Raw genomic sequence first — 142488 nt, 5'->3', positions numbered from 1 at the left:
CTCATCGCACAATACCCAATCTAGGATCGCCTTTTCGCTAGTTGGTTCCTAAATGCATGAGTGTACATGATTTATTTCTAGACTCCAGGAATTCCTCCCCCACTGTATTATTGCTAGCTTGGTTTGACCAAGCTGTATGTAAATTTAAGTCTGATTATGGTTTAACCTTTCTTGCCTGTGTCTCTAATTTCCTGTTTAATGCCCTCCCCAACATCTCCACTGCTGTTTGGGGCCAATAGACAACCCCAACCAACGTTTTCTGCCCCTTGGTGTTAACTCCATCCATACAGATTCCACATCGTGATTTTCCAAGCCAATATCCTTACTCACTATTGCATTGATTTCCTCCTTTACTAACAACGCTACCCCACCTCCTTCCTAAATATTGAATACCCCTCCTCCGTCTTCCTGCTCTGGTTCCCATCCCCCTGCCATTCTAGTTTTAACCTTCCCAACAGCACTAGCAAACAGCCCCCATGAGGACATCGGTCCTGGTCCGGTGTTACCCATCCCATCTTCCGCAGAACCGGTCCCAAAGGCTCAGCAATTTAAATTCCTCCCTCCCTCCGACACCATCCCTGTAGCCACGCAATCATCTCGTCTATGCTCCTGTTCCTGTAGCCTGAGCGACCAGCAGCCAGTGGTCGTGCAAGGAGAGAGCCCAACATTCTCCTGGCTGGGCAAACTGGTCAATCGATGCCCTCAGGGAAGAAGCAATTCCAGAAATATGGGCCCAGGACCAACCCACAGGATCAGAGTTAGAGGCAAGGGAACGAGTCATTCCTTCCCGACACCATTTTACGACAAACCCACCACAGCTTTGACCCGGATCTCATTCCGAATTGGGGATGTTGCAATTGTTGGCTGCAGCAAAACAATTCTCAAACCAGACACCAAGTTAACTTACTGCAAAGAGTACAACCCAGCGAGCATTTGGAAGATAACACGAGACCAGAATCATCAATAACAGGATTTTATTATCCAACAGACATCTACAGTTCCATGGAGCTGCACTCGGAGTCCACCCTGCGGCCCTGCTCCATTTTCCATATAGCAACAGTCCCGACCAACAGGGCCACGGAGAGCAGCGCTACCCCAACCGCTAATCCAGGAACACGGAAGGGGGAATCAACAGCAGCATCTGTGGGGAGAAGCCAGGGTTAGATGGGCACCAGTTACTCCATCACTAGACACAGGTGGAGCGCCCTGCTTTACCTTTCTCATCCTGGTGGATCAGAGCAGCCAATCTCGCCTCACCTTCCAGGAAAAGGATGGGTCCATCAGCGGTCACCAAGGCCCCAGACCGGTTATCGGCGCTTCTTCGCCTCTCTGGGGCGAAGGAGAGAATGAGACAAGAGTTCATGGTGAATGATTAAATCTTCATCTGTCTGGAAATCCTGAATCAGATGGCCTCATGCAAAACACATCAGGGCCCTGGGTACCGGACAGAGTTTGGAGATTGCAGCTCCGGCTATAATTCCATCCGGTTCTCACCAAACGGATTCTCAGAAGGACGTGCAAACTGAGCAGAGTTCGCAATTGCTGCTGCCACAATGGCCAGTCTGGTCTCCTGGTGTAGGAGACAATGTTTGATGCACTACTTTGACCCGCAGTTTTATGAGACACTCAATTGGCCAGGTGTCCGGCCCTGGGACATCCGTTCGGTTCCACCCTGAATTCCCAGTGTCAGAATGATGATAGTTAGATGCTGCTTTAATGTTCTCCAAGGCCAAGGGTGGACTATTCCGAACCGGATGTGGAACAAACCCGTGCCAACAATGGGAGGATTCTGCTCCTCAGGGGTCGGCAAGTAGGGCAACTCAGCATCCGGGCAAGTAGCAAGGGACCAAAAATACCTCAGTCATGCCAGCTCAAGGATCAGAGCATCGTTCACAATTACTGACCTGGTGCAAGATGTGCTCAGACCCGCTGCCCTAGATTGCTATTCGAATGGAAACCTGCACCGAATGGAACTGGACAAGTTCCCAGAACCGCCAGATTCGGGACATTCACCCTGTGCCCAGTGTTCAGCCCCTTGCTGAGGGAGCCCCAGGTCCAGATGTCACACCCAACCCTCCCCATCAGCGTTTAGTTTCTATTCAGATCGCAGGTACTTACTGGGGCTGCAGGGAGTCGTGCAGTTCTCTCGGGTGGAAGGGTAGCAAACCTCAGCACTACAGTGGAAATAAACCTGCAAAGGGACAGTGCGGTATGGTCAATCCCACAGGTTACAGTCAGCAGATTAATGCTTCTACAGCCAACCGAACAGGGGCCTGCTCACTTCAGAGCCAGGGAACAAGTGATACCGAGTGACCGGGAAAGAAGCACTGAAGGAAACTCACCTCCCCGGACAGAGCCCGGCCCGAAACTCGGTCCCAGAAAGCGAACGTGCTGACTGCAAAACGATTATGGTGAGTTGGGAACAGCAAATGGGAAGCAGCGTTTACCGGGATTAGGCGGGTTTTGTAGTTATCACCAGCAAAGGGGCACCTGGAACAGAGACAGAGGGGGAGTCACACGGTTATAGGTTTACATCAAACCAATTATACCAGCGTCTGGAACAAAATAGCAACTTCGAAGGAATATTTCCCCAATCACTAACCCGGACTGAAGTAACAATTTCTGTATTAATCCCCGCCCATGTCGCCCCCTCCCCAATCCCCACACTGCCACAAGCCCCCTCACTCGATCCCTTACCTCTCCACCAGGAGGTCCCATCGGAGCCCCGAATACGGCTCGGCAGTGGGGGTCGCCCAGCAGTCATTGAGCAGCAGCACAAGGGACGGATCGTTCCGGTTCAGAACACGAACCTCCACAAACACGGGGTCCCGGAGCACACTCAGGATCGGGTAGTCACTGGCCACGTACCAGCTCCGGTAGCCACCATCTGAAAAGAGAAAAATGAAGGGTGGGCACTATTTGGAGAGAGCCTGAAGTTGGACACTACTATCAGCGAGCACTCATTACCTCTCGCTATTCTCAGCTCCAGAAGCAGGATCCCGGCCTCAGTAGCAGGCAGTGGTGGAGAAAGGGTGTAAACTCTGGGCTTCACCTGCAGATCAGACTCCTGGCTTCCCCTGTAACTGCACTGGACATGGAGCCTGCAAGAGAACGGACACGGCTGGAGAATTCAGGTCCTCACTGTCTCTACCCGCTGAATGTGCTCCTATTCTCACCTGAAAGGGCTGTCCCTGGTCACCGATCCCAAAGCGCCATCCAAGATCTCAAACTCACCCAACACATCCGTTTCATACAGGATGTTCACCCCATCCAGCTGCAAGAGACAGAAGACCATCAGTCCCGAACTGAGCCATTGATGGGACTCCCAGCCCGCAATACCTACCCGCTGAGTAGCGCCACATTCAGTGACTGCGAACTGAAAGAGCACAGTGTCTGCAGAGGCCATGGTCGGACTGCACTCAGCTCCGTCTCCATCCTTCAGATGGACCGTTGTCAGGTTTACAGGAGGCAGCGTCAAATCCTTGGAGATAGCGATGAGGACCTGCCCATCCTTGGTGCAGACTGCAAGAGAGTCAATGAAAGGCGGTTAGTTGACCCACGGGGAGGGTCAAGGGAACCGTTACAGGGAAGGGGACAAACCCCATCCATGTTTCAGTTTCTATCCCGTCCCCTTATCTGTCTAATGGAAACCAGTTGACCAATTACAGCTCGTCACCACGCTGCTTGGATTAAAATTGCTCGCATCGCCGATAGAAATTAAATATCAAATTCAAATGGTCAGTGGCAGCAGGGGCCGGGGCTCATTCACTCTGCCCCTCCCCCCCAACTAGCTGGACAATTACACGTGGCAGAATTCAACCAGTGTGAGTCCCAAGTCACCGAGCAACGGTGGAATGATTTTAACTGCAGCTATTGCGTCAAAGGCCGATTAACTATTTCCCTTTCTGTTTGATTACCAGCCCCCAATCCCACAATCAATTATACTCTGCGGGATTAGAGACTCTCAATCACACCACCATTTCCACTCTCCGGACTGGAAAGGTTTGAAATTCAAACTGACGTTGTATGACAGGAAGGAGAAAGAGGAAACTGTCCAGGGAAACAGCGAGATTGCGGGTGAACCTGGAAAGTCCTGGCCCAGAACATAAACGGACTGAGAATACACCCACCTGGAAGTCTGTCCAATGAATAGAAACACGGCGGTGCATCCCGGTTCCCCGCATCAAAGCAGCAGCCTCTCTGCACACACTCACTGGCTTCAATTCCGGGAAATCCGCAGTCTTTGCGGTTTTTGGGAGACAGCCAACATTTATCGGCGGGGAAAAGGAGAGAGGGCGGCTGAGCTGAACAGATTACAACAAGTAACAAACCAAGAATCCCCAAACCCTCCATTATAACTAACAAACCCTCCCAGGTAAGTGAGAGTAGAAAACCGACTCCCTCTTTTTATCGCAGCGCTGTTAACTGGCAGTAATTGTCTGTTCCAATCAGCCTGAGGCACAGTCCGAGGCCCACGGGCTCCGGAACATAAACCAGCATTCGCACGGCTCACACGGAGATGGGCCTGTTTTTAATGGAAGAAAAAAGGTGAGACTGGGTCAAACGACAAAAAAAGAAGAAAAAAAAAAGTGAGACTGGGTCCAACGACAGCTCCACAATTCGCCCCCGGACTTCTTGTTTGGTTGCTTTGAAATTGTTGCTTTTTTCCCCCTTGACACCTTTATTTCTTCATCACAAAATTAAAAGAAACTGGAACCACATCACATTATTAGTTCCTATTTTGCTTTTTTAGTCACTTTTATTTCTTGGACCCAACGTCAACTTTAATAGTTGATAAAAATAGGCCCCATCTCAGTGTCACCCGTGGGAATGCGGTTTTTTAAAATACTAATTAATAAACAGAGTCAAATCAATATGTTATTGTCCAGATACAGTACGGTAGCATTAGTGGTTATGTTACTGAACTTGTAATCCAGCAGGCCTGGACGAATAATCTACGTGTCATAAGTTCAAATTCTGCCACGGCAGCTGGGGAATTTAAATTCAATTAATTAATTAAAATCTGGAATTAAAATACTACTATCAGTAATGCTGGCGATGAAACGACCGGATTGTCATAAATAAAACCCATCTGGTTCACTAATGTCCTTCAGAGAAGGAAACCTGCCGTACTTACCCGGTTGGCCTATGATGTGACTTCAGGCCCACAGCAATGTGGTTGATTCGTAATTGCCCTCTGAAATGGCCTAGCAAGCCATTCAGTTGTAAAAACTCGTTTAAAAAAAGTCATACTCAGAATAAAACTGGACATGAAAAAGGCACCCAAGCCCAGTTGACCCTGCAAAGTCCTCCTCACTAAAATCTGGGGACCAGTGCCAAAATTGGGAGAGCAGTCAAGCAACAGCCTGACATAGCCATACTCACAGAATCATGCCTTTCAGCAGAGGTCTGTGACTCTTCCATCACAATCCCTGGGTATGTGCTGTCCCACTGGCAGGACAGACAAACCAGAGGTGGCGGTGCAGTGATATACAGTCAGGAGGGAATGGCCCTGGGAGTCCTCAACATTGACTCTGGACCAAATGCAAATCTCATGGCATCAGGTCAAACATGAGCAAGGAAACCTCCTGCTGATTACCACCAACCGCCCTCCCTCAGCTGATGAATCAGTCCTCCTCCATGTTGAGCACCACTTGGAGAAAGCGCTGAGGGTAGCAAGGGCCACAGAAGGTACTCTGAGTGGGGGACTTCAATGTCCATCACCAAGAGTGGCTCGGTAGCACGACTACTGGCCGAGTCCGGAAGGACAAAGCTGCCAGACTGGGCCTGCAGCAGATGGTGAGCGAACCAACACGAGGGGAAAAATTTACTTGACCTCGTCCTCACAAATCTACCTGTCAGAAATGCATCTGTACATGACAGTATTGGTGGGAGTGACCACCGCACCGTCCTCGTGGAGACGAACTCCCGTTTTCGCACTGAGGACACCATCCAACCTGTTGTGTGAACAGATCGTGGAAGCTCAAAACTGGGCCTCAGATACCTGTTATCTGGGGCAGATTAAATGGTGGAATATCAGCCGCGCTCAGCTGGCAATGTTTACGGTACATTTTCATGCAAACAGAACACACATTCGAAACCTGGAAATGCGAAACAACGAATGTTAAGGTAAAAACTCCCTGTCATCCCCGGGTGGGCTCAAACCAACATTTTCAGTGAACAGCCGAACGCGCTTACCAATTGGACCACAGAGACACGACGTTTGGTTTCCTGAACCACTAATTCACCGAGCTAACGTTTCAGCTTGAAACGATCAATGTAACAGCTGTCTTCCCATCAGTTTACTTTTCAAAATAAAGGGTGTGCAGCTTGCACGAGTGAAAATCGGTGCTGTCTTATTTCTGAACATCAAACTCCCCTTGTCCCTAAATGCCTGTATGTTGGAAGACTCGGTCACCCAGTGGTAGAGAGGGTTGATTTTTCGAGCTGTGATTCACCATTCTCTATTCCAGTAATGTTTCGGTTTGCAGAAAATGAGATGAGATGAAATGAGCAGGTCCAACGAGCAGGTCTGTGACACCACACGGTATCTACAAAGTTGTCTCTTGCACTTACAGTGAAGCGGACGGCAGTTTTCACTCTTAAACCAGTCACTATGATGTTCAGAAAATATGTGGCCGAGAAAGACTTGATTTCAGCCGAGTGACACTGGGCCAGAGTAAAATTGTGATTGTCGAGTGGTGAGAGGGTGGATTTGGAACTCCTGTGCGGCTGCACTGCGCATTGTCCAGATCTGCTTGGAGCGATATTCATTCAATTCATCACTTACAGGGACAGTTTGATTTCAAGTTTCTTTTTTCTGGTGCTTGGTGAGATTTCAAAATTGAAAGCGACCCATACCGACCCCAAACTCGTCACTTACACACTGACAGATACAAGGCGGTCACACTCTTCACTTCAGTGAGATGAAAGCGGAGAGCGATTTCACGGTTGAATGTAATGGCGAAGAAAACTCACCCAAAGAAAGTGCAGCTCATTGAGGTGCCTTTAAATTCCTGATTGTTGCACTGAACTTCTTCCCAAAGCGTTGGAGATTCAGGTCGAGCGATTTGGGGACTTCTCCCTCTTCGCGAAAGTTTCAACCGCAGTTCGAGATCAAAAGTCGAGGGCAGAATGAGACACCTCCCTGAAACCGGGGAACAAAGAAACCAAACTTTAGAGCAAGGTTCTGTTTGTTGAGAAAAAGAAAATAAAAAAATTATTTTGGAAAGATCCAGAATGCTATCAGCTCAAAAAGCAACTGTTACCCCGGCGGGATTTGAAGACGCAGCCTTCTGGGGGAACAATAAGTAATGCAGATAGAAGCAGGAAGTTGAAAAGTCTGAATTGATAGATTAAGTGAGTGGCCAAAACTGCGGCAAATGGAGGTCAATGTGTGGGAGAGCGAAGTCATCCATTTAAATCGAAAAAAGATAAATGGTGAGAAGCTGGGAACTGTGGAGGAGCAGAGAGATTTCGGGGTCCGTGCACAGAAACCGCTACCAACCACTATACGTACAAAAACGATTGAAAATCGTTAATGGGATGTTAGCAACGGTTCGTTCGTTTGCTTAGACGTGTCATAATATCCCGATCGCGGTTTGATTCCTGTATGGGCTGAGAAGGGGCTTTGGTTCGTGTTTATATGACTTTTAAAATCCAAGCTTTACAAACAGATCCACAGACTAAGTCACGGGGACAATTTTTGGAATAACATCCATTGTAGCTTTAACCCCTGGGCCGGAGAAACACGTCTTTCTATTTATTTGTCTTTCTCCGGTTTGCAGAGAAACGTTTAACTCGCGGCCTGTTCCCGTTAATGATCATCAGCAGCAACAGACAAACAGAGCGGGCCTGACCGCCCCGAGATGTGGAAAAGGCATCGGCTTTGGAGAAGTGAATCAAACAAATAATCACCCGGCACCGAGAGAGAGAAAACCAAGAGAAAAAGATAGAAGGGAATCGAGAAATAAAAACTAAATCAAGTCGATAGAAATATTTCCCATCCTTGATGTCTCTCTATTCAATCCCCAATCCTTCTGTGGCGGGAATCAAATTTCACTGTAAATAAATGCGAGAATCGACCCAAAGAAGAAGAAACCAAATAACCAAAAACTGCCGAAACCCGGGATTGAATGAATAACCTTTAGATCTTCAGTTTAACGCAATTCCAACTCAGCGATTTTGACCCAACAGCAAATTCAACTTTGCCTCATTGTCCTGCAAGAAAATATCACCGCCGCGACGCCTTGCTCTTCCTGTTCATTACCGCACTTCATATATAAACATCGCACTCACATATACCCAACCACAGTTCATATATAAACACCATTCATATATAAAACCCCACAGTTCGTTTATAAACACCGCACTCATACACGCACCCACAGTTCATATATATTGACATAGCAATCAGATATACACACCTGCAGTTCATATATAAATATCGCACTCATATATAAACACCCAGACTTCACATATAAACATCGTTCTCATATATAAACTCCCACAGTTTGTAAATCAGCAGCGCACTCATACATCCACACCCAGTTTATAGGAGGAAGTTCGGTACCGACCGCCGATAGAGCTCTCAGACTGGGAGAGGCGGAAGTAGCAGCGACCGAACAAACTCTGGATCTCATCCTTAAGACAGACCGGTAGATCCACCTGTGAAATTACATCGCATTTGTGTATCAGTGAGGGTAATGGGTTCTTAGTGGCGATCGATCGGGCCAAGGGGATCTCAGAGAGGGGAAGGGACAGTCAGATGGCATCAGAGAGTGTAAGGGGGCTCAGAGAGAGGAAGGGACAGTCAGATGGCATCAGAGCGTGTATTAAGATCTGAGAGAGGGGAAGGACTGCCGAGTATGGGAGAGTGTAAGGGGGCTCAGGACGTATCTGTGTAAGGGGCACTCAGTGGGCATCAGAGCAGGTAAATGGCGCTGACAAGTTTCAAAGAGGATCATGGACTCACTGACGGTATCGGAGAAGGTAAGAGACAGAGCGTATCAGAGAAGATAAGGAGCTCAGGGTGAACCAAAGAGGGTAAGGTGGGCTCAGGAGGTATCAGAGAGGCGAATCGATCCAGAGTTGGCATCTTCTTAATATTACATTTTCTAACCTTCAACATTTTTAATAACGGCAAAAAATGAAGCGGACTGAACCGATAACCTGTCCGTGTCCCATGTGGAGGGAACGAGAAGGTAGAATCAGGAGGGAGTGGATAATTGGCAAGGCTCACGGTTTCCTTTCAGACAGCTCAGGGTTGTGTCTGGTGATATGACTGGAGAAAAGGGGTTGCACTTTGAAACTTTTATCACTCAGTGTGAAAAATACAACACAAATCACCCAAAGTGGGGCTCGAACCCACGACCTTAAGATTAAGAGTCTCATGCTCTACAGACTGAGCTAGCCGGGCCGACGATCAAAATTCTTCCCATCCTATTATTGCAGAGAGACAGCTGTTGGCTTTGCTGCAGGAGTTCAGTTCGTTCCACAATCTCAGGGTATCTCCTTCTGAACACCCGTTTTTTTTTCTGGAGTGAGTCTGATGCCGTCACACTCTTCACTTCAGTGAGATGAAAGCGGAGAGCGATTTCACGATCGAATGCAATGACGAACAAAACCCATTCAATGAAAGTGCAGGTCATTGAGGGGCCTTTAAAGTCCTGATTGTTTGAACTGAACTTCATCCCAAAGCGTTTGAGATTCACGTGGAGTGATTTGGGGACATCTTTTCCCTCTTTGCAAAAGTTTCAACTGCAGGTCAAGATCAAAAGTCGAGGGCAGAATGAGACGCCTTCCTGAAATTTGAGAACTCGGGAAGCAGACTTTAGAGCAAGGTTCTGTTATTTGTGAAAAAGCAGATAAAACATTAATTCCGGAACGATCCAGAATCCAGCTCTAAAATTAACGGTTACCCATGATTTATACAAGCAGCCTTCTGGTGGCACAATAAGTAATGTAGCTTAAAAACCGGAAGTTGAAAAGTGGGAATTGATAGATGAAGTGAGTGGGCAAAACTGCGGCAAATGGAGTTCAATGTGGGGGAGAGCGAGGTCATGCACTGTAAATCTGAGAAAGATAAATCAGAGTATTTTCTAAAGTGGTGAGAATCTCGGAACTGTGGACGAGTAGAGAGATTTAGAGGGCCATGTCCAGAAACCGCTACCAGCCAGCGTACAGGTAAAAAAATAATTAAATAACCGAATGTGCCGTTAGTCGGGCCGGTTAGCTCATTTGCATAGAGTATACCGTAATGTCATGATCACGGATTCGATTCTTGTAATTTACTTTATTTATTTCGGGTTTTTGTAACTTTTAAAATCGAAACTTTACAAAAAAAAACACAGACAAATTCACGGGGATAGTTTATTTGAATAACATCCATTGCAACTTTGCCCTCGGGTCGGAGAAACAAGTCTTTTTTTGTCTTTCTCCGGTTTGCAGATAAACGTTTAACTCGCGGCCTGTTCCCATTAATGATCATCAGCAGCAACAGACAGACAGAGCGGGTCTGACCGCCCCGAGATGTGGAAAAGGGATCAGTTTAGAACAAATGCATCAAATCAAATATCACCCGGCACGAGAGAGACAAAACCAAGAGAAAAAGGCAGAAGGTAACAAAGAAATAAAAACTACACAGAGACGATAGAAATATTTCCCATCCTTGATGCCTTTCTGTTCCATCCCCAATCCTTCAGTGTTGGGTATCAAATTTTACTATAAATAAATGCGAGAATCGAAGAAAGGAAGGAGATACTAAACAACCATAAACTGCCGAAACTCGGGATTGAACTAAGGACCTTAACACTCTCCCAACTGAGCTATTTCGGATCCACATCCATCGTTTATTTCGAGTTATTGTCGTGGAAGTAAATATAGCCCCAGGAGGAATTGCCCCTCCTGTTCATTCCACAATTCATATATAAACATTGCACTCATATATACACACCCACAGAGCATATATAAGCATCGCTGTCATACATAAACTCCCAAAGTTTATCAATCAGCAGCGCACTCATAGATCCACACCCAGTTTATAGGAGGAAGATCAGTACCGACTGCCAATAGAGCTCTCAGAGTGGGAGAGGCGGAAGCAACAGCGACCGAACAAATCTGGATCTCATTCTTAACACAGACCGGTAGATCCACCTGTGAAGTTACACTGCACTTTGAAAGCAGGGACGGTAATGTGTTCTGACAAGGCATCGGGGGGTCTAATCGCTTCTTAGTGGCGATCCATTGGGGCAAGGGCATCTCAGAGAGGGGAGCGGGCATTCAGAGGGTATCAGAGAGTATATTGAGATCTCGCAGAGGGGAAGGACTGCCAGAGGGTATCAGAGAATGTAAGGACGCTCAGGGCGTGTCAGTGGGTGAGGGGCACTCAGCGGGTACCAGAGAGTGCAAAGGGCGCTGACATGGTTCAAAGAGGATCATGGACTCTCTGAGGATATCACAGAAGATGAGGAGATCATGGTGAATCAAAGAGGGTAAGGTGGGCTCAGGAGGTATCAGAGAGGCGAATGGATCCAGAGTTGGCATCTTCTAAATATTACACTTCCTAAAAATCAACATTTTTAATAACAGCAAAAATGAAAACTATTGAAACGGTATCTGCCGTGTCCCATGTGGAGGGAATGAGAAGATAGTATCGGGAGGGGCTGGATATTTGGCAACGCTCACGGTTTCCTTTCACACAGCTCATTGTTTTGTCTGTTTATATAACTGGATTTCGTGAACTGGAGATAAGAGGTTGCACTTTGAACCTTTCATCACCAACTGTGAAAAATAGAACACAAAACGCCCAAGCTGTGGTTTAAACCCACGACCCTGAGATTAGGAATTTCGTGCTTTACCGACTGAGCGAGCCGGGCCAGCGGCAGGGCTCCTTCTCATCCTATTATTGCAGAGAGGCAGGTGGTGACGTTGGTGTTGGGGTTCAGTTTGTCCGACAATGCCAAGGTGGCTGAATCTGAACACCCACTTCTCATTCTCGAGTCAATCTGATGACTTTTACCAGTCGTCCAGCCCCGCATGAGCAGGAGAGGAACATCGGGACAGGAAAAGACCATTCAGCCCCTCGAACCTGCTGTCTCATTCAATTTGATCATGAGATGATCAGTAATTCATGTCTGTTTCCCCACCTTGGACTCATATCCCTTGGTAACCGAACCGGAAAAAGATCTATCAATATCAGACTTGAAAATTTGAATTGAGCCTCAATCCACATCCTTTGGGATGAGAGAGTTCCAGCTTCCGGCCGTATTTTGTTTGCTAAAGTGATTCCTGATTTCGTGCCTGATTAGTCCAGCTCCAATTTCATTTTGGATTCTGCCAACAGAGAGAGAGAGGTAAAAAGGCCGCTTTAACCAGAGATTGATCCTTGAAAGATCTCTCACAAATCAACTGAAACCTGTCGGAATGTGAATGCCATTTTACTTATCCAAAATAAAGGGAGTGTCATTCATTGTGGAAACAAGAAGTAATCCGAATTCTTTCAAGCCAATCTCGTTTGTTTTGAATATTTTTCAGACAGCAGATTAAATGGTTGAAAATCAAACACACTCAGCTGGCAATGTTCACGTTGTAGAACCATAGAAGTTTACAACATGGAAACAGGCCCTTAGGCCCAACATGTCCATGTCGCCCAGTTCATACCACTAAACTAGTCCCAATTGCCTGCACTTGGCCCATATCCCTTTATACCCATCTTACCCATGTAACTGTCCAAATTATTTTTAAAAGACAAAATTGTACCCGCCTCTACTACTGCCTCTGGCAGCTCGTTCCAGACACTCACCACCATTTGAATGAAAATATTGCCCCTCTGGATCCTTTTGTATCTCTTCCCTCTCACCTTAAATCTATGCCCCCTCGTCTTAGACTCCCCTACCTTTGGGAAAAGATTTTGATTATCTACCTTATCAATGCCCCTCATTATTTTATAGACTTCTATAAGATCACCCCTAAACCTCCTACTCTCCAGGGAAAAAAGTCTCAGTCTATCCAACCTCTCCCTATAAGTCAAACCATCAAGTCCCGGTAGCATCCTAGTAAATCTTTTCTGCACTCTTTCTAGTTTAATAATATCCTTTCTATAATAGGGTGACCAGAACAGTACACAGTATTCCAAGTGTGGCCTTACTAATGTCTTGTACAACTTCAACAAGACATCCCAACTCCTGTATTCAATGTTCTGACCAATGAAACCAAGCATGCTGAATGCCTTCTTCACCACCCTATCCACCTGTGACTCCACTTTCAAGGAGCTATGAACCTGTACTCCTAGATCTCTTTGTTCTATAACTCTCCCCAACGCCCTACCATTAACAGAGTAGGTCCTGGCCCAATTCGATCTACCAAAATGCATCACCTCACATTTATCTAAATTAAACTCCATCTGCCATTCATCAGCCCACTGGCCCAATTTATCAAGATCCCGTTGCAATCCTGGATAACCTTCTTCACTGTCCACAATGCCACCAATATTGGTGTCATCTGCAAACTTACTAACCATGCCTCCTAAATTCTCATCCAAATCATTGATATAATAACAAATAACAGCGGACCCAACACCGATCCCTGAGGCACACCGCTGGTCACAGGCCTCCTGTTTGAAACACAACCCTCTACAACCACCCTCTGTCTTCTGTCGTCAATCCAATTTTGTATTCAATTGGCGACCTCACCTTGGATCCCGTGAGATTTAACCTTATGTAACAACCTACCATGCGGTACCTTGTCAAAGGCTTTGCTAAAGTCCATGTAGACCACGTCTACTGCACAGTCCTCATCTATCTTCTTGGTTATCCCTTCAAAAAACTCAATCAAATTCGTGAGACATGATTTTCCACTCACAAAACCATGCTGACTGTTCCCAATCAGTCCCTGCCTCTCCAAATGCCTGTCGATCTTGTCTCTCAGAATACCCTCTAACAACTTACCCACAACAGATGTCAGGCTCACCGGTCTGTAGTTCCCAGGCTTTTCCCTGCCTCCCTTCTTGAACAAAGGCACAACATTTGCTGCCCTCCAATCTTCAGGCACCTCACCTGTATATTTTCGTTCAGACAGGACACACATTCGAATGCTGGAAACGCGAGACATTGAATGTTCAGGTGAAAGTTACGATCCAGCGTCCACCGGGTGGAGCTTGAACCAACAACCTTTCAGTTAACAGCCGAACGCGCTAAACAATTGCGCCACAGAAACACAACTTTGTCGTTGCTGAAGGACTAATTCACCGAGCTAAAGCTGCAGCTTGCCGCGATTAATATAACAGCTGTCTGACTATCAGTTTACTTTTCCAAAATAAAGGGTGTGCAGCTTGCATGAGTGAAAATCTGTGCTGTATTATTTCTGAACATGAAGCCAACCTTGCCATTAACCACCGTATGCTGGAAGACTCAGTCCCCTCGTGGTAGAGAGGATTGACCTTTTGAGCTGTGATTCGCCATTATATATTCCAGTAATATTCAGGTTTGCTGAAAATGAGATGAGATGAAATGAGCAGGTCCGAGGAGCAGCTCTGTGACACGACACGGTGTCTACAAAGTTGTTTCTTGCACTTACAGTGAAGCGGACGGTAGTCTTCACTATTAAACCAGTAACTATGATGTTAAAAAAAATGTGTTCGAGAAATACTTGATTTCGGCGTGGCGATACTGGGCCGGAGTAAAGTTGTGATTGCCGAGTGGCGAGAGGGTGGATTTGGGACTCCTGTGCGGCTGCGCTGCTCATTGTCCAGATCTGTTTGGAGCGATATTCACTTCAATTCATCACTTACAGGGACAGTTTGATTCGAAGTTTATTTTCCCTGTTGCTTGTTGAGATTTCAAAAATAAAGACGACCCGTGCTCACCCCAAACTCGTCACTTACACGCTGACAGATACAAGGCGGTCACACTCTTCACTTCAGTGAGATGAAAGCCGAGAGGCGAACAAAACTCATTCAATGAAAGTGCAGGTCATTGAGGTGCCTTTAAAGTCCTGATTGTTTGCACTGAACTTCTTCCCAAAGCGTTTCCGATTCACGTGGAGCGATTTGGCGATTATTTCCCTCTTTGTAAAAGTTTCAACTGCAGGTCATGATCAAAAGTCAAGGGCAGAATGAGACGCCTTCCTGAAATTTGGGTGGAGATGCCGGTGATGGACTGGGGTTGACAATTGTAAACAATTTTACAACACCAAGTTATAGTCCAGCAATTTTATTTTAAATTCACAAGCTTTCGGAGATTTTCTCCTTCCTCAGGCAAATGTTTCAAGAGCTCCTTGAAGCCTACGCATTTATACATATAGAACAATACATGGTGTTTACAGACTGCCCCTGCAACTGCCCGTTGCCAAGGCAATCACCGTGTTCAGACAGAGAGGTGTCACCTGCAGAACCCCCGAATACACATTCAACAAAAAAACAAACAGGGAAAAAAAACAGAGAAAAAAAAACACAGAGAGAGGCAGAAACATCCGGAAGGCAGAGAGAGCCAGCAAATGACCCATTATATTAAAAACAGATAACATTTGTTCGCTGGTGGGATAACGTGTAGCGTGACATGAACCCAAGATCCCGGTTGAGGCCGTCGTCATGGGTGCGGAACTTGGCTATCAATTTCTGCTCGACGATTTTGCGTTGTCGTGTGTCTCGAAGGCCGCCTTGGAGTACGCTTACCCGAAGGTCAGTGGATGAATGTCCATGACTGCTGAAGTGTTCCCCGACTGGGAGGGAACCCTCCTGTTTGGCGATTGTTGCGCGGTGTCCGTTCATCCGTTGTCGCAGCGTCTGCATGGTCTCGCCAATGTACCATGCTCTGGGGCATCCATTCCTGCAACGTATGAGGTAGACAACGTTGGCCGAGTCACAGGAGTATGAACCATGCACCTGGTGGGTGGTGTCCTCTCGTGTGATGGTGGTATCTGTGTCGATGATCTGGCATGTCTTGCAGAGGTTACCGTGGCAGGGTTGTGTGGCGTCGTGGATGCTGTTCTCTTGAAAGCTAGGTAGTTTGCTGCGAACGATGGTCTGTTTGAGGTTGGGTGGCTGTTTAAAGGCGAGTAGTGGAGGTGTGGGGATGGCCATAGCGAGGTGTTTGTCCTCATTGATGACATGTTGAAGGCTGCGGAGAACATGGCGTAGTTTCTCCGCTCCGGGGAAGTACTGGACGACAAAGGGTACTCTGTTGGTTGCGTCCCGTGTTAGTCTCCTGAGGAGGTCTATGCGATTTTTTGCTGTGGCCCGTCGGAACTGTCGATCGATGAGTCGAGCGTCATATCCCGTTCTTACTAGGGCGTCTTTCAGCGTCTGTAGGTGTCCATCGCGTTCCTCCTCGTCTGAGCAGACCCTGTGTATTCGCAGGGCCTGTCCATAGGGGATGGCCTCTTTGACGTGGTTAGGGTGGAAGCTGGAAAAGTGGAGCATCGTGAGGTTGTCCGTGGGCTTGCGGTAGAGTGAGGTGCTGAGGTGCCCGTCTTTGATGGAGATTCGTGTGTCCAAGAAAGAAACTGATTCTGAGGAGTAGTCCATGGTGAGCTTGATGCCGAGGGCTCAATTTCTGCCCCACTACCAAAATGGACCCCACTAGTCTCGCGGCGGACACAGAGGAATTCATCAGGAGAATGAGGCTCCGGGAATTCTACCACAAACCCCAAGATTTCAGCAGCGAACCCAATGAGACAATCGACGATCCGGAACAGCAGACAGAGGGATCCGCGGTACAGCAACCGAAGAGGAAAGAGTCAAACTGGACTCCTCCGGAGGGTCGCTGCCCTCAGCTGGACATGTATGCTCAAGCTGTCAGGAAATGCGTCAATGCCAGATTCATCAGCCGCACTCAGAAGACAGTCCAGAATGTCACCTGAGCACAACGCAACGCCATCAACGCTCTCAAGACCAACCGCAACATCGTCATCAAACCAGCAGACAAAGGAGGAGCCATAGTCATACAGAACAGAACGGACTATTGCAAAGAAGCATACCGACAACTGGACAACCAGGAACACTACAGACGGTTACCCGCAGATCCGACCAAAGAACACACCCACCAGCTCAACAAACTGATCAAGACCTTCGATCCAGACCTTCAAAGCATCCTACGCATTCTCATCCCACGTAATCCCCGCGTGGGAGACTTCTACTGCCTCCCAAAGATACACAAAGCCAACACACCCGGACGTCCCATCGTATCAGGCAACGGAACCCTGTGTGAGAACCTCTCTGGATACATCGAGGGCATCCTGAAACCCATCGTACAGGGAACCCCCAGCTTCTGTCGTGACACTACAGACTTCCTACAAAAACTCAGTACCCACGGACCAGTTGAACCAGGAACACTTCTCACCACGATGGACGTCTCGGCACTATACACCAGTATCCCCCACGATGACGGCATCGCTGCGACAGCATCAATACTCAACACCAACAACAGCCAATCTCCGGAAGCCATCCTACAACTCATCCGCTTCATCCTGGATCACAATGTCTTCACCTTCGATAACCAGTTCTTTACCCAAACACACGGAACAGCCATGGGGACAAAATTCGCACCCCAATACGCCAACATTTTCATGCACAAGTTCGAGCAGGACTTCTTCACTGCACAAGACCTCCAACCAACACTATACACCAGATACATCGACGACATTTTCTTTCTATGGACCCACGGCAAGGAATCACTAAAGAGACTACACGATAACATCAACAAGTTCCATCCCACCATCAAGCTCACCATGGACTACTCCTCAGAATCAGTTTCTTTCTTGGACACACGAATCTCCATCAAAGACGGGCACCTCAGCACCTCACTCTACCGCAAGCCCACGGACAACCTCACGATGCTCCACTTTTCCAGCTTCCACCCTAACCACGTCAAAGAGGCCATCCCCTATGGACAGGCCCTGCGAATACACAGGGTCTGCTCAGACGAGGAGGAACGCGATGGACACCTACAGACGCTGAAAGACGCCCTAGTAAGAACGGGATATGACGCTCGACTCATCGATCGACAGTTCCGACGGGCCACAGCAAAAAATCGCATAGACCTCCTCAGGAGACTAACACGGGACGCAACCAACAGAGTACCCTTTGTCGTCCAGTACTTCCCCGGAGCGGAGAAACTACGCCATGTTCTCCGCAGCCTTCAACATGTCATCAATGAGGACAAACACCTCGCTATGGCCATCCCCACACCTCCACTACTCGCCTTTAAACAGCCACCCAACCTCAAACAGACCATCGTTCGCAGCAAACTACCTAGCTTTCAAGAGAACAGCGTCCACGACGCCACACAACCCTGCCACGGTAACCTCTGCAAGACATGCCAGATCATCGACACAGATACCACCATCACACGAGAGGACACCACCCACCAGGTGCATGGTTCATACTCCTGTGACTCGGCCAACGTTGTCTACCTCATACGTTGCAGGAAAGGATGCCCCAGAAAATGGTACATTGGCGAGACCATGCAGACGCTGCGACAACGGATGAACGGACACCGCGCAACAATCGCCAAACAGGAGGGTTCCCTCCCAGTCGGGGAACACTTCAGCAGTCATGGACATTCATCCACCGACCTTCGGGTAAGCGTACTTCAAGGCGGCCTTCGAGACACACGACAACGCAAAATCGTCGAGCAGAAATTGATAGCCAAGTTCCGCACCCATGAGGACGGCCTCAACCGGGATCTTGGGTTCATGTCACGCTACACGTTACCCCACCAGCGAACAAATGTTATCTGTTTTTAATATAATGGGTCATTTGCTGGCTCTCTCTGCCTTCCGGATGTTTCTGCCTCTCTCTGTGTTTTTTTTTCTCTGTTTTTTTTCCCTGTTTGTTTTTTTGTTGAATGTGTATTCGGGGGTTCTGCAGGTGACACCTCCCTGTCTGAACACGGTGATTGCCTTGGCAACGGGCAGTTGCAGGGGCAGTCTGTAAACACCATGTATTGTTCTATATGTATAAATGCGTAGGCTTCAAGGAGCTCTTGAAACATTTGCCTGAGGAAGGAGAAAATCTCCGAAAGCTTGTGAATTTAAAATAAAATTGCTGGACTATAACTTGGTGTTGTAAAATTGTTTACAATTGAAATTTGGGAACCAGGGAAGCAGACTTTAGAGCAAGGTTCTGTTTATTGAGAAAAAGCAGATGAAACATTCATTCAGAAACGATCCAGAATCCTATCAGCTCGAGAAGTAACGGTTACCCCGTGATTTGAACACGCAGCCTTCTGGTAGCGCAATAAGTCATGTGGATCGAAGCAGGACGTTGAAAAGTGGGAATTAATCGATTAAGTGAGTGGGCAAAACTGAGGCAAATAGAGTTCAATGTGGGGGAGAGCGAGGTGATCCTCTTTAAATCTAATAAAGATAAATCAGGCTATTTTCTAAATGGTGAGAAAAAAGGCAACTGTGGAGGAGCAGGGAGATTTCGGGGTCCAATACAGAAATCGCTACCAACCAGCATACAGGTACAACAATTAATTAAACAGCCGTTCGGACCGCCCGTTAGCTCATTTGCAAAGAGTATGCCGTAATGTCATGATCACGGATTCCATTCTTGTAATTTACTTTATTTATTTCGGGTTTTTGTAACTTTTAAAATGCAAGCCTGACAAACAGGTCCACAGACAAATTCACGGGGACAGTGTTATTGAATAACATCCATTGTAACTTTGCCCCTGGGCCGGAGAAACACATCTTTCTTTTTATTTGTCTTTCTCCGGTTTGCAGAGAAACGTTTAACTCGCGGCCTGTTCCCATTAATGATCATCAGCAGCAACAGACAGACAGAGCGGGTCTGACCGCCCCGAGATGTGGAAAATGCATCGGTTTCGGACAAATGCATCAAATGAAATTGTCCCCCGGCACCGAGAGAGGGAAAAACAAGAGAAAAAGGCAGAAGGTAACAGAGAAATAAAAACTAAATCAAGACGAAAAAATATTTCCCATCCTTGATGTCTCTCTATTTCATCCCCAATCCTTCAGTGGCGGGTATCAAATTTCACTGTAATTAAATCCGAGAATCGAAGCAAGGAAGAAGAAACTAAACAACCAAAAACTGCCGAAACTCGGGATTAAACCAAGTACCTTTAAACCTTCAGTCCAATGCTTTCCCAACTGAGCGATTTCGGCCGCTTGTCAAAACATCCCTTCATATCATTGTCTTAGAAGAAAACATAACCCCAGGAGGAATTGCAGCTCCTGTTTATTCCGCAATTCAAATAAAAACATCGCACTCATATATACACACCCGCAATTCAGACATAAACATCACACTCATATAGAAACACCCACAGTTCATATACAAACATCACACTCATATATACACACCCACAGTTCATATATAAATATCACACTTATATATACACACCCACAGTTCATATATAAACACCACACTCATATATACACTCCCACTGTTCATGTATAAATATCACCCTCATATATACACACCCACAGTTCATACATAAACATCGCACTCATATATACACACCCATTGTTCATATTTAAACATCACACTCATATATACACTCCCACTGTTGATGTATAAATATCACCCTCATATATACACACCCACAGTTCATATATAAATATCACACTCATATATAAACACCCACAGTTCATATATAAACATCGCACTCATATATACACACCCATTGTTCATATTTAAACATCACACTCAAAAATACACACCCACAGTTCATATGTGAACATCACACTCATATATGAACTCCCACACTTTATAAAACAACAGCGCACTCTCACTACACGTCCTGTTTTGTATTTTCAGCGTTAAATTTGCTCAAGTCTGGCAAAGGGGGCGAGATGTCGGTCCTGCCGGTGAATGCTACTTCGACGGATGTGTCAGTGTCCAGGGGGTTGGAAAGCTCCTGTGCCGCACGAAGTGTCTGAAAGGCCCGGATACACATGAAGATCATCAGCGCGGTGTCTACACCTCGTGCTGCAATGTTAGTGAGCCTGACATCAACTTAAAAGGCGGCTTGTTGCAAACACCGTGTGGTCTCAGTTTCTTTTTGCACAGAACTGAACCTCAATCGCTCAAAATGCAATGTTTTCTTTGCTGTTTCACAATAAACAATATCTTATAATAAAGTTTCGCTCATTGGTTACTCAGTGTCAGAGGGAGAATTGTCCAAAACTCCTCATTTAATACAATGTTTATTCAGAATCATCCCACGATTGACACAGAGAGATAAACACACCGAGAGATACAGAATATCGGTAAACACAGCAAAAGATACAGAGTATCGGTAAACACAGCGAGAGATAGAGAGTATCGGTAAACACAGCGAGAGATACAGAGTATCGGTAAACACAGCGAGATACAGAGTATCGGTAAACACAGCGAGAGATCCATAGTATCGGTAAGCATAGCGAAATGGACAAAAGAAATAGAAAACGACAAACTGCCTCAAACGCTAACAGACAGTGAGAGGTAGCGATCAGGAAGAGGAGGTGGGGTCGTTGCAGCTTAATTTGTATCATCAATTTGCAAAAGCTGGGCAAATTGCCTTGTTCGTCGCAAGAGGTCCTCGGTTCGATTCCCAGCAGTGCCTTTTTATTCTGTCTGATATTTACCCCATTTCTGAATTAAACAACAAAGTAACACAGGCCGTATTTGTATTAATTCCGGAGCCAACAAGGAAAGGACTGCTGAACTGTAACGCGGAAGTGCTCGTTCTTTGCACAGACGGACCTCTCACTGAAGTAGCAAACACTTTGAGCTTGACAAATCATAGAATCGTTGGAGTTTGGAAGGATGCCATTCGGCCCATTGAGTCTGTGCCTTCGTTTTGTAAGAGCAATCCAGTTAGTCCCATTCCCTCTCTCTTTCCCCGTAGACCTGCATTTTTTTCCCTTCTACTATTTATCCAATTCCCTTTTGAAAGCCACGATTGAATCTGTTTCCGCCATCCTTTCAGGCAGTGCCTTCCAGATCAGAACTTCTCGCTGCTTTTTTTTTTCCTGATGTCGCCTTTGGTTTTTTGCCAATCACCTTAAATCTGTGCTCTCTGGTTCCCGATCCTTCCGCCAATGGGAACAGTTTCTCTCTATTTACTTTATCTAAACCCGTCATGATTTTGAACACTTCCATCAAATCTCCTCTCAAACTTTTCTGTTCTCAGGAGAACATCCCGAGTTTCTACAGTCTATTCGCGGAACTGAAGTCCCTCATCCCTGGATCCATTTCTGCACCTTCTTTTCTGCATCTTTTCTGCAACCTTTCTAAGGCCTTCACATCCTTCCGAAACTGCAGTGCCCCGAATTGGACATAATGCTCAAGTTGTGGCTGAACCAGTGTTTTATAAAGGTTTAACATAACTTCCTTGCTTTTGTGCTCTATGCCTCTATCTATAAAGCCCCAGATTCCGTATCCTTTTTAATCGCTTTCTCAATCTCTCCTGCCACCTTCAAAGATTTGTGCACAGATACCACCAGGTCGCTTTTCCTGCACCCCCTTTAGAATTGTACCATTTAGTTTATTTTACATCTCTTCGTTCTTCCTTCCAAAATGTATCATTTCGCATTTCTCTGCATTAAATGTTATCTGCTATGTGTCCGTCCATTCCACCAGACTGTCTATGTCATCTAGGAGTCTATTACTGTCCTCCTCACTGTTTACTGCGCTTCTAAGTTTTGTGTTATCTGCAATTTGAAATTGTGCCCTGTACACCCAAGTCCAATTCATTAATATATATCAAAAAAAGCAGCCATCCTAGTAACGACCCCCAGGGAACACCACTGTATACCTTCCTGCAGTCCAAAAAACAACCGTTTACCACTACACTCTGTTTCCCGTCAGTTAGCCAATTCGCATCCATGCTGCCACTGCCCCTATTTGTTCCACTGGCTTCAATTTTGCTGACAAACTGATTACTGGACTATCCCAATGGTCTCGTGGCTCGTCTCCCTTCTTCCACCCTCCATAAAACTGAGCTCATCCAAAACTCTGCTGCCCGTATCCTAACGCTCAACAAGTCCCGTTCTCCCACCTCCCCTGTGATCACTAACCTACATTGGCTCCCAGTCCGGGAAAGCCTCGATTTTAAAATGCTCATCCATGTTTTCAAATCCCTCCATCTCTTCACCTATTCCTATCTCTGCAACCTCCTCCAGCCCTACAATTCTCTTCCTTTTTTTCAAATGCCTCTGTGGCCTCGCCCCACCCTATCTCTGCAACCTCCTCCAGCCCTACAATTCTCATCCTTCTTTTCAAATGCCTCTATGGCCTCGCCCCTCCCTATCTCTGCAACCTCCTCCAGCCCTACAATTCTCATCCTTCTTTTCAAATGCCTCTATGGCCTCGCCCCTCCCTGTCTCTGTAACCTCCTCCAGCCCTGCAACCCTTCGAGATCTTAGCGCTCCTCCAATTCATCCTTCTTTTGCGTCCCCGATTTTAATTGCTCCACCATTGGCGGCCGTGCCTTCAGCTGCCTCGGCCCGAAGCTCTGGAATTCCCTTCCTAAACCTCTCCGCCTCTCTCCCTCTCTCTCCTCGTTTAAGATGCTCCTTAAAACCTACCTCTTTAACCAAGCTTTTGTTCATCTGTCCTAAGACCTCCTTATGTGGCTCAGTGTGAAATTTTGTTTGATAATCTCTCCAGTGAGTCGCCTTGAGTCGTTTCACTACGTTAAAGGCCCGAAATATACGCTTGTTGTTGTTGTTGTTCTTGTTGTTGTTGTTGTTGTTGTTGTTGCACTTTTCCGAACGCATTGCCCTCATCAACCCTCTCTATTACCTTATCAAAAAACTTAATCAAGTTAGTTAAACACGATTTGCCTTTAACAAATCCACGCTGGCTTTCCTTTATTAATCCACACTTGCCCAAGTGACTATTCATTTTGGCCCGGATCATCGTTTATAAAAGCTTCCCCACCACCGAGTTTAATGTTACTGGCCTGTAGTTGTTTGGTTTATCCTTACACTCTTTTTTAACAAGGATCTAACATTTGTAATCATCCAGTCCTCTGGCATTACCCCCGCATCTAAGACGGATTGGAAGATTATGACCAGGACCTCTGAAATTTCAACCCTTCCACTCCCTCAGTAATCTTGAAAGCATCCCATCCGGACCGGGTGACTTATCAACTTTAAGCATAGGCAGCCTTTCAAGTGCTGTATCAATTTTCACCACATCCAGTGTCTCAACTACCTCCCTTTTTACTGTGACTTTGGCAGCATCTTCTTCCTTGGTAGAGACAGATGCAAAGTACTCTTTCAGTGCCTCAGTCACGCTTTCTGCCTCCATGCGTAGATCTCCTTTTTGGTCCCTAATCGGCCACACCCGTCCTCTTATGAACCTTTCATTATTTAAATGCCTGTGGAAGACTTTTGTATTACCTTTTATGTTAGCCGACAATCTATGTTCATGGTCTCTCTTTGCCCCTCTTATTTACTTTTTCACGGTACTTCCTATATTCAGCCTGGTTCTCACTTGTATTGTCAAACTGATAACTGTCATAAACCCCCTTTATCTGCTTCATTTGACCCCCTATCTCTTTCGTCATCGAGGGAGCTCAGGCTTTAGATGCCCTACCTTCCCCCCTATTGGGAATCTACCAAGTCTGTACCCGAAACATCTCCTCCTTAAAGGCCACCCATTGTTCGATTATATTTTAGCCTGCCAATCTTTGATTCCAATTTACACGGGCCAGGTACGTTCTCAACCCATTAAAATTGGCCTCCTGTTAAGTACTTTACTCGAGATAGCTCCTTCTCCTTTTCCATAACTCATCTAAATCTTATGATACTATGATCACCGTTCCCTAAATATGACACTGACACTTGCTCCAATTGACCCACCTCATTCCCCTGAACCAGATCCACCAATGCCTCCTTCCTCGTATCATTATGTGTTAAGTTTAACACCTGTGACGTATTTGTATATTTTTTATATTTAATGTAAGATATTTGAGCTGCGAATGTGTCCAAAACACGTTTTGAGGATAATGCACTGGTGGGCTTATTTTACAAACTCCTTTAACTACAACCAGCAACCAATCTCCATGAAAGGTTGCGAAGCAAAGCTGGTTTCAGAGCAGTTTTCGGCGTTCAGCTTTTGTTCACAATGTGTAATTAGTAGAAACTCAATTAAAGCACATCTTTGTATCAATGAGAATGTCAGGCACAGGACAGTTGGGATGGAACCGTCTCTTATAATAATTACAAAGTGTAATAGATTAAAAAGTGAAAAAGCCAATCCAATCTCTCAGTTTCTCTGTCACTTTCTCGGTGAGTGAACGTAAACCAGCAGAAGAAGCGAAAACAAAGAACTGAGCACTTTTGTTTGTTTCCTTTTCCTTCGGGCGAGTACAGTTGAAGAGAATGATTTCTGTTTCCTGCTGGACAAATAACTGGAATGAGCAGTGTATCTGGTTCCCATGGTACCCAGTGAAACATCCACGTTTATATCTCCCATTTACACTGATACCTTCCTTCCTCACTAATTATAGGAAACTTTTGGTAAGGTTCAATCACACTTCAGAAGTCCAGAAGCACAAAGGAAGGTGGACACCTCATGGTGACGTAACCTGAGGGCGAGGCAGGTTTGTAGGTTTACCTGGAGCTGTAAATGTATAAACTCCTTCCAATGTACAAACTCCCCTCACCAACAGTAATTCAATTCTAACTGATCTGAGACTTTGGTCATTTATGGTGATTATACTTTGTAGAGTTAAAGCATCAGTAAAATCCGTTGTGTGTTGTACTAAAGCCGTTCAGTCAATATAAAACATTGTCATCCGACTTACCATGAGCAATGCCACACGGGGTATGTTAGGTTACGGACAGTTCTGCCTCCAGCAGTTGTTCTCTCGGTCACACATCCGACATCAGCTCTCGGTTTCACACTTCAGAGTCACGCCTGAATATGAACACATTTCTGTTTCAGACTTTGACCTGAAGGTCAACAAATCGCAAGTCAAGAGGAAGGGAACAAACAAATCAAATATTTAAGAACGTTAACGGATAGAAAATTCACCATAAATGACTGAGGAAAAAATGAAGCAAACGGATCAAGATGAACAATTAGCAAAAGGGAACAATTAAAGAAAGGAGAAGGGGAACAGATCAAATCGCTCCAAATATTTTTTGAAAAATCCTTTTGTTTTTCATCTTAGTTTCTCCGTTAAGTTGTGGACGAACATCGAAAAATACTTTTCGTAACATCATAAAGACAATTAGAATAAACATTTCACAAAGTAGGCCTTAATCTTACTTATACGATCGCGTGTTATGTGTTTGTAAAATCTGCAATTGTTTTACCATTCTTTAAGTTTAGAGGGATGCCCTGAATATATGTTCTACATTGAAACGGAAGTGGATTAATAAAATAAAATGAGGAAATTTGTTTATGAATATGAAGAGCTGATTTTCCATGTTAGATATCGCAATATATTTATTTACGCAACTGTAATTTGTGAAATGATGGAATGTATTTATTTCTATATCTGTACAGGTAAGGAAATCCCAACTGGATCATTTCCAGGAACCAGTCAAGTACTTAAATTAGTTTGTCAAACCCAAAACACCCTTTGGGATTTGCTGATTGAAAATTTGCATGGAAATCGCGACCATCACAAAGCATTTGAACAAATATACCCGCTGAGGTTTCGGGATTGTTACTGACTTCTTTATATCACTGAGTAACCTATTTTAAACTGGGTGAAGCTACAAATCTGATGATAAGAGTTTGGGTTAGAGAAGGAACAAATGAAAGTATCAAATTTAATTGCACTGATTCCACAAACACTGTACACCACATCGATTAAACATTGTTAACTGTTTCTACATAAAACTGGTGAGGGTGTAAATCGAAAGTAACAGAAAAAAAGCTCATTAATGTCTCAAATTTAATTTTGATATTGTTGCACAAACATCGAACAGCCCATCCTCAAAACACTGTCCCGATCTAAAATCAGTCGGCAGGACCCTGAGCCACAGTGAAAATGCTGCGATATCAACCTGGTTCAAAACACACAGCCTTCTGATTTGGAGTCAGACGCGACTGTTCTTGCACCAGGCCCATAACAAGCGACTGGAGCCGGATCCATTGGAGGGCGATCGGTGCCGACCGCCACCGCGGCTCTCGGAATGTGAGAGGCGGAAGCAGGAGCAGCCTGACCGCCTCAACCACAGCACAAGATCCCCGCTCTGCCTCACATTGCAGAACTGACTCTGTGGCGCAATGGATAGCGTGTTGGACTTCTACTTAAGGGTTGGAGGAGACATCCAAAGGTTGTGGGTTCGAGTCCCACCAGAGTTGGATTTTAGTTCAGGGATCGGGAGCTGGGAAGTGAAATTTTGCAGCAAAACCGCAACAGGATCATTGATGTCCGTCAAGGACGGGAAGATTGGCGAAACATTCTCAAGGAGGAGACTCAACATCTGCTCAGACCGAATGTCAATCCGCTGGACTTCCGGCTCTGTCAGACTGCATGTTCCTTCAGACAGGTTTCCAACTGGACACATGCATCAGGCTGCCGTGACAGCATTGGTGCTTCAGGGGTAGAATTCTTGCTTGCAGTAATTCTATTCCTGTAAAAGTGGCTCCTAAAATTCGCAAGATGGAAACTATCCTGCCTGAGCGGTCTAACCCGCTGGTTTAAAGCTCCAGTTGAATCCCTGAAATTTAGATGGATCAAAATCATAGTTTGTGGTTCCAATTCCGCAGCCTCCCTCCGGAAAACAAGTAATGCTAAACATCTCATCTGCTATTGCAACAGCGCAGACCGGAGGAACCACATGGCAATTCAAATAAGTAGATGCATTTTGGAACACACCAATTGTACCTTCAACTCCGGTTGAAATGTTCACGAGCAAAAGGATTGTTTGACCTTGCTGAGACTCGAATTAACAACCACGGCATTTCCCGATCCTGCACTGTCATGGAAGGACCGCGGACTGACCGATTGCGCCGCTAGAGTCCGATCACTCTGATCACCTGTCCCACTCTGCTGGAAAGAATCTTAAGGTAAGAGGCCCTTCCCTGTGGAAACGTGTCCTGTCCCCGTGATGAAACTAATATCTGCACTTCCACTTTCAGCTTCTTGCACATCCTCTGCTCCATCGCACGACAATCGGGTTTTCTGCGAACAGGTCAAAATGAACATTGCCAGAAATTCTATCAGTTGTAAGATTTGAACCCAGCGCCCACGCAGCGATTGGATTTATTGTCTTAAAGCAGTGAGTTCCGGTCGCACAACGCCTTGCCAGTCTTTCACGTTTTGTTTAATGCCCAAATAAAAAAAATGGAGCTAATTGACCGCATTTACGCCGTGCTGGGATTGTTCTCCTTCGAGCAGAGAAGGTTCAGAGGAGATTTGATAGAAGTGTTCAAATTCATGAAGGGTTCAGATAAAGTCAATAAAGAGAAGCTGTTCACATTGGCGGAAGTGTCGAGAATCAGAGGACACAGGATTGAAGTGATTGCAAAAGAACCAAAGGCGACATGAGGAAAATCTTATTTACGCAGCGAATACTTATGATCTGGAATGCGCTGCCTGAAAGGGTGGTGGAAGCGGATTCAATCGCGGCTTTCAAAAAGGAATTTGATAAATACTTGAAGGGGAAAATGCAGGGCCACGCGGAAAGGGCCGGGGAATGGGAATAATGGGATTGTTCTTACAAAAGGCAGGTAAGGAATTGATGGGTCGAATGGCCTCCTTCTGTGCTGTGTTCATTCTATGATAAATATTATTTTACATACAGTGAACAGACCATCCGTAAAATACTGCCCCGCTAAAAAAAAGAGTGATACTGAAACGTTGCGAAAATTCAATCACCCCGACGTGATCCAAACAAGCATTTTTTCTGATTTGCAGTCAGACGCGCTACCGTTGCACCACGAGGTCCACAACCAAAACTTGGAGCCGGATCCATAAGTGGGAAATCAGTACCGGCCACCGCAGGGACTCTCAGAGACGGAAGCAGTAGCTGCAACAGCCGCTGCCCGGCCTGGGAGCCGCCTGCCGGTCTCTCTTACTGAACGGGACCGATCCAGTTTCAGCTCACACACAGGCCCAGGAATCCCACTCCTGACAGATTCACTTCATTAAACCTTGTTTAGATTTTGTGAATTGGGATTTAATTCAATCCTCATCTGCCCTCCGCTCTGTCAGTTCAGGTCTTTATTTAAACCGATACTTGGAGCTCTGTTTTACAGGCTGCCGGCTGTTTAAGCATTTCTCAGTCCCACTGCTCCCATTATTAACACGTTTTGCTGCTAACCTCTGCTTAACACAAAGTGCCCAGGAATGAGGGAATTTCTCCTGGGGACTGGGGATCGGAGTCGGATTCGGCTCAACCCTCAAATCCACAAAGTTATTGTCACTGCTGCTGCACAGGATTAAAGGAAGGGACCGATCCAGATGCTGTTTAAAATTATTACTGACAAATCAGGATAAAAGGCAAAGGACACGGTCTGCTTCTCTGCCTGTCTGTCTGTCTGTCTATCTGGCTGTCTACCTATATATCCGTCTGAATGCGTCTCTGCCTTATTCTCAGGATTTTTGATTGGTGGCTGCAGGCCTCCCTCCCTGACTGAATTACCAAGTACCGGACTGTGTGTCAGAATGAATGACTTTGACTTACCGTCTGCCTTTTTATGGACCTGAATGGCCACATTTCTGAGTTCATGTCTTCGCTCTGTGTCACAATCCTGTCTCTGTCTCTCAGGATGACAATACACACACAACATTCACACACCGACTTTGACTGAACGCAACTGTAATCTGCTGCAGTGTGTACCATCTACAAGATGCACTGCACCAACTCGCCAAGGCTTCTTCGACAGCACCTCCCAAGCCTGCGACCTCCAACACCAAAAGGACAAGGGCTGCAGGCGCATGGGAACAACACCACATGCACGTTCCGCTCCAAGTCACACAACATCCCGACTTGGAATGGTGTCATTCGTCATTCATTCATCGTCGCTGGGTCAAAATCCTGGAACTCCCAATCTAACAGCACTGTGGGAGAACCTTCACCACACGGACTGCAGCGGTTCAAGCAGGCGGCTCACCACCACATTCTCAAGGGCAATTAGGGATGGGCAATTAATGCGCGCCTTGCCAGCGACGCCTAAATCCCATGAATTAACATCTTAGTTCCTTCTGGAGTTGAATGATTTTGAAATTTGGAAGATTTTTTCCTGTGTAACTTGTGAAGTTTTGATCATTGAGATGCTTGTGAAGGAAAGCGGAAGAGGATTGGCGGCGTTTGGTGTGGGACAGAAGTTATGTTGTCTAACGGAGAAGCGACACAGTGCTATGAACTGAGCAAAGGTTTCCCTAGTTTAGCGGTCGTCACGTTCGCCTCACATGCGAAAAGTCCCCGATTAGATCCCAGGTGGAAAAGTTATTTGGGAAGTTCCTCCTGATGACCCTCCAGGGCTGAGCTTCATCTGTGAAAATGCGCCGCTAATTGTTTGTTCCTGTTAAATTTAACAACGGCTCTATCACAGTCCTGGTGTCATAAACACTGAACATTTTTAAACAGACTCTTAAAATACTGTCCGGGAAATGAGAACGGATGAAAGTTCATCTCATGCAAAGCACAAAGTTTCGCTGTCACTCGTTAACCATGTTAATATTTCCATCGGTCTGCAGCAGAAAGTTATCGGTTCATTAATGACCATTACAATTATTCATCTTTCAAAGAGAATCATCGGTTTCGTATATTAAATTGGTAATGTTCATAATTGGTTTGTTAAAATTATTTCCTTGACAGAGAATCGAACCCGCAGCACAAAAGTGAAACCATTACATCGTGAACACCAGCTGCCAGCCAGCAGATCAGTAAAAAAATCAGTCGACGCAAAGATTTCTGGAGTTGGACCCCTGAATTTCTCCGCTCCTGGACAGTTCCAAACTTCTCTCCATTGATAAAATACTCTGATCTATCTTCGTTTCTCAGTGGATTATATCACACTTCCCCACATTGAACTCCATCTGTCACAGTTTGGCCCTCTCATTTAATCATCAATGGCCCTTTGCTACTTTCTGCTCCAATCTGCACTATTTACCGTGTCACCTATCTTGCTGGTTTAATGGTGAAAACTGCCCTCCGCTTCACTGTAAGTACAAAGAGGCAACTTTGTAGATGCCGTGTAGTGTTATAGAACGGCAGGTTGGACCTGCTCGTTTCATCTCATCTCATTTTCTGGTAACGGGAATATTACTGAAATGGAGCCTGGTCAAATAACAGCTCAAGAAACCAATCGTCTCTACCACTGGGGACTGAGCCTACAACCATACAGGCATTTATGGGGCAAGTTGAGTCTGATGCTCAGAAATAATACCGCGCAGATCTTCACTCGTGCAAGCTGCACTCCTTTTATTTTAGAAAAGTAAACCGATGGTAGACAGCTGCTGTATTGGTCACTGCAACCTCAAGCTTCAGCGCGGTGAACTGATGGTTTAGTATGAAGCACATGGTGTCTCTGTGGTGTAATCGGTCAGCGCGTTCGGCTTTTAATTGAAAGGTTGGTGGTTTAAGCCCGACCAGGATAACTTTTACCTCAGGATTCATTGCCTCACAGCGCCAGTTTTCTAATGTGTGTTTTGTCTGCAAGAAAATACAGGGTAAAAATTGCCAGTGGAGCACAGCTGTTATTCCACCATTGAACCTGCGGTCCGATAGCAGGCACATGAAAAATATTTACATATCCGCGATTGGCTATACAGAACTCAGAATTCTTCTTCACAGACAAGGTCCGAAGCGAGGACTCAATGGTTGCCGCAGAGCTGGTTCATTCAGATATGGATATTTGTGCAGTGAACGAGACCAGACTGCTACCGTGTTTCCACAATGAATGTCACTCCTTTATTTCGGAAAAGCAAAATAGTTTGTACATTCCGACCGGTTTCAGCTGGTTTGTGAGAGGTCATTAAAGGATTCTGCAACGCTGTCTCGGCGAAAAACAACAGTTCAAAACCGCATTTCAGATGGACAACAAACCCATCAGTTTTCTGCTGTTCCCCAGCTCCCGGAGAGGCTGCGACAGCAGGATTTATGGAGGACCGGAGAGAGTGAAACTTTATTTGGGCTTTAGTGGGAAATCCAGTGAACGTGAATAAGAGCTCCAGGATTTGAACCATTGAAACTCCCTGAGCGAGAATCAGATCCAAAGACCAACTGGCAACGGAGCCGTGCAGCCAATGTAAAATTTCGCTGCCACGCAGCCGATCAACCATCCTTTCAGAATAGACTGTCCATCCAATCTCGTTTTCTTGTACAAAATATGATGTACAGCGAGATCAGATTCAACACTAATTATTTCGAGTTAACAATATCAGCCTTTCTTCACCAAATTCGTTTTGAATGTACGATTTGCATTATCCTGAAACACTTTCCAGAATGAATTGCTCTGAAGCGACATAAATGTGGAGATATTGGCTACGAATTCATCAGCTGGGTTGTAACTTTACTTTTCCGACCATCTCAGCCTGCTTGTCTTGCAGGTTAGATCAACCTTGGACATTCAAGGAAGCCTGAGAATTCTATCAGAGAGACAAGAGACAGAGTCAGTGACAGATACAAAGATGCAAGGAAAGAAACGAAGAGTTTCAATGCCAGGTTCAGCAAACTAGCAGAATTTAAGATGCTGATTGGGAGATATTCCTTCTCGTGTCTTGAAATCTTGAAAGAGAACTTTGGGCGCCCGCCACGGTGGAATGTCTCTCCTGCTTTGAAAAGGGTAATTGCGTCAATTCGATCTAGTTTATACATTTGGACATTGAACAGATCGTTAAACAGTGACACACCGAGTATAATTCTAACCGGTGCAAGAAAACCCCAGTGGCTTATGAGTCTAACGCTTCAAACACTGGGCCATCGCAGCTGCACACAGCAGTTCTTGCACAGCTGTAGGTCAGACTGCGTTGGGTTATCGCAGTACCTCCGCCAGACTGCATATGCTTTCAAAAAGGATTCCAAATGGACACATGCAACAAATGGCCATGCGAGGATTGGTGGTAGTGGCGTTGAATTCTTGCCTGCTTATCATGCGACTCGAGCTTGATACCTGGCCAATGCAGGATCGTTTTACATTCTGCACCAATGAGGAACACGGGAACAGGAGTCGGCCATTTCGCCCAACGAGCCTGTTTCGCTGTTCAGTCCACAAAAAGCAGGACAATTTGAATCCGGTCAATTGCCGCACCATCAGTCTGCTCTCAATCATCAGCAAAGTGATGGAAGATGTCGTCGACGGTGCTATCAAGCGGCACGAACCCACCAATAACGTATTAATCGATGCTCAGTTTGGGTTCCACCAGGACAAATCGGCTCCAGATCTCATGACAGCCTTGGTCCAAACATGGACTCAAAAGCTGAATTCCCGAGGTGAGGTGAGAGTGACGGCCCTTGACATCAAGGCAGCATTTGACCGAGTGTGACATCAAGAAGCCCTCGTAAAATTGAAGTCAATGGGAATCAGGGAGAAAACTCCCCAGTGGCTGGAGTTATAACGAGCACGAACGGAGATGGGAGTGGTTGTTGGAGGCCATTCATCTCAGCCCCAGGACATTGCTGGAGGAGTTCCTCAGGGCAGTGTCCTTGGCCCAATCATCTTCAGCTGCTTCGTCAATGATCTTCGCTCAATAATAAGGTCAGAAATGGGGGTGTTCGCTAATGATTGCACAGTGTTCAGTTCCATTCGCAAACCCTCAGATAATGAAGCAGTCCGTGCCCACATGCTGCAAGCCCTGGACAACATCCAGGCTTGGGCTGATAAGTGGCAAGTAACATTCGCGCCAGACAAGTGCCAGGCAAGAGACTTTCTAACCACCTCCTCTTGACATTCATTGGCATTACCATCAAAGAATCCCTCACATCAACATCCTGGGGGTCACAATTGATCAGAAACTTAACTGGACCAGCCACATAAATACTGTGGCTCCAAGAGCAGGTCAGAGGATGGGTATTCTGTGGCGAGTGACTCACTTCCTGACTCCCCAAAGCCTTTCCACCATCTATAAGGCACAAGTCAGGAGTGTGATGGAATACTCTCCATTTGTCTGGATGGGTGCAGCTGCAACAACACTCAAGGAGCTCGACACCATCCAGGACAAAGCAGCCCAATTGATTGGCACCCCATCTACCAACGTAAACATTCACTCCCTTCATCAACGGCGCACCGCGGCAGCAGTGTGCACCATCCACAGGATGCTCTGCAGCATCTAGCCAAGGCTTCTTCGACAGCACCTACCAAACCCACGATCTTTACCACCAAGAAGGAAAAGGTCACCAGGCACATGGGAACAACACCGCCTGCACGTTCCTCTCCAAGTCACACAACATCCCGACTTGGAAATATATTGCCATTCCATCATCGTCACTGGGTATCAATCCTGGAACTCCAAACCGAACAGCACTGTGGGAGAATCTTCACCACACGGACTGCAGCGATTGAAGAAAACGGCTAACCACCAGCTTCTCAAGGGCAATTAGGGATGGGCAATAAATGCTGGCCTTATCACCGGCAGCTTGTGGTGGATTCTTACCTCATTTTCTATTTCATGTACATGCCTACTTGCACTTGGTGCTGTAACAGTAGTTCGAACAGAAAATGCTATTTTCTGCGAGCAGCTTGTCTGGCCCGAAAATGACCGGAATTACAAAGGGGCAAGTGGGAAAGGCCGCGTTGGTCTGCTTGTTCACAGCAAAGAATTTTCAGCGGTACCTTGTGGTCCAGTGTTTAGCATTTGGCGCTTTCATTGCCACGGCAACAGTTCGATTGGTGTCTGTCTCAGCATTTGCCCATTGTACACTCTACCAAAAGTATACTGTACTCAAATTGCTGATTTTTCACTGTGAGGGCGAAGAGACATTAGTGGACATTAGTTCTGAATTCATCAGCTGGGTGACACCTTTGCTTCTCATACCGTCTCCGTCTTCCTATCTTTACACTTCTCTGCAGCTTCGATCATCCTTGGCCGTTTAATAAAGCCTGAGAAGTCCATGAGGGGAAAACACAGAGAGTCAAGAGACAGATTAAAGTATGGAAACAAATGTCAAGTTCTGCGAACGAGCAAGAATTTAACACGGAGCTCGGGAGAGTTTCCTTCAAATGTCTTGTTAGAGACCATTGGGCTCTCGAATTAAACACGTCTGCTGAAATATCTCTTTGAAGGAGAGAAATGCGGTTGGTTAAATCTGGTTCATATTTATTTGAGCTTTAAACAACATAAGAAACGCGACCTCGCTCAGAATCAATCGTCAAATATTCCAAAGCGAGAATCATAGCCCTAAACCAACAAGCCACCGGGAACACATCACCGGTAATGAACCACTGCAGCCACTGCAGAATTCGGTGCCACCAACAGCCGATCGACCATCTTTTCAGACCTCTTCTATCCGTCCAATCACGTTTTCTATTCCGATGTAGAGAAATGTCGAGTTGCACACTAACTATTTCCTCCGTTCTCTTTCGCAAACATATCACTGAACAAAACTTCACAAGTCACCCAGGAAAAATAATTCAGTTCAAAATCATTAGCTTCCGAAGGACCTGCGAGGACAGACTGACCAAACCTGCGTTCAGTCGTGAAGCTTGTGGGTGTGTTGTGATCCTAAGGGACAGAGACAGGCCTGTGACACAGAGCGAAGGCAGGAACTCAGAAATGTAGCCATTCAAGGCCATAAATGGTCAGACAGTCAGTCACAGTCATTGATTCTGACGGCCAGGTAGTTGTTCAGTCAGTCGGGGAGCGAGGCCTGCAGCCAGCAAACAAAAAGCCTGAGAATAAGGCAGAGACCCAATCAGACAGACAGAAAGACAGACAGACATCTGACTCAACGTCAAAACGCAGCGTGATCGAATCACGTTGGGGTGATATCATTTACACAGAAGCTCAGGATCCTGCCCATAGGTTTTAGAGCGGGGCAGTGTTTTATGGATGGGCTGTTCATTGTTAGTAAAATAATATTGATCGGAATTTAATTTGTTATATTAAAGTGCTCTTTGTTTGTTAATTTTGATCTACATCCTCGACAGTATATAGAGAAACAAGTAACAATGTTCAAGGGATGTGGTTTATTCAATATTAGTGCAAAAACCCTTTCACCTAGTGTAAAAAAAAACGACCCAACATAAAGGTCATATCTATACATGGCCGGTTAGCTCAGTTGGTTAGAGCGTGGTGCTAACAACGTCAAGGTCGCGGGCCCGATGCCCGTATGGGCCATAAGATTCCTATTGCAATATTTTGGTAACCTTTAAATGTTTGGCAGACTTTAGAAACAAGCGAATCCACACAAAATGTCATGAGGTCAATTTTTTGGAGTAACATCCATTAATATGTTTTCTGATCTATCTTTTTGAGGTCCAAAGTGGACGGCCTCAAACTTGTTTACGTTGAAATCCATTTGCCGCAGTTTTGCCCATTCACTTAATCTAGTGATATCTCTCTGTAATCTCATTCTTCCATCCAAACTGCTTATAATTCTGTCCATCTTTGTGTCATCGGCAAACTTGGATATGTGTTTCTCGATCCCGTCATCGAATATCAATGAGACCGCCTAAATTGGGGTAAATTCACATTCAGCTTCAATCTCCACATCATCTTGAGACATTTTATTTACTCCGTGTGTGTTGCGCCTTGGAAACTTCTGCACTTTGTCCTCTGGAGCTCAAATATAATTCAATTCCAACAACTGCAAAGATGTCAGAATCCAATTGGTGACTTTTCACTAAAAAGCAGTGAGATAACAGGGCTCGTCCGGGATCTCTCGCATATTCCATTAGAAAAACGCCCAAAGCGAGAATCATACCCCTAGACCAACGAGCCGCTTGCTGGAAAGCCCTGCAGCCGGTCGAAAATTTCACCATAGTCTTCAGCCGATCGGCTATCCTTTCCAACCGCTTCTGTCCACCCAATCTCGTTTTCTATTCCTATTTGCAGCAATATCAAGTTGTACACTACCTATTTCCAGTCACCAATATTAGCCTCTCTTTACGAAATTCGTTTACAATGTACGACTTGTTTCTTCAAATAATACTTTTCAGAATTAGTTAATCTGAAGCTACATTGGCATCTGTCTCGGCATCGTCAGAGCATACAAGCTACCATAAGTATATTTTACTCACATTGCTGTTTCCTTTCACTGTGAGGGCGAAGAGACAAAAATGTGGAGACATTAGCTACGAATTCATCAGCTGGGTTGCACCTTTACTTTTTCCGACCGTCTCAATCTTTTTTTCCTTTACCTTTCCCTGCTGGTGTTGCAGGTTCGATCAGCCTTTACCGTTCCAGGAAGCCTGAGAAGTCCATCAGGGGACAACATCGAGACAAGAGACAAGGAGAGATAGTGAGATTCATCTAAATAAAGTCGCTTATAAATGGGTGGTTCTGCAAAGTAGCAGAATTTTAGTTGCAGATTGGGCAAGATTCTTTCTTGTGTATTTGAATTTTGCAAGAGTACACTGGGCACTCAATTAAAAGCGCCGGCCACGCTCGAGTATCTCTCATGCACTGAGAGAGATAAATGAAGTGAGTTAGATCCAGTTCATTCATTTGAGCATTGAACGAATCTTTAAACAATAATTCAGCGAGCAGAAATCAAACCTGCGAAGGAAAACTCCATTTGTTCTTGAATTTAACGCTTCAACCACTCGGCGATCGCAGCGGCACGTGGCAGTACTTACATGGCTGTAGATGCCACTTTAAACTGACAGTTGCTTCAAACGATGCCCGATAGACCGGCGTTGTCTTGTAGCTTTCCCAGGAGCTTCATTTGATTCGGTGGGTCAAGTTTGGGAAATTGAATGATTTTCAGCGGCAGCTTGTGGTAGTATATTACCTCATTTTCATTACCGGTAATGAACCACTGCAGCCACTGCAGAATTCGGTGCCACCCACAGCCGATCGGCCATCCTTTCAGACCTCTTCTATCCATCCAATCACGTTTTCTATTCCGATGTAGAGAAATGTCGAGTTGCACACTAACTATTTCCTCCGTTCTCTTTCGCAAACATATCACTGAACAAAACTTCACAAGTCGCTCAGGAAAAATAATTCAGTTCAAAATCATTAGCTTCCGAAGGACCTGCGAGGACAGACTGACCAAACCTGCGTTCAGTCGTGAAGCTTGTGGGTGTGTTGTGATCCTAAGGGACAGAGACAGGCCTGCGACACAGAGCGATGGCAGGAACTCAGAAATGTGGCCATAAATGGGCAGACAGTCAGTCACAGTCATTGATTCTGACACACGGCCCGGTAGTTGTTCAGTCAGTCGGGGAGCGAGGCCTGCAGCCAGCAAACAAAAAGACTGGCCTGAGAATAAGGCAGAGACCCAATCAGACGGATAGACAGACAGACATCTGACTCAACGTCAAAACGCAGCGTGATCGAATCACGTTGCGGTGATATCATTTTCACAGTAGCTCAGGGTCCTGCCCACAGGTTTTATAGCGGGGCAGTGTTTTATGGATGGGCTGTTCATTGTTGGTAAAATAATATTGATCGGAATTTAATTTGTTACATTAAAGTGCTCTTTGTTTGTTAATTTTGATCTACATCCTCGACAGTATATACAGAAACAAGTAACAATGTTTAAGGGATGTGATTTATTCAATATTCGTTGTAAAACCCTGTCAGATGGTGTAAAAATAAACACAAACTACCCAACACGCGGGTAAGCCCATAAAGCTAAGATGTATACATGGCCGGTTAGCTCAGTTGGTTAGAGCGTGGTGCTAATAACGCCAAGGTCGCGGGTTCGATCCCCGTACGGGCCAGAAGGTTCCTTTTGCAATATTTTGGTAACTTTTAAAAGTTTGGCAGACTTGAGAAACAAGCGAATCCACACAAAATGTCATGTGGTCAATTTTTTGGAGTAAAATCCATTAATATGTTTTCTCATCTATCTTTTTGAGGTCCAAAGTGGACGGCCTCAAACTTGCTTACGTTTAAATCCATTTGCCGCAGTTTTGCCCATTCACTTAATCTAGTAATATCTCGCTGTAATCTCATTCTTCCATCCAAACTGCTTATAATTCTGTCCATCTTTGTGTCATCGGCAAACTTGGATATGTGGTACTCGATCCCGTCATCTAATATCAATGAGACCGCCTAAATTGGGGTAAATTCACATTCAGCTTCAATCTCCACATCATCTTGAGACATTTTTTTTCCTCCGTGTGTGTTGCGCCTTGGAAACTTCTGCACTTTGTCCTCTGGAGCTCAAATATAATTCAATTCGAACAACTGCAAAGATGTCAGAATCCAATTGGTGACTTTTCACTAAAAAGCAGTGAGATAACAGGGCTCGTCCGGGATTTGAACCCGGGACCTCTCGCATATTCCATTAGAAAAACGCCCAAAGCGAGAATCATACCCCTAGACCAACGAGCCGCTTGCTGGAAAGCCCTGCAGCCGGTCGAAAATTTCACCATAGTCTTCAGCCGATCGGCTATCCTTTCCAACCGCTTCTGTCCACCCAATCTCGTTTTCTATTCCTATTTGCAGCAATATCAAGTTGTACACTACCTATTTCCAGTCACCAATATTAGCCTCTCTTTACGAAATTCGTTTACAATGTACGACTTGTTTCTTCAAATAATACTTTTCAGAATTAGTTAATCTGAAGCTACATTGGCATCTGTCTCGGCATCGTCAGAGCATACAAGCTACCATAAGTATATTTTACTCACATTGCTGTTTCCTTTCACTGTGAGGGCGAAGAGACAAAAATGTGGAGACATTAGCTACGAATTCATCAGCTGGGTTGCACCTTTACTTTTTCCGACCGTCTCAATCTTTTTTTCCTTTACCTTTCCCTGCTGGTGTTGCCGGTTCGATCAGCCTTTACCGTTCCAGGAAGCCTGAGAAGTCCATCAGGGGACAACATCGAGACAAGAGACAAGGAGAGATAGTGAGATTCATCTAAATAAAGTCGCTTATAAATGGGTGGTTCTGCAAAGTAGCAGAATTTTAGTTGCAGATTGGGCAAGATTCTTTCTTGTGTATTTGAATTTTGCAAGAGTACACTGGGCACTCAATTAAAAGCGCCGGCCACGCTCGAGTATCTCTCATGCACTGAGAGAGATAAATGAAGTGAGTTAGATCCAGTTCATTCATTTGAGCATTGAACGAATCTTTAAACAATAATTCAGCGAGCAGAAATCAAACCTGCGAAGGAAAACTCCATTTGATCTTGAATTTAACGCTTCAACCACTCGGCGATCGCAGCGGCACATGGCAGTACTTACATGGCTGGAGATGCCACTTTAAACTGACAGTTGCTTCAAACGATGCCCGATAGACCGGCGTTGTCTTGTAGCTTTCCCAGGAGCTTCATTTGATTCGGTGGGTCAAGTTTGGGAAATTGAATGATTTTCAGCGGCAGCTTGTGGTCGTATATTACCTCATTTTCATTACCGGTAATGAACCACTGCAGCCACTGCAGAATTCGGTGCCACCCACAGCCGATCGGCCATCCTTTCAGACCTCTTCTATCCATCCAATCACGTTTTCTATTCCGATGTAGAGAAATGTCGAGTTGCACACTAGCTATTTCCTCCGTTCTCTTTCGCAAACATATCACTGAACAAAACTTCACAAGTCACTCAGGAAAAATAATTCAGTTCAAAATCATTAGCTTCCGAAAGACCTGCGAGGACAGACTGACCAAACCTGCGTTCAGTCGTGAAGCTTGTGGGTGTGTTGTGATCCGAAGGGACAGAGACAGGCCTGCGACACAGAGCGATGGCAGGAACTCAGAAATGTGGCCATAAATGGGCAGTCAGTCAGTCACAGTCATTGATTCTGACACAAGGCCCGGTAGTTGTTCAGTCAGTCGGGGAGCGAGGCCTGCAGCCAGCAAACAAAAAGACTGGCCTGAGAATAAGGCAGAGACCCAATCAGACGGATAGACAGACAGACATCTGACTCAACGTCAAAACGCAGCGTGATCGAATCACGTTGCGGTGATATCATTTTCACAGTCGATCAGAGTCCTGCCCACAGGTTTTATAGCGGGGCAGTGTATTATGGATGGGCTGTTCATTGTTGGTGAAATAATATTGATCGGAATTTAATTTGTTACATTAAAGTGCTCTTTGTTTGTTAATTTTGATCTACATCCTCGACAGTATATACAGAAACAAGTAACAATGTTTAAGGGATGTGATTTATTCAATATTCGTTGTAAAACCCTGTCAGATGGTGTAAAAATAAACACAAACTACCCAACACGCGGGTAAGCCCATAAAGCTAAGATGTATACATGGCTGGTTAGCTCAGTTGGTTAGAGCGTGGTGCTAATAACGCCAAGGTCGCGGGTTCGATTCCCGTACGGGCCATAAGGTTCCTTTTGCAATATTTTGGTAACTTTTAAAAGTTTGGCAGACTTGAGAAACAAGCGAATCCACACAAAATGTCATGAGGTCAATTTTTTGGAGTAACATCCATTAATATGTTTCCTGATCTATCTTTTTGAGGTCCAAAGTGGACGGCCTCAAACTTGCTTACGTTGAAATCCATTTGCCGCAGTTTTGCCCATTCACTTAATCTAGTAATATCTCTCTGTAATCTCATTCTTCCATCCACACTGCTTATAATTCTGTCTATCTTTGTGTCATCGGCAAACTTGGATGTGCGGTTCTCGATCCCGTCATCTAATATCAATGAGACCGCCGAAATTGGGGTAAATTCACATTCAGCTTCAATCTCCACATCATCTTGAGATATTTTATTTACTCCGTGTGTGTTGCGCCTTGGAAACTTCTGCACTTTGTCCTCTGGAGCTCAAATCTAATTCAATTCGAACAACTGCAAAGATGTCAGAATCCAATTGGTGACTTTTCACTTAAAAGCAGTGAGATAACACGGCTCGTCCGGGATTTGAACCCGGGACGTCTCGCATATTCCATTAGAAAAACGCCCAAAGCGAGAATCATACCCCTAGACCAACGAGCCGCTTGCTAGAAAGCCCTGCAGCCGGTCTAAAATTTCACCATAGTCTTCAGCCGATCGGCTATCCTTTCCAACCGCTTCTGTCCACACAATCTCGTTTTCTATTCCAAAATACAGCAATATCAAGTTGTACACGACCTATTTCCAGTCACCAATATTAGCCTCTCTTTACTAAATTCGTTTACAATGTACGACTTGTTTTTTCAAATAATACTTTTCAGAATTAGTTAATCTGAAGCTACATTGGCATCTGTCTCGGCATCGTCAGAGTATACAAGCTACCATAAGTATATTTTACTCACATTGCTGTTTTCTTTCACTGTGAGGGCGAAGAGACAAAAATGTGGAGACATTAGCTACGAATTTATCAGCTGGGTTGCACCTTTACTTTTCCGACCGTCTCATCTTTTTTTCCTTTACCTTTCTCTGCTGGTGTTGCAGGTTTGATCAGCCTTGACCGTTCCAGGAAGCCTGAGAAGTCCATCAGGGGACAACATCGAGACAAGAGACAAGGAGAGATAGAGAGATTCATCTGAATAAAGTCGCTTATAAATGGGTGGTTCTGCAAAGTAGCAGAATTTTAGTTGCAGATTGGGCAAGATTCTTTCTTGTGTATTTGAATTTTGCAAGAGTACATTGGGCACCCAATTAAAAGCGCCGGCCACGCTCGAGTATCTCTCATGCTCTGAGAGAGATAAATGAAGTGAGTTAGATCCAGTTCATTTATTTGAGCATTGAACGGATCTTTAAACAATAATTCAGCGAGCAGAAATCAAACCTGCGAAGGAAAACTCCATTTGATCTTGAATTTAACGCTTCAACCACTCGGCGATCGCAGCGGCACATGGCAGTACTTGCATGGCTGTAGATGCTACTTTAAAATGCCAGTTGCTTCAAACGATGCCCGATAGACCGGCGTTGTCTTGTTGCTTTCGCAGCAGCTTCATTTGATTCGGTGGGTCAAGTTTGGGAAATTGAATGATTTTCACCGGCAGCTTGTGGTAGTATATTACCTCATTTTCATTAACGGTAATGAACCACTGCAGCCACTGCAGAATTCGGTGCCACCCACAGCCGATCGGCCATCCTTTCAGACCTCTTCTATCCATCCAATCACGTTTTCTATTCCGATGTCGAGAAATGTCGAGTTGCACACTAACTATTTCCTCCGTTCTCTTTCGCAAACATATCACTGAACCAAACTTCACAAGTCACTCAGGAAAAATAATTCAGTTCAAAATCATTAGCTTCCGAAGGACCTGCGAGGACAGACTGACCAAACCTGCGTTCAGTCGTGAAGCTTGTGGGTGTGTTGTGATCCTAAGGGACAGAGACAGGCCTGCGACACAGAGCGAAAACAGGAACTCAGAAATGTGGCCATAAATGGGCAGACAGTCAGTCACAGTCTTTGATTCTGACAGTCAGTCAGTCGGGGAGCGAGGCCTGCAGCCAGCAAACAAAAAGGCTGGCCTGAGAATAATGCCGAGACCCAATCAGACGGATAAACAGACAGACAGATAGACAGACAGACATCTGACTCAACGTCAAAACGCAGCGTGATCGAATCACGTTGCGGTGATATCATTTTCACAGTAGCTCAGGGTCCTGCCCATCGGTTTTATAGCGGGGCAGTGTTTTATGGATGGGCTGTTCATTGTTGTAAAATAATATTGATCGGAATTTAATTTGTTACATTAAAGTGCTCTTTGTTTGTTAATTTTGATCTACATCCTCGACAGTATATACAGAAACAAGTAACAATGTTTAAGGGATGTGGTTTATTCAATATTCGTTGTAAAACCCTTCCAGCTGGTGTAAAAATAAACACAAACTACACAACACGCGGGTAAGCCCATAAAGCTAACATGTGTACATGGTCGGTTAGCTCAGTTGGTTAGAGCGTGGTGCTAATAACGCCAAGGTCGCGGCTTCGATCCCCGTACGGGCCATAAGGTTCCTGTTGCAATATTTTGGTAACTTTTAAAAGTTTGGCAGACTTGAGAAACAAGCGAATCCACACAAAATGTCATGAGGTACATTTTTTGGAGTAACATCCATTAATATGTTTTCTGATCTATCTTTTTGGGGTCCAAAGTGGAGGGCCTCAAACTTGCTTACGTTGAAATCCATTTGCCGCAGTTTTGCCCATTCACTTAATCTAGTAATATCTCTCTGTTATCTCATTCTTCCATCCACACTGCTTATAATTCTGTCTATCTTTGTGTCATCGGCAAACTTGGATATGTGGTTCTCGATCCCGTCATCTAATATCAATGAGACCGCCTCAATTGGGGTAAATTCACATTCAGCTTCAATCTCCACATCATCTTGAGACATTTTATTTACTCCGTGTGTGTTGCGCCTTGGAAACTTCTGCACTTTGTCCTCTGGAGCTCAAATATAATTCAATTCGAACAACTGCAAAGATGTCAGAATCCAATTGGTGACTTTTCACGAAAAAGCAGTGAGACAACAGGGCTCGTCCGGGATTTGAACCCGGGACCTCTCGCACATTTCATTAGAAAAACGCCCAAAGCGAGAATCATACCCCTAGACCAACAAGCCGCTTGCTAGAAAGCCCTGCATCCGGTCTAAAATTTCACCATAGTCTTCAGCCGATCGGCTGTCCTTTCCAACCGCTTCTGTCCACCCAATCTCGTTTTCTATTCCTATATACAGCAATATCAAGTTGTACACTACCTATTTCCAGTCACCAATATTAGCCTTTCTTTACTAAATTCGTTTACAATGTACGACTTGTTTTTTCAAATAATACTTTTCAGAATTAGTTCATCTGAAGCTGCATTGGCATCTGTCTCGGCATCGTCAGAGTATACAAGCTACCATAAGTATATTTTACTCACATTGCTGTTTTCTTTCACTGTGAGGGCGAAGAGGCAAAAATGTGGAGAAATTAGTTACGAATTTATCAGCTGGGTTGCGCCTTTACTTTTCCGACCGTCTCAATCTTTTTTTCCCATTACCTTTCCCTGCTGGTGTTGCAGGTTCGATCAGCCTTTACCGTTCCAGGAAGCCTGAGAAGTCCATCAGGGGACAACATGGAGACAAGAGACAAGGAGAGATCGAGAGATTCATGTCAATAAAGTCGCTTATAAATGGGTGGTTCTGCAAAGTAGCAGAATTTTAGTTGCAGATTGGGCAAGATTCTTTCTTGTGTATTTGAATTTTGCAAGAGTACATTGGGCACCCAATTAAAAGCGCCGGCCACGCTCGAGTATCTCTCATGCTCTGAGAGAGATAAATGAAGTGAATGAGATCCAGTTCATTCATTTGAGCATTGAACGGATCTTCAAACAATAATTCAGCGAGCAGAAATCAAACCTGCGAAGGAAAACTCCATTTGATCTTGAATTTAACGCTTCAACCACTCGGCGATCGCAGCGGCACATGGCAGTACTTGCATGGCTGTCGATGCCACTTTAAACTGCCAGTTGCTTCAAACGATGCCCGATTGACCGGCGTTGTCTTGTAGCTTTCCCAGCAGCTTCATTTGATTCGGTGGGTCAAGTTTGGGAAATTGAATGATTTTCACTGGCAGCTTGTGGTAGTATATTACCTCATTTTCATTACCGGTAATGAACCACTGCAGCCACTGCAGAATTCGGTGCCACCCACAGCCGATCGGCCATCCTTTCAGACCTCTTCTATCCATCCAATCACGTTTTCTATTCCGATGTAGAGAAATGTCGAGTTGCACACTAACTATTTCCTCCGTTCTCTTTCGCAAACATATCACTGAACCAAACTTCACAAGTCACTCAGGAAAAATAATTCAGTTCAAAATCATTAGCTTCCGAAGGACCTGCGAGGACAGACTGACCAAACCTGCGTTCAGTCGTGAAGCTTGTGGGTGTGTTGTGATCCTAAGGGACAGAGACAGGCCTGCGACACAGAGCGATGGCAGGAACTCAGAAATGTGGCCATAAATGGGCAGACAGTCAGTCACAGTCATTGATTCGGACACACTGCCAGGTCGTTGTTCAGTCAGTCGCGGAGCGAGGCCTGCAGCCAGCAAACAAAAAGACTGGCCTGAGAATAAGGCAGAGACCCAATCAGACGGATAAACAGACAGACATCTGACACAACGTCAAAACGCAGCGTGATCGAATCACGTTGCGGTGATATCATTTTCACAGTCGCTCAGGGTCCTGCCCACAGGTTTTATCACGGGGCAGTGTTTTATGGATGGGCTGTTCATTGTTGGTAAAATAATATTGATCGGAATTTAATTTGTTACATTAAAGTGCTCTTTGTTTGTTAATTTTCATCTACATCCTCGACAGTATATACAGAAACAAGTAACAATGTTTAAGGGATGTGATTTATTCAATATTCGTTGTAAAACCCTGTCAGATGGTGTAAAAATAAACACAAACTACCCAACACGCGGGTAAGCCCATAAAGCTAAGATGTATACATGGCCGGTTAGCTCAGTTGGTTAGAGCGTGGTGCTAATAACGCTAAGGTCGCGGGTTTGATCCCCGTACGGGCCATAAGATTCCTATTGCAATATTTTGGTAACTTTTAAAAGTTTGGCAGACTTGAGAAACAAGCGAATCCACACAAAATGTCATGAGGTCAATTTTTTGGAGCAACATCCATTAATATGTTTTCTGATCTATCTTTTTGAGGTCCAAAGTGGACGGCCTCAAACTTGCTTCCGTTGAAATCCATTTGCCGCAGTTTTGCCCATTCACTTAATCTGGTAATATCTCTCTGTAATCTCATTCTTCCATCCACACTGCTTATAATTCTGTCTATCTTTGTGTCATCGGCAAACTTGGATATGTGGTTCTCGATCCCGTCATCGAATATCAATGAGACCGCCTAAATTGGGGTAAATTCACATTCAGCTTCAATCTCCACATCATCTTGAGACATTTTATTTACTCCGTGTGTGTTGCGCCTTGGAAACTTCTGCACTTTGTCCTCTGGAGCTCAAATATAATTCAATTCGAACAACTGCAAAGATGTCAGAATCCAATTGGTGACTTTTCACTAAAAAGCAGTGAGATAACAGGGCTCGTCCGGGATTTGAACCCGGGACCTCTCGCATATTCCATTAGAAAAACGCCCAAAGCGAGAATCATACCGCTAGACCAACGAGCCGCTTGCTAGAAAGCCCTGCAGCTGGTCTAAAATTTCACCATAGTCTTCAGCCGATCGGCTATCCTTTCCAACCGCTTCTGTCCACCCAATCTCGTTTTCTATTCCTATTTGTGGAAGTGACAATTTCGAATCCTTCGCATTTGAAAATCACAGAACAATGCCTGGTGATTCCTGCCCGTTGCCAAGGCAATCACAGTGAGCAGACAGAAAGGTGTCATCTAAAAGGCCACTGAATGTACAACCCCCCCCCAAAAAAAAAGAGAGAGAGACAGAACGAAGACAGTCAATGACCCGTTATATTAAAAACAGATTACATTTGTTCGCTGGTGGGGTTACGTGTAGTGTGACATGAACCCAAGATCCCGGTTGAGGCCGTCCTCATGGGTGCGGAACTTGGCTATTAATTTCTGCTGGACGATTTTGCGTTGCCGTGTGTCTCGAAGGCCGCCTTGGAGAACGCTTACCCGAAGGTCGGTGGCTGAATGTCCATGACTGCTGAAGTGTTCCCCGACTGGGAGAGAACCCTCCTGTTTGGCGATTGTTGCGCGGTGTCCGTTCATCCGTTGTCGCAGCGTCTGCATGGTCTCGCCAATGTACCATGCTCTGGGGCATCCTTTCCTGCAATGTATGAGGTTAGACAACGTTGGCCGAGTCACAGGAGTATGAACCATGTACCTGGTGGGTGGTGTCCTCTCGTGTGATGGTGGTATCTGTGTCGATGATTAGCATGTCTTGCAGAGGTTACCGTGGCAGTGTTGTGTGGTGTCGCGGACGCTGTTCTCTTGAAAGGTGGGTAATTTTCTGCGAACGATGGTTTGTTTGAGGTTGGGTGGCTGTTTAAAGGCGAGTAGTGGAGGTGTGGGGATGGCCATAGCGAGGTATTCGTCATCATTGATGACATGTTGAAGGCTGCGGAGAACATGGCGTAGTTTCTCGGCACCGGGGAAGTACTGGACGACGAAGGGTACTCTGTTGGTTGCTTCCCGTGTTAGTCTTCTGAGGAGGTCCCGTTGCCAAGGCAATCAAAGTGTTCAGACAGAGAGGTGTTACCTACAGGGCCACCAAATGTACAAACAACAAAAAAGAAGAAAAAAAACAGAGAGAGAGAGGCAGAAACATAGAAACATCCGGAAGGAAGAGAAAGACAGCAAATGACCCGTTATATTAAAAACAGATAACATTTGTTCGCTGGTGGGGTTACGTGTAGTGTGACATGAACCCAAGATCCCGGTTGAGGCCGTCCCCATGGGTGCGGAACCTGGCTATCAATTTCTGCTCGACGATTTTGCGTTGACGTGTGTCTCGAAGGCCGCCTTGGAGTACGCTTACCCGAAGGTTGGTGGCTGAATGTCCTTGACTGCTAAAGTGTTCCCCGGCTGGGAGGGAACCCTCCTGTCTGGCGATTGTTGTGCCGTGTCCGTTCATCCATTGTCGCAGCGTCTGCATGGTCTCGCCAATGTACCATGCTCTGGGGCATACTTTCCTGCAACGTATGAGGTAGACAACGTTCGCCAAGTCACAGGTTGTATGAACCGTGCACCTGGTGGGTGGTGTCCTCTCGTGTGATGGTGGTATCTGTGTCGATGATCTGGCATGTCTTTCAGAGGTTACCGTGGCAGGGTTGTGTGGTGTCGCGGACGCTGTTCTCCTGAAAGCTGGGTAATTTGCTGCGAATGATGGTCTGTTTGAGGTTGGGCGGCTGTTCAAAGCTGAGTAGTGAAGGTGTGGGGATGGCCATAGCGAGGTGTTTGTCCTCATTGATGACATGTTGAAGGCTGCGTAGAACATGGCGTAGTTTCTCCGCTCCGGGGAAGTACTGGACGACAAAGGGTACTCTGTTGGTTGCGTCCCGTGTTAGTCTTCTGAGGAGGTCGATGCAATTTTTCGCTGTGGCCCGTCGGAACTGTCGATCGATGAGTCGAGCGTCATATCCCGTTCTTACTAGGGCGTCTTTCAGCGTCTGTAGGTGTCCATCGCGTTCCTCCTCGTCTGAGCAGACCCTGTGTATTCACAGGGCCTGTCCATAGGGGATGGCCTCTTTGACGTGGTTCGGGTGGAAGCTGGAAAAGTGGAGCATCGTGAGGTTGTCCGTGGGCTTGCGGTAGAGTGAGGTGCTGAGGTGCCCGTCTCAGATGGAGATTCGTGTGTCCAAGAAAGAAACTGATTCTGAGGAGTAGTCCATGGTGAGCTTGATGGTGGGATGGAATTTGTTGATGTTATCGTGTAGTCTCTTCAGTGATTCCTCACCGTGGGTCCATAGAAAGAAAATGTCGTCGATGTATCTGGTGTATAGTGTTGGTTGGAGGTCCTGTGCAGTGAAGAAGTCCTGCTCGAACTTGTGCATTAAAATGTTGGCGTATTGGGGTGCGAATTTGGTCCCCATGGCTGTTCCGTGTGTTTGGGTAAAGAACTGGTTATCGAAGGTGAAGACATTGTGATCCAGGATGAAGCGGATGAGTTGTAGGATGGCGTCTGGAGATTGGCTGTTGTTGGTGTTGAGTACTGATGCTGTCGCAGCGATGCCGTCATCGTGGGGGATACTGGTGTATAGTGCCGACACGTCCATCGTGGTGAGAAGTGTTCCTGGTTCAACTGGTCCGTGGGTACTGAGTTTTTGTAGGAAGTCTGTAGTTTCGCGACAGAAGCTGGGGGTTCCCTGTACGATGGGTTTCAGGATGCCCTCGATGTATCCAGAGAGGTCCTGACCTTCAAAGCATCCTGCACGCTCTCATCCCACGTACTCCCCGAGTGGGAGACTTCTACTGCCTCCCAAAGATACACAAATCCAACACACCCGGACGTCCTATCGGATCCCTGTGTGAGAACTTCTCTGGATACATCGAGGGCATCTTGAAACCCATCGTACAGGGAACCCCCAGCTTCTGTCGCGACAGTACAGACTTCCTACAAAAACTCAGTACCCACGGACCAGTTGAACCAGGAACACTTCTCACCACGATGGACGTCTCGGCACTCTACACCAGTATCCCCCACGATGACGGCATCGCTGCGACAGCATCAATACTCAACACCAACAACAGCCAATCTCCAGACGCCATCCTACAACTCATCCGCTTCATCCTGGATCACAATGTCTTCACCTTCGATAACCAGTTCTTTACCCAAACACACGGAACAGCCATGGGGACCAAATTCGCACCCCAATACGCCAACATTTTCATGCACAAGTTCGAGCAGGACTTCTTCACTGCACAGGACCTCCAACCAACACTATACACCAGATACATCGACGACATTTCATTTCTATGGACCCACGGCGAAGAATCACTGAAGAGACTACACAATAACATCAACAAGTTCCATCCCACCATCAAGCTCACATGGACTACTCCTCAGAATCAGCTTCTTTCTTGGACACACGAATCTCCATCAAAGACGGGCACCTCAGCACCTCACTCTACCGCAAGCCCACGGACAACCTCACGATGCTCCACCTTTCCAGCTTCCACCCTAACCATGTCAAAGAGGCCATCCCCTATGGACAGGCCCTGTGAATACACAGGGTCTGCTCAGACGAGGAGGAACGCGATGGACACCTACAGACGCTGAAAGATGCCCTAGTAAGAACGGGATATGATGCTCGACTCATCGATCGACAGTTCCGACGGGCCACAGCGAAAAATCGCGTAGACCTCCTCAGAAGACTAACACGGGACGCAACCAACAGAGTACCCTTCGTCGTCCAGTACTTCCCCGGAACGGAGAAACTACGCCATGTTCTCCGCAGCCTTCAACATGTCATCAATGACGACAAACACCTCGCTATGGCCATCCCCACACCTCCACTACTCGCCTTTAAACAGCCACCCAAACTCAAACAGACCATCGTTCGCAGCAAATTACCCAGCTTTCAGGAGAACAGCGTCCACGACACTACACAACCCTGCCGCGGTAACCTCTGCAAGACATGCCAGATCATCGACACAGATACCACCATCACACGAGAGGACACCACCCACCAGGTACATGGTTCATACTCCTGTGACTCGCCCAACGTTGTCTACCTCATACGTTGCAGGAAAGGATGCCCCAGAGCCTGGTACATTGGCGAGACCATGCAGACGCTGTGACAACGGATGAACGGACACCGTGCAACAATCGCCAGACAGGAGGGTTCCCTCCCAGTCGGTGAACACTTCAGCAGTCAAGGACATTCAGCCACCGACCTTCGGGTAAGCGTACTCGAAGGCGGCCTTCAAGACACACGACAACGCAAAATCGTCGAGCAGAAATTGATAGCCAAGTTCCGCACCCATGAGGACGGCCTCAACTGGGATCTTGGGTTCATGTCACGCTACACGTAACCCCACCAGCGAACAAAAGTTATCTGTTTTTAATATAACGGGTCATTTGCTGTCTTTCTCTTCCTTCCGGATGTTTCTATGTTTCTGCCTCTCTCTCTCTGTTTTTTCTTCTTTTTGTATATTCGGTGGCCCTGTAGGTAACACCTCTCTGTCTGAACACTTTGATTGCCTTGGCAACGGGCAGTTGGAAAGACGATCTGTAATCACCAGGTATTGTTCACTGATTTATAAATGCGAAATGTCCGAGGATTTCATTTCCACATTCACCTGAGGAAGGAGGACGCCTCCGAAAGCTTGAGATTATGAAATAAAATTGTTGGACTATAACTTGGTGTTGTAAAATTGTTTACAAATTGTCAATCCCAGTCCATAACCGGCATCTCCACATCATTTTTAAACCTGATTGATGTCAAACCCGAGGGGAAAACTGGCCCTTTCTGTTGTGGCTTTAAACAGATGGAACCGTGTGGGTGGAGCAAAGATTTCAACATTTGTTCTAAAATGGATTAATTCAGGACAGACAGCAGGGATTATTGGAGGAAATAACACAGTGTAGGGATAAAATGCAATGGATGTTGTGAAGATGGATTGTTAAAAAGTGTTTGAGAAGATGCCGGACAGGAGGCTTGTTGATAAGATTAAAGCTCACGGTATTAAAGGGAGTGGGTCAGTGTGGATGGGAAGTTGGATAAAGGGCAGAGTATTGGTTAATGGATGTTTTTCAGACTGTGGGGATGTAAACAGTGGTGTCCCCCAGGGGCAGTGTTGGGACCATTGCTCTTCTCAATACAGAGCAATGACCTGGGCTTAGGTACAAGGGCATAAGATCAACATTTCCTGACAACACCAAGATAGGGAGCATTATGAACTGTGAAGAGGAATGTTAGCAACTTCAGTGTGGCATCGGAACATTAGGAACAGGAGTAGGCCATTCAGCCCCTCAAGCCTGTTCCACCATTCAGTAAGATGGGTGTCAGTGAGTATGGGGTTGGTTTGTATCAGACAGGTTAAGATTAATGTCAGTGACTGTGGTGTTTTTTTCAGAATGGAGGTGATTGGTGTCAGTGACTGGGTTCAGGAACAGGAATTCGCCATTTAGCCCCTGAAGCCAACTCCACCATTCAATTGGATCAGGACTAATCTGTACCACAACTCCATTTACTCGCCTTTGTTCCATATCCCTTGCAACCCTCAAACAACACAAATCTATCAATCTCAATATTGAAAGTTTCAATCGAGCCCCAGCATCCACAGCCTTTCGGGGAAGTGAGTTTGTAATTTCCACCTTATTTTGCTCTTAAATGACCTAGCTCTAATTTTAAGATTATCAAGAAGGTGGCAGATGGAGTACAATGTGGGGAAATTTGGAAATTATTCACTTTGGTGGGAAGAATAGAAAGCAGAATATTTTCTAAAAGCTAATATGCAGGTACAGCAAACAATTAGGAAAGCAAATAGTATGTTGGCCTTTATTGTAAGTGCTTTGAGGAATAAGAGTATGGAAGTCTTGCTGCAATTGTATAGGGCTTTGGTGAGACCACACCTGGAGTACTGTGTACAGTTTTGGTCTCCTTACCTGAGGAAGGATATATTTGATTCGAGGGGGTGCAACAAAGGTTCACTGGATTGATTCCTGGGATGAGAGGGTTGTTGTATGAGGAGAGATTGAGTAGAATTGCCCTATATTCTCTGGAGTTTGGAAGAATGAGAGGTGATCTGATTGAAACGTCTAAAATTCTTAGAGGGCTTGACAGGGTCGATGCTGAGAGGCTGTTTCCCCTTGCTGGAAAGTCTAGAACTAGGGGGCATAGTCTCAGGATAAGGGATCGGCCAATTAGGACTGAGATGAGGAAAGATTTCTTCACTCAGAGGGTGGTGAAACTTTGGAATTCTCTCCCTCAGAGGGCTGTGAATGCTCAGACATTTTTGGACACCGAGGGAATCAAGGAATCGGGCAGGAAAGTGGAGTTAAGGTAGAAGATCAGCCATGCACTGACTGTTTGGCAGAGCAGGCTCGAGGGGCCGTATGGCCCACTCCGACTCGTATTTCTTATGCCCTCTTGTTCTGGATTCCCCCTCCAGATTAAATCATTTCTCTGTATCTACCTTATTGAATCCCTTTATTATTTTAAACACCTCGATGTGATCACATCTCAATGTTCTGAATTCAATGGAATAAAAACCAAGTTTCAGCAACCCGTCCTCATAATTTAATCCTTTTAACCCCGGCATCATTCTGGTGAATCTACACTGTATCTTTCCCAATGCCGATTTATCTCTCCCTCGGTTCGGTGCCCAGTTCTCCAGGTGAGGTCTGACCAACTTTCTTTGCAACTGAAACATCACTTCTGTATTCCAACCCCACTCAAGATAAAGGTCAACATTAAATTAGACTTGTTGATTATTGTCAAGATTTGTAAGGTATTTGCAAAGGATTCGAGGGAATCTTAGAGTTGGGATTTTTCTTTATTCTGTCCACTCAAGGAGTTTGATAACAGACTTACTCCTTTGAATTTAGTGCTGGATTATTGGTCCGTGATGTGTTTACTTGTTTGTATTTTGTTAAATACATTTGCTGAGTGGATTTAAATTGAAGACGAGATTCCCAGACCTGATGCTCTATTCACACATTGAAGGTGAGAGAGATGCTGTGGGACACACGATAAGTCCAGTAGCTGAAAATGATTCACAGACTGGGTTTTGTGTTTAGTGATCCCGGGTACATTACCGATACCTTCCCTGGATCCCAAGGCTGGGAGAGGCACTCAGGAAGGACCGGGGAACTGGGACTTGGCCATGAGAGTAATTGAAGGTATGAGAACTGAAATAATCTGAAGTGAGAAAGGAAAAAATGCAGAATAATCGGTAGTTAGGACATCAATTAGTCTCTTATCTTGATTTCAGCAAGTAATTGAACCATTCTGTTTGAAACAAAGTTGATTTATTTGACATAGATCCAGAATATTGAATTTCAGCCCAGTTATAGTGGTTATTAACATCAGCAGAACCAAATCCAAACTTCCAGAATGAAGTTCTGCTGCTGAAACCCTCATCCGTGCCTTTGTTTACCTCTCGATTCGACCATTCCAATGCTTTGCTGTCCCGGCCTTCCACTTTACACCCTCCGTAAACTTGAACCCACAATCTCCAGATCAATAATCAGTCACATTATTCATTGTGTCACTGGCCCAGGCTGTGGAGAACACGGAGCAGCTCACACTCCCACAGCACTGCGGTATGAGCAGGAACCGAGTCAGCCTCAGTCATGAGCACTGGAATCCACGAGTCCGGGTGTGTCAAAGGTGCACGGTGAACAATCACCAAAGTGAAATATTTTTGCCGCTTCCCTTCCATACCTCAGCTGGTCAAGTGACAAGACTGTCGCGGAAAATAAGACAAAGTCATCCTTATGTCATTTGTTGAATTCCGGCTTGATGGAGTACGTGTGCTTTTGCAATAAGCAGCAATTAGTTCAAGGTCACTCTCTTAATTTTACACACAACTTACAGATTAACATGTTGCCATGAAAGCACAGGACGCCTCTTTTCCTTTCACAAACTTCAGAACTTTCTGTGTCTGCCCAAACAAGGCTGTTTTGCCTCTGCTCACCAGCAGGGAGTGCTTTTGAGCAACAATACTTCAAAACACTCAGCTCTCACTCTCAGGCAAAAGAAGTCTTCGATCAGCAGTGGTCTCCATGAGTCTGAACATGTCAACAGGCGCACGGTGAACAATCACCAAAGACAGTGATTTATATCTCTTCCCTTCGATAGCTCAGCTGGTAGAGCGGAGGACTGTAGTAAATTAAAGAAAATAAAGTCATCCTTAGGTCGCTGGTTCAATTCCGGCTCGAAGGAGTGAGTGTGATTTTGGAATAAGCAGCAATTACCTCATGGTCGTTCTCTGAACTTTACAGGCACCTCCCAGATTAACATGTTGCCACTGAGTCACAGGACACCGCTTTTCCTTTCTCAAACCTGAAAGCTTTCTGTGTCTGCCCGAGCACGGCTGTTTCACTCGAGCATTTGCCTCTGCTCACCAGCAGGGAGTGCCTTTGAGCAGCAACACTTCAAATCGCCCTCAATTTCAGGCAAAAAAGGTCTTCGATCAGTCAGTCAGTCAGGGCTCACGCTGCTCCCTCAAGCTCGGGCGGCTGTTGCTTTCCGGTGACCTCGTCTTCCTTCCGCAGGCTCGGGCTCTTCTCAGCATCATTCATGATTACTGTGGCTTCCCGTTCTGCTGTTCCTCACTTGCTGATACTCGATACCGCTGATTGGAGCAAAGTATTTAATATATTCAAGGAGCGGCAACCCAAGGCAAGATTTCTCTGCTGGTCGTGGAGCAGCTTGGAGGCGAGTGCGAGGCGGGAACTGTGAAGGACGATTTACAAACAGCAAACGAGGAATTAGCTCAACTGGTAGAGCGCTCACTTGGCATGTGAGAAGTAGTGGGATCATTGATTATATTCTCCACTCACCGATTGTCTTGGTGCAATTATACAGAAAGAAGTGTTGTCAGCGAGTCCATAGCCCATGTACTTCCTAAACTTTACTGTGTGTTTGAGTACAGAGAGGTCAAGGGGCAGAACATCTTTTGATGGGCTGCAGTCAGCAAAAGTTCTTGATTTTGCTCTGCAGCAAAGATGGAAAGATGAGGTGAGAGATGGAAAAAAAGCTTCGTAATCCCTGATGCCTTCTCTGAAGATTGAATTCAGGACCTTCAGATTATGACACTGATGCACTGCTTGCTGCACTCAGAAGGCACTTACCAGGTCTGGAGCCAGGCAGCACCACCAAGTTGGACAGTTTGCAAGGTATTGAAAGCAATAAAATAATGTACAGTTTGCAAAAAAATTCCCAAACCAAGTAGGAATCGAACCTCTTGCTTTCTAATCCATAATCATATGCGTTATCCATTGCACCACTAGTCACAATTATAGTGAGGAAGTAGCATTGTGAGGCAGTGAGCATGGCAGAGGTACGAAATAAATACTTTCCATCTGTCTTCACCATGGAAGAAGATGCTGCCAGAATGTCAGTAAAGGAAGATGTAGTTGAGATACTGGATTGGCTAAAAATTCATAAAGAGGAGGTACTTGAAAGGCTGGCTGTACTTAAAGTAGAAACGTCACCTGGTCCGGATGGGATGCATCCTCGGTTAGTGAGGGAAGTAACGGCGGAAATTGCAGAGGTACTGGCCATAATCTTCCAAACATCCTTAGATATGGGGGTGATGCCAGAGGACTGGAGAATTGCAAATGTTACACCCTTGTTTAAGAAAGGGTGAAAGATAAAACCCAGCGTCTACAGACCAGTCAGTTTAACCTCGGTCGTGGGGAAAGTTCCAGCAACGATAATCCGGGATAGAATTAGCAGTAACTTGGACAAGTATTAGGGAAAGCTAGCACGGATTTGTGAAAGGCAAATTGTGTTCAACGAACTTGATAGAGTTTTTTGATAAGGAGCAGAGAGGGTCGATGAGGGCAATGCAGTTGATGTGGTGTGTTTGGACTTTCAAAAGGCGTTAAAGTGCCGCATAATGGGCTTGTCATCAATATTAAAGCCTATGGAATAAAAGGGGCAGTAGCAGCATGGATACAGAATTGGCTCAATAACAGGAAACAGAGAGTCGTGGTGAACAGTTGTTTTTCAGAATGGAGGGAGGTGTACAGTGGTGTTCCCCAGGGGTCGGTGCTGGGACCACTGCTTTTCTTGATATATATTAATGACTTGGACCTGGGTACACAGGGCACAATTTCCAAACTTGAAAGTGCAGTGAACAGTGAGGATAATAAACTGTGAGGAGAAGAGTGATTTACTTCAAGAGGTTCCCAATTCGATTCGGAAATGCAGTGGATCCGTGGCTCTAAAGCAGGCGGACACCCTAAATGGGAAGATATGGAGGAAAAATTCGGATAAATGAGATGGTGGCCGGGTATGTGACGGGATATTAAAGATCTTGTGGTGGGATGTGTGATTGGTGCTCGGTGGATGGGATGCCAATCAACCGGGCTGCTTTGTCCTGGATGGTGTCGAGTTTCTTGAGTGTTGTTGGAGCTGCACTCATCCAGGCAAGTGGAGAGTATTCCATCATACTCCTGACTTGTGCATTGTAGATGGTGGAAAGGCTTTGGGGAGTCAGGAGGTGAGTCACTTGCTGCAGAATACCCAGCCTCTGACCTGCTCTTGCAGCCACAGTATTTATATGGCTGTTCCAGTTAAGTTTCTGGTCAATGGTGACCCCGAGGATGTTGATGGTGGGGGATTCGGTGATGGTAATGCCGTTGAATGTCAAGGGGAGATGGTTAGACTCTCTCTTGTTGGAGATGGTCATTGCCTGGCACTTGTCTGGCGCGAATGTTGCTTGCCACTTATCTGACCAAGCCTGGATGTTGACCAGGTCTTGCTGCATGCAGGCACGGACTGCTTCATTTATCTGAGGGGTTGGGAATGGAACTGAACCCTGTGCAATCATCAGTGAACATCCCCATTCCTGACCTTATGATGGAGGGAAGGTCACTGAAGAAGCAGCTGAAGATGGTTGGACCCAGGAGCTCTTGCAGCAATGTCCTGGGGCTGAGATGATTGGCCTCCAACAACCACTACCATCTTCCTTTGTGCTAGGTATGACTCCAGCCACTGGAGAGTATTCCCCCGATTCCCATTGACTTCAATTTTGCTGTTCAATTTTGTCCCCCATAATGAAAATTGGAACTATGTGAGCTACCTTCTAATCTCAGGGGACAATCGCTGACTCTATTGAGCTGTTGAGGATACAGGCAAGGGGCTCACAGAGCACCCGTCCCATCTCTTTAAACACCCGGGGGTGAATATCATCTGGACCTGGAGCTAAACCTATTTTAAGATTTCATATTTTATCCAAGATCACGTCCCTTTCTATTTTAATATTTATGATGTTATTGTTGACAGCACATCCCACAGCTGGAATCTGAGCATCATCCACAGGAGTGCAGACTGATGAGAAATAGTCATTTAACAGCTCTGCCATAGCCTGGGAATCTGCCCTGAACTGTCTTTCAGTGGCCCTAAACCATCTTTAATGGTCTTCTGAATCCTGATGTAGCTGGAAAGGCGTTTGCTATTATTAGCACATTTGTGCACCAGCTTCTTTTCAAAGATATCTTAGCTTCTCGAATGGCTGCTTGTGTCGCCCTCGATTGTGGGTGATATTTGTCCCAATTCTCCTGTCAACTGAATTCATCCTGATCTGACTGTAAGACAGTTCGGGGAGTCAAGAATCATTCACCGCTAGACCCACACTGACAAGTAAAACCCCAGACGGTTCCTTAGTAAGGATTCCTCTGGTTCCTCAGCATATATTTGTCAGCTATCTTACAGTCCTCTCCTGGAGGCCCCACTCCCTGAGCCTGCAACCTTCAGCAGGGTCAGTGGTGGAGTTCCACAGCGGGAGTGATCCCAGAGTAACTGTCGGGATCGCTCCCACCCTGTGGATGGTCCGGGTTGTGTATTTTTAGTGATCCTGGTGTCGAACACGCACACATCAATAAACCATGAATTCTGGAAACACACTGCAGGTCCTTCTTTATCTGGAGATCGAATGACTGTTGTATAATTGTACCAGCAGTTAACAGGCTCCTATGAACTCCTCCCTCTGCTATTTTAATGCAGACTTTAACTCATTTATTTTTAACGGGTTTATTTTAAATGAGTTAACGCCTGCCTTAAATGGTAGACTCAGGACTGTCACTCAAACAGGTTAAATCTTCATAGAATAATTACCAGTCATTTTTAGACTGGACTCCGCACGGCGACTTTGCTGTCAGAGAAGAGAGATGAGAAAGACCAAAGTGCTGTTTGCCCCTCTCAGTGTGGCCCTGAAGGACTGTGTCCAGGCTGAAGTTCTGCTCCCCCCAGATTGTCCTTTCTGAGCTCCAGTCAGGTGATGCGAAACACTCAGGTGGGAAAGACTAAAATCTACAACAAGGTGTTTAAAACAAATCTGATTTATTTAATAGATATCCAGAATATTAAACTCCAGCCCAGTTATAGGGGTTATTGACATCAGAAGAAACAAACCCCAACTGTCAGAATGAACATGGTTCAGTCCTGGATGGGATTAACAGCAGAATCCATCCCCTGCAGTCAAATGTGAACTCGCTGGTGTCTCAGCACGTGTGATGACTGAGTGAATCCCTTCCCACACACGGAGCAGGTGAACAGTCTCTCCCCAATGGGCATGTGTTGATGTGTCAGCAGTTCATTTCTGCTTTTAAAGCTCTTCTCACAGTCAGTGCATTAACAGGTCACTCAATAGTGTGAACAAGTTAATGTTTCAGAAGGTGGGATGAATTAGTGAATCCCTTCCCACACACGGAGCAGGTGAACAGTCTCTCCCCAGTGTGAGTGCGTCGATGTCTCAGCAGTTTGTTTCTGATTTTAAATCTCTTCCCAAAGTCAGAACATTTAAAGGTCTTTCATCAGTGTGAACTCGCTGGTGTCTCAGCAGGGTGGATGACCGAGTGAATCCCTTCCCACACACGGAGCAGGTGAACGGCCTCTCCCCAGTGTGAGTGCGCTGGTGTCTCACCATTTCGTTTCTGATTTTAAACCTCTTCTCACACTCAGAACATTTAAAAGGTCTCTCATCGGAGTGAACTCGCTGGTGTGACAGAAGGTTGGATGACCGAGTAAATCTCTTCCCACACATGGAGCAGGTGAACGGCCTCTCCCCAGTGTGACTGCGTTGGTGTCTCACCATTTCGTTTCTGATTTTAAATCTCTTCTCACAGTCAGGACATTTAAAAGGTCTCTCATCAGTGTGAACTTGCTGGTGTCTCAGAAGGTGTGATGAATGAGTGAATCTCTTCTTACACACAGAGCAGATGAACGGCCTCTCCCCAGTGTGAACTCGCTGGTGTGTCAGCAGAGTGGATGACCGAGTGAATCCCTTCCCACACACGGAGCAGGTGAACGGCCTCTCCCCAGTGTGAGTGCGTTGGTGCGACAGCAGATTCCTTTTGCTTTTAAACCTCTTCTCACAGTCAGAACATTTAAAAGGTCTCTCATCAGTGTGAACTCGCTGGTGTCTCAGCAGGGTGGATGACGAAGTAAATCCCTTCCCACACACGGAGCAGGTGAACGGCCTCTCCCCAGTGTGAGTTCGTTGGTGTCTCAGTAGTTCGTTTCTGATTTTAAATCTCTTCCCACAGTCAGAACATTTAAAAGGTCTCTCATCAGTGTGAACTAGCTGGTGTTGCACAAGGTATGATGAATGAGTGAATCCCTTCCCACACACGGAGCAGCAGAACGGCCTCTCCCCAGTGTGAACTCGCTGGTGTGCCAGCAGGATGGATGACCGAGTGAATCTCTTCCCACACACGGAGCAGGTGAACGGCCTCTCCCCTGTGTGAGCGCGTTGGTGTGTCAGCAGATGACTTTTGCTTTTAAACCTCTTCTCACAGTCAGAACATTTAAAAGGTCTCTCATCAGAGTGAACTCGCTGGTGTTGCAGAAGGTGTGATGACTGAGTGAATCTATTCTTACTCACGGAGCAGGTGAATGGGCTGTCCCCAGTGTGAACTCGCTGGTGTGATAGAAGCTGAGATGACCGAGTGAATCCCTTCCCACACACGGTGCAGATGAACGGTCTCTCCCCAGTGTGAATGCATTGGTGTGTCAGCAGATTACTTTTGCTTTTAAACCTCTTCTCACAGTCCGAACATTTAAAAGGTCGCTTATCAGAGTGAAATCGCTGGTGCATCAGGAGGCTGTCAGACTGAGTGAATCCCTTCCCACACACGGAACAGGTGAACGGCCTCTCCCCAGTGTGATTGCGTCGATGAATTTCCAGCAGTGAAGGATAATTGAATCCCTTCCCACAGTCCCCACATTTCCACGGTTTCTCCGTGGTCCGGGTGACCTTGTGTCTCTCCAGGTTGGACGATCAGTTGAAGCCTCGTCCACACACACAACACGTATACAGTTTCTCCCCGCTGTGAATGGTGTGATGTTTTTTCAGGCTATGTAACTGGTTAAAGCTCTTTCCACAGTCAGTGCACTGGAACACTCTCACTCGGGTGTGTGTGTCTTGGTGCTTTTCCACTCACACTGATGTTTGAAATCTTCTCCCAGAGATAGAACAGACAAACATTTCTCCTTCCACATTCAAAGGCCGATGATATTCAGGTCCTGATGAATCGAGTGACTCTGTCAGATCTTGACGTGGTCTTTGGTTTGAGTTTCCTGTCTGCAAATCCTCCCCTTCTAATAACCTGTGAAAGGAGATTATAAAAGTTATCACTGTAAGTACAGGATAAAAATTCAGATCAGATAACTCGTCGTTCTATGGAACATTCTTTCCTCTCTTATTCCTCAAAGCTGTAAATCCCCGTCCCACTAACTCTCCCTCCTCGCTGTGCTGAAATCCAAACCCATCAAATCATCTTTCAGTGGTACGAAACCATGAGTGAAAGGGTGAGAGAGTGAATGTGAGAGAGTGAGTGTGAGAGTGTGACTGTGAGAGAGTGAATGTGAGAGAGTGAATGTGAGAGAGTGAATGTGAGAGAGTGAATGTGAGAGTGAATGTGAGAGAGTGAATGTGAGAGAGTGAATGTGAGAGAGTGAATGTGAGAGAGTGAATGTGAGAGAGTGAATGTGAGAGAGTGAATGTGAGTACAGCAGTGGGCTCGATGTGGAGAATGAAGTGGGGCAGGTGGAGCATGTTTCAGTGGGGCAGCAGTGATCATAATCTCATTCGGTTTAGAACAGTTATGGAAAAGGACAAGGGACAGTCAAATGTGAAAATTCTTAACTGGAGGAGGGCTAATTTCATGAGTTAAAAAGGGATCTTGTCCAGGTGAATTGGTATCAAAAATTGGCAACAAAACAGTAATTGAACAATGGGAGGCCTTCGAGGAGGAGTGGGTTTGGTAGAGAGTAGACAGATTCCCACGAGGAGGAAAGGAATAGCATCCAAAGCTAGAGCTCCCTGGATGACGAAAGAAAAAGAGATCACCATTTCTTCTTCATTTTCCGATGCTCCCTGAATGATCACCATTTCTCCTTCATTTACAGACTCCCCCTGACTGATCACCATTTCTCCTTCATTTACCGATGCTCCCTGAATGATCACCATTTCTCCTTCATTTACAAACGCTCGTTGACCGATCACAATTTCCCCCTCATTTGCATATGTTCCCTTATCGATCACGATTTCTCCTTCATTTACAGACGCTCCCTGACCGAATACCATTTCTCCTTCATTTACAGACCCTCCCTGACCGATTACCATTTCTCCTTCATATACAGACACTCCCTGACCGATCACGATTTCTCCTTCATTTACAGACGCTCCGTGACCGATCACGATTTCTCCTTCATTTACAGACGCTCCCTGACCGATCACCATTTCTCCTTCATTTCGATACTCCCTGACCGATCACCATTTCTCCTTCATTTACAGACGCTCCCTGACCGATAACCATTTCTCCTTCATTTACAGATACTCCCTGACCGATCACCATTTCTCCTTCATTTACAGATACTCCCTGACCGATCACCATTTCTCCTTCATTTACAGACGCTCCCTGACCGATCACCATTTCTCCTTCATTTACAGATACTCCCTGACCGATCACCATTTCTCCTTCATTTATAGACGCTCCCTGACCGATCACCATTTCTCCTTCATTTACAGACGCTCCCTGAGAATTCCCAGTTTACACCGCGCATGCGCGGGGCCGCGGCCTTTCGTTCAGAGTTGGTCCGGAGCGAAACGGGAGAAACCGGAAACCGGCGGGTAGTGAGGGGGGGATAATGTTCACTGTTTTATATTCGGGTCTGGGGCCGCACTCGGGGTTTGTGAAGCCTGAGCCTGGGCCTGAGCCCGGACCCGGGCCCCGGGGTTTATTGATCCTCTTGCTCCGATCCTCTCACCTGCACCGAACGCGCTCCTCCCGCAGCCTCGACTGACCGCGCATGCTCAGGACACACTGCCCGATAATGAGTCAGACTGCGCCTGCGCGCTGTGCTCCACTGATTCAGATAGGGCACAATCTGCAACGCGCTGCATGCTGGGTGATGCAGCCGCCATTAATGATCTTAATATCAGGCCGAAAAGCAAAGACATTGGATGCAGAGAGAGCGCGTATGGATCAAGAATAATAAAATAAACTGAAACCCCAGCTCTTTGTGCCATTTAAACCGGCACAAACACACAGTGTAGACGCACCACCACTTTGGTGAACTCCAGAAAATATTTTTTAAGGTAACTTTTATTAATTTCGTGTTATTAAATGTTGCAACTCACGGGTTCAATTAATGTTTATTTTCGAACTGCACCTGAGGATGTCAGTCTCAACACTAATCCCGCCCTGGTGATAAAGGAGAGTTCCAGACCAAAAGGAGGAGCGGAAATTGACTGGAGGGGTGAGGGGTGAGTTGATCCTCCAACCAATCGGAGTGTGTGAGGGGTGGGAGTTGCGGCACCGAATGGGCGGTCTCAGCCCAGACGTCCCTCATTGTCTGAAACATAATTTTTAAAACCTAATTTATCTTAAACTTCAGGAGACAACTCGACCTTTCTGTTGCGTCTTGAAACAGATGAAACCAGATGAGGTGGAGCAAACATTTCAACATTTGTTAGAAAAACACATTAATTAAGAACAGCCAACATGGATCATTTGAGATAACTCAAGTCTGCTGATAAAGGAAATGCAGTGAATGTTGTGCCCATTGATTGCGAAAGGGTGTTTGGTGAGATGACGGACAGGAGGCTTGTTGATAAAATTAATACTTACCGTATTAAAGGGAATGAGGCAATTTGGATCGGAAGTTGTGTAAAGGACAGAAAACAGAGAGTAGTGGTTAATGGATGTTCTTCAGACTGGTGGGATGTAAACAGTGCTGTCCCCCAGGGTTAGTGTTGGGACCATTGCTCTTCTCAATATAGAGAATGTTCTGAGCTTGGGTATGTGGGACACAAGGTGACAATTTCTAGATGACGCCAAAATTGGGGCAACTGTGAAGGAGTGTCAGTGACTTCATTGTGACGTCCACGGGATAGTAAATGGGCCAGGTGGAATGTAATGCAGAGAAATGTGACGTTATGCGTTTTGAGAGGAAGAAAAATGAGATGAAATGTGCACTAAATGGTCAAAGTTTAAAAGTAGAGGAGCGGGGAGACTGAGGGTTGGAAGGTTCTAACCAATGCATTGTCTTATTAATTAACAAGTCTGAGAGTCAGCAACATTAAAGCCTCATTAAGAAATATATGAGCAAACTCTCTTCCCTCGACCATACCAGAGTAAACATGCAAATCCCCCGTGTCGACGAGATCAGTCCTCTGGATGGAACCACGGACGCCCTGAGCTTGATCTCCGGTGTCTCCAGTCCCAACTGCCCCTTACATCAGTAGCCCCTCACTTTTACACCCTGTTGTGATCCATCTCTGTCAGTGAAGCTGGAACTTCCCTAATCTGTGGTTTACAAAGACACATTGCTTGGTTCCCAGCAGTTACTTTTCTTCAGTCGTGTTCTCATGAACCCTAAACTACCCTGTTTACTGTTAATTAGAATCATAGAAGCATAGAAAATTTATGGCACAGAACGAGGCCATTTGGCCTTACGTGTCTGCGCCAGCCGAAAATGAGCCACCCAGCCGAATCCCACTTTCCAGCACTTGGTCCATAACCTTGTCGGTCACGGCACGTCAGGTGCATATCCGGGTACCTTTTAAATGAGTTGAGGATTTCTGCCTCGACCACCCTTTCAGGCAGTGACTTCCAGACACCAACCACCCTCTGGGTGAAAAATGTTTTCATCAGCTCCTCAATAATCCTTCTACCAATCATTTTAAATCTATGCCCTGCCCCTTGTTTACTGACCTCTCTGCTAAGGGAAATCAGTCCTTCTTATCCACTCTATCTCGGCCATACATAAATTTGTACACCTCAATTAAATCACTCCTCAGCCTCCTCTGTTTCAAAGAGAACAATCGCAGCCTATAAATCTTTCTTCATAGCTAAAATTATCCAGTCCTGGCAACCTCCTCGTAAATCTCCCCTGTACCCTCTCCAGTGAAATTAAACCCTTCCTGTATTGTGGTGACCAGAACTCTACACAGTACTCAAGTTGTGGACTAAACATTGTTTAATACAGTTCCAGCATAACCTCCCTGGTCTTATATTCTCTGCCGTGGCTAATAAAGGAACGTATTCCACATGCCTTCTTAACCACCATATCTACCTGTCATGCTACCTTCAGGGATCTGTGCACATGCATTCCAAGGTCCCTCACGTCTTCTACACCGTTCAGTATCCTCCCATTTATTTGTGCTCCCTTGCGTTATTTGCCGGCCCCAAATGCATTACCTCACACTTCTCCGGATTGAATTCCATTTACCACTTTTCCGCCTCCCTGACCAGTCCATTGATATCTTCCTTCACTTTCCTCCTCACTATCAACCATCCGGCCAATTTTGTATCATCTGCAAACTTCTTGATCAAGCCCCCTACATTTAAGTCCAAATCATTAATAAACATCACAAAAAGCAAGGGACCGAGTACTGAGCTCTGCGGAACCCCACTGGAAACAGCCTTCCAGTCATAAAAACACCAGTCGATCATCACCCTTTTCTTCCTGCCACTGAGCCAATTTTGGATCCAACTTGCAACTTTGCCTTGGATCCCATGGGATTGTACCTTTTTGACCAGTCTGCCATGTGCAATCTTGTCAAAACTCTTGCTAAAATCCATGTAGACTATGTCAAATACATTACCCTCATCGACTCTCCTTGTTACCTCCTCAAAAAATTCAATCAAGTTAGTCAGACACGACCTTCCCACAACAAATCCACGCTGACTGTCCTTGATTACTCCGTGCCTTTCTAAGTGATGGTTTATCATGTCCCTCAGAATTGATTCTTAAACTTGCCCACCAACGAAGTTAGACTGACTGGCCTGTAATTACTCGATCTGTCCCTCGGTCTCTTTTTAAACAATAGTACAACATTAGCAGTCATCCAATCCTCCAGCACCACGCCTGTATCCACTCAGAATTGGAAAATGATGGTTAGAGCCTCCGTTATTTCCTCCCTTGCTTCTTTTAACACTCTGCGATACATTTCATCCCTCTCTGATGATTTATCTACTTTCAAAGATGCTGAACCCCTCAATGCTGCTTCTCTCACGAAGTTTATCGCATCCAATATTTCACACTCCTTCTCCTTAACTACAACGTCTGCACCATCCCTCTCTTTTGTGAAGACGGAAGCAAAGCGTTCATTAAGAACCATACCTACATCATCCGCCTCCACACATAGGTTCCTTTCTTGGTCTCTAAAAGTCCCTACTCTTCCCTTCATTATCCTCTTGTTCTTAATGTATTTATTAAACATCTTTGGATTTTCCTTGATTTAATTTGCCAATATTTTTTGATTCCCTCTCTTTGGTTTCCTAATTTCCTTTTTAATTTCACCCCTGCACTTTTTATACTCCTCGAGGCTTTCTGTATTATTGAGCTCTCGGTGTCTGACATGAGCTTTCCTTTTCTGCCTTATCTTACCCTGTATGGTGCTTGACATCAGGAGATAAAATTTTATATTCATTAAATAAGCATCACACATTACAATCTGATCTACTATATTGCTCACTCTGGTTCAGGTTTACATTATGGTTAATAACAGAAAAAGTCCTGTTCCTTCCCCTTATCGGATTAGAGATTCCAACCAGCCGATTCTGTGGAATGGAATGGCTGATTAGTGTTGCCATGGCGACCTGCCTGCAGTCAAGCGCCTGTTTGAGTTTCTAACTCAGATTAAACTTCTCTTTCCCATAATACACATTATATCAGACATTTAATGTCAATGTATTTTAGCCATGTTATGTTAATATTTCTAAAGCCTGCAAATTGTTCAGATGCACAAACCTTTAAAAGTGGGAGGTCAAGTTGATCAAGTGGTTGAAAAAATTCATGTGATCCTCGGTTTTACAAATAGGGGTATAGAGCACAAAAGGACAGAGGCCATGTAAACCTGTACAAGTTATTGGTTAGGCTGCGGTTAGAATATTGTGTCAAGTTTTGGGGATCTTACACTCGGGAAAATGTCAAGGCCATGGAGAGAGTGCAGAAGAGATTCACTGAAATGTGAAATACCAGTGACGAGAGACTTTAGTTATGAGGAGAGACTGGAGAAACTGGGACTCTTTTCATAGATCAAAGAACGGTAAGGGGAGATCTCAGGGTAGTGTTCAAAATTTGATTATGGGCATTGTCTAAATGTGTTAGGGACACTCAATGTCTCCTAATGTCTGTGTGCAGGCGAGGAGCAGATGGGTTTATCTTATCATCTTCTGGTTAAATGTTGTTCTCATCGAGGTGAGCACCCAGTGTTAACACTCTCCAGACAGGTACAGCACGGGTTAGATACAGAGTAAAGACCCTCTACACTGTACCATCAAACACTCCCAGGACAGGTACAGCACGGGTTACATCAAGAGTAAAGCTCCCTCTACACCGTACCATCAAATCCTCCCAGGACAGGTACGGCACTAGTTAGATACAAAGTTAAGATCCTCTCTACTTTGCCTACTTTGCCATTAAACACTCCGAGGCCAGGTACAGCAGGGGTTACATATACTGTACCACAAAACCCTCATAGGGCAAGTACAGCACGGGTTAGATACAAAATAAAGCTCCCTCTACTTTGTCCCATCAAACACTCCTGGGGCAGGTACAGCACGGGTAAGATACAGAGGAAAGCTCCCTCAGCACTGCCCTATCAAACACACCCAGGATAACGACAGCACAGGTGAGACACAGAGTAATGCTCCCTCTACACTGTCCCATCCAACACTCACAGACCTTACTGAGCAGGGTTTCTAGGCACTGCAGTGATGTCTTAAACCAGTGCCATTCAGCCCATCTGGTTCTGTCCGTGTCCCTTTTAAGGTGGAGAGCTGGGACATCCTTTCTCAAAACAAATCCCACCGGTTCATTGTGAGAATCCCAGGGGAAGGGTCAAGGTCCAGAGTGTGGAATGCCTGTACAAAATGCCGGCTTTTTTAAAGTCATGACGCTGATCAAAGTCTGCGTGAAGTTTTCTTGCCACTTGTGTCAAGATTTGGAAAAGACCTGCTGCCTGACACTTTAAATATTGCACAGTTTTAAAAGTAGCTCACAGTGTCCGAAGAGGCAGTGATATCATTAGGTTTTTATGTATCTCCTTGTGCTCCGTCTCCTTAACAACACTAGCTGATCACAGCAATGTTTTCATCAAATGGAATCCCAGTGTGAAAAATTGCACAATTTCACAGCGAAGCAACATAGGCAAGATTGGTGGGAGATGCGACTGGAGATAATGGGCCTGGGGCAGTGAGAACATCTCTTTGCATTAAGATATTCAGTATCCGAAGATGCAGGGAGATGAGGCCGTTGTGTCTATTTATCCTGGTGTCTGCAAAATCCATCGTCTCTCAACACCCAGCATCATTCTCCCCCTCTCCTGCTTTCCAGTTAAGGTTTTTTTCTCGTTAAGTCGCAGTATTTGCTTTGAACATCTAATTCACCGGCATCTGGAGGAGCAGAGGAAGCTGGAGATAAAGTAATGACAGAAACAGAAGGAGATGGCTCGTGATGGCAGAATCTTGTGTGTGTCATTTGCTTCAAGTGAGACATGACAGTCCTGCGTTGCCTTGCACCTTTCCAAGGAGCTGCACTGATTCGGTGCGTGCGTTTTGGAAATGGAAACAGTTCCACCAGCAGCTTGTGGTAATATTTCCCCTCACTGTCCATTTCATGTCCCTGCCTACCCGCACTTGGTGCTGTCGTTGTCTGAACAAGTATTTCATGTTCAAACAGTAAATTCCATTTTGTGCGAGCAACTTGTCTGGGAAGAAAGTGACGTGAGTTTCAAAGGTACAAGTCGGAAAGGCAGCGTTGCGCTGCTTGCTTGAATGAAATTGCAGCGGATTCGCTGGTGGTCCAAGTGCTGAGGATTCGGCGCTCTCGCCGCCGTGAAACCATGTTTGATTCCCGATCAGGGAACTTGACTTTCCTGGTGTTGTTCAAAATAGCACCAACCAAATTCCCCCGACTGAGCACAAAGCTCGGTCCTGATCAACATGAGCAATTTCACCGCTCCTGCCTGAACAGCCAGCAGCCCATCATTCTTCTATTTTACAACCCACAATGCACTTTCTTGCCTTCTGTAAAATGCCTCCTGTTCGAAAGTCGTGCCGCTCATCAAAGGCTGCATGAAGTTTTCTTGCCATTTCTGTCATGATTTGGAAAAGATCTGCTGCCTGACACTTTAAATGTTGAAGAACCTTTAACTGTAGCTCACAGTGTTCGAACAGTCACTGTTATCATTAGCCTTTTATGTATCTTCTTGCACTCCATTTCCTGAACAACACCAGCTGATCACAGCATCGTTTTCTTCAAGTTGAATCCCAGTGTGAAAAAATGAACAATTTCAAAGCTAAGCAACGTGTGCAAGATTGGAAGGAGAGTGCCAGTGGAGATAATTGGCTTGGATCAGTGATCTCTTGAGCATTCAGACATTCATTATCTGTAAGAAGCAAGGAGATGATATTTTTGTCGAGATTTATCAGTGTAGAAAAGAAGCAGGGAGTTGAGATCCTTTTCTCCATTCATCCTGCTATCTACAAAATCCTTCGCCTCTCAATGCCCAGCATCTTTCTTTCCAACTCCTTGCTCTGCAGGGAAGTCTTGGTTTCATTAATTCTCCGTGTTTGCAGCAAACATTTAATTCACCTGTCAGATCTGGCCGTGTCTTCCAGTCATAATCATCCTATCGTGTTGACATCATGTTAGCAACTGAAGATAAGCTGTCTGATGTTCATGGAATGCATTCGAGCCAGTTTTCTAGATCAATATGTCGAGGAACCAACAAGGGAACAGGCTATTTTAGATCTAATATTGTGTAATGAGACTGGATTAATTAGTAATCTGAAAGTAAATGATCCTCTGGGGAAGAATGATCAGAATACGATAGAATTTCAGATTGAGTTTGAGAATGATGTCGTTAAGTCCGAAACTAGGGTCTTAAATTTAAACAAAACCAATAACGGAGTTATGAGGGGTGAGTTGGCTGAGATGGTTTGTGAAATTAGATTAAAAATATGATGGTAGATAATCAATGGCGAACATTTAAAGAAATAATTCATAATTTCTCAACAAAATTACATTCGCTTGAGGATTAAAAACACCACGGGAAAAGTGGAGAAATTAATGATGGAATTCGGGTAAAAGAGGCTTATATTCTTCCCAAAAAGAGTAGTAAGCCTGAGGATTAGGAGGGTTTTGGAAATCAGCAAAGGATGACCAAGAAATTGCTAAAATGGGAGAATATAGAAAGAGGATAAACCAGCAGGAAATGTAAACATGAATTGTAAGAGCTTCTACAAGGGAATTAGGGGTTACGGGGAGCGGGCAGGAAATTGGACATGAATTTAGATTTGAGGTTAGGATCAGATAAGCCATGATCTTATTGAATGACGGAGCAGGCTCGAGGGGCCGATTGGCCTACTCCTGCTCCTATTTCTTATGTTATTATGTTCTTAAGAATGTTTAAAGGAAGAGATTAGCGTATGTAAACATGGGTCCTTGGAGACAGAGACAGGAGAATTTATATTGGAGAATAAGGAAATGGCAGAGACGTTAAACAAGTATTTTGTATCTGTCGTCATAGTAGAAGACACAAAAATCATACCAGAACTATTGGGGAACCAAGGTTCTAATGAGAGTGAGGAACCTAAAGCAATTAAGATTAGTAATGAAAAAGTACTGGAGGAATTAATGGGACTAAAAGCTGACAAATTCATTGGCCCTGGTGGCCTACATCCTAGGGTATTAAAAGAGGTGGCTGCAGAGATAATGGATGCATTGGTTTTATCTTCCAGAGTTCCCATGATTCTAGAAAGGTCCCCATGGATTGGAAGGTACCAAAAGTAACCCCGCTATTCAAGAAAGGAGGGAGAGAGGAAACAGGGAACGACAAGCCATTTAACCTGAGAATAGTAGGAGGGAAAATGTTAGAATCTATTACTAGGGACTTGATAACAGGACACTTCGATAATCATAACATGATTAGGCACATGCAACACGGTTTTGTGAAAGGGAAATCGTGTTTGACAACTCTATTAGAGGTTTTGAGGGTGTAGATAGCAGGGTAGATAAGGGAGAACCGGTGGATCTAGAATATTTGGATTTTCAAAAGGTAATCGATAAGGTGCCACACAAAAGTTTGTTAGACAAGATTAGGGCTCATGGGATAGTGGGTAATATATTAACATGGATTGAGGATTTGTTTATGTACATAAAATAGAAAGTCGGAATAAACAGGTCATTTTCGGGTTGGCAGGTTGTAACTAGTGGGGTGCCGTGAATATCAGTGCTTGGGCCTCAGATATTTACAATCGATATTAATGACTTAGATGAGGGGACCGAGTGTAATGTATCCAAGTTTGCTGACGATACAAAACTAGGTGGGAAAGTAGGCTGTGAGGAGGACGCAAAGAGGATGCAAAGTGATACAGACAGGTTAAGTGAGTGGGCGAGAAGTTGGCAGATGAATTATAACGTGGGGAAATGTGAGGTTGTTAACTTTGGTAGGAAGAATTGAAAAGCAGAATATCTTTTCAAAGGTGAGAGACTGCGAAATGTTGGTATTCAGAGGGATTTGTGTGCTCTTGCACACGGATCACAGAAAGTTAACATGCAGATGCAGCAAGCAATTAGAAAAGCAAATGGTATGTTGCCCTTTATTGCGAGGTGGTTGGATTACAAAGATAAGGAAGCCTTGCTGTAATTATATAGGGTTTGGTAAGACCACATCTGGAGTACTGTGTACAGTTTTGATCTCCTTACCTGCGGAACGATACACTTGCCTTAGAGTGGATGCAACAAAGGTTCACTCGATTGATTCCTGGGATGAGAGGGTTGTCTTGTGAGGAGAGATTGAGTAGAATGGGCCGATATTCTCTGCAGTTTTCAATAATCAGGTGATCTCATTGAAACATATAAAATTCTTAGAGGGCTTGACAGGGTAGATGCTGGGATGCTGTTTCCCCTTGCTGGAGAGTCTAGAGCTAATGATGATAATCTCAAGATAAGGGGCCGGCCATTCAGTACAGAGATGAGGAATAATTTCTTCACTGAGAAGGTTGTGAACTGTTGGAATTCTCTACCCCAGAGGGCTGTGGATGCTGAGCCATTGAATAGATTCAAAACTGAGATAGATAGAATGTTGGACACGAAGGAACTCAAAGGATATGGGGACAGGTCAGGAAAGTGGATTTGAGGTCGAAAATCAGCAATGACCCAATCAAATTGGCGAAGTCGGATCGAGGGACTGGATGGCCAACTCTTGCTCCTTTCGCTGATTTTGGTCCGCTGGAAAAGCAGAACTTGCCAGCTATTTTAAAAGTTTTCGCCTGAACAGGGACTTGAACCCTGGACCCTCAGATCACTACCTGTTCTTAAAAGTCTGATGCTTTACCGACTGAGCTATCCAGGCTCGCTGTTGGATTAGCTTCCATCATACAGATTCATGGTCGGACTCTGAATTATCCCTGTCGATGTCGAATTCGGGAGAGTGTCCCTTTGAAACAATTTTCAGCAACGTGTTGAGGAGAATCCTTGTTTCTGTTGAACATGGTGAAAGAAACATGGCCAGCGAACTCGTGATTTTGCAATTCTTCTTGTTTGTACAAAATGTCTTGTCATTCGTTAGCAGCAATTAAAAACAACACTTTACCCAATGGCTCAAAAGCTAAACTTGTTCCACACGGGAGCTGGAAAAGGCCTCTCGACCTTTCAGCCGATCAACAATTGAAAGCTGAATAATTTCACCCGTTACACCGTGACACCAGGCAGCAGACTTACCTCCCGAATTTTCCCGACACGACACTTCAAACCGATGAATACCTGCTTCACGGAAAGAAGAATTGTGTTTTTGGTTCTTTGGATTTAAAGATGTCGTGCCGGCCCCTTTACCATTTCAGCTGTCGCCAATTTCCCCCTCTCCTCTGAAAACAAATAAACTCTCACCTGCTATTGCAAGACGGGAGGCCAGAGGAGCCTCAGTGCCCACATGGGGACATGAATATATCGATGCGTTATGGAACCGGATGTACCTTGAACCCCAGTCAAAATATTTAGAAGGTTCAACTACTTTCGATGGCGCTGGAGTTCACAACTCCAGCATTTCTCCAGCGTATAATTATTTTAGAAGTAACGCGCGCTGACCGATTGCGCCACTGGAGCCGCGCACGGTCTGTGTCACCAGTGCTCCCATCAAACAGCTTCATCCTCGGTCTCTCAATTATCGCTTCCTGATCTTTCCCACACAGAAGCCTCCAACCAAGAGGCGATTCGTTGAACATCCGCCGTGGCATCTGAAACAAAACCCCAGACCATAAGAACTTTTAATTATATTGTTATTATTATTAACTTAAGGACAATTATTTTCATGCTACTTTGAGGATTTGCGGAAATTGGGAGCTGAAATTAAGAAACTCTCTCTGGGCTGTCGTTGATTGAAGAGATGGGCGTTATTTCATTTGAAAACCGAGACTCGGACCTTCCTGATGGAGAAGTGTGAGAGAAGATTGTGATTAGTGACAGTTGCCGGGGAGATCTAGAGGAGAGGGAGAAAAGTCAAAGTCACAGCTGTGACAGCTCAAGTGCTCCGCTTATCTGTAATATTTAAAAAGTAATGTACAGTACAGGACAAACCGATTTAGTATCGGTTATCAAAAATATTGATAACCTGATACCAGGGTTCAAAGGCGGATTCGTAAAAAGGGTACGGATTTAACCGCCAGACCGAAATCATTCCTCATGAATCTGAAGCGTCTTGGGGAAAACGGCAGCGCGAACTGTTATGTTCGTGTCATGACTTGAAAGACCCTCCAATTACCGACAGTATCTTTGAACGAGTTGTGCAGCAAAACCGTGATAGAAGCCGCTTTGCATTCGTCAAACGTGTCGGTGACGATATTGAGGTTGAAAAGGGTCGATTTCAATTATTTGAAATCTCACCATGTGACCCGAAGATTGACCGCTGAATCGAGTTTTTCCTGTAAGTCCTGAATTGAAGGAAAAGGCGCAACAAGCAGGTCGGAGAAATGAAGAGCAGAAAATGTGGATGAAAGTTGCACGAGTGAAAATCCCTGTCTGTTGGAAGACTCAGTCCCCAGTGGTGGAGAGGATTGGTATTTCAAGCTGTTTCACAGCTCGCACACACACCATTGGCTCATTTAATCACCTTCAACAACTCGATTACATCATCACTTAATCTTCTATACACAAGGAAATACAAACATTTTCTATTCAACTTGTCCGCATAATTTAAATATTTTAGCTCCGGTATAATTCTGGTGAATCTGCGCTGCACCCCCTCCAAGGCCATTATATCCTCCCTGAGGTGTGATGCCGAGAACTGAATGCAGGACTCGAACTGTGGTCTCATCAGAGTTTATATAAATGTAACATAACTTCCACCCCTTTGAATTCCAGCTCCCTTAAGATAAAGGCCAAATTTCCATTAGCCTTTTTAATTATTTTTTTGTAACTGTCCACTGACTTTTCATGATTTCTGCACTTGGACCCGTAAACATCTTTCCTCCTCTACAGTTCCTAGTTTCTCACCAGTTAGAAAATATTCTCATCTATCTTGCTTAGGTCCAAAGTGGATGACCTCACACTTCCCCATATTGAAAGATTTAAGAGCCTACGGCACTTTCCATAGAAAATAGAAGGCTGAGGGTGACATGAAATAGGACTTTAAGATTATGCAAGGGTTTGAGAGGTCAGAGGTATTTGCAATTTTGTGGGGTGGAGTCCAAAATTGGGGCCATAAATATAAGATCGTCACATTTAATCCAATATGGCATTCAAGAGAACCATATTTACAATGAGGCTCGCTAGAATGTGCAACTCACTACCACAAGGAATAATTAAGGCGAAAAGCATGGATGCATTTACAGGGAAGCGAGATAAACACAGGGAGGAGAAAGGAATATTCGAGTTTGCTCATTGGGTTAGATGAAGAGGGGTTGAAGGAGGCGCGTCTGCAGCATCAACACCGGCATAGTCTAGTTGGGCCGAATTGTCTGTTTCTGTGATGTACATTCTATGTAATTCTATGTAAGCTCCATCTGCCACGGTTTTACCAACTCACTTCATCTATCAATTTCGCTTCGCAACTTTATGCTCCCATCTACATTACTCACTGTGTCACCTAACTTGGTGTCGTCGACAAACTTGGATATATGGCTCTCTATTTCTTCATTTGCCTCATTTATACATATCGTAAAAAGCTGATGCCCCGGTACAGATCCCTGGGGGACACCATTAATCACATCCTGTCAATTTGAGCACAGATCCATTATCCCTACTCTCTGTCTCCTACCTCCAAACCAACTCCCTACCCATGTCAATCGGTTGCTTTAATTTCCATGTGATCTCATTTCTGTTAACAGTCTCTTATGTGTTCCCTTATCGATTGCCTCTGGAAGTCAATATACATATAACACCCATAGACACTGCATTATCTACCACGTTATTACATCTTCAAGAAGTTCAGCTAGTTTTGTTGCACTTGACTTAACCTTTACAAATCCATGCCGGCTTCTCTGATCAATTCATATTTATCCAAGTGCTCAGTCACTCTTCCCTAATAGCGGATACTGGTAACTGCCCGACAATAGACGTCAGACTAATAGGTCTATAATTTCCAACTTTATCTCTCCTCCCATTCCTAAATAATGGAATGACATTGGCAATTTTTCAATCCATGGAACAATTCCTGAAACAAGAGAGTTTGAACGATCATGACTGAAACATGTACAATTTCCTCACCTACTCCTTTTAATCCCCTGGGATGGTCACCATCAGGTCCTGGAGATTTGTCGATCTTTAATCTAAATATTTTCTCCAATACCATTATTTTACTTCGATTGAATCCCCTTGATTTATTTCTGGGTTCGATGAGGTCAGGGTATAATTCTCGATTCGAGCTTCATACCCCGGAGAAACCCAAATTTAGCCCTCGAATTTTGATCTTGACGTGTGGTTCAAACTTCTGTAAAGAGGGAAAAGAAGTCCACAAATTACACCCCTGAATCTCAAGCGCTTTCGGAAGAAGTTCAGTTCAAACAATCTGGACTTTAAAGGCACCTCAATGACCTACACTTTCATTGATCGAGCTTTCTTTGCAATTGCATTCCGCCTTGAAACCGCTCTGGGCTTTCATCTCACTGAAGCAGAGTTTGCCCGCTTTGTGTCTGTCAGCATGTCGGTGACGAGGTTCGCTCTGATATCGGTCGCTTATAATTTTGAAGATCTCGTCAAGTTCAGGGAAAAGAAACCGAGAATCGAATTGTCCCTGTAAGCGATGAATTGAAGGGATTGGTGCTCGAAGCAGATCTGGAAAATGCGCAGTGCGGTCGATCAGGAATTCCAAATCCAATCTCTCGCCACTCGGCGATCATATTAACTGAGCTTTATTCTGGCCCAGTGTCAGCGCGCTGAAATCGAGTATTTCACGGCACGTTTCTCTTAACTTCACAGTTGCTGGTTTAAGAGTGAAGACCGGCTCGTTGGATTTTCACTTCAGCAAGCTTCAACCATTCATTGTGGAAAAGTAAACTGACGGTGGACAGCTGTTATATTAGTCACTGCAGCCTCAAGGTTTAGCTCAGTGAATTACTGGTTCAGCAGGTGGACTCTTCACTTGTCTCGATGGTGCTATTGGTTAGATTGATTCGAGCCCTTATTTTATTTTTCCTGAGGATTCATCGCCTCAAAGTTCCAGGGTTTCAATGTGTGTTTTGTCTGCAAGAAAATGTACCGTGATCATTGCCGGTTGAGCAGAGCTAATATTCCACCATTTACCCTGTGGACTAAAAAAAAACCTTGTGATCGCAAAGCAGGCACATGAAACATATAAAGGAATGGAACATTGGCTTCACGGAAATCACAATTCATCTTGACAGACAAGGTCCCGAAAGGCTAATTCTCTGTGACATGGAGATTTCTGTAGTGAGCGAGACCACACTGTTTCTATATTCAGAGAATAAATGTCGCACCCTTTATGTTGGAAAAGCAAAACGGTGGGGATTTTTGTCATAGCCCGATGCCTTTCGTGTTGTATCAATTGTCCATCTTTGCGTTATTTTCATCTTGATCGCACACCGAGTTAGGGCGTTCTTGTGATAAATGGCGACAATTGCCTGCCTTGATAAATTTAACAACGGCTGCACCAGATTCCTGGCGTCATAAACACTGAACTTTTAATCCCACTCTAAAGATACAGTCTGTAAAATGATGAAATTTCATCACATGCAAAGCACAAAAATCAAAGCTTCCTACCACTCGCTGTGTAAAGAAGTTTTTACTCATGTCACCTTTGGTTCTTTTGCCAATCACCTTAAATCTATGCCCTTTGGTTCATGTCCCTTCCGCCAATGGGAACAGTTTCACTCTATCTACCCTGTCTAGGCCCTTCATGATTTTGAATATCTCTGTCAAATCTCCTCTCAGCCTTCTCAGTTCCAAGGTGAACAATCCCAGCTTCTTCAGTCTATCCATGTAATTTAAGTCCCTCATCGCTGGAATCATTCTCGTAAATCTCCTCTGCGCCCTCTCAAGGCCTTCACATCCTTCCAAAAGTGCACTGCCCAGAACTGGACCCAATACTCCATTTATGGCCGAAATAGTATTTTATAAATGTTCATCATGACTTCCTCTTTATAAAGCCCAGGACACCGACTGCTTTTTAAACCGCTTTCTCAACCTGCCCTGCCACTTTCAACGACTTGCGCACATATACCCCCAGGTCCCTCTGTTCCTCTCACCCTTTTAGAATTCTGCTCTCTAGTTTATATTGCCTTTCCTCTTTTTTCACACCGAAATGCATCATCTCGCATTTTTCCGCGTTAAACTTCATCTGCCACGTGTCCGTCCATGTCACCAGCGTGTCCATATCCTATTCATGTCTATCCACCTCACTGTTCTCTACCCGTCCACGTTTTGTGTCATCTGCAAATATTGATATTGTACCATTTACTCCCAAGCCCAAGTAAATAATATATATCAAGAAAAGACGTTGTCCCAGCACCGACCCCTATGGAACACCATTGCCCACCTCCCTCCAGTCCGAAAAACAACCGTTCACCACAACTCTCTGTTTCCTGTCATTTAGCCAGTTCTGTAACCATATTGTTTTTGCCCCCTGTGTTCCATGGGCTGCAATCTTGATCAATAGCCTACCACGTGACACTTGATCAAACGCTTTTTGAAAGTCCATAAACACCACGTCAACTGCATTGACCTCATCTCCCCTCTCTGTTACCTCATCAAACAACTTTATCAAGTTGGTAAAACACGATTTGCTTTTAACAAATCCGTGCTGGCATTCCCTAATCAATCCACACTCGTCCAAGTGACTGTTCATTCTGTCCCGGATTATCATTTCCAAAACTTTCCCCATCACCGAGGTTAAACTGACTGACCTATAGTTGCTGGGTTTATCTTTACACCCTTTTTTTGAACAAGGTTGTAACCTTTGCAATTCTCCAGTCCTCTGGCACCATCCTCATATATAAGGATGTCTGGAAGATTATGGCCAGTAACTCTGCAATTTTCCCCTTTACTTCCCTCAGCATCCGAGGTTGCATCACATTCGGACCAGTTGACTTATCTATTTTAAGTACAGCAAGCCTTTCTAGTACCTCTTCTTTCTCATTTTTTAGCCCATCCAGTATCTTAACTATATCTTACTTTACCTAGAATCTGGCAGCATCTTCTTCCTTGGTAAAGACCAATGCAAAGTAATCATTTAGTACCTCTGCCAAGCCAACTGCCTCCATGAGTAGATCTCCTTGATGGTCCCGAATCGTCCCCAACCCTCCTCTTACTACCCGTTTACTGTTAACTTGTCTGTAGAAGACTTTTTGATTCCCTTTTATGTTTTCCGCTTTCTTATGCTCTCTCTTTGCCCCTCTTATTTCCTTTTTCACTTCCCCTCTGATCTTTCTCTATTGTCTCTGGTTGGCACTTGTGTTATCAACCTGACACCTGTCATACGCCACTTTTTCCCCCTTCATCTTACTCTCTATCTCTCTTATTATCCATGGAGCTCTGGCTTTAGTTCCCCTACTTTTCTACCCGAATCATCTTTTTAAAAGCCGCCCACTGTCCAATTATAGTTTTGTCAGACAATGTTGGATTCCAATTTACCCGGGCCCAGATCTGTTCTCATCCCACTGAAATTGGCCCTCCTCCAATTGAGTATTTTTACTTTAGAGTTGACAGAGTCCATTTCCATAGCTATTCGAATCCTTATGAAACTGATCGCTGCTCCCTAAATGCTCCCCCACTGACACTTGCTCCACTTGGCCCGCCTCATTCCTTTGAACCAAGTCCAGGAATGCCTCCTTCCTCAGTGGGCCAGAAACGTACTGGTCGAGAATGTTATCCTGAACACATTTCAAAAATTCTTCCCCTTCTTTGTGCCTTGTATTATTGTTATCTCAGTCTACATGAGGATATTGGAAATCCCCGGTTATTAATACTCTATGGCTTTTGCACCTCTCTGTAATTTCCCTGCAAATTTGTTCCTCGATATCCGTCCCACCAGCTGTTGGCCAACAGAATACACCAAGTAGTGTAATCGCACCTCTATTGTTCCTTAACTCGAACTCAGTACCCAGGAGAAATTCCCTCGTTCCTGAGCACTTTGTATTAAGCAGAAGTTAGCAGCAATCAGTGTTTGTAGTGGGACTGAGAAATGCATGAAGAGGCGGCACCCTGTAAAACAGAGCTCCAAGTATCGGTTTAAATAAAGTCCTGAACTGAGAGAGCGGAGGGCAGATGAGGATTGAATTAAATCCCAATTCACTGAATCTAAACAAGGTTTAAATAAGTGAATCTGTCAGGAGTGGGATTCCTGAGCTTGTGTGTGAGCTGAAACTGGATCGGTCCCGTTCTGCAAAGAAAGAATGGCAGGCGGCTCCCAGACAGGGCTCAGGCCGGGACTGGCAGCTCTCCGCTGGTAACGGCTGGATTGGAGAGCGGGGCTCCTGCGCTGTTGCTGCTGCTGCTTCCGCCTCTTCGAGTCACTGTGGCGGTCGGTACCGATCTTCCTCCAATGGATCCGGCTCCAACTACTCACTGTCGACCTCGTGGCGCAACGGTAGCGCGTTTGACTCCCGATCAGAAGGATGCGTGTTTGAATCACGTCGGGGTCATCGCATTTTTGCAACCTTTCAGTGTCACTCTGTTTTATCGCGGGGCAGTCTTTCAGGGATTGTCTGTTCACTGTGTGTAAAATAATATTGATCATAGAACGAACACACCAAAGAAGGAGGTCATTCGACCCATCAATTCCTTACCTGCCTTTTGTAAGAACAATCCCATTGGTCCCATTCCCCGTCCCTTTCCCAGTGGCCCTGCATTTTCCCCTCCAAGTATTTATCAAATTCCTTTTTGAAAGCCACGATTGAATCTGCTTCCACCAGCCTTTCAGGAAGCGCATTCCAGATCATAGCCATTCGCTGCGTAAAAAAGATTTTCCTCATGTCGCCTTTGGTTCTTTTGCCAATCACCTCAAATCTGTGTCCTCTGGTTCTCGACGCTTCGGCCAATGGGAACAGCTTCTCTTTATTAACTTTATCTAAACCCTTCATGACTTTGAACACTTCCATCAAATCTCCTCTGAACATTCTCTGCTCGAAGGAGAACAATCCCAGCACGGCGTAAATGCGGTCAATTAGCTCCAATTGATTTATTTGGTAATTAAACAAAACGTGAAAGACCGGCAAGGCGTTGTGCGAACAGAGTTCACTGCTGTCCGACAATAAATCCAATCGCTACGTGGGCACTGGGTTCAAATCTTACGACTGATAGAATTTCTTGCAATGTTCATTTTGACCTGTTCGCAGAAAACCCGATTGTCGTGCGATGGAGCAGAGAATGTGAAAGAAACTGAAACTGAAAGTGCAGATATTTGTTTCATCAAAGTGACTGGACACGTTTCCACAGGTGAGGGCCTCTCACCTTAAGATTCTTTCCAGCAGAGCAGGACAGATGATCAGAGTGACCGGGCTCCAGCGGCGCAATCGATCAGTGCGCGATCTTTATATGACAGGACAGGATCGGGAAATGCTCGGGTTGTTAATTCGAGTCTCAGCTAAGTCAAACGATCATTTTGCTCGTGAACATTTCGACCGGAGTTGAAGGTACAATTGGTTTGTTCCAAAATGCATCTACTTATTTGAATTGCCATATGGTTCCTCCGGTCTGCGCTGTTGCAATAGCAGATGAAATGTTTAGTATTGCTTGTTTTCCGGAGGGAGGCTGCGGAATTGGAACCAAAAACTATGGTTTTGATCCATCTAAATTTAAGGAATTTAACTGGAGTTTTAAACCAGTCGCGTTAGACCGCTCAGCCAGGATACTTTCCATCTTGCGATCTTCAGGAGCCACTTTTACAGGAATAGAATGACTGCAAGCAAGAATTCTACCCCTCAAGCACCAATGCTCGCACGGCAGCAGGATGCATGTGTCCAGTTAGAAACCTGTCTGAAGGAGCATGAAGTCTGACAGAACCGGAAGTCCAGCAGATTGACTTTCGGTCTGAGCAGATGATGAATCTCCTTCTTGAGAGCGTTTCGCCAATCCAGTTCAGAGTGGATTTAGAATCATAAATTCGGGTGTGACTGGAGCCACTTGTGTAAAATGAAGTGTCGGGTGCAGTTTCCCGTCCTTGATGGACATTAATGATCCTGTTGCGGTTTTGCTGCAAAATTTCACTTCCCAGCTCCCGATCCCTGAACTAAAATCCAACTCTGGTGGGATTCGATCCCACAACCTTTGGATGATTCCTCTAACCCTGAAGTAGAAGTCCAACACGCTGTCCATTGCGCCACAGAGTCAGTTATGCAATGTGCGGCAGAGCGGGGATCCTCTGCTGTGGTTGAGGCGGTCAGGCTGCTCCTGCTTCCGCCTCTCACATTCCCAGAGCCGCGGTGGCGGTCTGCACCGATCGCCATCCAATGGATCCTGCTCCAGCCGCTTGTTGTGGGCCTGGTGCAAGAACAGTCGCGTCTGACTCCAAATCAGAAGGCTGCGTGTTTTGAACCAAGTTGAAATCACAACATTTTCACTTTGGCTCAGGATCCTGCCGACTGATTTTAGATCGGGACAGTGTTTTAGGGATGGTCTGTTCAGTGTTTGTGCAACAATATCAAAATTCAATTTGATACATTAATGAGCTTTTTTTCTGTTACTTTCTGTTTACACCCTCACCAGTTTTATGTCGAAACAGTTCACAATGTTTAAAGGATGTGGTGTACAGTGTTTGTGGAATCAGTGTTATTAAATTTGATACTTTCATTTGTTCCTTCTCCAACCCAGACTCTTATAATCAGATGTGTAGCTTCACCCTGTGTAAAATAGCTGACTCAGTGATACAAATAAATCAGTAACAACCCCGAAATCTCAGCGGGTATATTTGTTCCAATGCTTTGTGATGGTCGCGATTTCCATGCAAATTTTCAATCAGCAAATCCCAAAGGGTGTTTTGGGTTTGATAAACCAATTTAAGGACTTGACTGGTTCCTGGAAATGATCAAATGGGGATTTCCTTACCCGTACAGATATAGAAATAAATATATTCCATCATTTCATAAATGACAGTTGTGTAAATAAATATATCGCGATATCCAACATGGAAAATCAGCTCTTCATATTCTTAAACAAATGTTCTCATTTTATTTTATTAATCCACTTCCGTTTCAATGTAAAACATATGTTCAGAGCATCCCTCTAAACTTAAAGAATGGTAAAACAATTGCAGATTTTACAAACACATAACACGCTATCGTATAAGTAAGATTAAGGCCTGCTTTGTGAAATGTTTATTCTAATTGTCTTTATGATGTTACGAAAAGTATTTCTCGATGTTCGTCCCCAACTTAACGGAGAAACTACGATGAAAACCGAAAGGATTTTTCAAAAACTATTTGGAGCGATTTGATCGGTTCCCCTTCTCCTTTCTTTAATTATTACCTTTTGCTAATTGTTCTTCTTGATCCGTTTGCTTCATTTTTTCCTCAGTTATTTATAGTGAATTTTCTATCCGTTAACGTTCTTAAATATTTGATTTGTTTGTTCCCTTCCTCTTGACTTGCGATTTGTTGACCTTCAGGTCAAAGTCTGAAACAGAAATGTGCTTATATTCAGGCGTGACTCTGAAGTGTGAGACCGAGAGGTGATGCCGGATGTGTGACCGAGAGAACAACTGTTGGAGGCAGAACTGTCCGTAACCTAACATACCCCGTGTGGCATTGCTCATGGTAAGTCGGATGACAAAGTATAATCAACATAAATGACCAAAGTCTCAGATCAGTTAGAATTGAATTGCTGTTGGTGAGGGGAGTTTGTGCATTGGAAGGAGTTTTTACATTTACAGCTCCAGGTAAACCTGCAAACCTCTCTCGCCTGTAGGTTACTCACCATGAGGTGTCTGCCTTTCTTTGCCCTTCTGGACTTCTGAAGTGTGATTGAACCTTACCAAAAGTTTCCTATAATTAGTGAGGAAGGAAGGTATCAGTGTCAATGTGAGATAAAAACGTGGTTGTTTCACTGGGTACCATGGGAACCAGATACACTGCTCATTTCAGTTATTTGTCCAGCAGGAAACAGAAATCATTCTCTTCAACTGTACTCGCCCGAAGGAAAAGGAAACAAACAAAACTACTCAGTACTTTGTTTTAGCTTCTTCTGCTGGTTTACGTTCACTCATCGAGAAAGTGACAGAGAGAGAGACTGAGAGATTGGATTGGCTTTTTCACTTTATAATCTATTACACTTTGTAATTATTATCAGAGACGGTTCCATCCCAACTGTCCCGTGCCTGACATTCTCATTGATACTAAGATGTGCTTTAAATGAGTTTCTACTAATTACACATTGCGGACAAAAGCTGAACGCCGAAAACTGCTCTGAAACCAGCTTTGCTTCTCAACCTTTCATGGAGATTGGTTGCTGGTTGTCGTTAAAGGAGTTTGTAAAATAAGCCCACGAGTGCATTATCCTGAAAACGTGTTTTGGACACATTCGCAGCTCAAATATCTTACATTAAATGTAACAAATATACAAATACGTCACAGGTGTTAATATTAACACATAATGATACGAGGAAGGAGGCATTGGTGGATCTGGTTCTGGAGAAAGAGGTGGGTCAATTTGAGCAAGTGTCAGTGTCATATTTAGTGAACGGTGATCATAGTATCATAAGATTTAGATGAGTTATGGAAAAGGAGAAGGAGCTATCTCGAGTAAAGTACTTAACAGGAGAAGGGCCAATTTTAATGGGTTGAGAACGTACCTGGCCCGTGTAAATTGGAATCAAAGATTTGCAGGCTAAAATATAATCGAACAATGGGTGGAGGAGATGTTTCGGGTACAGATTAGGTAGATTCCCAAGAGGGGGGAAGGTAGGGCCTGAGATCGCTGGATGACGAAAGAGATAGGGGGTAAAATGAAGCAGATAAAGGGGGTTTATGATAGATATCAGTTTGACAATGCAAGTGAGTACCGTGTACCGTGAAAAAGTAAATAAGAGGGGCAAAGAGAGAGTATGAACATAGTTTGACGGCTAACATAAAAGGTAATCCAAATGTTTTCGACAGGCATTTAAATAATGAAAGGTTCATAAGAGGAGGGGTGTGGCCGATTCGGGACCAAAAAGGAGATCTACGCATGGAGGCAGAAAGCGTGACTGAGGCACTAAAAGAGTACTTTACATCTGTCTCTACCAAGGAAGAAGATGCTGCCAAAGTCACAGTAAAAAGGGAGGTAGTTGAGACACTGGATGGGGTGAAATTTGATACAGAGGAGGCACTTGAAAGGCTGGCCATGCTTAAAGTTGATAAGTCACCCGGTCCGGATGGGATGCTTTCAAGGTTGCTGAGGGAGTGGAAGGGTGGAAATTTCAGAGGTCCTGGTCATAATCTTCCAATCCGCCTTAGATGCGGGGGTGATGCCAGAGGACTGGATGATTACAAATGTTAGATCCTTGTTCAGAAAGGGTGTAAGGATAAACCCAACAACTACAGGCCAGTAAAATTAAACTCGGTGGTGGGGAAGCTTTTATAAACGATGATCCGGGCCAAAATGAACAGTCACTTGGGCAAGTGTGGATTAGTAAAGGAAAGCCAGCATGGATTTATTAAAGGCAAATCGTGTTTAACTAACTTGATTAAGTTTTTTGGTGAGGTAATAGAGAGGGTTTATGAGGGCAATGCGTTTGATGACGACGACGACGACAACAAGAAGAAGAACAACAACAACTTTATTTCGGGCCTTTAACGGAGTGAAACGACCCAAGGCGACTCACAGGTGAGATTATCAAACAAAATTTCACACTGAGCCACATAAGGAGGTATGAGGACAGATGAACAAAAGCTTGGTTAAAGAGGTAGGTTTTAAGGAGCATCTTAAACGAGGAGAGAGAGGTAAAGAGGTGGAGAGGTTTCGGGAGGGAATTCCAGAGCTTAGGGCCGAGGGAGCTAAAGGCACGGCCGCCAATGGTGGAGCAATTAAAATCGGGGATGCAAAAGAAGGAAGAATTGGAGGAGCGCTAAGATCTCGGAGGGTTGTAGGGCTGGAGGAGTTTACAGAGACAGGGAGGGGCGAGGCCATAGAGGCATTTGAAAAGAAGGATGAGAATTGTAGGGCTGGAGGAGGTTGCAGAGATAGGGACAGGTGAAGAGATGGAGGGATTTGAAAACGTGGATGAGCATTTTAAAATCGAGGCTTTCCCGGACTGGGAGCCAATGTAGGTTAGCGATCACAGGGGAGGTGGGAGAACGGGACTTGTTGAGCGTTAGGATACGGGCAGCAGAGTTTTGGATGAGCTCAGTTTTATGGAGGGTGGAAGATGGGAGACGAGCCAGGAGACCATTGGAATAGTCCAGTAATCAGCTTGTCAGCAAAATTGAAGCCAATGGAACAAACAGGGGCAGTGGCAGCATGGATGCGAATTGGCTAACTGGCGGGAAACAGAGCGTAGTGGTAAACGGTTGGAAGGTATACAGTGGTGTTCCCCAGGGGTCGGTACTAGGATGGCTGCTTTTTTTGATATATATTAATGAATTGGACTTGGTTGTGCAGGGCACAATTTCAAATTGCAGATAACACAAAACTTCGAAGCGCAGTAAACAGTGAGGAGGACAGTAATAGACTCCTAGATGACATAGACAGTCTGGTGGAATGGACGGACACATAGCAGATAACATTTAATGCAGAGAAATGCAAAATGATACATTTTGGAAGGAAGAACGAGGAGATGCAAAATATACTAAGTGGTACAATTCTAAAGGGGGTGCAGGAAAAGCGACCTGGTGGTATCTGTGCACAAATCTTTGAAGGTGGCAGGAGAGATTGAGAAAGCGGTTAAAAAGGATACGGAATCTGGGGCTTTATCGATAGAGGCATAGAGCACAAAAGCAAGGAAGTTATATTAAACCTTTATAAAACACTGGTTCAGCTACAACTTGAGCATTATGTCCAATTCGGGGCACCGCAGTTACGGAAGGATGTGAAGGCCTTAGAGAGGGTGCAGAAAAGATGCAGAAAAGAAGGTGCAGAAATGGTTCCAGGGATGAGGGACTTCAGTTCCGCGAATAGACTGGAGAAGCTCGGGTTGTTCTCCTGAGAACAGAAAAGTTTGAGAGGAGATTTGATGGAAGTGTTCAAAATCATGACGGGTTTAGATAAAGTAAATAGAGAGAAACTGTTCCCATTGGCGGAAGGATCGGGAACCAGAGAGCACAGATTTAAGGTGATTGGCAAAAAACCAAAGGCGACATCAGGAAAAAAAAAAGCAGCGAGAAGTTCTGATCTGGAAGGCACTGCCTGAAAGGATGGCGGAAACAGATTCGATCGTAGCTTTCAAAAGGGAATTGGATAAATAGTAGAAGGGAAGAAAATGCAGGGCTACGGGGAAAGAGAGAGGGAATGGGACTAACTGGATTGCTCTTACAAAGAGACGGCATATACTCAATGGGCCGAATGGCATCCTTCCAAACTCCAACGATTCTATGATTTGTCAAGCTCAAAGTGCTTGCTACTTCAGTGTCCGTCTGTGCAAAGAACGAGCACTTCCGCGTTACAGTTCAGCAGTCCTTTCCTTGTTGGCTCCGGAATTAATACAAATACGGCTTGTGTTACGTTGTTGTTTAATTCAGAAATGGGGTAAATATCAGATAGAATAAAAAGGCACTGCTGGGAATGGAACCGAGGACCTCTTGTGAAGAAAATGGCAATTTGCCCAGCTTTTGCAAATTGATGATACAAATTAAGCTGCAACGACCCCACCTCCACTTCCTGATATCTACCTCTCACTGTCTGTTAGCGTTTGAGGTAGTTTGTATTTTTCTATTTCTCTTGTCTATTTCGCTGTGTTTACCGATACTCTGTATCTCTCGCTGTGTTTACCGATACTCTGTATCTCTCGCTGTGTTTACCGATACTCTGTATCTTTTGCTGTGTTTACCGATACTCTGTATCTCTCGCTGTGTTTACCGATACTCTGTATCTCTCGCTGTGTTTACCGATACTCTGTATCTCTCGCTGTGTTTACCGATACTCTGTATCTTTTGCTGTGTTTACCGATACTCTGTATCTCTCGGTGTGTTTATCTCTCTGTGTCAATCGTGGGCTGATTCTGAATAAACAATGAATTAAATGAGGAGTTTTGGACAATTCTCCCTCTGACACTGAGGAACCAATGAGCGAAACTTTATTATAAGATATTGTTTATTGTGAAACAGCAAAGAAAACATTGCATTTTGAACGATTGAGGTTCAGTTCTGTGCAAAAAGAAACTGAGACCACAAGGTGTTTGCAACAAGCCGCCTTTTAAGTTGATCAGGCTCGCTAACATTGCAGCACGAGGTGTCGACACCGCGCTGATGATCTTCATGTGTATCCGGGCCTTTCAGACACTTCGTGTGGCACAGGAGCTTTCCAATCCCCTGGACACCGACACATCCGTCGAAGTAGCAGGACCGACATCTCGCCCCCTTTGCCAGACTTCAGCAAATTTAACGCTGAAAATACAAAACAGGACGTGTCGTGAGAGTGCGCTGTTGTTTTATAAAGTGTGGGAGTCCACATATGAGTGCGATGTTTATATATGAACTGTGTGTGTATATATGAGTGTGATGTTTATATATGAACTGTGGGTGTGTATATATGAGTGTGATATTTATATATGAACTGTGGGAGTCTATATATGAGTGCGATGTTTATATATGAACTGTGGGTGAAAATATGAGTGTGATGTTTAAATATGAACAATGGGTGTGTATATATGAGTGTGATATTTATATATGAACTGTGGGTGTGTATATATGAGGGTGATATTTATACATGAACAGTTGGAGTGTATATATGAGTGTGATATTCATATCTGAACTGTGGGTGTATATATATGAGGGTGATATTTACACATGAACAGTGGGAGTGTATATGTGAGTGTGATATTTATATATGAACTGTGTGTGTATATATTAGTGCGATGTTTATATATGAACTGTGGGTGTATATATATGAGTGTGATGTTTGTTTATGAACTGTGGGTGTGTATATATTAGTGCGATGTTTATATATGAACTGTGGGTGTGTATATATGAGCGTGATGTTTGCAAATGAACTATAGGTGTATATATATATGAGTGTGATGTTTGTATATGAATTGTGGGTGTGGAAACATGAGTGCGATGTTTATATATGAACTGTGGGTGTTTCTATATGAGTGTGATGTTTATATCTGAATTGCGGGTGTGTATATATGAGTGCGATCTTTATATATGAACTGCGGGTGCGTATATATGAGTGCGATGTTTTTATTTGAATTGCGGAATGAACAGGAGCTGCAATTCCTCCTGGGGTTATGTTTTCTTCCAAGACAATGATGTAAAGGGGGACTTTAGCAAGCGGCCAAAATAGCTCAGTTGGGAGAGCGTTAGACTGAAGATCGAAAAGTCCTTGGTTCAATCTCGAGTTTCGGCAGTTTTTGGTTGTTGAGTTTCTTCATCCTTGCTTCGATTTTCGCATTTCATTGCAGTGAAATTTGATACCCGCCACTGAAGGATTGGGGATGAAGTAGAGAGGCATCAAGGATGGGAAATATTTTTTCGTCTTGATTTAGTTTTTATTTCTCTGTTACCTTCTGCCTTTTTCTCTTGTTTTTTCTCTCTCGGTGCCGGGGGACAATTTCATTTGATGCATTTGTCCCAAACCGATGCCTTTTCCACATCTCGGGGCGGTCAGACCCTCTCTGTCTGTCTGTTGCTGCTAATGATTATTAATGGGGACAGGCCGCGAGTTAAACGTTTCTCTGCAAACCGGAGAAAGAAAAATAAAAAAGAAAGACGTGTTTCTCCGGCCCATGGGCAAAGTTGCAATGGATGTTATTCAATAACACTGTCCCCGTGAATTTGTCTGTGGACCTGTTTGTAAGGCTTGCATTTTAAAAGTTACAAAAACCCGAAATAAATAAAGCAAATTAGAAGAATGGAATTCATGATCATGACATTACCGCATATTCTTTGCAAATGAGCTAACCGGCGGTCCGAACGGCTGTTTCATTAATTGTTGTACCTGTATGCTGGTTGGTAACGATTTCTGTACTTGGACCCCGAAATCTCCCTGCTCCTCCACAGTTCCTTTTTTCTCACCATTTAGAAAATAGCCTGATTTATCTTTATTAGATTTAAAGTGGATCACCTCGCTCTCCCCCACATTGAACTCTATTTGCCGCAGTTTTGCCCACTCACTTAATCGATTTATTCCCTCTTTTCAACGTCCTGCTTCCATCTACATGACTTATTGCGCCACCACAAGGCTGCGTGTTCAAAACACGGGGTCACCGTTACTTCTCGAGCTGATCGGATTCTGGATCGATCCGGATTGAATATTTTATCTGCTTTTTCTCAATAAACATAATCTTGCTCTAAAGTCTGCTTCCCTGGTTCCCAAATTTCAGGAAGGCGTCTCATTCTGCCCTTGACTTTTGATCTTGACCTGCAGTTGAAACTTTTGCAAAGATGGAAATAAGTCGCCAAATCGCTCCACGTGAATCGGAAACGCTTTGGGAAGAAGTTCAGTTCAAACAATCAGGACTTTAAAGGCACCTCAATGACCTGCACTTTCATTGAATGAGTTTTGTTCGCCTCTCGGCTTTCATCTCACTGAAGTGAAGAGTGTGACCGCCTTGTATCTGTCAGCGTGCAAGTGACGAGTTTGGGGTGAGCACGGGTCGTCTTTATTTTTGAAATCTCACCAAGCAACAGGGAAAAGAAACTTCGAATCAAACTGTCCCTGTCAGTGAAGAATTGAAGTGAATATCGCTCCAAGAAGATCTGGACAATGAGCAGCGCAGCCGCACAGGAGTCCCAAATCCACCCTCTCGCCACTCGGCAATCACAACTTTACTCCGGCCCAGTATCGCCACGCTGAAATCAAGTATTTCTCGAACACATTTTTTTTAACATCATAGTTACTGGTGTTATAGTGAAGACTACCGTCCGCTTCACTGTAAGTGCAAGAGACAACTTTGTAGACACCGTGTCGTGTCACAGAGCTGCTCCTTGGACCTGCTCATTTCATCTCATCTCATTTTCAGCAAACCTGAATATTACTGGAATATAGAATGGCGAATCACAGCTCAAAAGGTCAATCCTCTCTACCACGAGGGGACTGAGTCTTCCAATATACGGTGGTTAATGGCAAGGTTGGCTTCATGTGCAGAAATAATACAGCACAGATTTTCACTCATGCAAGCTGCACACCCTTTATTTTGGAAAAGTAAACTGATAGTCAGACAGCTGATATATTAATCGCGGCAAGCTGAAGCTTTAGCTCGGTGAATTAGTCCTTCAGCAACTACAAAGTTGTGTTTCTGTGGCGCAATTGTTGGTTCAAGCTCCACCCGGTGAACGCTGGGTAGTAACTTTCACCTGAACATTCAATGTCTCGCGTTTCCAGCATTCGAATGTGTGTCCTGTCTGAACGAAAATATACAGGTGAGGTGCCTGAGGAATGGAGGGTAGCAAATGTTGTGCCTTTGTTTAAGAAGGGCGGCAGGGAAAAGCCTGGGAACTACAGAACGGTGAGCCTGACATCTGCAGTGGGTAAGTTGTTAGAGGGTATTCTGAGAGACAGGATCGACAGGCATTTGGAGAGGCAGGGACTGATTAGGAACAGTCAGCATGGTTTTGTGAGTGGAAAATCATGTCTCACGAATTTGATTGAGTTTTTTGAAGGGGTATACAAGAAGATAGATGAGGGCTGTGCAGTAGACGTGGTCTGCATGGACTTTAGCAAAGCCTTTGACAAGGTACCGCATGGTAGGTTGTTACATAAGGTTAAATCTCATGGGATCCAAGGTGAGGTAGCCAATTGGATACAAAATTGGCTTGACGACAGAAGACAGAGGGTGGTTGTAGAGGGTTGTTTTTCAAACTGGAGGACTGTGTCCAGCGGTGTGACTCAGGGATCGGTGCTGGGTCCACTGTTATTTGTTATTTATATTAATGATTTGGTTGAGAATTTAGGAGGCATGGTTAGTAAGTTTGCAGTTAACACCAAGATTGGTGGCATTGTGGACAGTGAAGAAGGTTATCTAGGATTGCAACGGGACCTTCATAAATTGGGCAAGTGGGCCGCTGAATAGCAGATGGAGTTTAATTTAGATAAATGTGACGTGATGCATTTTGGTAGATCGAATCGGGCCAGGACCTACTCCGTTAATGGCAGGGCGTTGGGAAGAGTTATAGAGCAAAGAGATCTAGGAGTACAGGTTCATAGCTCCTTGAAAGTGGAGTCACAGCTGGATAGGGTGGTGAAGAAGGCATTCGGCATGCTTGGTTTCATTGATCAGAACATTGAATACAGGAGTTGGGATATCTTGTTGAAGTTGTACAAGACATTCGTAAGGCCACACTTGGAAGACTGTGTACAGTTCTGGTCACCCGATTATAGAAAGGATATTATTAAACTAGAAAGAATGCAGAAAAGATTTACTAGGATGCTACCGGGACTTGATGGTTTGACTTATAGGGAGAGGTTGAATAGACTGACACTTTTTTCCCTGGAGAGTAGGAGGTTTAGGGGTGATCTTATAGAAGTCTAGAAAATGATGAGGGGCATAGATAAGGTAGATAGTCAAAATCTTTTCCCAAAGGTAGGGGAGTCTATAACGAGGGGGCATAGATTTAAGGTGAGAGGGGAGAGATACAAAAGGATCCAGAGGGGCAATATTTTCACTCAAAGGGTGGTGAGTGTCTGGAACGAGCTGCCAGAGGCAGTAGTAGAGGCGGGTACAATTTTGTCTTTTAGAAAGCATTTGGACAGTTCCATGGGTAAGATGTGTATAGATGGATATGGGCCAAGTGCAAGCAATTGGGACTAGCTTAGTGGTATAAACTGGGCGACATGGACATGTTGGGCCGAAGGGCCTGTTTCCATGTTGTAAACTTCTACGATTCTATGATCCTGTACCGTGAAAATTGCCCGCTGAGTGCGTCTAATTTTCCACCATTTAATCTGCTGTCTGAGAAATATTCAAAGAAAACGAGATTGGCTTGAAAGAATTCGGATTACTTCTTGTTTCCACGATGAATGACACTCCCTTTTTTTTGGAAAAGTAAAATGGCATTCACATTCCGACAGGTTTCAGTTGATTTGTGAGAGATCTTCAAAGGATCAATCTCCGGTTAAGGCGGCCTTTTTATCTCTCTCTCTCTCTGTTGGCAGAATCCGAAGTGAAATTGGAGCTGGACTAATCAGACAAGAAATCAGGAATCACTTTAGCAAAAAAAATACGGCCGGAAGCTGGAACTATCTCATCCCAAAGATGTGGATTGAGGCTCAATTCAAATTTTGAAGTCCGATATTGATAGATCTTTTTTCCGGTTCGGTTACCAAGGGATATGAGTCCAAGGCGGGGAAACAGAGATGAATTACTGATCACCTCATGATCTAATTGAATGGGTCAGCAGGCTCGAGGGGCTGAATGGTCTTCTCCTGTACCGATGTTACACTCCTGCTCAGTGTGGGGCTGGACGACTGGTAAGAGGCATCAGACTTGACTCCAGAATGAAAATCGGGTGTTCAGATTCTGCCACCTTGTGATTGTCGAACAAACTGAACCCCGACAGCAAAGTCACCACCTGCCTCTCTGCAATAATAGGATGAGAATGAGCCCTGCCGCTGGCCCGGCTAGCTCAGTCGGTAAAGAACGAAATTCCTTATCTCAGGGTCTTGGGTTTAAAGCAAATATTGGGGGTTTTGAGTTATATTTTTCACAGTGGGTGATGAAAGGTTCAAAGTGCAACCTCTTATCTTCAGTTCATGAAATCCAGTTATATGAACAGACACAACACTGAGCTGTGTGAAAGAAAACCGTGAGCGTTGCCAAATATCCAGTCCGTCCCGATACTATCTTCTCATTACTTCCACATGGGACACGGCAGATACCGTTTCAATCGGTTTCATTTCTGCTGTTATTAAAAATGTTGATAGTTAGGATGTGTAATATTAAGAAGATGCCAACTCTGGATCCATTCGCCTCTCTGATACCTCCTGATACCCACTTACCCTCCTTGATTCTCCCTGATCTCCTCATCTTCTCTGATACCCTCAGAGAGTCCATTATCCTCTTTCAACCTTGTCAGCGCCCTTTACACTCTCTGATACCCGCAGTCCTCACACACTGATACGCCCTGAGAGTCCTTACACTCTCTGATACCCGATGGCAGTCCTTCCCCTCTGTGAGATCTCAATATACTCTCTGATACCCTTTGACTGCCCGCTCCCCTCTTTGAGCCCCGTTACACACTCTGATGCCCTCTGATAGTACCTTCCCCTCTCTGAGATGCCCTTGCCCCAATGGATCGCCACTAAGAAGCGATTAGACGCCCTGAGGCCTTCTCAGAACCAATTACCGTCCCTGCTATCAAAGTGCGGTGTAACTTCACAGGTGAATCTACCGGTCTGTGTTCAGGATGAGATCCAGAGTTTGATCGGTCGCTGCTGCTTCCGCCTCTGAGAGCTCTATGGGCGGTCGGTGCCGATCTTCCTCCCATAAACTGGGTGTGGATGTATGAGTGCGCTGTTGATTTATAAACTTTGGTAGTTCACGTATGACAACGATGTTTATATATGAACTGTTGGTGTATCTCTATGAGTGCGATGTTTATTTATGAACTGTGGGTGTATCTCTATGAGTGTGATGTTTATATATGAAATGTGGGTGTATCTCTATGAGTGTGATGTTTATATATCAACTGTGGGTGTATCTCTATGAGTACGATGTTTATTCATGAACTGTGTGTGTATCTCTATGAGTGCGATGTTTGCATATGAACTGTGGAATGAACAGGACGGGCAATTCCTCCTGGGGTTATATTTTCTTCCACGACAATAACACAAAGTAACGATTGGGTGTAGAGCCGAAATAGTTCAGTTGAGAGAGCGTGAGACTGAAGATTTGAAGGTCCTTGGTTCAATCCCGAGTTTCGGCAGTTTTTGGTTGTTTATTTTCTTCTTCCTTGCTTCGATTCTCGGATTTATTTGCAGTGAAATTTAATTCACGCCACTGAAGGATTGGAGATTGAATCGAGAGACATCAAGGATGGGAAATATTTATATCGTTTGTATTTGGCTGTTATTTCTCTGTTATCTTCTGCCTTTTTCTCTTGGTTTTGTCTCTCTCGGTGCCGGGTGACCATTTGATTTGTCGTAAACTGATGCATTTTCCACATCTCGGGGCGGTCAGACCCGCTCTGTCTGTTTGTTGCTGCTGATGATCATTAATGGGAACAGGCCGCGAGTTAAACGTTTATCTGCAAATTGGAGAAAGACAAATAAAAAGAAAGACGTGTTTATCCTGTCCAGGGGCAAAGTTACAACGGATGTAATTCAAAAAACGGTCCCCGTGAATTTTTCTGTGGATTTTCTTTTTAAAGCTTCGATTTCAAAAGTTACAAAAACGCGAAATAAATAAAGTAAATTACAAGAATCGAGTCCGTGATCATTATGTTACAGTATACTCTTTGCAAACGAGTTAACCGTCCGTACCAACGGCACATTCGGCTGTTTAATTAATTTTTGTGCCTGCAGCGATTTCTGCACTTGGACCCCTAAATCTCTATGCTCCTCCACAGCACCGATTTTCTCACCATTTAGAAAATACTCTGATTTATCTTTCTTAGATTTAAAGTGTATGACCTCGGTCTCCCCCACATTGAACTCTATTTGCCACAGTTTTGTCCACACACTTAATCTATCAATTCCCACTTTTCAATTTCCTGCTACCATCTGCGTTTCTTCCTGCGTCACCAGAAGGCTGCGTGTTCAAAACACGGGGTAACCGTTGCCTTTAGAGCTGATAGGATTCTGTATCGTTCCGGAATGAATGTTTCATCTGCTTTTTCTCAATAAACAGAACCTTGCTCTAAATTCTGGTTCTCTGGTTCTCAAATTTCAGCAAATCGTTTCATTTTGCCCTCGACTTTTGATCTTGTGCTGCGGATGAAACTTTTGCAAAGACGGAGAAGAAGTCCCCAAATCGCCCCACGTGCATCTCAAACGCTTTGGGAAGAAGTTCTGTGTAAACAATCAGGAATTTAAAGGCACCTCAATGACCTGCACTTTCATTGAATGACTTTTTTTCGCCATTGGAATCGACGTGAAAACGCTGTCGGCTTTCATCTCACTGAAGTGCAGAGTGTGGCCGCCTTGTATCGGTCAATGTGTTAGTGACGAGTTTGGGTGAAGCACGGGTCGCGTTTATTTCTGAAATCTCACCAAGCACCGGGAAAAAGAAACTTAGAATCAAACTGTCCCTGTAAGTGATGAATTGAAGGGAATATCGCTCCAAACAGATCTGGACAATGTGCAGCGCAGCCGCACAGGAGTTACAAATCCACCCTCTCGCCACTCGGCAATCGCATTAACTGAACTTTACTCTGGCCCGTGTCACCGCGCTGAAATCGAGTCTTTCACGGCCACATTTTTTCTTAACATAATAATTACTGATTTAAGAGTGAAAATTGTCGTCCACTTCACTGCAAGTGCAAGAGACAACTTTGTAGACACCGTGTAGTGTCACAGACCTGCTGGTTTGTCCTGCTCATTTCATCTCATCTCATTTTCCGCAAACCTGAATATTACTGGTACAGAGAATGGCGAATCACAGCTCAAAAATCAATCCTCTCTTCCACGAGCGGACTGAGTCTTTCAACATACAGGTGTTTAATGGCAAGGTGAGTTTAGTTTTCAGAAATAATACAGCACAGATTTTGACTCGTGCAAGCTGCACACATTTTATTTTGGAAAAGTAAACTGATTGGAAGAAAGCTGTTACATTGAGCGCGGCAACCTGAAGCGTCAGCTCGATGAATTAGTCCTTGAACATTTGCAAGTTCTGTTTCTGTGGCGCAATTGGTTAGCGCGATTCGCTGCGAACTGTAAAGTTGGTCGTTAGAGGACACGAAGGCAACCTTTTACCTTAACATTCATTGTCTCGCAAATTCTTGGGTTCGAATGTGTGTCTTGTCTGCCAGAAAATGTACCGCAAGCATTGCCAGCTGAGTGCGTCTGATTTTCCACCATTTATTCTGCGGTTGGATAACAGGCATATGAAAAATATCCAAAAAAACGAGGTTGGCTTGAACGAAGTCGGAATACTTCTTGACAGAGAAGGTTCGAAGGTTGCAAGCGAGCTCCTTCACACTGACATGGATATTTCTGCATTGAGCGACATCAGACTGTTTCCACAATGAATGTCACTCCCTTTATTTTGGAAAAGTAAAATGGTATTCACATTCCGACTGGTTTCAGTTGATTTGTGAGAGATCGCTAAAGGATCAATCTCCGGTGAAGACGGCCTTTTTCTCTCTCTCTGTTGGCCGAATCCAAAATGAAATTGGAGCTGGACTAATCATGCAAGAAATCAGGAATCACTTTAGCAAACAAAATACGGCCGAAAGCTGGAACTCTCTCATCCCAAAGGATGTGGATTGTGGTTCAATTCATAATTTGAAGTCTGATATTGACAGATCGTTTTTCGATTCGGGTACCAAGGAATATGAGTCCAAGACGGAGAAACAGAGATGAATTGCAGATCAACTCATGATCCAATTGAATGGGGCAGCAGGTTCGAGGGGCTGAATGGCCTTCTCTTGTCCCGATGTTCCGATACTGCTCAGCGCGGAGCTGGACGAATGGTAAAAGACATCAGACTAACTCCAGAATGAAAAAAACGGGTGTTCAGAAGTCGATACCCTGAGATTGTGGAACGAACTGAACTCCTGCAGCAAAGCCAACAGTTGTCTCTCTGCAATGATAAGATGGGAAGAATGTCAGCAGTCGGCCCGGCGAGCTCAGTCGGTAGAGCATGAGACTCTTAATCTCAGGGTCGTGGGTTCGAGCCCCACGTTGGGCGATTTGTGTTCCACTTTTCACAATCGGTGATAAAATTTTTAAAGTGCAACCTCTTGTCTCCAGATTCGAAATGGGCACAACCCTGAGCTGTGTGAAAGGAAACCGTGAGCGTTGCCAAATATCCACTCCCTATCGATTCTCCCTTCTCGTTCCCTCCACATGGGACACGGACAGGTTATCGGTTCAATTGGATTCACTTTTTGTTGTTATTAAAAATGTTGATGGTCAGAAAATGTAATATTTAGGAGATGCCAACGCTGGAACAATTCGCCTCTCTGATACCTCCTGATCCCCCCTTACCCCATTTGATTCTCCCTGTGCTCCATATCATCGCTGATACGCTCTGTCTCTGACCTTCTCCGATACTCTCAGAGAGTCCATGATTCACTTTGAACCTTGTCAGCGCCATTCACCTGCTCTGACACCTATTGTTTGCCCCTTACACAGATGCGCCCTGAGCCGCCTTACACTCTCCCATACTCGGCAGTCCTTCCCCTCTCTCAGATCTTAATACACTCTTTGATGCCATCTGACTTCCCGCTCTCCTCTTTGAGCCCCCTTGCACTCTCTGATGCCCTCTGATAGTACCTTCCCCTCTCTGAGATGCCCTTGCCACAATGGATCGCCACAAAGAAGCGATTAGACGCCCTGAGGCCTTCTCAGAAGCAATTACCGTCCCTGCTATCAAAGTGCGGTGCAACTTCACAGGTGGATCTCCCGGTCTGTGTTAAGGATGAGATCAAGAGTTTGATCGGTCGCTGCTGCTTCCGCCTCTGAGAGCTCTGTCGGCGGTCGGTACCGATCTTCCTCCCACAAACTGGGTGTGGATGTGTGAGTGCGCTGTTGATTTATAAACTTTGGTAGTTTACGTATGACAACGATGTTTATATATGAACTGTGGGTGTATCTCTACGAGTACGATGTTTATATATGAATTGTGGAATGAACAGGAGGGGCAATTCCTCCTGAGGTTATATTTTCTTCCACGACAATAACACATAGTAATCGTTGGGTACAGAGCCGAAATAGCTCAGTTGGGAGAGCGTTAGACTGAAGATCTGAAGGTCCTTGGTTCAATCCCGAGTTTCGGCAGTTTTTGTTTGTTTACTTTCTTCTTTCTTGCTTCGATTCTCGGATTGATTTGCAGTGAAATTTAATTCCCGCCACTGAAGGATTGGGGATTGAATGGAGAGACATCAAGGATCGGAATTATTTATATCGTTTGTATTTGGCTGTTATTTCACTGTTACCTTCTGCCTTTTTCTCTTGGTTTTGTCTCTCTCGGTGCCAGGTGACTATTTGATTTGGCCGAAACTGTTCCATTTTCCACATCTCGGGGCGGTCAGATCGCTCTGTCTGTCTGTTGCTGCTGATGATCATTAATGGGAACAGGCCGCGAGTTAAACGTTTATCTGCAAATTGGAGAAAGACAAATCAAAAGAAAGACGTGTTTATCCTGCCCAGGGGCAAAGTTACAACGGATGTAATTCAAAAACGGTCCCCGTGAATTTTTCTGTTGATTTTCTTTTTAAAGCTTCGATTTCAAAAGTTACAAAAACGCGAAATAAATAAAGTAAATTACAAGAATCGAGTCCGTGATCATTATGTTACAGTATACTCTTTGCAAACGAGTTAACCGGCCGTCCCAACGGCACATTAGGCTGTTTAATTAATTTTTGTACCTGCAGCGATTTCTGCACTTGGACCCCTAAATCTCTCTGCTCCTCCACAGCACCGTGTTTCTCACCATTTAGAAAATACTCTGATTTATCTTTCTTAGATTTAAAGTGTATGACCTCGGTCTTCCCCACATTGAACTCTATTTGCCACAGTTTTGTCCACACACTTAATCTATCAATTCCCACTTTTCAATTTCCTGCTACCATCTGCGTTTCTTCCTGCGTCACCAGAAGGCTGCGTGTTCAAAACACGGGGTAACCGTTGCCTTTAGAGCTGATAGGGTTCTGTATCGTTCCGGAATGAATGTTTCATCTGCTTTTTCTCAATAAACAGAACCTTGCTCTATATTCTGGTTCTCTGGATCTCAAATTTGAGCAAATCGTTTCATTTTGCCCTCGACTTTTGATCTTGTGCTGCGGATGAAACTTTTGCAAAGAAGGAGAAGTCCCCAAATCGCCCCACGTGTATCTCAAACGCTTTGGGAAGAAGTTCTGTGTAAACAATCAGGAATTTAAAGGCACCTCAATGAACTGCACTTTCATTGAATGACTTTTTTTCGCCATTGGAATCGACGAGAAATCGCTGTCGGCTTTCATCTCACTGAAGTGCAGAGTGTGGCCGCCTTGTATCGGTCAATGTGTTAGTGACGAGTTTGGGTTAAGCACGGGTCGCGTTTATTTCTGAAATCTCACCAAGCACCGGGAAAAAGAAACTTAGAATCAAACTGTCCCTGTAAGTGATGAATTGAAGGGAATATCGCTCCAAACAGATCTGGACAATGTGCAGCGCAGCCGCACAGGAGTTCCAAATCCACCCTCTCGCCACTCGGCAATCGCATTAACTGAACTTTACTCTGGCCCATGTCACCGCGCTGAAATCGAGTCTTTCACGGCCACATTTTTTCTTAACATAATAATTACTGGTTTAAGAGTGAAAATTGTCGTCCACTTCACTGCAAGTGCAAGAGACAACTTTGTAGACACCGTGTAGTGTCACAGACCTGCTGGTTTGTCCTGCTCATTTCATCTCATCTCATTTTCCGCAAACCTGAATATTACTGGAACAGAGAATGGCGAATCACAGCTCAAAAATCAATCCTCTCTTCCACGAGCGGACTGAGTCTTTCAACATACAGGTGTTTAATGGCAAGGTGAGTTTAATTTTCAGAAATAATACAGCACAGATTTTGACTCGTGCAAGCTGCACACATTTTATTTTGGAAAAGTAAACTGATTGGAAGAAAGCTGTTACATTGAGCGCGGCAACCTGAAGCGTCAGCTCGATGAATTCGTCCTTGAACATTTGCAAGTTCTGTTTCTGTGGCGCAATTGGTTAGCGCGTTTCGCTGCGAACTGAAAAGTTGGTCGTTAGAGGACACGAAGGCAACCTTTTACCTTAACATTCATTGTCTCGCAAATTCTTGGGTTCGAATGTGTGTCTTGTCTGCCAGAAAATGTACCGCAAGCATTGCCAGCTGAGTGCGTCTGATTTTCCACCATTTATTCTGCGGTTGGATAACAGGCATATGAAAAATATCCACAAAAACGAGGTTGGCTTAGACGAAGTCGGAATACTTCTTGACAGAGAAGGTTCGAAGGTTGCAAGCGAGCTCCTTCACACTGACATGGATATTTCTGCAGTGAGCGACATCAGACTGTTTCCACAATGAATGTCACTCCCTTTATTTTGGAAAAGTGAAATGGTATTCACATTCCGACTGGTTTCAGTTGATTTGTGAGAGATCGCTAAAGGATCAATCTCCGGTGAAGACGGCCTTTTTCTCTCTCTCTGTTGGCCGAATCCAAAATGAAATTGGAGCTGGACTAATCATGCAAGAAATCAGGAATCACTTTAGCAAACAAAATACGGCCGAAAGCTGGAACTCTCTCATCCCAAAGGATGTGGATTGTGGTTCAATTCATAATTTGAAGTCTGATATTGACAGATCGTTTTTCGATTCGGGTACCAAGGAATATGAGTCCAAGACGGAGAAACAGAGATGAATTGCAGATCAACTCATGATCCAATTGAATGGGGCAGCAGGTTCGAGGGGCTGAATGGCCTTCTCTTGTCCGGATGTTCCGAAACTGCTCAGCGCGGAGCTGGACGAATGGTAAAAGACATCAGACTAACTCCAGAATGAAAAAACGGGTGTTCAGAAGTCGATACCCTGAGATTGTGGAACGAACTGAACTCCTGCAGCAAAGCCAACAGTTGTCTCTCTGCAATGATAAGATGGGAAGCATTTTAACAGTCGGCCCGGCTAGCTCAGTCGGTAGAGCATGAGACTCTTAATCTCAGGGTCGTGGGTTCGAGCCCCACGTTGGGCGATTTGTGTTCCACTTTTCACACTCGGTGATAAAATTTTTAAAGTGCAACCTCTTGTCTCCAGATTCGAAACAGGCACAACCCTGAGCTGTGTGAAAGGAAAACGTGAGCGTTGCCAAATATCCACTCCCTCTCGATTCTACCTTCTCGTTCCGTCCACATGGGACAGGACAGGTTATCGGTTCAATTGGATTCACTTTTTGTTGTTATTAAAAATGTTGAAGGTCAGAAAATGTAATATTTAGGAGATGCCAACGCTGGAACAATTCGCCTCTCTGATACCTCCTGATCCCCCCTTACCCGATTTGATTCTCCCTGTGCTCCTTATCATCGCTGATACGCTCTGTCTCTTACCTTCTCCGATACCCTCAGAGAGTCCATGATCCACTTTGAACCTTATCAGCGCCATTCACCTGCTCTGATACCTATTGATTTCCCCTTACACAGATGCGCCCTGAGCCGCCTTCCACTCTCCCATACTCGGCAGTCCTTCCCCTCTCTCAGGTCTTAATACACTCTCTGATGCCATCTGACTGCCCGCTCTTCTCTTCGAGCACCCTTACACTCTCTGATGCCCTCTGATAGTACCTTCCCCTCTCTGAGATGCCCTTGCCCCAATGGATCGCCACTAAGAAGCGATTAGACGCCCTGAGGCCTTCTCAGAACCAATTACCGTCCCTGCTATCAAAGTGCGGTGCAACTTCACAGGTGGATCTATCGGTCTGTGATAAGGATGAGATCAAGAGTTTGATCGGTCGCTGCTGCTTCCGCCTCTGAGAGCTCTATCGGCAGTCGGTACCGATCTTCCTCCCATAAACTGGGTGTGGATGTATGAGTGCGCTGTTGAGTTCGGATCGGTCAATGCCCTGTGGGTGGCGGAGAGGGCCCAGGGGCTATGTGGCCGGGTCCTGCTCCGACTTCTTGTGTTCTTTAGATTTGTGGTTGGGATCAGATCAGCCATGATGTTATTGAATGGCGGAGCAGGCTCGAGGGGCCGATTGGCCTGCTCCTGCTCCAATTTCTTATGTTCTTCTGTTCTTATGTTATGATTTATAAACTTTGGTAGTTTACGTATGACAACGATGTTGATATATGAACTGTTGGTGTATCTCTATGAGTACGATATTTATATATGAATTTGGAATGAACAGGAGGGGCAATTCCTCCTGGGGTTATATTTTCTTCCACGACAATAACACAAAGTAAGCGTTGGGTGTAGAGCCGAAATAGCTCAGTTGGGAGAGCGTTAGACTGAAGATCTGAAGGTCCTTGGTTCAATCCCGAGTTTCGGCAGTTTTTGGTTGTTCACTTTCTTCTTCCTTGCTTCGATTCTCTGATTTATTTGCAGTGAAATTTAATTCCCGCCACTGTTGGATTGGGGATTGAACAGAGAGACATCAAGGATGGGAAATATTTATATCGTTTGCATTTGGCTGTTATTTCACTGTTACCTTCTGCCTTTTTCTCTTGGTTTTGTCTCTCTCGGTGCCAGGTGACTGTTTGCTTTGTTATTAACTGATCCGTTTTCCACATCTCGGGGCGGTCAGACCCGCTCTGTCTGTCTGTTGCTGCTGATGATCATTAATGGGAACAGGCCGCGAGTCAAACGTTTATCTGCAAATTGGAGAAAGACAAATAAAAAGAAAGACCTGTTTATCCTGCCCAGGGGCAAAGTTACAACGGATGTAATTCAAAAACGGTCCCCGTGAATTTTTCTGTGGATTTTCTTTGTAAAGCTTCGATTTCAAAAGTTACAAAAACGCGAAATAAATAAAGTAAATTACAAGAATCGAGTCCGTGATCATTATGTTACAGTATACTCTTTGCAAACGAGTTAACCGGCCGTACCAACGGCACATTAGGCTGTTTAATAAATTTTTGTACCTGCAGCGATTTCTGTACTTTGACCCCGAAATCTCTCTGCTCCTCCACAGCACCGAGTTTCTCACCATTTAGAAAATACTCTGATTTATCTTTCTTAGATTTAAAGTGTATGACCTCGGTCTCCCCCACATTGAACACTATTTGCCACAGTTTTGTCCACACACTTAATCTATCAATTCCCACTTTTCAATTTCCTGCTACCATCTGCATTACTTCCTGCGTCACCAGAAGGCTGCGTGTTCAAAACACGGGGTAACCGTTGCCTTTAGAGCTGATAGGGTTCTGTATCGTTCCGGAATGAATGTTTCATCTGCTTTTTCTCAATAAACAGAACCTTGCTCTATATTCTGGTTCTCTGGATCTCAAATTTGAGCAAATCGTTTCATTTTGCCCTCGACTTTTGATCTTGTGCTGCGGATGAAACTTTTGCAAAGAGGGAGAAGAAGTCCCCAAATCGCCCCACGTGTATCTCAACCGCTTTGGGAAGAAGTTCTGTGTAAATAATCAGGAATTTAAAGGCACCTCAATGACCTGCACTTTCATTGAATGACTTTTTTTCGCCATTGGATTCGACGAGAAATCGCTGTCGGCTTTCATCTCACTGAAGTGCAGAGTGTGGCCGCCTTGTATCGGTCAACGTGTTAGTGACGAGTTTGGGTTAAGCACGGGTCGCGTTTATTTCTGAAATCTCACCAAGCACCGGGAAAAAGAAACTTAGAATCAAACTGTCCCTTAAGTGATGAATTGAAGGGAATATCGCTCCAAACAGATCTGGACAATGTGCAGCGCAGCCGCACAGGAGTTCCAAATCCACCCTCTCGCCACTCGGCAATCGCATGAACTGAACTTTACTCTGGCCCGTGTCACCGCGCTGAAATCGAGTCTTTCTCGGCAACATTTTTTCTTAACATAATAATTACTGGTTTAAGAGTGAAAATTGTCGTCCACGTCACTGCAAGTGCAAGAGACAACTTTGTAGACACCGTGTCGTGTCACAGACCTGCTGGTTTGTCCTGCTCATTTCATCTCATCTCATTTTCAGCAAACCTGAATATTACTGGAACAGAGAATGGCGAATCACAGCTCAAAAATCAATCCTCTCTTCCACGAGGGACTGAGTCTTTCAACACACAGGTGTTTAATGGCAAGGTGAGTTTAATTTTCAGAAATAATACAGCACAGATTTTGACTCGTGCAAGCTTCACACATTTTATTTTGGAAAAGTGAACTGATTGGAAGAAAGCTGTTACATTGAGTGCGGCAACCTGAAGCGTCAGCTCGATGAAATAGTCATTGAACATTTGCAAGTTCTGTTTCTGTGGCGCAATTGGTTTACACGTTCAGCTGCTAACTGAAAAGTTGGTAGTTCAAGGACGCAAAAGCAACCTTTTACCTTAACATTCATTGTCTCGCATTTCTTGGATTCGAATGTGTGTCTTGTCTGCCAGAAAATGTACCGCAAACATTGCCAGCTGAGTGCGTCTGATTTTCCACCATTTATTCTGCGGTTGGATAACAGGCATATGAAAAATATCCAAAAAAACGAGGTTGGCTTGAACGAAGTCGGAATACTTCTTGACAGAGAAGGTTCGAAGGTTGCAAGCGAGCTCCTTCACACTGACATGGATATTTCTGCAGTGAGCGACATCAGACAGTTTCCACAATGAATGTCACTCCCTTTATTTTGGAAAAGTGAAATGGTATTCACATTCCGACTGGTTTCAGTTGATTAGTGAGAGATCGTTAAAGGATCAATCTCCGGTTAAGACGGCCTTTTTCTCTCTCTCTGTTGGCCGAATCCAAAATGAAATTGGAACTGGACTAATCATGCAGGAATTCAGGAATCACTTTAGCAAACAAAATACGGCCGAAAGCTGGAACTCTCTCATCCCAAAGGATGTGGATTGTGGTTCAATTCATAATTTGAAATCTGATATTGATAGATCGTTTTTCGATTCGGGTACCAAGAAATATGAGGCCAAGACGGAGAAACAGAGATGAATTGCAGATCAACTCATAATCTAATTGAATGGGGCAGCAGGTTCGAGGGGCTGAATGGCATTCTCTTGTCCCGATGTTCCTATACTGCTCAGCGTGGGGCTGGACGAATGGTAAAAGACATCAGACTAACTCCAGAATGAAAAAACGGGTGTTCAGAAGCAGATGCCCTGAGATTGTGGAACGAACTGAACTCCTGCAGCAAAGCCAACAGCTGTCTCTCTGCAATAATAAGATGGGAAGAACTTCAGCAGTCGGCCCGGCTAGCTCAGTCGGTAAAGCATGAGACTCTTAATCTCAGGGTCGTGGGTTCGAGCCCCACGTTGGGCGATTTGTGTTCTACTTTTCACACTCGGTGATAAAATTTTTAAAGTGCAACCTCTTGTCTCCAGATTCGAAACAGGCACAACCTTGAGCTGTGTGAAAGGAAACCGTGAGCGTTGCCAAATATCCACTCCCTCCAGATACTACCTTCTCGTTCCCTCCACATGGGACACGGAAAGGTTATCGGTTCAATTGGATTCACTTTTTGTTGTTATTAAAAATGTTGAAGGTCAGAAAATGTAATATTTAGGAGATGCCAACGCTGGAACAATTCGCCTCTCTGATACCTCCTGAACCCCCCTTACCCTATTTGATTCTCCCTGTGCTCCTTATCATCGCTGATACGCTCTGTCTCTTACCTTCTCCGATACCCTCAGAGAGTCCATGATCCACTTTGAACCTTGTCAGCGCCATTCACCTGCTCTGATACCTATTGATTGCCCCTCACACAGATGCGCCCTGAGCCGCCTTACACTCTCCCATACTCGGCAGTCCTTCCCCTCTCTCAGATCTTAATACACTCTCTGATGCCATCTGACTGCTCGCTCTCCTCTTTGAGCCCCCTTACACTCTCTGATGCCCTCTGATAGTACCTTCCCCTCTCTGAGATGCCCTTGCCCCAATGGATCGCCACTAAGAAGCGATTAGACGCCCTGAGGCCTTCTCAGAAGCAATTACCGTCCCTGCTATCAAAGTGCGGTGTCACTTCACAGGTGGATCTACCGGTCTGTGTTCAGGATGAGATCAAGAGTTTGATCGGTCGCTGCTGCTTCCGGCTCTGAGAGCTCCATCGGCGTTCGGTACCGATCTTCCTCCCATAAATTGGGTGTGGATGTATGAGTGCGCTGTTGATTTATAAACTTTGGTCGTTTACGTATGACAACGATGTTTCCGTATGAACTGTGGGTGTATCTCTATGAGTACGATGTTTATACATGAATTGTGGAATGAACAGAAGGGGAAATGCCTCCTGGGGTTATATTTTCTTCCACGACAATAACACAAAGTAATCGTTGGGTGCAGAGCCGAAATAGCTCAGTTGGGAGAGCGTTAGATTGAAGATCTGAAGGTCCTTGAGTTCAATCCCGAGTTTCGGCAGTTTTTGGTTGTTTGCTTTCTTCTTCCTTGCTTCGATTCTCGGATTTATTTGCAGTGAAATTTAATTCCCGCCACTGTAGGATTGTGGATTGAATCGAGAGACATCAAGGATGGGAAATATTTATGTCGTTTGTATTTGGCTGTTATTTCACTGTTACCTTCTGCCTTTTTCTCTTGGTTTTGTCTCTCTCGGTGCCAGGTGACTATTTGATTTGTCCGAAACTGATCCATTTTCCACATCTCGGTGCGGTCAGACCCGCTCTGTCTGTCTGTTGCTGCTGATGATCATTAATGGGAACAGGCCGCGAGTTAAACGTTTATCTGCAAACCGGAGAAAGACAAAAAAAGACTTGTTTCTCCGACCCGAGGGCAAAGTTGCAATGGATGTTATTCAAAAAAACTGTCCCCGTGAATTTGTCTGTGGTTTTTTTTGTAAAGCTTCGATTTTAAAAGTTACAAAAACCCGAAATAAATCAAGTAAATTACAAGAATCGAATCCGTGATCATGACATTACGGCATACTCTATGCAAATGAGCTAACGGGCCCGACTAACGGCACATTCGGTTATTTAATTATTTTTTTACCTGTACGCTGGCTGGTAGCGGTTTCTGTACATGGCCCTCTAAATCTCTCTACTCGTCCACAGTTCCGAGATTCTCACCACTTTAGAAAATACTCTGATTTATCTTTCTCAGATTTACAGTGCATGACCTCGCTCTCCCCCACATTGAACTCTATTTGCCGCAGTTTTGCCCACTCACTTCATCTATCAATTCCCACTTTTCAACTTCCGGTTTTTAAGCTACATTACTTATTGTGCCACCAGAAGGCTGCGTGTATAAATCATGGGTAACCGTTAATTTTAGAGCTGATAGGATTCTGGATCGTTCCGGAATTAATGTTTTATCTGCTTTTTCACAATTAACAGAACCTTGCTCTAAAGTCTGCTTCCCGAGTTCTCAAATTTCAGGAAGGCGTCTCATTCTGCCCTCGACTTTTGATCTTGACCTGCAGTTGAAACTTTTGCAAAGAGGGAAAAGATGTCCCCAAATCACTCCACGTGAATCTCAAACGCTTTGGGATGAAGTTCAGTTCAAACAATCAGGACTTTAAAGGCCCCTCAATGACCTGCACTTTCATTGAATGAGTTTTGTTCGTCATTGCATTCGATCGTGAAATCGCTCTCCGCTTTCATCTCACTGAAGTGAAGAGTGTGACGGCATCAGACCAACTCCAGAAAAAAAAACGGGTGTTCAGAAGGAGATACCCTGAGATTGTGGAACGAACTGAACTCCTGCAGCAAAGCCAACAGCTGTCTCTCTGCGAAATAGGATGGGAAGAATTTTGATAGTCGGCCCGGCGAGCTCAGTCTGCAGAGCATGAGACTCTTAATCTTAAGGTCGTGGGTTCGACCCCCACTTTGGGCGATTTGTGTTCTATTTTTCACACTGAGTGATAAAAATTTCAAAGTGCAACCCCTTTTCTCCAGTGATATCACCAGACACAACCCTGAGCTGCATGAAAGGAAACCGTGAGCCTTGCCAATGATCCACTCCCTCCTGATTCGACCTTCTCGTTCCCTCCACATGGGACACGGACAGGTTATCGGTTCAGTCGGCTTCATTTTTTGCCGTTATTAAAAATGTTGTAGGTTAGAAAATGTAATATTAAGAAGATGCCAACTCTGGATCCATTCGCCTCTCTGATACCTCCTGAGCCCACCTTACCCGCTTTGGTTCACCCTGAGCTGCTTATCTTCTCTGATACGCTCTGTCTCTTACCTTCTCCGATACCGTCAGTGAGTCCATGATCCTCTTTGAACCTTGTCAGCGCCATTCACCTGCTCTGCTGCCCACTGAGTGCCCCTTACACAGATACGTCCTGAGCCCCCTTACACTCTCCCATACTCGGCAGTCCTTCCCCTCTCTCAGATCTTAATACACGCTCTGATGCCATCTGACTGTCCCTTCCTCTCTCTGAGCCCCCTTACACTCTCTGATGCCATCTGACTGTCCCTTCCCCTCTCTGAGATCCCCTTGGCCCGATCGATCGCCACTAAGAACCCATTACCCTCACTGATACACAAATGCGATTTAATTTCACAGGTGGATCTACCGGTCTGTCTTAAGGATGAGATCCAGAGTTTGTTCGGTCGCTGCTACTTCCGCCTCTCCCACTCTGAGAGCTGTATCGGCGGTCGGTACCGAACTTCCTCCTATAAACTGGGTGTGGATGTATGAGTGCGCTGCTGATTTATAAACTGTGGGAGTTTATATATGAGAACGATGTTTATATGTGAAGTCTGGGTGTTTATATATGAATGCGATATTTATATATGAACTGCAGGTGTGTATATCTGATTGCTATGTCAATATATATGAACTGTGGGTGCGTGTATGAGTGCGGTGTTTATAAACGAACTGTGGGGTTTTATATATGAGTGCGATGTTTATATATGAACTGTGGTTGGGTATATGTGAGTGCGATGTTTATATATGAAGTGCGGTAATGAACAGGAAGAGCAAGGCGTCGCGGCGGTGATATTTTCTTGCAGGACAATGAGGCAAAGTTGAATTTGCTGTTGGGTCAAAATCGCTGAGTTGGAATTGCGTTAAACTGAAGATCTAAAGGTTGTTCATTCAATCCCGGGTTTCGGCAGTTTTTGGTTATTTGGTTTCTTCTTCTTTGGGTCGATTCTCGCATTTATTTACAGTGAAATTTGATTCCCGCCACTGAAGGATTGGGGATTGAATAGAGAGATATCAAGGATGGGAAATATTTCTATCGACTTGATTTAGTTTTTATTTCTCGATTCCCTTCTATCTTTTTCTCTTGGTTTTGTCTCTCTCGGTGCCAGGTGACTATTTGATTTGTCCGAAACTGTTCCATTTTCCACATCTCGGGGCGGTCAGGCCCGCTCTGTTTGTCTGTTGCTGCTGATGATCATTAACGGGAACAGGCCGCGAGTTAAACGTTTCTCTGCAAACCGGAGAAAGACAAATAAATAGAAAGACGTGTTTCTCCAGCCCAGGGGTAAAAGCTACAATGGATGTTATTCCAAAAATTGTCCCCGTGACTTAGTCTGTGGATCTGTTTGTAAAGCTTGGATTTTAAAAGTCACATAAACACGAACCAAAGACCCTTCTCAGCCCATACAGGAATCAAACCGCGATCGGGATATTATGACACGTCTAAGCAAACGAACGAACCGTTGCTAACATCCCATTAACGATTTTCAATCGTTTTTGTACCTTTCGTGGTTGGTAGCGGTTTCTGTGCACGGACCCCGAAATCTCTCTGCTCCTCCACAGTTCCCAGCTTCTCACCATTTATCTTTTTTCGATTTAAATGGATGAATTCGCTCTCCCACACATTGACCTCCATTTGCCGCAGTTTGGGCCACTCAATTAATCTATAAATTCACACTTTTCAACTTCCTGCTTCTATCTGCATGACTTATTGCTCCCCCAGAAGGCTGCGTCTTCAAATCCCGCCGGGGTAACAGTTGCTTTTTGAGCTGATAGCATTCTGGATCTTTCCAAAATAAATTTTTTATTTTCTTTTTCTCAACAAACAGAACCTTACTCTAAAGTTTGGTTTCTTTGCTCCCCGGTTTCAGGGAGGTGTCTCATTCTGCCCTCGACTTTTGATCTCGAACTGCGGTTGAAACTTTCGCGAAGAGGGAGAAGTCCCCAAATCGCTCGACCTGAATCTCCAACGCTTTGGGAAGAAGTTCAGTGCAAACAATCAGGAATTTAAAGGCACCTCAATGAGCTGCACTTTTGTTTGGGTGAGTTTTCTTCGCCATTACATTCAACCGTGAAATCGCTCTCCGCTTTCATCTCACTGAAGTGAAGAGTGTGGCCGCCTTGTATCTGTCAGTGTGTAAGTGACGAGTTTGGGGTCGGTATGGGTCGCTTTCAATTTTGAAATCTCACCAAGCACCAGAAAAAAGAAACTTGAAATCAAACTGTCCCTGTAAGTGATGAACTGAAGTGAATATCGCTCCAAGCAGATCTGGACAATGCGCAGTGCAGCCGCACGGGAGTTCCAAATCCACCCTCTCACCACTCGACAATCACAATTTTACTCTGGCCCAGTGTCACCGCGCTGAAATCAAGTCTTTCTCGGCCACATATTTTCTGAACATCATAGTGACTGGTTTAAGAGTGAAAACTGCCGTCCGCTTCACTGTAAGTGCAAGAGACAACTTTGTAGATACCGTGTAGTGTCACAGACCTGCTCGTTGGACCTGCTCATTTCATCTCATCTCATTTTCTGCAAACCGAAACATGACTGGAATAGAGAATGGTGAATCACAGCGCGAAAAATCAATCCTCTCTACTACTGGGTGACTGAGTCTTCCAACATACAGGCATTTCGGGGCAAGGGGAGTTTGATGTTCAGAAATAAGACAGCACCGATTTTCAATCGTGCAAGCTGCACACCATTTATTTTGGAAAAGTAAACTGATGGTAAGACAGCTGTTACTTTGATCGTTTCAAGCTGAAGCGTTAGCTCGGTGAATTAGTGGTTCAGGAACCCAAACGTCGTGTCTCTGTGGTCCAATTGGTAAGCGCGTTCGGCTGTTAACTGAAAATGTTGGTTTGAGGCCACCCGGGGATGACAGGGAGTTTTTACCTTAACATTCGTTGTTTCGCATTTCCAGGTTTCGAATGTGTGTTCTGTTTGCATGAAAATGTACCGTAAACATTGCCAGCTGAGCGCGGCTGATATTCCACCATTTAATCTGCCCCAGATAACAGGTATCTGAGGCCCAGTTTTGAGCTTCCACGATCTGTTCACACAACAGGTTGGATGGTGTCCTCAGTGCGAAAACGGGAGTTCGTCTCCACGAGAACTGTGCGGTGGTCACTCCCACCAATACTGTCATGTACAGATGCATTTCCGACAGGTCGATTTGTGAGGACGAGGTCAAGTAAATTTTTCCCCTCGTGTTGGTTCGCTCACCATCTGCTGCAGGCCCAGTCTGGCAGCTTTGTCCTTCAGGACTCGGCCAGTAGTCGTGCTACCGAGCCACTCTTGGTGATGGACATTGAAGTCCCCCACTCAGAGTACCTTCTGTGGCCCTTGCTACCCTCAGCGCTTTCTCCAAGTGGTGCTCAACATGGAGGAGGACTGATTCATCAGCTGAGGGAGGGCGGTTGGTGGTAATCAGCAGGAGGTTTCCTTGCTCATGTTTGACCTGATGCCATGAGATTTGCATTTGGTCCAGAGTCAATGTTGAGGACTGCCAGGGCCATTCCCTCCTGACTGTATATCACTGCGCCGCCACCTCTGGTTGGTCTGTCCTGCCAGTGGGACAGCACATACCCAGGGATTGTGATGGAAGAGTCACGGACCTCTGCTGAAAGGCATGATTCTGTGAGTATGGCTATGTCAGGCTGTTGCTTGACTGCTCTCCCAATTTTGGCACTGGTCCCCAGATTTTAGTGAGGAGGACTTTGCAGGGTCAACTGGGCTTGGGTGCCTTTTTCATGTCCAGTTTTATTCTTAGTATGACTTTTCTTAAACGAGTTTTTACAACTGAGTGGCTTGCTAGGCCATTTCAGAGGGCAATTACGAATCAACCACATTGCTGTGGGCCTGAAGTCACATCATAGGCCAACCGGGTAAGTACGGCAGGTTTCCTTCTCTGAAGGACATTAGTGAACCAGATGGGTTTTATTTGTGACAATCCGGTCGTTTCATTGCCACCATTACTGATAGTCGTATTTTAATTCCAGATTTTAATTAATTAATTGAATTTAAATTCCCCAGCTGCCGTGGCAGAATTTGAACTTATGACACGTAGATTATTCGTCCAGGCCTGCTAGATTACAAGTTCAGTAACATAACCACTAATGCTACCGTACTGTATCTGGACTATAACATATTGATTTGACTCTGTTTATTAATTAGTATTAAAAAAACCGCATTCCCACGGATCACACTGAGATGGGGCCTATTTTTTATCAACTATTAAAGGTGACGTTGGGTCTAAGAAATAAAAGTGACTAAAAAAGCAAAATAGAAACTAATAATGTGATTTGGTTCCAGTTTCTTTTAATTTTGTGATGAAGAAATAAAGGTGTCAAGGCGGAAAAAAGCAACAATTTCAATGCAACCAAACAAGAAGTCCGGGGTCGAATTGTGGAGCTGTCGTTGGACCCAGTCTCACCTTTTTTCTTCCATTAAAAACAGGCCCATCTCCGTGTGAGCCGTGCGAATGCTGGTTTATGTTCCGGAGCCCGTGGGCCTCGGACTCTGCCTCAGGCTGATTGGAACAGACAATTACTGCCAGTTAACAGCGCTGTGATAAAAAGAGGGAGTCGGTTTTCTACTCTCACTTACCTGGGAGGGTTTGTTTGTTATAATGGAGGGTTTGGGGATTCTTGGTTTGTTACTTGTTGTAATCTGTTCAGCTCAGCCGCCCTCTCTCCTTTTCCCCGCCGATAAATGTTGGCTGTCTCCCAAAAACCGCAAAGACTGCGGATTTCCGGGAATTGAAGCCAGTGAGTGTGTGCAGAGAGGCTGCTGCTTTGATGCGGGGAGCCGGGATGCACCGCCGTGTTTCTATTCATTGGACAGTCTTCCAGGTGGGTGTATTCTCAGTCCGTTTATATTCTGGGCCAGGACTTTCCAGGTTCACCCGCAATCTAGCTGTACTCGGGGTTTCCCTGGACAGTTTCCTCTTTCTCCTTCCTGTCCTACAACGTCAGTTGGAATTTCAAATCTTTCCTGTCCGGAGCGTGGAAATGGTGGTGTGATTGAGTCTCTAATCCGGCAGAGTATAATTGATTGTGGGATTGGGGGCTGGTAATCAAACAGAAAGGGAAATAGTTAATCGGGCTTTGACACAATATCTGCAGTTAGAATCATTCCACCGTTGCTCGGTGACTTGGGACTCACACTGGTTGAATTCTGCCCTGTGTAATTGTCCAGGTAGTTGGGGGAGGGAGGGGCAGAGTGAATGAGCCCCGGCCCCTGCTGCCACTGACCATTTGAATTTGATATTTAATTTCTATCGGAGATGCGAGCAATTTAAATCCAAGCAGCGTGGTGACGAGCTGTAATTAGTCAACTGGTTTCCGTTAGACAGATAATGGGACGGGTTAGAAACTGAAACATGGATGGGGCTTGTCCCCTTCCCTGTAACGGTTCCCTTGACCCTCCCCGTGGGTCAACTAACCGCCTTTCATTGACTCTCTTGCAGTCTGCACCAAGGATGGGCAGGTCCTCATCGCTATCTCCAAGGATTTGACGCTGCCTCCTGTAAACCTGACAACGGTCCATCTGAAGGAGGGAGACGGAGCTGAGTGCAGTCCGACCGTGGCCTCTGCAGACACTGTGCTCTTTCAGTTCGCAGTCACTGAATGTGGTGCTACTCAGCGGGTAGGTATTGCGGGCTGGGAGTCCCATCAATGGCTCAGTTCGGGACTGATGGTCTTCTGTCTCTTGTAGCTGGACGGCGTGAACATCCTGTATGAAACGGATGTGTTGGGTGAGTTTGAGATTTTGGATGGCGCTTTGGGATCGGTGACCCGGGACAGCCCTTTCAGGTGAGAATAGGAGCACATTCAGCGGGTAGAGACAGTGAGGACCTGAATTCTCCAGCCGTGTCCGTTCTCTTTCAGGCTCCATATCCAGTGCAGTTACAGGGGAAGCCAGGAGTCTGATCTGCAGGTGAAGCCCAGAGTTTACACCCTTTCTCCGCCACTGAGGCCGGGATCCTGCTTCTGGAGCTGAGAATAGCGAGAGGTAACGAGTGCTCGCTGATAGTAGTGTCCAAATTCAGGCTCTCTCTCCAAATAGTGCCCGCCCTTCATCTTTCTCTTTCCAGATGGTGGCTACCGGAGCTGGTATGTGGCCAGTGACTACCCGATCCTGAGTGTGCTCCGGGACCCCGTGTTTGTGGAGGTTCGTGTTCTGAACCGGAACGATCCGTCCCTTGTGCTGGTGCTCAATGACTGCTGGGCGACCCCCACTGCCGAGCCGTATTCGGGGATCCGATGGGACCTCCTGGTGGAGAGGTGAGGGGGCTTGAGGCAGATTGGGGAGGGGGCGACATGGGCGGGGATTAATACAGAAATCATTACTTCAGTCCGGGTTAGTGATTGGGGAAATATTCCTTCGAAGTTGATATTTTGTTCCAGACGCTGGTATAATTGGTTTCATGTAAACCGAAAACCGTGAGACTCTCCCTCTGTCTCTGTTCCAGGTGCCCCTTTGCTGGTGATAACTACAAAACCCGCCTCCTTCCGGTAAACGCTGATTCCCATTTGCGGTTCCCAACTCACCATAATCGTTTTGTAGTCAGCACGTGCGCTTTCTGGGACCGAGTTTCGGGCCGGGCTCTGACCGGGGAGGTCAGTTTCCTTCAGTGCTTCTTTCCCGGTCACTTGTTCCCTGGGTGTTAAGTGAGCAGGCCCCTGTTGGTCAGTTGACTGTAGAAGCATTAATCTCCGGACTGGGAGCTGTGGGATTGACCATACTGCACTGTCGCTTTGCAGGTTTATTTCCACTGCAGTGCTGAGGTTTGCTACCCTTCCACTCGAGAGAACTGCACGGCTCCCTGCAGCCCCAGTAAGTACCTGCAATCTGAATAGAAACTAAACCCTGATGGGGAGGGGTGGGTGTGGGTCATCTGAACACGGGGCTCCCTCAGCAAGAGGCCGAACACTGGGCACAGGAGGAGTGTCCTGAATCTGGCGGTTCTGGGAACTTTCCCAGTTGCATTCGGTGCAGGTTTCCATTTAGAATGGCAATCTAGGGCAGCGGTTCTGAGCACACCTTGCACCAGGTCAGTAATTGTGAAGGACGCTCTGATCCTTGAAATGGGATGAATGAAGTATTTCTGGTTCCTTGCTAATTGCCCGGATGCTGAGCTGCCCTGCTTGCCGACCGCTGAAGAGCAGAATCCTCCCATTGTTGGCACGGGTGTGTTCCGCATCCGGTTCGGAATAGTCCACCCTTGGCACTGGAGAACATTTTACCAGCATCTAATTGTCGTCTTTCTGACACCGGGAATTCAGGGTGCAACTGAAAAGATGTCCCGGGGCCGGACACCTGGCCAATTTGAAGGTCTCCTGAAACTGCGGGTCAAAGTAATGCATCAAACAGTGTCTCCTTCACAGGAGACCAGACTGGCCATTGTAGCAGCAGCAATTGCAAACTCTGCTCAGTTGGTGCGTCCTTCTGAGAATCGGTTTGGTGAGAACCAGATGCAATTATAGCCGGAATTCTAAACTCTGTCCGGTACCCAGGGCCCTGATGTTTTTTGCATGAGGCCACCTGATTCAGGATTTGCAGACAACTGTAGATTTAATTATTCAACATCAACTCTTGTCTCTTGTTCTCCTTCGCCCCCAGAGAGGCGAAGAAGCGTCGATAACCGGTCTGGGGCCTTGGTGACCGCTGATGGACCCATCCTTTTCTTGGAAGGTGAGGAGAGATTGGCTGCTCGGATCCACCAGGATGAGAAAGGTAAACAGGGAGCTTCCACCTGTCTCTCGTGATGGAGTAACTGGTGCCCATCTAACCCTGGCTTCTCCCCACAGATGCTGCTGTTGATTCCACCTCCCTTGTTCCTGGATTAGCGGTTGGGGTAGCACTGCTCTCCGTGGCCCTGTTGGTCGGGACTGTTGCTTTGTGGAAAATGGAGCAGGGCCGCAGGGTGGGCTCCGAGTGCAGCTCTATGGAACTGTAGATGTGTCTGTTGGATAATAAACTCCTGTTATAGACGATTGCTGGTCTCGTTATCTTTCAAATGCTCGCTGGATTGTACTGTTTGCAGTGAGTTAACTTGGTACCTGGTTTGAGAATTGTTTTTGCAGCATCCCACGGCTGCAGCAAACAATTCCAGCCCCCAACGATTCGCATTGAGATCCAGGGCAAAGCTGTGGTGGGTTTGTAGCAAAATAGTGTCGGTCAGGAATGACTGGTTCACTTGCCTCTAACACTGGTCCTGGGCACATGTCTCCGGAATTGGCTCTTCCCTGACTGCATCGATTGACCAATTTGCCAAGCCTGGCGAGTGTTGGGCTCTCCTCGCATGACCACTGGCTGCTGGTCTCTCGGGCTATCGGAACAGGAGAATAGACCAGATGAATGTGTGGCTGCAGGGATGGTGTCGGAGGGAGGGATTTAAATTCATGGGACATTGGGACCGTTCTGCAGAAGGTGGGACCTGTACAAGTGGGACGGGTTACACCGGAGCCGGACCAGGACTGATGTCCTCGCAGGGGAGTTTGCTCGTGCTGTTGGGGAAGGTTTAAACTGGAGTGGCAGGGGGATGGGAACCTGAGCAGGGAGACAGGAGGGGAAAACAAGGATAGAAACAAGACAAAGGGAGGAAGCAATAGTGGCAGGCGGAGAAAACAAGAGCAAAAAACAAATAGGGCCATAGTGCAAAAAAAAACTAGATAACTAGCAATCTTCAAGACCAGTCTGAAGGCATTGTCTTAATGTGTGGAGCATTTGCAATAAGGTCGATGAATTAACAGCACAGAGATTAATGGGTATGAAAAAGTTACGATTATGGAGACATGGCTGCAGGGTGACCAAGGATAGGAACTGAACATCCAGGGGTAGTCAATATTTAGGAAGGACAGGCAAAAAGGGAAATGATGTGAGGTAGCGTTGTTAGTAAAGGAGGAAATCAACGCAATAGTGAGGAAGGATATTGGCTCAGAAAATCACGATGTGGAATCTGTATGGGTGGAGCTAAAATACCAAGGGGCAGAAAACGGTGGGGGTTGTCTATTGCCCCCCAAACAGTAGTGATGTAGGAGAGGGCATTAAACAGGAAATAGGAGACGCATGCAAGTAGGGTACAACTGTAATCACGCTGACTTAATTTAACATGTAGTTTGGTCAAACCAAATTAGCAATAATACTGTGGGGAAGGAATTCCTGGAGTGCACATGATTGATTTCTAGACCAATACATTGAGGAACCAACTAGAGAACAGGCGATCCTAGATTGGGTATTGTGCGATGAGAAAGGATTGATTAACAATCTTTTGCGGGCTCCCTTAGAGAAGAGCGACCATAACATGATAGAATTCCTTATTTCAGATGGAGACTGAAGTAGTTGAATCCGAAACTGGGGTCCTGAATCTAAATGAAGGAAATTATGAAAGTGTGAGTTGGCTAGGATGGATTGGGGAACTTCACAAAGGGATGACGGTGGATAGGCAATGGCTAATATTTAAAGAACATGTGCAGGAATTACAACAATTATTGATTCCTGTCTGGCACAAAAATAAAAAAGAAATTAGGGATAGTATTTATCCAAAGAGGAGACATATAAAATTGCTAGAAAAAGCAACAAGCCTGAGGATTGGAAGCAGTTTAAAATTCAGCAAAGGAGGACAGAGATTGACTAAGAGGGAAAAATTAGAGTATGAGAGTAAACAAGCAGGAACATAAAAACTGAATGTAAAAATTTCTCTAAATGTCAAGAGAAAAAGATTAGTGAAGACAATTAAAAACATACTTTGGTTCTGTTCTCAAAGTAGGACACAAACAACCTTCCAGAAATGTGAGGAACCAAGTTTCTACTGAAGGAAACCAGTATTACTTTTAAAGAAAAAATGCTTGGGAAATTAATGGAGTTAAAGGCTGACAAATGCCCAGGGCCTGATAATCTACACCCCAGAGTACCAAACGAAGTGGCCCTGGAAAGAGTGCATGCATTGGTGATCATCTTCCAAAATTCTATACTCTGGAACAGTTCCTACAGATTGGAGGGTTGCAAATGTAACTGCACTTTTTTTTTAAAAAAAAGGAGGGGGAGAAAAAACAGGGAATTAAAGACCAGTTCGCCTAACATCAGTAGTGGGGAAAATGCTCGAGTCTATTTTAAAAGATGTGATAACAGAACAATTAGAAGGCATTAATGGGATTTGATAAAGTCAGCATAGGTTTATGAAAGGGAAATCATGCTTAACAAATCTACTGGAGTTTTTTGAGGAGGTAACTAGTAGAATAGATAGGTGACAACCAATGGATGTGGTATACATGGATTTTCAGAAGGCCTTTGATATGGTGCAACAGAAGAGGACCGTGTGCAAAAGTAAAGCACATGGGATTCGGGGAATAGACTGGCCTGGATTGAGAATTGGTTGACAGACTGGAAAGAGTGAGAATAAACTGGTCTTTTCCCGGGTGGCAGGCAGTGACTAGTGGGGAACGGCAGGGATCAGTGCTTGGGACCCCAGCTATTCACAATATATGTCAATGATTTGGATGAGCGAACGGAATGTAACATTTCCAAGTTTGCAGACGACGCAAAGCTGGGGTGGAATGCGAGCTGTGAGGAGGATGCAAAGAGGGTCCAATGTGATTTCGACAAGTTGGGTGAGTGGGCAAGAACATGGCAGATGCAGTATAACGTGGATAAATGTGAGGTTATCTACTTTTTTTGTCAAAACAGAAAGGCAGTTTATTATCTGAATGGTGATAGATTGGGAAAATGGGGAGGTGCAACGAGACCTGGGTGTCCTTGTACACCAGTCGCTGAAAGCGAGCATTCAGATGCAGCAAGCAGTTAGGAAGGCGAATGGTATGTTGGCGTTCAATGCAAGAGGATTTGAGTACAGGAACAGGGAACGTCTTACTGCAGTTGTACGGGGCCTTGGTGAGACCCCATCTGGAGTATTGTGTGCAGTTTTGGTCTCCTTATCTGAGGAAAGATGTCATTGCCATGGAGGGAGTGCAACGAAGGTTTTGCAGACTTGTTCCGAGGATGGCAGGACTGACGTATGAGGAGAGATTGGGTCGACCAGGACTATATTCGCTCGAGTTTAGAAGAATGAGGGGTGATCTCATCGAAACATATAAAATTCTAATAGGATGAGACAGACTAGATGCAGGGAGGATGTTCTCAGTAGCTGGGGAGTCCAGAACCAGGGGTCACAGTCTCAGGATACGGTGTATGTCATTTAGAACCGAGATGAGGAGAAATGTATTCACTCAGTGGGTGGTGAACCTGTGGAATTCACTACCACAGAAGGCAGTGGAGGCCAAGTCATTAGACTTATTCAATAAGCAGATAGATATATTTCTTAATGCTCAAGGGATATGGGGGAAAAGCGGGAACAGGGTACTGAATTAGACGATCAGCCATGATCATTTTGAATGGCAGAGCAGAATGATCGACTCTTGCTTTTATTTTCTATGAAATTGACAAAGATAAAACAGTCTGAACCCCCAACAGAATGTGTAGCACAGATATTAATGAGGAAGTGAGAAGCGTGCCCGTGAATTGGCTCCGTGGCTTAATTGCTTAAAGAACTCCGGTCACAGATTCAACTCCTTGTGGTGCTTTTGTGGAATTTATGATGTTGAGTGAATTTGACCAGCAAAAGCATCGTGCGGTGTTTGTACTTTGTTCGGGGTCCAATACGGAACTGCTCAGAATATCTCTTCAAAATGCCCTTTTATTTTGCAGACAGACCCCTGAGAATGTGAGCGTAACCCGTTAATGTAAGGACACGTTCTTGTTTCTGGGCTCGTTGAGGTCGGGGTATAATTCTCGATTCGAGGTCCATATCCCGTAGAATCCCCAATTTAGCCCTTGACTTTTTATCTTTAGTGGCGGTTCAGACTTTTGCAAAGAGGGAAAAGAAATCCCCAAATCACTCCACCTCAATCTCAAACGCTTTCAGAAGAAGTTCATTTCAAACAATCAGGAACTTAAAGGCACCTCAATGACTTGCACTTTCATTGAACGAGCTTTGCTTGCAATTGCATTCGACCTTGAAACCGCTCTGGGCTTTCATCTCACTGAAGCAGAGTCTGGCCGCTTTGTATCTGTGAGCATGTCACTGACGAGATTCGCTTTAACATTGGTCTCTATCAATTTTTAAAATTTCACCAAGCCTCAAGGAAAAGAAACAGAGAATCGAACTGTCCCTGTCAGTGATGAATTGAAGGGATTGGTGCTCCAAGCAGATCTGAAAAGTGCGCAGTGCAGGCGCTCAGGCATTCCAAATCCACCCTCTCGCCACTCGGCGATCTCATTAACTGAGCTTTACACTGGTCTTGTGTCACCGCGCTGAAATCGAACACGTTTCTCTGAACTTCACAGTTGCTGTTTCCGGAGTGAAGACCAGCTCGTTGGTTGAAGCTTGCAGGAGTAAAAATCCTGTCATTTTGGAGAAGTAAACTGACAGTAGACAACTGTTATATTGGTGGCTGCAATCTCATAGTTTCGCTCAGTGAATTGCTGGTTTAGCAGGTGACCTCTTTGTAAGTTTCGGTGGTGCTCTCATTTAGCGAGAAAGTTTAATGGTTCGAACCCTTATTTATTTTTTCTCGAAGGATTCATCGCCTCAAAGTTCCAGGGTTTCAATCTGTGTTTGGTTTGCAAGAAAATGTACCGTGATCATAGCCGGCTGAGCAGTGCTGATATTCCACCACTCAAACTGCGGTCGGAAATCAGGCACATCAATCATAGAAAGGAATGGAACATTGGCTTCACGGATATCACAACTGATAACCCATTTCTTTTAAGCGGGTTTACTTTAAATCAGTTAACGCCTGCTTTAAATGGTAGACTCAGGACTGTCAAACAAACATAGAATAATTACCACAGTCATTATTAGACTGGACGCCGCACGGTGACTTTGCTGTCAGTGAAGAGCGACGGGAAAGACCAAAGTGCCGTTTGCCCCTCTCACTGTGGTCGTGAAGGACTGTGTCCAGGCTGAAGTTCTGTTCCCACCGGACGATCCTCCCCCCAGATTGTGCTTTCTGAGCTCCAGTCATGTGATGCTAAACACTCAGGTGGGAAAGACCAAAATCTACATCAAGGTGTTAAAAACATAGCTGATTTATTTAACATATCCAGAATCTTAAACTCCAGCCCAGTTATAGCGGTTATTAACATCAGCAGAAACAAACCCCAAATGTCAGAATGAATATGGTTCAGTCCTGGATGGGATTAACAGCAGAATCCAACCCCTGCAGTCACTTGTGAACTCGCTGGTGTCTCAGCACGTGTGATGACTGAACGAATCCCTTCACACACATAGAATCATAGAAAGTTACAGAACAGAAGGAAGCCATTCGGCCTATCGTGTCTATGACGGCCGAAAAAGAGCTATCCAACTTAATCGCACTTTCCAACACTTGGTCATAGCCCTGCAGGTTACGGCACTTCAAATGCACATCTAAGTACTTTTTAAATGAGTTGAGGTTTTCTGCCTCGACCACCCTTTCAGACAGTGAGTTCCAGACCCCTAACATCCTGTCCGCTTCTGTGTATCCTGTTACTTTTTCACTGCTGTCCGGAAGTCTATGAACAACTCCCACCAAAGTCTTGCATTCTATTATGTTACTCATTTCCACGCAAAGCCTTTCTACTGCGTGCTCACCTTTACTGATATGTCTTCTTTCTCATGCAGTAATAGTATCCCTCCTCAATATCGCTACTCCACCGCCTTTTCCAATGTCCCTATCCTTTCGAAACGGCTTATAACTTGAAATATTTATCGCCCAGTTTGTAGCCAGGTCTCAGTGATGAGCACTAAGTCATGCACTATAAGCTCAATTTACGCTTCTAATTCCCTTGTTTTATTTCTGATGCTACGGACATTAGTGTATAGAACATTTAATTGGGCATTGGAACTTGTCCTACCCTTATGCCCTGATGTTGTGTTTAACATACTTGGTAAATAAGGTTGGTGAGCTGCAGACACAAGTGGAAAAATGGGATTATGTTATAGTGTCAATAATGGAGACCTGGCTCAAACAAGCGGAGGAGTGGCCACTTACATATTCCTGGCTACAACGTATTCAGGAAAGGCAGGGGATAAAAGTTGGGGGGGGGGGTGTGGGCCAGGCACTATTGATCAAAAATACTGTTACAGCGGTAGAAAGGATCGCCATGCTTTAGGGTTCAAATGCAGAATCTATTTGTTTAGAATTAAGGAACAATTGAGGAGCTATTCCGCTGCTGGATGCAGACTATAGGGGGCCAACTAGTGGGAAGGAGATGGAGGAGCAAATTGGCAGCAAATTGCAGAAAGATGCAATAATTTTAGAGCATTGATCAAAGGGAACTTCATTTATCAGAATATAGACAGGGAAGGAGCAGTGCAAAAGTCAAAGAGGGCGAGCAATTCCTGAAATGTGTCCAAGAGAACTTTCTTAATCTGTATGTTTTCAGCCCAACGAGGAAGGAAGCAGTGCTGGATTTATTTAGGGGATAGAAGTGGGGCAAGTGGAGCATGATTCAGTGGGGGAGCATTTGCAGCAGGTTTAGTATAGTTATGGAAAATGCAAGGAAATATCAAGCATGAAAATACTGAACTGGGAAGAGCGAATTTCAGCGAGTTGAAAAGTGATCGGGTCCAGGTGGATTGGAATCAAAGATTGGCAGGTAAAACAGTAAATGAGCAATGGGAGGCTTTGAGTGAGGAGATAGTTCAGGTACAGACTGGACACATTCTTACTCGGGGAAAGGTTGTGCATGCAAAACTAGAGCTCCCTGGATGACAACAGAATATTTGAGACAGCATTTTGTACATTCTGACTACCAATGTCCGGACAGGTGTGCCCGCGGTTGTCAACCACAACCTCGTCACCTCCACGCTGAAACAAAAAGCGGCCACATTCTGCTTCAGTGAGATGAAATCCGAGAGCGGTTTCAAGGTCAATTGCAATTGCAAGAAGAATGCATTCAGAGGACGTGAGATCATTGAGATACCGACAAACACCCTGCCAGATTGGACAGCAGCTCAAGATCAAAAGTCGGGGGGGAAAAAAATGAGGGCTTGTCCGGGATTTGAACCATGGATCTCTCACATATTTCAAACAACAAACCCGAAGCGAGAATCATACCCCGAGACCAACGAGCCCGCTGAGCAAAAAAAAAACAAGCAGTAGTTTCTGAGTATCAGCGGCCACTTTCCCCAAATCTCCTTCAAAGTTCCGTTAATAAAAATGTGTCCGTACATTAGTGAAGAAACATAAAGCCAATTTCTTCACTGTTGGGTTTTGTTCAGGGCTCCTGACGCTGATAAAGATGATTGGGGACAGTTGATGAGTTAATGGTTGTAAGGGCGCAGATACTCGGGTGCAACGGTGCAGATACTCCAGTGTGAGGGTGCAGATACTCTGCTGCAAAGGTGCAGATACTCCGATTTAAGGGTGCAGATACTCCGATTTAAGGGTGCAGATACTCGGATGTGAGGATTTGTTGCCGCGACTGAAATGCGGCTTAGAACTGTTGTTATTATCCAAGGCAGCGCTGCAGGATCCTTTCATGATCTCTCACAAATCAACTGAAACCGTTCGGAATGTGAATACAATTTTGCGTTTCCAAAATAAAAGGGAGTGACATTCATTGTGGAAACAGTCTGGTGTCGGTCACTGCAGAAATATCGATGTCAGACCTTGTCTGTCAAGAAGAATTCAGATTTCGGCGAAGCCAATCACAGGTGAAATGTTGGAAGATCGGCCGCACTCAGCTGGCCATCGAAAGCGGGCATTTGTTTTGCAGCCAAAACAAACATCAGAAACCAGGAAATGCGATACCATGAAGATAAAAGTTTCCCCACCGTCCCTGGGTGGGATCGAACCACCAACCTTTCGGTTAACAACCGAACGCGCTAACCGATTGCGCCACAGAGACAGCACACGTTTGCTGTTGAACTACTGATTCAACGAACTAAAAATTCAGGTTGCAGCGATCAAAATAAATTCTCTCCACGATCGGTTCACTTTTCCAAAATAAAGTGTGTGAAGTTTGCACGACCGAAAATCTGTGCTCTATTATTCCTGAACATTAAACTCACCTTGCCATGAAACACCTGTATTTTGGAAGGCTCAGTCCCCTCATGGTCGAGAGGATTGATTTCTCGAGCTGTGATTCGCCATTCTCTGTTCCAGTAATATTCAGGTTTGCTGAAAATGAGATGAGATGAAATGAGCAGGTCCGACGAGCAGGTCTGTGACACGACTCGGTGTTTACAAAGTTGTCTCTTGCACTTACAGTGAAGCGGACGGCAGTTTTCACTCTTAAACCAGTAACCATGATGTTCAGAAAAAGTGTGGCCGAGACAAACTCGATTTCAGCGCGGTGACACTGGGTCAGAGTAAAGTTCAGTTCATGCGATTGCCGAGTGGCGAGAAGGTGGATTTGGAACTCCTGTGCGGCTGCGCTGCGAGTTGTCCAGATCTGTTTGGAGCGATATTCACTTCAATTCATCACTGACAGGGAAAATTTGATTCCAAGATTCTTTTTCTCTGCTGCTTGGTGAGATTTCAAAAGTTGCAAACGACCCATACCGACCCCAAACTCGTCACTTCCACTCTGACAGATGTAACGCGGTCACACTCTTCACTTCAGTGAGATGAAAGCCGGGAGCGATTTCACCGTCGAATGCAATGGCGAACAAAACTCATTCCAAGAAAGTGCAGGTCATTGAGGTGCCTTTAAATTCCCGATTGTTTGCACTGAACGTCTTCCCAAAGCGTTTGAGATTCACTTGGAGCGATTTGGGGACTTTTTTTCCCTCTTTGCAAAAGTTTCAACCGCAAGTCAAGGTCAAAAGTCGAGGGCGGAATGAGACGCCTTCCTGAAATTTGAGAACCAGGGAAGCAGACTTTAGAGCAAGGTTCTGTTTATTGACAAAAAGCAGATACAATATTCATCCCGGAACGATCCAGAATCTGATCAGCTCGAAAAGTAACCGTTACCCGGTGATTTGAACACGCAGCCTTCTGGTGACGCAAAATGTCATGAAGTTAGAAGCAGGAAGTTGAAAAGTGGGAATTGATTGATTCAGTGAGTGGGCAAAACTGCGGCAAATATAGTTCAATGGGGGGTGAGCGAGATCATCCAATTTAAATCTAAGAAAGATAAATCAGAATGTTTTCTAAATGGTGAGAAACTGGGAACTGTGGAGGAGCAGAGAGATTTAGGAGTCCAAGTGCAGAAAGCGCTACCAACTAGCGTACAGGTACAGAAATTAATTAAAATGTCTAATGGACCGTCAGTACGGCCGGTTAACTCAGTTGCTTAGAGTATGTTGTAACGCCTTAATCACGGATTCGATTCTGATAATTTATTTCGGCTTTTTATAACTTTTAAAATCGAAGCTTTACAAAAAAATATATAACGACAGATTCGAGGGGACAGTTTTTTGAATAACATCCATTGTTACTTTGCCCCTGGACCGGAGAAACACGTCTTTCTTTTTATTCGGATTTTTTTGGCAACTGACCCTGTGACGCAATGGCGAGTGTGTTGGACTTCTACTTGTTTTGTTTGATAAGCCATTCAAAGGTTGTGGATTCGAGTTGCAACGGCGTTGGATTTTAGTTCGGGAGCTGGGAAGTGAAATTTTGCACCAAAACCGCAACAGGATCATTAATGTCCGTCAAGGATGTGAAACTGCCCCCGACACTTCATCTTACACAAGGGGATCCACTCACACCCGAATTCATGATTCTTAAACCACTCTGAGCTGGATTGGCGAAACTCTCTCAAGAAGGAGACTCAACATCTGCTCAGACCGAAAGTCAATCTGCTGGACTTCCGGCTCCGTCAGACTGCATGTTCCTTCAGACAGGTTTCTAACTGAACACATGCATCCTGCTTCCGTGCGAGCATTGGTGCTTGAGGGGTAGAATTCTTGCTTGCAGTAATTGTATTCCTGTAAAACTAGCTCCTGAAGTGTAGGATGGAAAGTATCCTGGCTGAGCGGTCAAAGGCGCAGGTTTAAAGCTCCAGTTAAATCCCACGATTTGTAAATGGATCGAAATCATAGTTTGTGTCCACAAAACCACTGCCTCCCTCCTGTAAACAAGTAACAGTAAACATCTCATCTGCTGTTGCAACAGCGTAGTCCGGAGGAACCACATGGCATTTCAGATAAGGAGATGCATTTTGGAACACACCAATTGTACCTTCAACTCCGGTCGAAATGTTCACAAGCAAAAAGATTTTTTGGTCTAGGTGAGACACGAATTAAAAACCCCGGCATTTCCCGAGCCTGTAACTCATATGAGGACGGATTGCGCCGCGAGAGCCCGGTCACTCTGATCACCTGTCCCACTCTGCTGGAAAGAATCTTAAGGTGAGAGGTCCTTACCTGTGGAAACGTGTCCAGTCACTGTGATGAAACTAATATCTGCACTTTCACTTTCAGCTTCTTTCACACCCTCTGCTCCATCGCACTGCAATCGGGTTTTCCGTGAACAGGTCAAAATGAACATTTGCAGAAATTCTGTCAGTGGTAAAATTCGAATCGATAAACGCCCCAGACATTGAAACCAGCGATTTAAACCACCAGCTCACACTTCCACAAAACAGGGCCAATCTTTAAAGGTCTGTTTAATGATAAAATAAATTAAGTGAAGCTAATTGACCGCATTTGCCGCGTGCTGGGTTGTTCCCCTTCGATCAGAGAAGGTTGAGAGGAGATTTGATAGAAGTGTTCAAAGTCATGAAGGGTTTAGCTAAAGTAAATAAAGAGAAACAATTTTAATTGGCGGAATGGTCGGGAACCAGGGGACACAGATTTGAGGTGATTGCAAAAGAACAAAAGGCGATATGAGGAAAAACTTAATGACGCAGCGAGTAGTTCTGATCTGGAATGCGCTGCTTGAAAGAGTGGTGGAAGCAGATTCAATCGTGACTTAAAAAAAGAATTTGAAGGGGAAAAATGCAGATCACCGGGAAAGGGCCGGGGAATGGGACTAATTGGATTGATCTTATAAAAAGCCGCCACGGGCTCGATGAGCCGAACAGCCACCTTCTGTGCTGTAACCATTCTATGATTCGATGGACAGAAGCGGTCTGAATGAATGGGCGATCGGTTGTGGGTCGCAGGGATATTTTAACTGGTTATCCGGTTGTGTTAATGACGGCTCCTTGTTCTCGGATTATGGTTTTCATTTTGGGAGTTTCAATGTTTGATATGCGAGAGGTCCCCAGTTCAAATCCCAGAACCCTCATGTTTCACTATTTCCAGTGAAGATGCACTCATTTCTTTCTCACATCTTTTCAGCGTTGCAGAAAGCAGCATTGATTTAATCCTCGAGCATGTTTGAGGTCCAGTGGCCAAAATACAGCCGGCTTGTCGACGCAACACACACGGAGAGAGTAAAATGCCTCACGGCGGTGTGCAGATTGAAACTGAAGGTGAATTTATCCCAATTCAGGCGATCTCAGAGGTGCAGAATAAAAATGCGCCTTAATTGGTCGAGAATATGAACCCTGTTCCCTCGCGTGGTAAGTGCAAAGTCCACCAGTGATACAACAACGTTTGCATGGTATCGGGCTCTCTGTGTCCAGTTGGAAACCTGTTTAAAACAACATATCATTTCACAAATCTCCTCTGAGCACCTTGCGCATTCTGATTTCCAGCCGTGCATTACTAGCACTCGCTGCTTGTGATGGCGGAATGGTTAAGCCGTTACATCTAAAACTCGACGGGGTCTTTCGGTGAAACACTGGAATGCTGCTCGCGGCGCTATTGTTTACAGTTTTGTTCAATGCTCAAATAAATATGAACTGGAGATAACGGGCCGCATTTCCTTCTCTCAGATAGAACCTCCACCGCGGCAGAGCCTTTTAATTGGGAGCCCAGTGGTCTTGCAAAATTTCAAGGTGCTTGAAGGAAACTTCACAATAATCCACAACTGGAGAATTGTGTCCAATTCTGGGCACCGCACTTGAGGAAGGATGTGAAGGCCTTAGAGGTGGCGCAGAAAAGATTTACTGGAACGGTTTCAGGGATGAGGGATTTCAATTACGTGGATAGACTGGAGAAGCTGGGGTTGTTCTCCTTTGGGCAGGAAGGTTGAGAGGAGATTTGATAGAAGTGTTCAAAATCATGACGGGTTTAGATAAAGTAAATAAAGAGAAACAGCTCCCGTTGGCGGAAGGGTCGAGAACCAGAGGATACAGATTTACGGTGGTTGACAAAAGAACCAAAGGCGATATGAGGAAAAACGTTTTAAATCAGCGAGTAGTTATAATCTGGAATGCATCTCCTGAAAGGGTGGTGGAAGCAGATTTAATCGTGACTTTCTAAAAGGAATTTGATTAATATTTAAAGGAAAAATATTTGCGGGTCTCCAGGGAAAGAACGTGGGAATGGGACTAACTGGATTGCTCTTTAAGAGAGCCGGGGCAGGCTCAATGGGCCGAATGGCCTCTTTCTGTGCAGTAACGATTCTATGAGTGTATGATTCCATCTCTCTCAAGCTTCATTTCAAATTCTGCTAACTTGATATTCAGGCTTTTTTTTCTATACTTTTATCTCTCTATCTCTCCCTGTCTCTGTCACTCTCTGTTTTCCCCTGATTGACTTCTCAAGCTTCCTTGAACGGCCAAAGCTCATCGAACCTGCGACACCAGCAGAGAACGGTAAAGATCGAAAGACTGAGACGGTAGGAAAAGTAAAGGACCAACCCAGATGAAGAATTCGTAGGCAATGTCCACATATTGATGTCTCCTCGTCCTCATAGTGAAATCATCAGTACTTTTAGCCCAGTATAAAACAAAATCTTGCATTTACAAAGCGCTTTTCACGACATCAAGACCTCCCAAAGCGCTTTCCAGCCAATGAAGTATTTTTGAAGTGTAGTCACTGTTATACTTGTGGTGGAGTGGATAATCTGCGGATGCCGAGACAGACAACAATGTAGCTTTAGAGCAATTAATTCTGCAAAGTCTCACCTGATATTACAACTCGCACATTCGAAATGAATGTGGTAAAGAGAGGCTAATATTGTTGATATGAAATAGTTAACGTACGTCTTCACATTGCCGTACATCGGAATAGAAAAAGTGATAGGATGTAGAGAATGGTGGCCGATCGGCTGTGGGTGGCACCGAATTCTGCATTGGTTTCACCCCTCTGTTATCAGTGGCTCGTTGATGTTGGGGTATGATTCTCGCTTTGGGGATTTGCTGATTGTTATGTGAGAGATCCCGGACGAGCCCTGCGGTGATACCATTTTTAGTTCAAAATCACTAATTGGCTTCTCACGTCTTGTCAGATGTGTAGTCGGCAGGATTGTCTTAATTCCAGTGCATGGAGGACAGAATGCAAAGGTTCTGTCGACGACAACACACATGGAGAAAGGAAAATATCACAAGATGGTGTTCAAATTGAAGTTTAATGTAAACGTATCCGAATTCACATGACCTCATGAATGGAGAATGAAAAATGCTCCTCTATTGAGCGGTGATCAAACCCGGGCCTCCTGCGCAGACAGCAAGAATTTGATCACTGAAATAACAAAGTCTGCACAGCAGCCGGTGGGATGCGCTCAGTTCGAAACCTGTCTAAAAGAACATACAGTCTCAGAGTTCTCCTGTCATAACCTTCTTCATTCTCTTCTGCAGCCGTGTTGGATTTGTCGCTTGCAGCAGCGATGACCCAATGATTAAGGCGTTAGACTTGCAATGTGATTTTCCAACCCAGCTTCGACGCAACACACGTGGAGAATGGAAAATGTCTCAAATGGTGCGCAGATTGAAGCTGAGGGCGAATGTCGCACAATTCACGCGATCTTATGAATGGAGAATGAAAATAATCCTAAACGAACCGGAAATCGAACCCCGGTTTCTCACGTGATAAATGAGAATTCTATCACCGAGACAGCAAAGTCAGCACATTAACAAGCTGTAAGTTTCCAGTTGGAAACCTGTCTGAGAGAACAAAGTGTCACAGATCTCGTGTGATAACCCTACGCATTCTGATTTATAGCTGTGCATCATCGATGTTTGCCGCTGCGATGGCCGAGTGGTTAAGGCGTTGGATTTGAAATCCAATGGGGTTTCCCTGCACAGGTTCGAATCCTGTTCGCAGCGCTACTTTTTAAAGTTTGTTCAGTGTTCAAATTAATATGAACTTGAACGAACGGACCTTGTTCGCTCCCTCAGAGAGGTGCTCCATCGCCAACGACGCTTTGAACTCGGAGCCCAATGATCTCTTGCAAAATTGCAAGACACGTGAAGGAATCTCTCCCAAGCTCCATTCTAAATTCTGCTCGTTCGCAGAACTTGACATTTATACAATTTATTTCTGTGTTTTAATCTCTCCCTGTCTCTGTCTCTTGACTTTGCCTGTTTTCTCCTGATGGACTTCTCAGGCATCGTGAACAGCGAAGAATGATGGAACCTGCAACACCAGCAGAGAAGGGTAAAGATGGAAAGACTGAGACGGTAGGAAATGAAAAGGTGCAACCCAGCTGATGAATTCGTAGTTAATGTCCACACATTTATGTTTCTTCCCCTCACAATGAAAAAATCAGCAATTGGAGTACAGTACACTTATGATAGAGTGTATAATATGCGGATGTTGAGACCGACAATCGAGCCTTTGCCGTGGTGATGAAAGCGCCGAATCCTAAACACTAAACCCCAAGGAAACGCTGAAAATTCTTTGCTGCGAACAAGCAGAGCAACGCGGCCTTTCCTAATTGGCCCTTTGTAATTCAGGTCATTTTCCTGCCAGACAAACTGCTCGCACAAAATGGCATTTTCTGTTCGAAATAATACCGCGACAGATGTGATGTTCAGGCAATGACATCACCAAGTGCAAGTAGGCATGTACATGAAATGGAAAGTGAGGTAAAATACGACCACAAGCTGCTGATGGACATGTTTCCATTTCCAAAATTCACGCACTGAATGCAGCTCCTGGGAAAGCTACAAGGTCACGCAGGTCCATCATGAATCGTTTGAAGCAACTGGCAGCTTAAAGTGGCATCTCCTGCTGCTTCTGTGGGGAGTGAGAGAGAGGCACTGTCGGTATTTGCGTGCAGTTTGATTTTGCACAGAACTGCACAGAGAAACAGCAAATATACCGTGGCTGTGAGATGTTCTATATTATTGATATTTCACCACAGGAATATCCGCAGTCAGAAGCTGAAAAGACGGAGAGATAAGAGGCCTGAGAATAAACACAGAGCTGAATGAATCATGAAAGAGCGAAAGAAAAAAAAATGTCATCAGTTCCACTTTGTCTCGTGCGCAATCTTGGGAGCTCCCCAATGGGCTGGTGGTGAGAATTCGGTACTCTCACCGCCGCGAGGTTCGATTCCCAGTTTGGGAATTAACTTTAAAAAGAGTTATGAACTTATTAAATGAATTACATGAAGCTAATTAAATCCTGTCCGTAGTTGAATCCCTGTTTTAAGCATCATGAATCAATCGATAACTTTCTATTTTAGACTGAAGGCGATGTTGACGTGGTGACCGAGAGACAGTCAAAACTTTAATAAGATTTTTAAGCTTTGAATGTGATGATTTTTTTTCATTTTATAGACTGCATCTTAAGAGTGGGAATAAAAACGCAGTGGAGTCGTTGTTAAATTTAACATTTACTGGCAATTGTCGCTGTTTATCACAGGAGCGCCCGAACTGGTTCTCCGATCAAGATGAAAGTAACGCAACGAGGAACATCTGATACAACACGAAAGACATCGGGCTATGACAAAAATCCCCACCGTTTTGCTTTTCCAAAATAAAGGGTGTGAAATTTATTATCTGAACATAGGAACAGTCTGGTCTCACTCACTACAGAAATCTCCATGTCACAGCGAACCAGCTCTCCTGCTGCGAATGCGGCCTCCCTTCGGGCCTTTCGGGGGCTTGTCTGTCAAGGAGAATTGTAATTACCGTGAAGCCAATGTTCCATTCCTTTATATGATTCATGTGCCTGATTCCCGACCGCAGGGTAAATGGTAGAATATCAGCCCTGCTCAGCTGGCAATGATTCCGGTACATTTTCTTGATTCCAAAACATGCGTTGAAACCCTGGAACTTTGAGACGATGAATCCTGAGGAAAAATAAAATAAGGGCTCGAACAATCAAACTTTCACGCTAACGGATAACACCACCGAGAACAGGTGAAGAGATCACCTGCTAAACCAATAATTCACTGGGCTAAACTTTGAGATTGCAGCGACCAATATAACAACTGTCTACAGTCAGTGAAAAATGAATGATTAAAGCTTGTCGGAGTGAAAATCCAACCAGCCAGTCTTCACTCTTAAACCAGCAACTATGAAGAAAAACATGCCGGAGAAATACTCGATTTCAGTGCGGCGACACTGGGCCAGAGTAAAGTTCATTCAACATAATTGCCGAGTGGCTGGAGGGTGGATTTGGAACTCCTGATCGATTGCACCACGCATTTTCCAGATCTGCTTGGATCACCAATCCCTTCAGCTCATCACTTAGAGGGACAATTCGATTCTCGGTTTCTTTTTCCTGACGATTGATGAAATTTTACAAATTGGAAGCGATCAATATCAAATGTAAAGACGCCACCGACATGCTCACAGATGCAAAGCGGCCACACTCTGCTTCAATGAGATCAAAGTTAAGAGCGATTTCACGGTCGAATGCAATGGCTAACACAATTCATTCAACGAAAGTTCAGGTCGTTGAGGTGCCTTTAAAGTCCTGATTGTTTCTATTGGACTTCTTCCCAAAGCATTTGAGATTCACGTGGGACGATTTGGGGACGTTATTTTCTTTTGTGCAAAAGTTTCAACTGCAGTTCAAGATCAAAATTCCTGGGACGACAGTTGTTCACAATTTATCGGTGCTGGGACCAAGGTTGTTCACAATTTATCGATGCTGGCACAACTGTTGTTCACAATATATCAGTGATGGGACCACTGTTGTTAACACTTTATCAGTGGTGGGACCACTGTTGTTCACAATTTATCGGTGCTGGGACCACTTTTGTTCAAAATTTACATTCATGATTTGGACACAGGAATCGGAAGTACAATTTCAAAATTTAGGGACGACACCAAATTGCGAGCTGTAGTTAATACAAAGAAGAATGCGAATAATAAAGGAAGACATTAGTAAATTTGCAGAATGGGCGTGTAAATGGCAAATTAATTGCAATATTTATTATATACTCCCTTGCCTTTTTGCCCCCCCCACCCCACTAAATGCATTACCTCACACTTCTTCAGATTGAATTGCATTTGCCACTTTTCTTTCCACCTGTCTGCTCTCTGGATATTTTCCTGCAGTCGACAGCTTTCCTCCTCACTCTCAACCACAGGAACAATTTTTGTATCATCTGCAAATTTCTTCATCATGCCCCCTACATTTAAGTCTAAATCGATGATCTGTACCACGAAAAGCAGGGACCTAGTACGAATCCGCATGGAACCCCACTCGAAACAGCCTTCCAGTCACAAAAGCACCCGTCGACCACAACCGCTTGCTTCCTGCTCCTCAGCCAATTTTGGATTCAACTTGCCAATGTCCCTTGGATCCAATGGGCTTTTACATTTTTGACAAATCTGCCCTGTAGGACTTTGTCAAAAGCCTCGTTAAAATCCATGTTGACTCCATCAATCGTGATACCCTCATCGATCCTCATTGATACCTCCTCAAATAATTCAATTCAAACGACCATCCCTGAACAAATCCACGCTGACTGTCCTTGATTTATCCGTGCCTTTCTAAATGACGATTCATACTTCCCATCGAGTTTATGCTGACTGGCCTGTATTTACTCGAACTTTCCCTTTCTCCCTTTTTAAACAATGGTACAACGTTAGCAATCCTCAAATCCTCCTGCACGACACCTTTTGCCAGGGTGGATTGGAAAATGATGGTCAGAGCCTCCGCTATTTCCTTCCTTGCTTCTGTTAACAACCTGGGATATATTTCATCTGGGCCTGGAGATTCAGGTCGAGCGATTTGAGGACTTCTTTTTCCTCTTTGCAAACGTTTGTCCCGCAGGTCAAGATCACAAGTCTTGGTCCAAATTCGGACTACTTCCGGCTTTGAAACTCAAATCGTGAATTATACCCCGATGCCAACGAGCCCAGAAACAAGAACGTGTCATTAAATTAACGTGTTACAGACACATTCTCTGAGAGGTCTGTCTGTGGAATGAAAGGGCGTTTTTGAACAGTCATTCTGGTATCCGTTTCCTCCTGAAACCTGAACAAATACGAACACCACATTGTTATTTTGTCGCTTTATTCCATAAATTAGGTAAAATAATGAGTTGCACAAGGCGCTGCTGGGAGTTGAACTCAGGATCTCCTGTTTCCTCGAAAGATGCTTTAACCAACTAAGCCACAGCGCCAATTGATGCTATGGGGCCCCCACCTCCTCACTAATATCTATCAGCGACACTTCACTGTTGGGGGTTCAGGCCGTTTTGTCTCTGTCCATTTCGCTTGTCCGTTCACCTGTGCATCCCGACACTGACTGCATTTCTCGCTGAGTTTATCTTTGTGTATCCTTCAGTGCGTTGATACACGGATGATTATGTGTGATTGTATTTGTGACATTAAATAAATCAGGGCTTCAGACAATTCTCGCTCTGACATTGGAGAACTATTGAGCCGAACTTTACAGCGGAGTGTTGTTTATTGTGGTGCTGAAACTAAAAAAATCGTAAGAGGAGCAAAAAAGGAACAGGAGAAAAACTTATGAGGGTAAATGAGGACAACTCTCAAGGTTTTTACGAGTATATTAAGAGAAAGAAGGGAGGCTGAGAGTAATGTGGGCCGCTTAAAGACAGATGGAGGTGATATTGTAATTGAAAATCAGGAAATGGCAGAGTTGCTAAATTTTTACTTTGCATCGGTCGTCACAGAAATGGATGACGCTAACATAGCAGAGACACGAGGGAAACTGTTAATAAATCAAGGGGATTCGTACAAGTAAAATGATGGCAATGGAGAAAATGAGGAGGCGAAAGATAGACAAATCTCCAGGACCTGATGGTTTCCACCCCAGGGGATGAAATGGAACAGGTGAGGAAATTGTACATACTTTAGTCATGATCGATCAAAACTCTCTTGATTTAGGAATTGTTATTTAACGAAACGCATCTTGATTGGAGGCTTGTGTTTGAGAAAGATCTCGAAGTGATAATTGAGAGACCGAAAATAAAGCTGTTTGGCAGGAGCGCTGATGCTGTCGGTTGTTCGCTGCTCTCGTATTGTACAATTGTTAAGCGTGCGTTACTTATTTATAGCAGTATGGGCTCCAGAAATGACCAGGTTGTGAGTTCGAGCGTCTTCTAAAACAATCAAATCTTTTACTCCGAACATTTTGATCGGAGTTCAAGGTAGAAATGGTATCTTCCATAAAGCAACTTGTTAACAACCAGTCGTTTTTACAATACGCTCTTGTGGGACAAACGTATGGAGGTCAACAATCGATTTCTTAGTTTTCCCATGTGGGAATTTGGGTTCCTCTGGCCTACCGTCTTTCAATAGCAAGTGCCAGTTTACTTGTTCACAGGGGGAGAGGGGGCTTTTAGCGGCAGCTCATATGGCAAAGGGGCCGGTACAAGATCTTTAAATCTAAAGAACCAAACACACAATTCTTCTTTTCTTTAAACCGATATTCATCGGTTGGAAGTTTCGTGTTGGGAAAATTTGGAAGAGAAATATGCTGCCTGGTTTCACTGTGTAACGGGTGAAATTATTCAGCTTACAGATGTTAATACGCTGAAAGGTCGAGATGCCTTTTCCAACTCCCGTGTGGGACAAGTTCAGCTTTTGAGCCGCTGGGTAAAGTGCTATTTTAATTGCTGCTAACGAATGACAAGACATTTGGCACAAACAAGAAGAATTGTAAACTCACGAGTTCACTGTTCATGTTTCTTACATCTTGTTCAACAGGAACAAGGATTCTCCTCTACACGTTGCTGAGAATTTTATCAAACGGACCTCACCCTCGTTCGACGACTGCAGGGATAATTCAGAGATCTCCCATGAATATGTACGATGGGAGCTTATGTGGTATCGAGCCTGGGTAGCTCAGTCGGTAGAGTATCAGACTTTTAAAGTGGGCAGTGAGCTGAAGGTCCAGCGTTGAACTCCCTGGCCAGGCTCCAAATTTCGGAACAGCTGGCAAGCTGTGACTTTGTAGGGGGACCTGAGATGTGTTGTCAAAGTTTCGATAGTATCTTGTTTCCCAGGGATGGGCAGTAATGCGCTGTCTGAGGCGGTTCCCGATCAGGAATTCAACTTTACTGTATTAGTTCACTGTATTAATTTCTCAAAACTCATTCAACTCTGTAAAAAAGACGAATATTTGTTCAAATCGCCATTAATCAACCAGTTACTTTCTGTTTCCGGCTGAAAGAAATGCTGACTTTTTTTATGCGTTAATTCAGCAGGCCGAATTTAGGGAGTTCAGAGGAGAAGTGAAAAAGGGAATGAGAGGCAAAGAGAAATATGACTACAAACTGACGGCCAACATAAAAGGGAATCCAAAAGACTTCGACAGGCATGTAAACAGTAAACGGGTAGTCAGAGGAGGGGTGAGGCCGATTCGGCACGAAAAAGGAGGTCTACTCATGGAGGCAGAGGGGATGGCCTGGGTACCAAATGAGTACTTTGCATCTATCTTTACCAAGAAGCTGCTGCCAGAGTCTCAGCAGAGGAAGTGATCGTTGAGATACTGGATGGTCTAAAAATTGATGAGGAAGAGGCACTTGAACGGCTGGCTGTACTTAAAGTAGATAAGCCACCCGGTCCGGATGGGATGCATGCTCAGTTGCTGAGGGAAGTAAGGGTGGAAATTGCGGAGGTACTGGCCATAATCTACCAACATCCTTAGATATGTGGGTGGTGCCAGAGGACTGGAAAATTGCAAAGGTTACACCCTTGTCCAAAAAAGGGTGTACGGCTAAACCCAGCAATTATAGGCCAGTCAGTTTAACCTCAGTGGTGGGGAAACGTTTGGAAACGATAACCCGGGACAGAATTAATAGCCACTTGGACGAGGGTGGATTGATTAGGGAAAGGCAGCACGGATTTGCTAAAGGCAAATCGTGGTTAACTGACCTCTTAGAGTTTTTTGATGAGGTAACAGAGAGGATAGATGAGGGCAATTTAGTTGATGTGGTGTATAAGGACTTTCAAAAGGTGTTTGCTAAAGTGCCGCATGGTGGGCTTCTCATCAAGATTGCGGCCCATGGAATAAACGGGGCAGAAACAACATGAATGCAGAATTGACGAACAGCAGGAAACAGATTACGGATGAACTGTTGTTTTTCGAACTGGCGAGAGGTGTACAGTGGCGTTCCCCAGGGATCAGTGCTGGGACCACTGCTTTTCTTGATATATATTAATGACTTGGACTTGAGTGCACAGAGCACAATTTCAAAATTTGCAGATGAAACAAAACTTGGAAGGGTAGCAAACAGTGATAAGGATAGTGATAGACTTCAAAGGATATGGACAGGCTGGTGGCATGGGCGGAGACGGGGCAGATGAAATTTAAAGCAAAAAAATGCGAAGTGATACATTTCGGTCGGAAAAACGAGGAGAGGCAAAATAAACTCCAGGGCACAAATGTAAAAGCGGTAGAGGAACAAAGAGGGGTTTATGTGTACAAATCGTTGAATGTGGCAGGGCAGGTTGAGAAAGCGGTTAAAAAGCATACGGCATCTTGGGCTTTAGAAATAGATGTATAGAGTACAAAAGTATAAAAGTATAGAAGTCAGGATGAAACTTTATAACACACTGGTTCGAACACAACTGAAATTTTGTGTGGGGTTCTGGACACCGCACTTCAGGAAAGATGTGAAGGCCTTCGAGGGGGTGCAGAAAAAAAATACTTTAATAATTCCAGGGATAAGGGACTTTACTTCCGTGGATAGACCGGAGAATCTGAGGTTGTTCTCCTTGGAACAGAGACGGTTTTGTCGAGATTTGATAGAGGTATTCAAAATCATGAAGGATCCAGACATGGAAGATGGAGAGAAACTGTTCCCATTGGCGGAAGGGTCAAGAACCAGAGGACATAGATTTAAAGTTCTTGGCAAAATAACCAAAGGTGACATGAGGAAAAACTTTTTAACACAGCGAGAGGTTCGGATCTCGAATGCACTGTCCGAGGGTGTGATGGAGGCAGATTCAATCATGGCCTTCAAAGGGGAGCTGGATAAGTACTTGAAAGGAAAAAAAAATGCAGGGCTTCGGGGAAAGGCGGGGGAGTGGTTCCAGCTGGATTGCTCTTGCAGAGATCTCGCACGGACTCGATGCCGCGAATGGCCTATTTCCGTGCTGTAAGCTTTCTATGATTCAATTCTATGTGTCGGTTGTAATGCAAAGGGAACAGAGCGTGCCACAAATCGACACGACTCTGAGTATCCTCACAAGCAATGTATTTTAAGAGCAACTAATTCTGAAACGTCTTTCTTGATAACTCAAGTCGTGCACTCGAAAGCAATTTGGTAAAGGGAGACTAATATTGGTGACTGGAAATAGTTGGTGCACAACTTGATATTGCTGTCCACCCGAATGGAAAACGAGATTGAATGGATCGAAGTGGTCTGAAAGGATGGCCGATCGGCTTTGAGAAGCAACCAACTTTTACACTGGCTGCACAACTAAAGCAACAGCGGCTCGTTGGTCTAGGGGTATGATTTTCGCTTAGGGAGTTTTATTGAGGTCCCGGGTTTAAATCCCAGACGAGCCCTCATGTGTTTCTCCTTTTCGTGAAAAGTCACCAATTGTCTTCTCACATCTTTTCAGTTTTGCTGTTGGTGGAACTGAATTACATCCAGAGGATGTTTGAGCTCCAGTGGACTGAATGCCGAAGTTTCGTCGACGCAATACACATGAAGCAAATAAAATGTCTCAAGATGGTGAGGAGATTGAAACTGAATTTGGATTTTTCCCAATTCAGGCAGATATTAGATGACGGGACAGAAAGCCACATTTCCAAGTTTGCCGATGACACCAAGATGGGCAGCATTGTAAGCAGTGCAGATGAAAGCATAAAATTGCAGAGAGGCATTAATATAAAAAATGAATGGGCAAAATTGTGGCAAATCGATATGAATTTAGTCAAGTGTGATGTCATCCACTTTGGACCTAAAAGGATTGATGAGAGTACTTTCTAAATGGTGAAAAGTTCGAAACAGTGGAGGTCCAAAAGACTTAGGGGTCCATGAACAGACATCATTAAAATGTCATGAACAGTTAAAAAAATAATTTAAAAGGTTAATGGAATGTTGGTCTTTATATCTAGACGACTAGAATACAAGGAGATAGGCATTATGATACAGTCATACAAAGCTCTGGTTAGACCAGACCTGGAGTATTGTATTCAGTTCTGGGCAACGCACCTGAGGAAGGATATGTTGGCTATGAAGGGAGTGCAGCGTCTATTTACTAGAATGTTGCCTGGATTCGAAAGTTTAACTTAGGCGGAGAGATTACATAAACTCGGGTTTGCCTCGAATTTAGTAGATTAAGTGCTGATTTGATCGAACATTTCAAAATATTAAGGGGAACTGATGGGGTGAATAGAAAAAAAAACATTTCCGCCCGTTAGCGTGTCTGGGACTCGGGGAAGCAGCCTAAATATTAGGGTCAGGACTTTCAGGAGTGAAGTTGGGAAACACCTCTGCAAGCAAAGGGAGGGAGAAGTTTGGAATTCTCTTCCACAAACGGCAGTTGATGCGAACTGAATTGTCAATTTTAAAACTGAAATTGATAGATTTTTGTTAACCAAAGGCATTAAGGGACATGGGGCTCAGGCGGTAATATGCAGTTAGGTTACATATCAACCAGGATCTCACTGAATTGCGCATAAGGCTCGAGGGGCGAAATCGTATACTTTTGCTCCTCAGCTCCTCATTGTTACAGAATGATCCTGCATTGTATCGGGAATCGAACCACGGTCTCCAGCGTAACAAGTAAGAATTCGACCCCAAGCACCATCAATGCGCGCGTTTGTAACAGCAGCATGTGTCCATTTGGAATCCGATCTGAATGAACATGCCGTTTACAGCTGCGGTGGCCGAGTGTTTAAAGCGTTGGACTCAAAATTCAATTGAGGTTTTCCTGCCCAGGTTTGAATTCTGCTCGCAGAGCTACTGTTTAAAGATCACTTCAGTGCTGAAATAGATTAATTGGAGTTAATTGTCCGCATTTTTCTCCCTCCAAGAATGAGAGATTCTCCAGCGAGGCGGGTGCTTTTAATTAGTGTCAGATCTTCTCTTGCAAGATTTCAAGACCAGAGAAGGAATCTCTCCGAGTCTGTAACTTAAATTCTGGTAGTTTGCAAAACCTGACATTTATACTCTTTATTTTCTTTGCATGCATCTCTCTTTCTCGCCCTGTCTCTGTCTCTTGTCTCTCTGTGTTGTCCCCGATGGACTTCTCAGGCTTCCTTGATCGGCGATGGCTGATCTAACCGGCAACACCAGCAGAGAAGGGTAAAGAAAAAAAAAGACTGAGACAGTAGGAAAAGGAAAGGTACAACCCAGCTGATAAATTCATAGCTAATGTATCCACATTCATGGCTGTTCGCTCTCATAGTGAATGAAAGCAGCAATTTGAGTAAAGTGTACTTATGGTGGAGTGTAAACTATGACGGTGCCGAGACAGACGACAATGTCGTTTCAGAGCAATTCATTCTGTAAAGTGTTACTTGATAATAAAAGTCGTCGATTCAAAACGATTTTGATAAAGAGAGACTAATATTGTTGATTTGAAATAATTAGTGTAGAACCTGAAATTGCTCCACACGGTATATCGTACAAGAAAGCGAGTTTGGATGGCCATGGTGTTCTGAAAGGATGGCGGATCGGCTGCGTGGCAGCGAAATTTTACACTGGCTGCACGGCTCTGTTGCCAGTTGATCTTTGGATCTGATTCTCGCTCAGGGAGTTTTACTTGCTCAAATCCCGGATGACCCCTGATGTGTCCCCGTTTTTGCTCAAAAATCACCAATTTGCTTCTCACATCTTATCAGCGATGCAAAAGGCAGGTTTGACTTATCTCCAGCCGAGCATGTTTGAACACCAGAGGACAGAATGCAGAGGGTTCGTCCACGAAAGACACGTAGACGAAATGAAGATAATCTTTCAAGAAGTTGTACAGATTGAAGCCGGCACATGAATTTATCCCAATTCAGGCGATCTCATGGGTACAGATGCAAAAGCTAAAGGAAGCTGAATTGGCCTGGAACCAAACCCCTGGATTCGCCGTCGGCAGGCGAGGGTTCGACCCTGAACCACCAATGCAAACACGGCTGCAGGCTGCACGTGTAGCGTTGGATACAAGTCTGGAACATGCAGTCTGGCAGAGTTCCTGTGATTATCCTGCGCAGTCTCCAACCGCGTGCTACCTGTGGGTGACCAAACGAGTGGGTCAAGCATGGTCTTGAAATTCACTGAGATTCGAAATCACTTCACACCGCCACTGTAAAATGGTTAAATCAATAAGAGCTGTAGTTACCAGGCAGTGTTTACTTCTCTCAGAAATAA

General features: G+C 44.9%; 2 protein-coding genes, 24 non-coding genes and 1 pseudogene across 26 annotated transcripts; 17 read left to right on the top strand and 10 right to left on the bottom strand.

The window, feature by feature from the left end:
* Positions 1–570: 570 nt before the first annotated feature.
* On the bottom strand, positions 571–4362 carry LOC137335999 (zona pellucida sperm-binding protein 4-like). The gene is made up of 9 exons (XM_068001501.1): positions 4131–4362; positions 3344–3522; positions 3177–3274; positions 2968–3101; positions 2698–2887; positions 2343–2490; positions 2119–2191; positions 1216–1329; positions 571–1141 (listed from the first exon to the last, which is right to left on the bottom strand). The coding sequence occupies exons 1-9, from the start codon at positions 4351–4353 to the stop codon at positions 993–995; spliced, it is 1308 nt and encodes a 435-aa protein (XP_067857602.1). The 5' UTR covers positions 4354–4362; the 3' UTR covers positions 571–992.
* Positions 4363–9345: 4983 nt separating this feature from the next.
* Positions 9346–9418, bottom strand: trnak-cuu (transfer RNA lysine (anticodon CUU)). The gene has a single exon. It is a non-coding gene; the product is annotated as a tRNA-Lys (tRNA).
* Positions 9419–27185: 17767 nt separating this feature from the next.
* On the top strand, positions 27186–27277 carry trnar-ucu (transfer RNA arginine (anticodon UCU)). The gene is given in 2 exon segments: positions 27186–27222; positions 27242–27277. It is a non-coding gene; the product is annotated as a tRNA-Arg (tRNA).
* An 11401-nt stretch (positions 27278–38678) lies between these two features.
* Positions 38679–38752, top strand: trnai-aau (transfer RNA isoleucine (anticodon AAU)). The gene has a single exon. It is a non-coding gene; the product is annotated as a tRNA-Ile (tRNA).
* Positions 38753–39278: 526 nt separating this feature from the next.
* trnap-ugg (transfer RNA proline (anticodon UGG)) lies at positions 39279–39368 on the bottom strand. Its single transcript is given in 2 exon segments — positions 39279–39314; positions 39333–39368. It is a non-coding gene; the product is annotated as a tRNA-Pro (tRNA).
* Positions 39369–41243: 1875 nt separating this feature from the next.
* On the top strand, positions 41244–41317 carry trnai-aau (transfer RNA isoleucine (anticodon AAU)). The gene has a single exon. It is a non-coding gene; the product is annotated as a tRNA-Ile (tRNA).
* A 526-nt stretch (positions 41318–41843) lies between these two features.
* On the bottom strand, positions 41844–41933 carry trnap-ugg (transfer RNA proline (anticodon UGG)). The gene is given in 2 exon segments: positions 41844–41879; positions 41898–41933. It is a non-coding gene; the product is annotated as a tRNA-Pro (tRNA).
* A 1872-nt stretch (positions 41934–43805) lies between these two features.
* On the top strand, positions 43806–43879 carry trnai-aau (transfer RNA isoleucine (anticodon AAU)). Its single transcript has one exon. It is a non-coding gene; the product is annotated as a tRNA-Ile (tRNA).
* Positions 43880–44405: 526 nt separating this feature from the next.
* trnap-ugg (transfer RNA proline (anticodon UGG)) lies at positions 44406–44495 on the bottom strand. The gene is given in 2 exon segments: positions 44406–44441; positions 44460–44495. It is a non-coding gene; the product is annotated as a tRNA-Pro (tRNA).
* A 1875-nt stretch (positions 44496–46370) lies between these two features.
* trnai-aau (transfer RNA isoleucine (anticodon AAU)) lies at positions 46371–46444 on the top strand. The gene has a single exon. It is a non-coding gene; the product is annotated as a tRNA-Ile (tRNA).
* A 526-nt stretch (positions 46445–46970) lies between these two features.
* On the bottom strand, positions 46971–47060 carry trnap-ugg (transfer RNA proline (anticodon UGG)). Its single transcript is given in 2 exon segments — positions 46971–47006; positions 47025–47060. It is a non-coding gene; the product is annotated as a tRNA-Pro (tRNA).
* Positions 47061–55148: 8088 nt separating this feature from the next.
* Positions 55149–55242, top strand: trnay-gua (transfer RNA tyrosine (anticodon GUA)). The gene is made up of 2 exons: positions 55149–55185; positions 55207–55242. It is a non-coding gene; the product is annotated as a tRNA-Tyr (tRNA).
* Positions 55243–59467: 4225 nt separating this feature from the next.
* Positions 59468–61324, bottom strand: LOC137336095 (zinc finger protein 84-like; annotated as a pseudogene).
* An 11491-nt stretch (positions 61325–72815) lies between these two features.
* trnak-uuu (transfer RNA lysine (anticodon UUU)) lies at positions 72816–72901 on the bottom strand. Its single transcript is given in 2 exon segments — positions 72816–72851; positions 72865–72901. It is a non-coding gene; the product is annotated as a tRNA-Lys (tRNA).
* A 7666-nt stretch (positions 72902–80567) lies between these two features.
* On the top strand, positions 80568–80639 carry trnag-ccc (transfer RNA glycine (anticodon CCC)). Its single transcript has one exon. It is a non-coding gene; the product is annotated as a tRNA-Gly (tRNA).
* Positions 80640–82233: 1594 nt separating this feature from the next.
* On the bottom strand, positions 82234–82325 carry trnar-ucu (transfer RNA arginine (anticodon UCU)). Its single transcript is given in 2 exon segments — positions 82234–82269; positions 82289–82325. It is a non-coding gene; the product is annotated as a tRNA-Arg (tRNA).
* Positions 82326–89399: 7074 nt separating this feature from the next.
* Positions 89400–89472, top strand: trnaf-gaa (transfer RNA phenylalanine (anticodon GAA)). The gene has a single exon. It is a non-coding gene; the product is annotated as a tRNA-Phe (tRNA).
* Positions 89473–94915: 5443 nt separating this feature from the next.
* Positions 94916–94988, top strand: trnaf-gaa (transfer RNA phenylalanine (anticodon GAA)). The gene has a single exon. It is a non-coding gene; the product is annotated as a tRNA-Phe (tRNA).
* A 2851-nt stretch (positions 94989–97839) lies between these two features.
* trnak-cuu (transfer RNA lysine (anticodon CUU)) lies at positions 97840–97912 on the top strand. The gene has a single exon. It is a non-coding gene; the product is annotated as a tRNA-Lys (tRNA).
* A 1018-nt stretch (positions 97913–98930) lies between these two features.
* On the top strand, positions 98931–99003 carry trnaf-gaa (transfer RNA phenylalanine (anticodon GAA)). Its single transcript has one exon. It is a non-coding gene; the product is annotated as a tRNA-Phe (tRNA).
* Positions 99004–101848: 2845 nt separating this feature from the next.
* On the top strand, positions 101849–101921 carry trnak-cuu (transfer RNA lysine (anticodon CUU)). The gene has a single exon. It is a non-coding gene; the product is annotated as a tRNA-Lys (tRNA).
* A 1218-nt stretch (positions 101922–103139) lies between these two features.
* On the top strand, positions 103140–103212 carry trnaf-gaa (transfer RNA phenylalanine (anticodon GAA)). The gene has a single exon. It is a non-coding gene; the product is annotated as a tRNA-Phe (tRNA).
* Positions 103213–106058: 2846 nt separating this feature from the next.
* Positions 106059–106131, top strand: trnak-cuu (transfer RNA lysine (anticodon CUU)). The gene has a single exon. It is a non-coding gene; the product is annotated as a tRNA-Lys (tRNA).
* Positions 106132–107149: 1018 nt separating this feature from the next.
* Positions 107150–107223, top strand: trnaf-gaa (transfer RNA phenylalanine (anticodon GAA)). Its single transcript has one exon. It is a non-coding gene; the product is annotated as a tRNA-Phe (tRNA).
* A 6368-nt stretch (positions 107224–113591) lies between these two features.
* LOC137336094 (uncharacterized) lies at positions 113592–116970 on the top strand. Its single transcript, XM_068001583.1, has 5 exons — positions 113592–113823; positions 114441–114619; positions 115738–115810; positions 116597–116710; positions 116785–116970. Exons 1-5 carry the CDS (start codon positions 113601–113603, stop codon positions 116931–116933), a joined length of 738 nt encoding a protein of 245 aa, XP_067857684.1. The 5' UTR covers positions 113592–113600; the 3' UTR covers positions 116934–116970.
* A 7823-nt stretch (positions 116971–124793) lies between these two features.
* On the bottom strand, positions 124794–124867 carry trnan-guu (transfer RNA asparagine (anticodon GUU)). Its single transcript has one exon. It is a non-coding gene; the product is annotated as a tRNA-Asn (tRNA).
* A 6116-nt stretch (positions 124868–130983) lies between these two features.
* Positions 130984–131065, top strand: trnas-uga (transfer RNA serine (anticodon UGA)). Its single transcript has one exon. It is a non-coding gene; the product is annotated as a tRNA-Ser (tRNA).
* The last annotated feature ends 11423 nt before the right edge of the window (positions 131066–142488 follow it).

Source organism: Heptranchias perlo, chromosome 20 (genome assembly GCF_035084215.1).
Source record: "Heptranchias perlo isolate sHepPer1 chromosome 20, sHepPer1.hap1, whole genome shotgun sequence".
NCBI lineage: Eukaryota > Metazoa > Chordata > Chondrichthyes > Hexanchiformes > Hexanchidae > Heptranchias > Heptranchias perlo.
Note: the sequence above shows the minus strand (reverse complement) of the source record. Positions and strands in the feature narration are given on the sequence as shown.

Bases quoted from the DNA above. Each gene is read 5' to 3' on its own strand.
- LOC137335999 (XM_068001501.1), bottom strand. From the start codon at position 4,353: ATGGAGGGTTTGGGGATTCTTGGTTTGTTACTTGTTGTAATCTGTTCA. The intron at 3,275-3,343 runs GTAGGTATTGCG...TGTCTCTTGCAG, and splicing joins AATGTGGCGCTACTCAGCGG to CTGGATGGGGTGAACATCCT. The intron at 3,102-3,176 runs GTGAGAATAGGA...GTTCTCTTGCAG, and splicing joins ACCAGGGACAGCCCTTTCAG to GCTCCATGTCCAGTGCAGTT.
- LOC137336094 (XM_068001583.1), top strand. From the start codon at position 113,601: ATGGAGGGTTTGGGGATTCTTGGTTTGTTACTTGTTGTAATCTGTTCA. The intron at 113,824-114,440 runs GTGGGTGTATTC...ACTCTCTTGCAG, and splicing joins TTCATTGGACAGTCTTCCAG to TCTGCACCAAGGATGGGCAG. The intron at 114,620-115,737 runs GTAGGTATTGCG...GTCGCTTTGCAG, and splicing joins AATGTGGTGCTACTCAGCGG to GTTTATTTCCACTGCAGTGC.